Source organism: Oncorhynchus tshawytscha, linkage group LG05, assembly GCF_018296145.1.
Source record: "Oncorhynchus tshawytscha isolate Ot180627B linkage group LG05, Otsh_v2.0, whole genome shotgun sequence".
NCBI lineage: Eukaryota > Metazoa > Chordata > Actinopteri > Salmoniformes > Salmonidae > Oncorhynchus > Oncorhynchus tshawytscha.
In genome coordinates, this window is record NC_056433.1 from 33,800,467 (window position 1) to 33,944,645 (window position 144,179).

The following is a 144,179-nucleotide window of genomic DNA, read 5'->3' on the forward strand; positions in this document are numbered from 1 at the left end:
ATCGACAGGAACTCCAACTTGTAGCACCAGTCATGGAGATTTATTCTGATAGAAACAGCACAAAATTGCACGTCGTGCAATGCACGGCTCACCATCCAACTCTGCACCTACGCACGCTGGTTTGGCGCATGTTCACTGGGGATGTAGTTACCAAAATAATACAATTACAATATAATATCTTTAACAATGTACCTGATAGGAACAGCACAAAATGCATGGCTCACCATCCAACTCTGCACTCACGCACTGTACAAAATATATGAACCCCCCCCCCCAACAGACACAGTAAGTTGTTAGCTAGTATTAGCCGGAATTCTTTACAACAAAATGCACAACAAATATTCTCCAAAAACGCTGCATCTTATGTGTGATGTTCGAATAACATTTACAAACAAATTGATATAAATTGTATATTGAAATCATCACTTGGGAGTATAAAAATCACTTTTGACGTACAGTGCTTTGCAACCAACAACTTACCGCTGGTTTGGTGCTTGTTCACTGGGAGGATTCTAACTGAAACATCCTCCCTCGTAAGCAAGCTACACAAACCAGCCAATAAGATGCCATGTTGAGTAGGTGAAGGCAAGACAAAACTAAAAACCAAAAACCCATTGGCTTAACAATAAAGTGTCAAGGGGAATCACCAATATAACCCTGTTACATCAACACTCAAGGCCGTGGGGCTTGACGGTAATTCCAGGGTGCGTTCTCAGAGCATGTGCAGAATAGCTGGCAGGCATATTTACGGTCATTTTCAACCTCTCTGTATCTCTGTAATCCCCACGTCTTAAACTGACCACAATCATTCCTGTTCCCAAGAACACTAAGGCTTCATGCCACAATGACTACCACCCTGTAGCACGGACATCTGTAATCATGAAGTACTTTAAAAGGCTGATTATGGCACACATCAACCACAACCTCTCCCTCAACGTCAGTAAGACCAAGGAGTCCACACACGTGCACAGTCGTGAATAAGGCATGAAAGGTTTGGAATGGGCCCTCAAATCCTCAAAGGATTTGAGAGCATCTTGACTGGCTGCATCACAGCTTCGCATGACAACAGCACCACCCTCGACGTCTGACATCAACTGGCTCCTGAACAGCTTCTATCCCCAAGTCACAAGACTGCTGAATAGCTATCAAAATGGCTACACAGACTATCAGTTGACACTTTTTTGCACTGTCTCTATGCATACTCACAGAACTCTACACACTCACTCACACTGACACAACGACACACACACACACACACTCCATTTGCTCAAACACAACATGCACACATATTTATACTGATTCTACACACGCTCACACACACTCACATACATACAATCATCATATATGCGGTTGCTACTCTGTTTATCTCACATCCTGATGCCTAGTCACCTTACCCCTATAAATATCTACCTCTTGCTCCAGTATCCCTGCACATTGTAAATATTGTTTTACAACTGACCCCGTATATAGCTTACTTTGTTCTTGTGTTCTTATTTTTATTTCTCATGTGTTCTTGTTCTACCTTTTTATGTTATTTTTAGTATTATTGATTACGGCATTGTTGGGTTTAGAAAGAAAGGCATTTCGGTGTACTTGTGCACGTGACATTTAAACGTTAAACTAGAGGTCGACCAATTCTGAGCCGATACCGATTATTGGAGGACCAAAAAAAATCTGGTGCCGATTAATTGCCTAAATTTGATTATTTCTTTGTATATATGTATTTGTAATAATGATAATTACAACAATATTGAATGAACACTTTTATTTGAACTTAATATAATACATCAATAAAAATCGATTTAGTCTCAAATAAATAATGAAATCTGTTCAATTTGGTTTAAATAATGCAAAAACACAGTGTTGGAGATGAAAGTAGAAGTGCAATATGTGCCATGTAAGAAAGCTAACGTTTAAGTTCCTTGCTCATAACATGAGAACATATGAAAGCTGGTGGTTCCTTTTAACATGTCTTCCATATTCCCAGTTAAGAAGTTTTCGGTTGTAGGAATTATAGGACTATTTCTCTCTATACCATTTGTATTAAATATACCTTTGACTATTGAATGTTCTTATAGGCACTATAGTATTGCCAGCCTAATCTCAGGAGTTGATAGTCATAAACAGCGCTGTGCTTTAAGCATTGCGAAGAGCTGCTGGCAAACGCAGGAAAGTGCTGTTTGAATGAATGCTTACGAGCCTGCTGCTGCCTACCACCGCTCAGTCAGACTGCTCTATCAAATATCTAATCATAGACTTAATTATAATATAATAAACACACATAAATATGAGCCTTAGTTTCCAGATTTGACCATATTAATGAGCTATCATTTCAAAAACAAAACATTTATTCTTTCAGTGAAATACGGAACCGTTCCATATTTTATCGAACGGGTGGCATCCATAAGTCTAAATGTTGCTGTTACATTGCACAACTTTCAATGTTATGTCATAATTATGTAAAATTCTGGCAAATCAATTAAGTTCTTTGTTAGGAAGAAATAGTCTTCACATAGTTCGCAAAGAGCCAGTCGGCCCAAACTGCTGCATATACCCTGTCTCTGCTTGCACAGAACGCAAGAGAAGTACCACAATTCCCCTAGATAATATTGCCTGCTAAAGTGAATTTCTTTTAACTAAATATGCAGGTTTAAAAGAATATACTAGATTTTAAGAAAGGCATTGATGTTTATGGTTAGGTACATTGGTTCAACGACGGTGCTTTTTTCGCAAATGCGTGTGTTAAATCATCACCCGTTTGGCGAAGTAGGCTGTAATTCGATGATAAATTAACAGGCACCGCATTGATTATTGCAACGCGGAACAAGTTAGTTAAACTAGTAATATCATCAACCATGTGTAGTTAACTTGTGATTTTGTGAAGATTGATTGTTTTTAATAAGATAAGTTTAATGCTAGCTAGCAACTTACCTTGGCTCCTTGATGCATTTGCATAACAGGTGGTCAGCCTGCCACGCAGTCTCCTCGTGGAGTGCAATGTAATCGGCCATAATCGGCGTCCAAAAATCCCAATCTGTTATGAAAACTTGAAAATCGGCCCTAATTAATAGGCCATGCCGATTTAATCGGTCGACCTCTACTTTAAACATAATGGAAGTGTTGGATGGATATTGGTAATAGTTACACATGTGAACTCTGTGTCTTTCTTACAGGAGTGAAGGACTTCTCCAACTGGCCCACAATCCCACAGATCTTCTTAAATGGCGAGTTTGTGGGTGGCTGTGACATCTTCCTACAGATGCACCAGAACGGAGACCTGGTAGAGGAGCTCCAGAAGCTGGGGATCCGCTCTGCACTGGTGGACGCCGAAAAGGAATCCAAGTAGACAAACCCGTCGGTCGATGTCCAGTCCAGAGAAAGCTAGAGGTTGACTGTATTGCCCAGTCTCTAGTTTACTTTTAGGCCCGTTAACCCTGCACTTGTGTAGATCTGAGACAATTGGATTAGATATACTTGTAAGCCATATAGGGGACGCTCCACCTTGTAAGCCACATTGTGAAAGTTCTCCAAAGACATTGGCAAGGTAGAGCTACTTGAATGTTGTTACATACATTTTAGTCATTTAGCAGACACTCTTATCCACAGTGAATTACAAGAGCATTTATAGTGAAGAGCCTTGCTCAAGGGCACAGACAGATTTTTCACCAAGTTGAATCGGGGATTCAAACAAGCAACCTTTCGGTTACTGGCCCAACGCTCTTAAACACTAAGCTACATGTCAAGTCATTTCAGATCTACGCAAGAGCCTAGGGGGATAGGGGCTAAGGGTTGATTTGGGATTGGGCATTTGAAGTGGTGGCTGAGCCCCAGTGTCCCTTCCACAAGCCCTATAAGAAGGTGTGTGTGATACTATAGAACCTACTGAAGACCAAACTGCCCTCAGGTGACTAGGATATGAGATGTCAAACCAACACCCATATGATACCTCCGAAACCCACTGCCTATACAGTGCCTTCAGAAAGTTTCCACACCCCTCGACTTTTTCTACATTTAGTTGTTACCGACTGAATTTAAAATGGATTAAATTAAGATTTTGTGTCACTGGATTACACACAATACCCCATAACGTCAAAGTGGAATTATGTTTTTAGACATTTTTACAAAATAATTAAAAATGAAAAGCTGAAATGTCTTGAGTCAATAAGTATCCAACCCCTTCACGGTAAGCCTAAATACATTCAGGAGTAAAACATTTCTTCGGTTGCATTGACTCACTGTGTGTAATAATAGTGTTTAACATGATCTTTGAATGACGACCTCATCTCTGTATTTCTAACACACAATTATCTGTAAGGTCCCTCAGTTGAGCAGTGAAATTCAAACATAGATTCCAACCACAATGGCCAGGGAGGTTTTCCAATGCCCTGCAAAGAATGGTACCTATGATGGGTAAAAAAAATGTTAACACAGACATTGAATATTCCTTTGAGCATGGTGAAGTTATTAATTACATGTTGGATGGTATATCAATACTCCCAGTCACTACAAAGATACAGGGTCCTTCCTAACTCAGCTACTGAGGATGGATCAACAATATTGTCGTTACTCCACAATACTAGCCTAAATGCCATGGTGAAAAGGAAGCCTGTACAGAATACAAGTATTCCAAAACATGCATCCTGTTTGCAATAAGGCACTAAAGTAAAACTTCAATAACTGGTCAGGAAATATCCTGAATACAAAATGTTATGTTTCGGGCAAGCACAACAAATCACTGAGTACCACTCTTCATATTTTCAAGCATGGTGGTCTCTGCATCATGTTATGGGTATGCTTGTCATCGTCAAGGACGAGGGAGTTAAGGTAAAAAATAAACAGTAGAGCTAAACACATGCAAAATTTGAGAGTAAAATCTGGTTGTCTGCTTTCCAACAGACACTGGGAGGCAAATTCATCTTTCAGCAGGACAGTACCCTAAAACACAAGGCCAAATATACACTGGATTTGCTTACCAAGACCACATTGAATGTTCCTGTGTGGCCTATTTACAGTTTTGACTTAAATAGGCTTGAAAATCTATGGCAAGACTTGAACATGTCTGTCTAGTAATGATCAACAACCAACTTGACAGAGCTGGAAGAATTTAAAAAAGATTAATGTGCAATTATTGACCAATCCAGGTGTGCAAAGATGATACTAAGATGTATTGACTCTGGTGTGAATACTTGTGTAAATGAGATTTCTGTATTTCATATTCAATACATTTTCTAAAAACATGTTTTCACTTTGTCATTATGGGGTATTGTGTGTAGATGGTTAAAGGGCAAAAAACTAATCCATTTTGAATTCGGGCTGTAACAAAGTTTGGAATAAGTCGAGCGGTATGAATACTTTCTGAAGGCACTGTATATGTTAAGTTTTCAAATGTAGTATCTCACGCTTATTTTCACTGAAGCATTTGTAGGTCCGCTCAAACGCAATAATCCACTTCCACTTTTCTTTCTTCCTCAAGATGTTCACTTACCGGTATTTAATTAGAGAAGGGGAAAGTAATGTGATGGTACCTTGCTTTTTGTCTAATTTGTCAACTCCGTAGTCATGTCAAGGAAGGAAGTAGGGGAGGTTACACTTTTTAACGTATTCAAAACAGGGCCCTACTTCATGACAATCAATACATTTTCACCTGCTGCTTACATACATGTATTATCTAATGCTCATGTAGTACACTGTATATTTAATATATTTTACATTTAAAGGATATATGTATTTGATCGATTAAATATTTTACAACACAAATGGGCAGTGTCCTGGAAATTCCTTATTTGGATTATGTTGCACTCTCAGATGCTTTTCAGGCTATGGGTAAAGTATTCTGAAGTTGTTTTACATCAGTCTACTGCTCTTGAAACCTATTGCTTATCATTTTGTTGCCAGAGGCGCTGGTTGTTGCTTTAGGGATCTCTGTGCCCTGTCTGTAACATGATCTAGCCTAAGGGAAATACTTGAGACGATATGGCCTATACCTCCACCTGCTCTCTCAGTATACAGTTGAAGTTTACATACACTTAGGTTGGAGTCATTAAAATTCTGTTTTTCAACCACTCCACAAATTTCTTGTCAACAAACTATAGTTTGGGCAAGTCGGTTAGGACATCTACTTTGTGCATGACAAGTCATTTTTCCAACACTTTTTTTAGACAGATTATTTCACTTATAATTCACTATCACAATTCAAGTGCGTCAGAAGTTTACATACACTAAGTTGACTGTGCCTTTAAACAGCTTCCAAAAGATTATGTAATGGCTTTAGAAGCTTCTGATAGGTAAATTGACATAATTTGAGTCAATTGGAGGTTTACCTGTGGATGTATTTCAAGACCTACTTTCAAACTCAGTGCCTCTTAGCTTGACATTGTGGGAAAATCAAAACAAATCAGCCAAGACCTCAGAAAAACGATTGTAGACCTCTAGAAGTCTGGTTCATCCTTGGGAGCAATTTCCAAATGCCTGAAGGTACCACGTTCATCTATACAAACAATAGTACGCAAGTATTAACACCATGGGAAAACGCAGCCGTCATACCGCTCAGGAAGGAGACGTGTTCTGTCTCCTAGAGATGAACATACTTTGGTGCGAAAAGTGCAAATCAATCCCAGAACAACAGCAAAGGACCTTGTGAAGATGCTGGAGAAAACAGGTACAAAAGTATCTATATCCACAGTAAAACTAATCCTATATTGACATAACCTGAAAGGCCGCTCAGCAACGAAGAAGCCGCTGCTTCAAAACCGCCATTTAAAAAAGCCAGAGTATGATTTGTAACTGCACATGGGGACAAAGATCATACTTTTTGGAGAAATGTCCTCTGGTCTGATGAAACAGAAATATAACTGTTTGGCCATAATCACCATCATTATGTTTGGAGGAAAGAGGGGGAGGCTTGCAAGCAGAAGAATACCATCCCAACCGTGAAGCACAGGGGTGCAGCATCATGTTGTGGGAGTGCTTTGCTGCAGGAGGGACTGGTGCACTTCACAAAATAGATGGCATCATGAGGTAGGAAAATGTGGATATATTGAAGCAACATCTCAAGACATCAGTCAGGAAGTTAAAGCTTGGTTGCAAATAGGTCTTCCAAGTGGAAAATGACCCCAAGCATACTTCCAAAGTTGTGGCAAAATGGCTTAAGGACAACAAAGTCAAGGTATTGGAGTGGCCATCACAAAACCTCAATCCCATAGAAAATGTGTGTGAGCAAGGAGGCCTTCAAATCTGACACAGTTACACCAGCTCTGTCAGGAGGATTGGCCGAAATTCACCCAACTTATTGTGGGAAGCTTGTGGAAGGCTACCTGAAATGTTTGACCCAAATTAAACAATTTAAAGGCAATGCTACCAAATACTAATTGAGGATATGTAAACTTCTGACCCACTGGGAATGTGATGAAAGAAATAAACGCTGAAATAAATTACTATTATTCTGACATTTCACATTAAAATAAAGTGGTGATCCACTGAGTTTAAAATGTATTTGGCTCAGGTGTATGTGAACTTCTGACTTCAACTGTATTTTGTAACCTAAAAGCTGGTTCTATAGTTTGTTTCCACACTGAGGCTTATCAGCTCAATCCTGTTAGGGGAACATCAAAATCATGACAACTAAAATAATCTAACTCTTCTGTTCCAATTGGTCTTGCTCCAGTCCCGAGCCAAAACCTGGCTACAGACCCCTTCACTGAAGAAATGTGGACTTGGTCATGTCACGAGAGTTTAAGTTATAACAATTATTTTCCCTGTAAATTGTGAAATCTAATCAGGCATAATAGAGGGTTGAGCTGTCCTGTCTTAAAGCATTTGGCAGTGATGTACTTTGACTAAATGGAGCCTATTCTAGTATTGTACTCTATCAGCATGACCTCCAAGTGACAGTATTGAGGAACTGCAATTATGGAATAAGGAATTCTACAAAGTGGCGTCTGTAAAGCACTGTCACACCCTCCTGTGGAATCCGGAGGAATTTTCACTTCCTCCTTGGTGGAGAGAGGACAATTGACTTCTCACTGTTTGTTACTTTACCCTGAAAAGACTCGAATGAAAGTGTATTTGCTAGTGAATACAGGACCCTTCAGAACTGATTCTAATATTGGTCCTGAACATGTTTTTGTGTGTGGGATGATTCTTTTGAATCAATAAAAGTTAAACTTTTTCCTTAATATAGTTTATTACAAGACTATTTATAAAAGTACTACCTGCTTACATACAAAACAAACAACAATGACATCACCAGCTGAACAGAGGAGGCAAGCCGAGGAAGCCACTTCCAGCTATTGCAGTAGAGAAAGAGCCTGTATGAGATTGACTACATAGCACTTGGTGACTAGATGGACTGATCTACCAATTATAATAAGTAGCCATTTAGAATGCCAGATTTGCAGAACAGTCCGTCTGCAGTTGCCAACTGCAATGTAACACTCAAACGCGCACATTGAGGAAAATCGGTGCCGTTGAAGGTCAGAGTTTCATGAGGAAGCGCAGCACCAGGTCCCTGAGAGCGGTACGGAGTGGCTCGTTGTCGTCACACACAATGTGTGTCCCGTCCTCCTCCAGCTGGATCAGGGTGTCCTCGGCCTGCAGGTGCAGAATGTGGCCGTCTGCAGTCTCCTCTACCTTGACCTCTGTGATACCGTGCTGGGAAGGAAGAGAAAGGATGAAGACCGCTGAGCCTAAATGGGTGCATATATGAAGACACCGAAGTGCAAGGCAGAAGCTCTCCTGAGACAATTGGTAGTTTGGAGGGAGAGCTATCACCATACTGTTTACATGAACCCCGTCTCTTAAGATATGCTGATGCCAAAGGAATAGGGGAAAGGCATACACATATGTAATCAGTGTCCAATGCTTTGAAGGTGTCCCCCGCTCACCCAAAATAAATGGACACATCCACTGATCATGTGACATTATTTATTCTTATGTTTAGACTCAATAGCGCATTGAAGCCAAATTAAGTCGGTTAAGATGGCATCTCATGGCAGAAATATCATGAGCAGTTTGAGCTATTCCAGGAAGTGATGTTGCAGGCTAGCTCAGTGCTGCCCCCTCATTGAGTAACTCAAGTTGAAGTCTGACCAGGGTACTGCAGGCTGCCATTAGCAACTATATTATCCTTATAACCTCTGTGTTCGATTCTAAAATAATCAGTTCAAGGACATACATCTGGTGTATTAGAAGCAACTACTGGTACCGTGATTGTCTTTGAAAAATGTCTTTATTTACACAAAGATTGCTATTTTTTAATTCACTATAATGGGGGGCCCTGTTTCCTACAAGCAATGACTGCAGTACTGCGGTCGGCCTTTAAGCTCCATGGCTTCAATAAGAGGGGGCAGTCGTTCTGCCCTGTTCTCACCTTGTGTAGCATGGCTAAGAAGGCTTCCAGGGGTACAGCTCCACTGAGCAGGGGTTTGGGGGCCAGCACTTCTGGGGGCTCCTCTACTACACGCTTCCTCTTCTTACTGGGGGGCAGCGGAGGGGGCTTGGGGACTGGCTGGTAGCACACAGACAAGATAGTTAGTGGTGTATACATCACAGCTTTGCTGCTGATACTAATGAATTTTCCTTTCTGGGCAATTTACTTTTTCAACACATAATTACACACACACACACACACACACACACACACAAAACCTACACTCACACTGACCTGCAACGTATGCTTGTTATCCTTGGACTGCAGAACTGCGGACACAGTTGCTACAGAGATGCCAGGTTTGATCTCAGAGGGTACTAGGGATTTGGCCAGCTACAGAGGGTAGGGGTTTAGAGACTGTTAGAAAAAAACCTAAACAACACCCTAATGTTCCATATAGTGCACACTACTTTTGGCCAGAAGAGGTTTATATATACAGCGGGGCAAAAAATTATTTAGTCAGCCACCAATTGTGCAAGTTCTCCCACTTAAAAAGATGAGAGGCCTGTAATTTTCATCATAGGTACACTTCAACTATGACAGACAAAATGAGAAAAAATTATGGTGGAAAATAAGGTCAATCGTTTTCTGTAAGTCTTCACAAGGTTTTCACACACTGTTGCTGGTATTTTGGCCCATTCCTCCATGCAGGTCTCCTCTAGAGCAGTGATGTTTTGGGGCTGTTGCTGGGCAACACGGACTTTCAACTCCCTTCAAAGATTTTCTATGGGGTTGAGATCTGGAGACTGGCTAGGCCACTCCAGGACCTTGAAATACTTCTTATGAAGCCACTCCTTCGTTGCCCGGGCGGTGTGTTTGGGATCATTGTCATGCTGAAAGACCCAGCCACGTTTCATCTTCAATGCCCTTGCTGATGAAAGGAGGTTTTCACTCAAAATCTCACGATACATGGCCCCATTCATTCTTTCTTTTACACGGATCAGTCGTCCTGGTTCCTTTGCAGAAAAACAGCCCCAAAGCATGATGTTTCCACCCCCATGCTTCACTGTAGGTATGGTGTTCTTTGGATGCAACTCAGCATTCTTTGTCCTCCAAACACGACGAGTTGAGTTTTTACCAAAAAGTTCTATTTTGGTTTCATCTGACCATATGACATTCTCCCAATCTTCTTCTGGATCATCCAAATGCTCTCTAGCAAACTTCAGACGGGCCTGGACATGTACTGGCTTAAGCAAGGTGACACGTCTGGCACTGCAGGATTTGAGTCCCTGGCGGCGTAGTGTGTTAGTGATGGTAGGATTTGTTACTTTGGTCCCAGCTCTCTGCAGGTCATTCACTAGGTCCCCCCGTGTGGTTCTGGGATTTTTGCTCACTGTTCTTGGTGATCATTTTGACCCCACGGGGTGAGATCTTGCGTGGAGCCCCAGATCGAGGGAGATTATCAGTGGTCTTGTACGTCTTCCATTTCCTAATAATTGCTCCCACAGTTGATTTCTTCAAACCAAGCTGCTTACCTATTGCAGATTCAGTCATCCCAGCCTGGTGCAGGTCTACAATTTTGTTTCTGGTGTCCATTGACAGCTCTTTGGTCTTGGCCATAGTGAAGTTTGGAGTGTGACTGTTTGAGGTTGTGGACAGGTGTCTTTTATACTGATAACAAGTTCAAACAGGTGCCATTAATACAGGTAATGAGTGGAGGACAGAGGAGCCTCTTAAAGAAGAAGTTACAGGTCTGTGAGAGCCAGAAATCTTGCTTGTTTGTAGGTGACCAAATACTTACTTTCCACAATAATTTGCAAATAAATTCATTAAAAATCCTACAATGTGATTTATTGGATTTTTTTTTCTCATTTTGTCTGTCATAGTTGAAGTGTACCTATGATGACAATTACAGGCCTCTCTCATCTTTTTAAGTGGGAGAACTTGCACAATTGGTGGCTGACTAAATACTTTTTTGCCCCACTGTAGCTAGCCCCGATTTCCAGGCTTCTTCAAAACAGCAGAGTGATGAACGAGACTTAGGAGTATAGAAACATCAGACAAGTGTGTTGCAACAGGGCCTACCTCTGGCAGCAGCTGGATGCGTTCCCAGCGGCGTCTGAAGGGTAGGCCCAGCACAGAGCAGCGGCGATAGGGCATGGGAGGGGGCTGCAGCTCCAGCATCAAGTCTGAGCGGTGGGACTGGGCTGGTGGGGGCTGGGTGTACTGCTCTGGACACACCACATGGAGAGGCTGGGAGGGGAGGTTATGTGCAAAAAGGTAGATGATTATACATGTATAATTGTGGTTGATTTGAACAAACTCAGTATCCCTTCACTTTCATTTTGAACTCAACATAGATTCAGTCACTTAAAAAAAATACAAAAAAAATCCAGATATTGAGTGAATTGAGTACCTGGACCTCCTTGAGCAGCTTGGAGACCTGGTGGAAGTTGAGCCGAGTGTCAATGGGGCAGTACACACACTTCATGGCTAGGGGCTGGTACGGGGCTAACGCATCCAGGTAGGAGAAGTCTGGTTCTATGGGAGTAAGAGAACCATTTCAACAGTTCATTTATTAGATCACATATTTTAGGCACCGACCGTAACGAAAGGCGCCTTGGGACCACGGAATCTGGAGTTTTATTTTATATTGTCTGCTATTTATATTTATTATAGACCAAAGCTTTAAGGGCAGGTCAAGTCTCTTGTGACAGACTATCTAGCTAGCACAAGATTAGGGACACGGTACCATGGCTGGCAACTTGCCATGTTCTGGTACAGTTGTACTCACCAGTGAAGATTATAGTGTTGAGGCTTGATTTGCCCCACAGTTCCATGAAGTGCACCACGTCCCCGAAGCGAAGAGATGGGTGTCCGGTGAACACCACACACGGTTGCCGGAACTCACTGCTGAAGTCGCCATGGATACTGGGGTAGTGCTTCAACTTGTTCGTCTGAATCAGCTGAAACATATATAGACACAAGTGTCAGAGATAGGCCAACATACAGCTAAATTATAAAGAACATTTTGGTTCAAATTTATAAAGTTATGATAGATTGAGTAAGTCAAAGATGCAAATGACATGCACGGTGCAATGTAACTTCATATGGCAGCAACTCTCTTTAAAACGAATGAATTTAAAGACACAGCCTTACCTCAGCGTGAGGGAAAGGAGGTTCTGGAAGGTAGACCTTGGACTGCTTATTGTGACAAAGCCTGTTGGATGTGTAGGGAGAGGGGAAAAGACTTATCTCCAGGGGCAAGTTTGCTACCAACAGTCATTTTTTGTTTAACCCAGGTTAACCTTTTTTACAGGTTTGTCTTAAGATGATTTTTTATATTTTTTTTATAATAATAATTACAAGAAAGAGATGGCAAAGTGAAATCTACAGACAGCTCAAAAAGCACTGGTCATAGAAAGAATGTGCTAGAAGAATTTGAATTCTATGGCTCTGGAACTCACCACTCTGCGAAGATCTGTGAGAACTCCAGAGAGCTGTTGGCGACGGGCGAGATGAAGTAGAAGGGGGTGGAGCCTAGATTGGCGTTCTCTATGAACTGGTAAAGACACTCCAGGAGATCATAGATCACCCCCGAGGAATAGCATGGCACCAGCACGTTGCCACCCGCACGGATCGTCATGGCTACAAGCACAACAGACAGTTTGGTCCGACACAACGTCATAGGTCAACCTGTAGTTAGCTTTCTGTGTACCTGTCTAAAAGCAAAGATTAGGTAATTGCACTGTTGATGGAGCAATGGACACTGATGAAAGCCAATGACCATAGGAGTTGGCAAGACAGTACAAACCGATCTGGGAACAGGACACCACATACCTAGGTTACTGCAGAAGTCCCCTAGCATGCCATCTGGGTTGGCGGTTGGCATCTGTGTGAGGCCCGTCAGAATCAGAACGTCACTGTTCTTTAGGGAGCTCTGATCCATGGGCTGTGGATGTGTGGTGAGGAGGGAGGAGCCAGAGACATACGAAACCTTCTCATAATGTGATTGGATGATCCAGTTAGAGCTACCCAATGAGTAACCAGAGCTCAGGGGTGTGACCTGCACGGCGCCAAACAGCTCCTGGAGAGAGAAATTATAAAAGTTAGCTTAAGTTATTAGGTGAATTAGTGTGTGTTTGAATTATAGTGCACAAGATGGATCTCTTACCACTTTCTGCGAGTAGCCCACGAGCTGCACCTTGCTGAGAGCAGAGTTGACATCCTGCATACTGTAGCATCTCTTCCAAGTCGACACTTCAACAGCATCCTTCAGCGGGCCAGGGAGCAGCCTAAACAGACATTCAGTCTCTATATCAAGGGTCTTTAATCTTTTCTTGCCCAGGGACCCCCATCATCTTAGCAAATAACGACAAGTAATCAACATTTTAAAATGAATAGATTTGGTAGATAGTTTCATTATTTCGACCTCCCCACATTACAATTAGAAGAAATGTAAACTCTAACATAACCTTTCTAGCTAACAGGCAACTCCAAACTGGAGAAGTACATTTCATGAAGAAAATGTGTGTGCTTGCTAGCTTAAAAAAAAAAAAAAACGTATTTATGATATTGAAATAAGTTGCAGTAGTGGTAGTGACTGCTTAATTACAAGAAAGAGATGGCAAGGTGAAATCTACAGACAGGGACTGGTGTTAGGGACTGGTTATAGCTGGAAAAGTAGTTAGACAGAGAAATGTATTGACTGACTGACTGGCTAATTGATTGGATAGGATTGCCTGAACATGTGAAAGTTGGTTTGGTGTCTCTAGCTTGAACGGTTTAAAATTTAATGGCTAAACTCAAATGCGAGCATGTCATTTATTTTAGAATGCGTTGTTTTGAATTATAATGACTCAACTGAAGCCGGGCTGGAGTGTTGTCCGCTTTGACACCTCGCTCAATTAGAAGGCTTCTCTATTTTTGCGTTTTAACGATGGCGCTGTATCACACAACACATAAAAGGTCATTATTCACATCTTTCAAGCTCATTTGAATTGGAAGAGGTAGCTAAGGCTTGAGGCTTTACCATACATGCTAAAATTAAACCAATTCCTCCACTTAAGGAAACACAACATTGCTACCGGCAAAGATGATTGAAGAATTGGCCAATCCTGCTAGTGTAACCGGTGTGAAATGGCTAGCTAGTTAGCGGTGGGTGCTAATAGCGTTTCAATCGGTGACGTCACTTGCTCTGAGACCTTGAAGTAGTTGTTTCCCCTTGCTCTGCAAAAGCCGCGGCTTTTGTGGAGTGATGTGTAACAATGCTTCAAGGGTGACTGTTGTCTATGTGTGCAGAGGGTCCCTGGTTCAAGCCCAGGTAGGGGCGGAAGCAATACTGTTACATTGATGCTGTTGACCCGGATCACTGGTTGCTGCGGAAAAGGAGGTGGTCAAAAGGGGTGTGAGTGTAACCGGTGTGAAATGGCTAGCTAGTTAGCGGGGTGCGCGCTATTAGCGTTTCAATCGGTGACGTCACTTGCTCTGAGACCTTGAAGTAGTTGTTTCCCCTTGCTCTGCCGCGGGGCTTTTGTGGAGCGATAGGTAACGATGCTTCGTGGGAGGCAGTTGTTGATGTGTTCAGAGGGTTCCTGGTTTGAGCTAAGGTTGGGGCGAGGAGAGGGACGGAAGCAAAACTGTTACACTAGCATACAGTCAATACTCTGCCTGTCCCGTCTTTTCCACCTGCCTCACTCTGCCTGCTTCTGGTGAGTTTTAGCTTTACTGTTGGCGAGTTATTTTATCCCAATTAATGCAAATGTATATTGTTATAGTTGATCAAAGTTTATAAGAATTTTAAGTTAGGATAGCCTGAACGTTTTAAAGTTGATCTCGTAGCTTAATTGGCTAAGGAGTAGGAGCATTTTGAATAGCTACCACTGTGTTTCTATGCTTCTCATTCCAACCCATGTTCATTTATGCACATTTTAAATGGTTAAGCGCTAGAGCAAACAGAACAATAGTAATAAATAATGAGAGTATTCAAGAAATCTAGAATTGTGCTTCACCTTCAGCAAGCACACCTAACTAGGGCTGCGAAGATTATGTAATTACTTGTCAAATAATCATGATTACTTGTCAGACCCCCGGTTGAATACCCCTGCTCTATATGATGTTTTTTTCTCATGAAAATAGTGTGCTCTCAGTTTGTGAATTACATGTTTATCATAAATTGACATATCCTAAACTAATACATGGAGGGCATTGGTCAGGCCTGTCACCAAGCCATACCTTTGTATTTCCTTGTACTTCCAGCAGGTAGCAGACTGGGCCTTCGGAACTCTCTCCATGAAGTTTACCAGCTCCTCCATCAGCAGTCTGAGTGCAGATGGGTAGAATCAGCTGGTGATATTCAAGATCCCCTTGACATTTTTTCTGGAATGTTTCCATTCTAATGATTCTAGAATGTGATTCTAAAAAGTGAATTGCTAGAATCACAATCTAGAATCACTACATTTTTCTCCAATGTTGCCAACAAGTCTTTACATTCCATGTGTTGCCGATCCTAGTGATTCTAGAATGTGATTTGCCATTTTTCTGAAATTGCTGCCAATTCTAGAATGTGATTCTAGAATGTGACAGATGATTCTAGTCACGGCAGTCACCCTCCCTACCTGCCGATCTGCAGCGTTGGTTCTGTGGCATACACAGTCCCAGTGAAGCCTGTGTGCTCGGTGATGTAAGGCAGGGCCATCATACAATGGTAGTTGGAGATCAGGATGACGTCTATGGTGGACAGGTCCAGCAGCTCTTTCTGAGTGAGGAAGATGGACAAAGACACGATAAGTAAGACTACCACATTAACATGGGATGATGTTACCCACAGTGAATTATGAAGTGCCCAGGATAATTGTATTTACAGGTTCAAGGTCTGAATTATATCCAGGTTTACATTACCTCAGGGAGACAGAACTCTGGCTGTGAGTCTACAAAGACACGACCTGCACACTCTTTCAGCTCCTGAAGGTAAACATGTGTGGAGGAATGTTGGTCAACTCAAATTATGAATAAATCCATAGTAGATTAAATAGACATGAAACAAAATGTGACCTCATACCTTCTCAAGGTTTATTGTGCCATCTTTAGACACCCATCCAGGGAGCTTGGAAAGCCTTGGGCTGGAAAAGAGAGAGGGTACTCGATCATCACAGCATGGCAGATGTAGGGGGAAATATGTCTTAATGGTAAATGTCTTTGTCATGTTAACCTAAGGGATTTTTTTTTGGGGGGGCAGGGGGATGTAGCCTCAATGCTAGCCTTGTTGAGAACCAGGCTTTCATAAATGGGAGTCATGACAACAATGCGGTTTTCGAGGTGTGCAACGCGAGACCACCCCAATGCTAACTGCTTTGTGGCCGATGTACAGCAGCACTCTTGTGAACCACAGGCTGCTGCTGAGAGGACGGTTCATAATAATGTCCGGAACGTAGGGAATAGACATGAATAGGAACCATGTGTTTGATGTTCTGTATTTGATACCATTCCACTTATTCCACTCCAGCCATTAGCACAAGCCCATTCTCCCAAATGAAGGTGTCACCAGCCTCCTGTGTTGTGACCATCACTTTAGTCTCACCTGTGCACCAGAGGCAGTGGTAGAAACTGCAGGACAGAGGTCGTGTCCAGCCCACAGTCCAACATGATGGTGGTGGATTTGAATTTGAGGACATTGCAAGGCAGGGTGGGGTGACCTGACAGACAGTACTGAAAGAAAGAGATGCTACACACATGTTATCTCTCAACAGGCATAATAGCGAAGTTAGCTAGAACAACAACAATAGCAACTTGCATAGCAAATGCAACAGAAAAACGGTCTTGTCAATAATTGGTTGCTGGCTTGTCAGTGTTCAAAAACGTGCAAATGTGTGATAACTCATTGCAGTTCGTTAACTGTTAGCAAAGTAACGTTAACATGCTAGTCATGGCAAACAAAAAGAGCTACCGGTATTTGGCTAACCAGCTAGCTTAGCCAAGAAGCCATATCAACTGCATTAGCATACAAAAGATAGTGTATGTTCATGGTAAATTCTCCTCATGTTGGATCAACTCACCAATTTCATCTTTATCGATTATAATGTAGACAAATCAAGTCTATCTACAGCATTGTGGACAATTCTTACTTTTGGAATACCGCTTTGTTGCAAACATAAATTGTTGAATTTACCACCCCCTACAGTTGTGGAGTACCAAGTGTCCTTGCATGAAAGAGTTCATCCTTGACCTGAACACTATTGGGAGAGAGTGGCTATGCATATTCATGTAATGAGGCTCGTAGCGTAGCGTCTCTCCATTGAATACAGACGGTCGACGTCTACAACCCTTATTCAATATTCAAATATTGATTACAATAATGAGATGTATCCACCAATCCAAAGAAATAACAGGCGGAAGCTAAACAGCCCGCCGTGCCGCTTTGTGGTCAATAACTGCTATTGTTAGGGGACAGATATGTATCTTGACAGTATATCCATAATTTTTGGATACACGCGAAATTAGTTAGCTAACGTTACATTAATTCCATGATGGGACGCAAATCATCTCAAACAGATTGCCTACCTACACACATATTACTACATAGAAGCCATGCAGAGAGAGACGCCAAGACCGTGCCCTGTAGCTGTCAGTCTGTAGATAGCAAATGCTAACACTAAACTAAACAACTATATACGTCAGTCGGTGGACCACTTAATAACAGATAGAACAACGAGACAGGTATTTCACTGGATGTAAAATGTGAAGCATCCGCTTGGCGTTTCCACTCACTACCAAATATGGGAGGGAGATGGGCGGGCAGTTGGACAATATGGAACGAGGTGAATTTGGCCGAAATTCTGCAAATTTTTTCATCGATGAAACATTTGATCTCAATACAGTATTCTGTTTCCAAAACTAAAATTTGTTACGAAAAGAATAGACTAGGAAGACTAGGAAGACTTTAGCCTTTAGACTTTAGCCTTTGCAAAAGTTTTTTTTAAATCGCTTTATTTAGAAGGTGCGCAAAGGCGAATTTGAGTTATTGCGCACGCGCACATCAGAGTAGGCGTTCCCTAACGGGCATATGCAGATGTTTGCTAGAAACGCCAATAGGATCTCGCAGGCTCGTGCTTGGCTCTGCCCACTATGACTCATTTGTTCACATTGGAAACGACAGGCTGTGGTCTATCTTGGTTTCACTGATAAAGTATTTGACTTCATCGTCACAACATATGTTTCCGACTTGTTCCCAACGAGAAACTGCTGCACCGGTAACTATATCTAACTAACTTTATCAGCTACTAGTCAACCTAGCAACTGAGGTCGATTTAGCTAATGATGGACTCTTATAGCTTCGAAGACCAATAGTTTTTATTTTTTTTTTTTTACATTGTACTATCTCTCTTGGTTGCAACAAAGCTAGCTGGCTCGGTGACATTCTAATGTGTTTACTGCCTTTGACAGATCTGAGGTGCAAGTTGAGTCTATTCGCAGGAATGGGAAATTCAACCACCTGTAGTAACCATCTGGGGATCCCCCCAGCAAAAGGGCCCAATGCCGTGGGATGTTCAGATTTCATGATGGATCATACTGTAAAGGTAAACAGTGTTTTCATTTTCTTAAATGCAAAACTAACTGGTAACAACTATTGAAACTGTCAGACTGGTCTCATAGACTTGACGTAACATAGTAAATGTAAATCCGTGAGACTGAAATGAGTATGACATGTTAACTTTGGTATGGTTACATAAGATACAAGGTTACTTAATAAGGCATTAGGGTAAAACGAAAGGGGGTGGATGGTTGCTTGTTTGATTCGTATCATGGACAACGTTAGCATTTTAGCTAATTAGCAACTTTTCTATATATATTTTTTTTTTTTTGCTACTTTTCAACTACTTATCATGTAGTGCTTACCCACCCCCAAACCTTAACTTTTTTTAAACTGATATTTTCACTGTCATTTTACTTTTTATTTCTTTACTTAGCTATTGTTTACCTAATACCTATTTTTTTATTTAAACATTACACTGTTGCTTAGGGCTTTGTATTCGGCACACGTGACAAATAAACTTAGATTTGATTCCCCTAATCTTAACCCTTTTAGCTAACCATAACCCTTTAACCTAACTCCTAACCTTAACCCCTAGAGCTAGCAAGCGTAAGTGTTAGCCACTAAGCTAATGTGAGCCGCAACAATTGGAATTCGTAACATATCATACGTTTGTACATTCGTAACCTATTGTACATTTTGGAAATTCCTAACATTGTATGCATTTTAATTTGGAACTTTGTACAAATTGCAATTCATAACATACACAAAATGGATGATGGAAATCCACAAATTAATACAGACTATATGAAACATCATACCAAATGAGTGATCATACTAAATGGAGTGTCTTGGATTCACCTACAGAATAATAGGAAATTCTGAGACCATGCTGAAACTGTCTGTCACTAGGGTACCTTCTTTCGGCTATACTATCCATGTGTAGCATCCGAGGATGCGGAAAAACCAGACTGGATCCCAAGCAAAGAATATTTCTATGGGCTTGCAGACTTCATGAACATCAACAGAGGCCTGAGTGAACTGATTTTTAATTACCTCTTTGGTAAATATATTTATTCTATGATAAATTACCATTTAGTTTCTTTTAGCTATAGTGATCCTGGAACATGTCGTACAACTCAGGTAGGCTAGATGTACCATGTTTTATGCAGTACCGTGTTTTATGCAGTGTAAATTATATGTTATTCAATCACTCACAAACTGTATTTGAGTTGTTATAACATGTTTTTTTTTTGCAAAGGATCTTTTAAGATACCTGCTGCCATGAATGCCCCATATAAACAGAATGGGAAGTGTCCAGTAGTTGTCTTCTCTCATGGACTTGGAGCTTTCAGGTACAAACAGAAGTTAGCATTTAATTGTTCACATTACATGTACAGTGCCTTCAGAAAGTATTCACACCCCTTGACTTTATCCACATTTTATTGTGTTACACAGTGGTGTAAAGTACTGAAGTCAAAATACTTTAAAGTACTACTTCAGTAGTTTTTTTGGGGTATCTGTACGTTACTATTTATATTTTTGACAACCTTTACTTACACTTCCTAAAGAAAATATTGTACTTTTTACTCCATACATTTTCCCTGACAACCCAAATGACTTGTTTATATGCTTAGCAGGACAGGGAAATTGTGAAATTGACACACTTATCAAGAGAATACATGGTCATCCCTACTGCCTCTGATCTGGCAGACTCACTTAACACATGCATCTTTTGTAAATAATGTCTGAGTGTTGGAGTGTGCCCCTGGCTATCTGTACATTTTAAAAACAAGAAAATGGTGCTGTCTGCTCTGCTTAATATAAGGAATTTGAAATGATTTACACTTCTACTTTTGATACTTAATTATATTTGAGCAATTACATTTACTTTTGATACTTGAGTAAAAGTATTTGGTTTAAAATATACTTAAGTACTATTTTACTGTGTGACCTTCACTTTTACTTGAGTAACACTCTATTAAGGTATCTATACTTTTACTCGAGTATGACAATTAGGTACTTTTTCCACCACTGGTGTTACAGCCTGAATTGAAAATGGCTTAAATTGAGATTGTGTGTCACTGGTCTACACACAATACTCCATAATGTCAAAGTGGACTTTTTTGACACTTTAAAAATGAAAAGCTGAAATGTCTTGAGTCAATAAGTGTTGACCCCCTTTGCTACCGACTTGTCCAGTTTAATGCCCCTCTGTAACACAACAAAATGTGGAAAAAGTCAAGGGGTGTGAATACTTTCTGTAGGTACTGTACATTCTCCACATTATCTTATCTTATAAGGACATTATTTTATGCCTTACATCTTTTCCCCCCCAGAACTTTATATTCAGCCATATGCGCAGAACTGGCCTCACAGGGTTTCATAGTAGCAGCAGTGGAACACAGGTAATCCACATGCTCTTTACACACACACTCTCTCCCATTCTCTACACACGCTGTCCACAGTCTCTGTCCACTTCATTCATGAAAAGAGACTTTGTCTGAAAAGCACTCCCGACTCCAACGGGCAGAGGAAGGAATGCTCCAGTCTATATTACAGTTACTTAAGCTAACGATGACAGAGTACTCTCCGTAAATACACAGACCGTCTCCCCCACATAGGCTACAGGCGTGAGCGGCCTGCCTGTTTATCTCAGGGTGGGAGTGGGAAGGATATGCAGACAATGGTACAAATTGGGTCATCACATTTCTATCAGTACTATCAGTACTATAGTACTATATGGATAACATAATGCCTGTTCTATGGCCTAACCCCATCTGTCATGGGGTTATGGCCTGAAGCCCATCACACTATACAGGTTAAGCTTTCTGCTGTGAACTTCATTGTAATTTTTCCCGTGGCAGTGTTTTACAACAACCAAAATAACATGTCAGTATTTGTGCCGCTGAAAGAGAATTCTTATTCGTTGTTTTACTCGAGGGATGAATCTGCCGCTGCCACATTCTTCTACCATGGAAAGACTGAAGAGCCTGAGGAGAAGGAAGAGGAGTCGCTGCCGCCTAAACCCAACCCCGGGGCCCCAGAGAACCTGCTAGAGGAATGGATGTACTACAGATCTCTGAAACCAGGCGAGAGTGAATTCCCCCTCAGGAATAAACAGGTACACATAGTAATATACAGAAATGAATATGTCACATACAATGTAATGTGTAGATTTCGGAATGTTTGATCCATTCCTCAGTACCCTACATTTGAGTAATACATTTGACTTATGAATGTAATACCACTACTGCCATAACATTGAGGAATTTGCATTGCCTTCTGTTAGGAAGACAAATTACATTTAGAAATGTGAAATGAACTCTCTTCATAGGTATTACAGAGAGCCGATGAATGCATAAAGGCTTTGGATATACTCATCAAAATCAACTCGGGAAAGAAGATGGAGAACGTGCTCGGGACAGAGTTTGACTGGATGACTTTGGCGGTGACTATTTTTATGTCTGAAATGGAAGAATCAGCGACCAGCAACTCTTGAACCTTTTGTGTTCTCTGCTGTCGTGAATGGCTAAATACACTGCCTTTTAGATAACGCTCAGCTTAATCACAACACACCAAGTTACTTTATAACCCCCTTTTTTTTGTAGAAGAAACTAAATAAGCAAGGCAATCTGTTTTCATCAGTTAAATTATATATTTTAAAGGGATATTCCTCCACATTGGATAATAAACAGGCCCTAAGAGTTGTGCATGAACAATCGATTAATATTCAGGGAACTTGCGTAAAAGCTTGTATTACGATTACTTGTCTTCTGTTTGGATCATACCCTGGCATTTCAATCATATCCTATGATGCTGGTAATGAATGACCTCACCCTGTATCTTCCCTCTTTCCCAGAACTCTATGGACTTGTGCCGGATAGCAGTGATGGGCCATTCTTTCGGTGGGGCAACAGTGATCGAAGCCCTCTGCAATGAGGTCAACTTCAAGTAAGAGCTATCCCTCTCAATTTAGTCCCATTTTTAAACGGTCGTTTCGGTTTTCAAATGTAGATTGCATTTCTCTCTCGACAAAAGTATTCAAGTGGCACATTTTTAAGGTCTGGTTTCGATGGTTGGTTGAAACGTGGTGCTTTAACACCAGAGTTTGATTCCCCCATGGTTCCATATTGTAAACTGAAAATATACAGTGTCACTTTGGATAGACATGCCTTCTAAATCCAGTGTTTCTCAGTGTGATGTTGCAGACCAGTCCTTTAGATGGTTGGCTTATACCAATAAGTCTGTTTTTCAAGTGCTAGAGAAGACCCAAGAAATCCCTAGCTCTCTTGCTAAATTACCAAGTTATATCAATAATAATGCTATTCTACACATTTTGTCATGAGGCTGAGAGAGAATGTTGCCGTTTTAAAGGCCCAGTGCAGTAAAAAAAACAAGATTCCCTGTGTTTTAAATGTATTTCCGCACTATGAGGTTGGAATAATACTGTGAACTTGTGAAAATTATGATTATGCCCTTTTAGTGTCAGAGCTGTTTGAAAAGACTGCCTGAAATATCAGCCTGTTTTGATGGGATGGAGTTTTGGCCTGCTGACATCACCAGGCGGTATGTTAGTTAAATGACCAATAAGAAAGAAAGGGTTCCAACCATTTCTGCCAATAACAGCCAGTTTTCAGGTTCCCACTCAGACCTAGTTAATTTCTTGCTTGAGAAATTGGTCTTTGCTGAGAAGCAATTATTTATTTTTTTAACCTTTTTTTTTAAACAATCAAAGTAAGGTACTTGATTGTTACCGAGAAATAATTTAGTATTGAGATTAAAACAGCTGCATTGGACCTTTACCCTAACACCTAGCGACCTTGTCAAGAGGTTCGGATCTCTTCCCCCCCAAACTCACAATAATATTAGTTGTACACTGAAAAAAAAAAAAAAAAAAAAAACGCAACATGCAACAATTTCAAAGATTTTACTGAGTTACAGTTCATATAAGGAAATCAGTCAATTGAAATAAATTCATCAGTCCCTAATCTTGATTTCACATAACTGGGAATACAGCTTTGCATCTGTTGGTCAGAGATACCTTTAAAAAAAAAAATAAGTCATCAAACCATTCAGTATCTGGTGTGACTGCCTCATGCAGCGCGACACATATCCTTCGCATAGAGTTAATCAGGCTGTTGAATGTGGAATTTTGTCTCACTCCTCTCCAATGTCTGTGCGAATTTGCTGGATATTGGCGGGAACTGGAACACGCTGTTGTACACATCGATCCAGAGCATCCCAAACATGCTCAATGGGTAACATGTCTGGTGAGCATGCAGGCCATGGAAGAACTGGGACATTTTCAGCTTCCAAGAATAGAGTGTAGATCCTTGCGACATGGGGCTGTGCATTATCATGCAGTGATGGCAGCGGGTGAAAGGCATGACAGTCGGCTTCAATCTCAACATGGTATCTCTGTGCGTTCAAAATTGCCATGGATAAAATGCAATTGTGTTTGTTGTCCGTAGCTTATGCCGGCCCATACCATAACCCCGACGCCACCATGGGGCACTGTGTTCACAAGTTGACATCGGCAAACCGCTCGCCCACAGAAGATGAGCATTTGTTACGACGCCAAACTGCAATCAGGTCAAGATCCTGGTTAGGGCGACAAGCATGCAGATGAGCTTCCCTTATAAGGTTTCTGACCGTTTGTGCAGAAATTCTTTGGTTGTGCAAACCTACAGTTTCATCAGCTGTCCGGGTGGCTGGTCTCAGATGATCCCGCAGTTGAAGAAGCCGGATGTGGAGGTCCTGGGCTGGCGTGGTTGCACCTTGTCTGCGGTTCTCAAAAATGAGGTTGGAGATGGCTTGTGGTGGAGAAATGAACATTCAATTATCTAGCAACAGCTCTGGTGGACATTCCTACACTCTACATGCCAATTGCACGCTCTCTCAAAACTTGTTGCATTGTGTTGTGTAACAAAACTGCACATTTTAGAGTGGATTTGTCTCCAGCACAAGGTGAACCTGTGTAATAATCATGCTGTTTAATCAGCTAATTGATAATCCATCCACTTGTGCGTATGGAACATTTCTGGGATCTTTTATTTTAGCTCATGATAACAACACTTTACGTTCATTTTTTTGTACAGTGTATATGCTATTGATCTCCTCAGGTGTGGCATTGCCCTGGATGCATGGATGTTCCCCCTGGATGAGGAGATCTACACCAGGGTAAAGCAGCCCATCTTCTTCATCAACTCTGAGAAGTTCCAGTGGGCCGGGAACATCATGGCCATGAGGAAACTGGTCCCACCTGACTCCTCCTCCACACAGAGGAAAATGGTCACCATTAAGTATGGAAAGAGTATACATTCATTGTGCCTGAGATGACAATGTGAAAGATTCAATTTGTTTTCCACAGCGATTTGGTTTAGCTGATCTGTGCACAAAAGACCAAACAAAACAAACACCATCTCTGGTCTGCTGTCATTTATCTCGTGTCTGGCACTTACAAAACCACTTCCTTATTTGAAACCAGTCTATCAGTGCAATAAAACCTCAGAGTTGTGTATCCTCCTCAAAGGAGGAACTACTTTTCACAGTCCAACTTCACAGTTCACAATCCAAAGAACACACAATTGCCTCAATTATGTGAGAAGCACATCAATGACATTTGTGTTGTCCTTTTTGCTTCTGTGGCTGACCCGGGCTTTGGACTCTGCAGGGTCTGTGTGTGTGTGCGTGCATTTGTTTTTCAGGGAGTTGGGTTGATCGAAAAATAAATTTCTGTGATCTGAAAATGACAATGGCCACTCACGTATTCTTCTTCTTCTATTCTCCCACCACAGGGGAACGGTTCACCAGAGCTTCCCAGACTTCACCTTCCTGACAGGCAATTGGATCGGGAAGATCCTGAAGCTGAAAGGAGAAATCAACCCTCAGGTTGCCATCGATCTCTGTAATAAAGCATCGCTAGCATTCCTGCAGCGACATCTAGGTAAGGATCTGTATGGTGTTCATTTGATTTGTAAACGAGGGTTGCTTCAACAGTCGCTTGGAAACCAGATGTTGAATTGCATTCTCCGTTGGGCAGAAATGAGCGTTTTTGAAGCAGGAAAGTTTCCTCTCATGACCTCTGCAAGCTAGAATGTTTAATGAAATGGTATTTTAACGTACTTGGTCCATTTGATGGTATGAATGTGATGCAATATATCCAAAGTATAATTGCATTGATTTTCAAACCGCTGGTAGTGCTTTCAGAGTTCTATCACCGGAACCATGCGCACAATATAAAATACATACACAACGCACCTATATGAACTTGCTGAGTTCGTGCACGTGTTTACAAGGATCTACGCATGATTCAGGTGATGGAATTCTGAAAGCACAACCGGCGCTTTGAAAAGTTGCTGCAATTATAATTTCCTGTGGCTGTCTCTCATTCCAACTGCCAAAAGGACCAACTGAACAGACAACTGGTAAAGTAAGTACGTTAAAATAACATTTTATTCAAAATTCTGGCTTGTAGAGGTCGTGAGAGGAAACTTTCCTGACTCAAACGCTCATTTTTGACCGACGGAAATCAATTTCAGGTTTCCAGGCAGCTTCAACAGGTGCATCAGACATGTTCAAATGGCATTCTGTGTTCTGGAGATTCTTTCCTCCTGAAAGTTTTTCCATTTAATAAAACAGGAAGCAAAGTCATCTTTGCGTGGGTAATGTGTCAATTGTGTTTGTCTTTGTTTTGCAGGTATGGATAAAGACTTCAATCAATGGGACCATCTAATAGAGGGCAAGGACGACAACCTCATTCCAGGCACCAATGTCACAGAACTACCTTAGTTCAATTCCATCTAAACTATGCACTTTACACAGAGGGGATGTTTGATTTCCAGACAATACCACTAGCTGAACTTAAGGTGCCAATATGTGTTGCACTGAGCCTTGCAACTGTTTAATCATAGACTAAATGTAAAATAGATGCAAAGCAATTTCTACTACAGGCCATCTTAACCAGTACCTAATTATGATTGCTCGGCGAGGGTGCATATCTCCAAGTATTGAGAAACTGCTTTTTTGGTTTCATAGTATCTATATAGAGCATCTAAGAACACAATCTGCTGTACTCAGTATGTCTTACATGAACAAAGTTATGGTTGCAGTGTGCTATGCGATTATACACCTGTATGGGATATTATTCAAGAGTACGGTTTAGAAATTGTTTGGATCAAGGAGTCTTAATACAGTTTCAAGATTTCATTTTATAACCCCTAGATGGTTAATGTGATTACGACTGTGATTAAATATTTGGTGTTTATTTAGCATGATTGCACAGAGTACAGATTGAGATCAGGTAGCATAGATACAACAAGAATCGAACAAATTGATTACACTTAGCTCACAAAGGATGAGATGTTTCTCGATTCCTTTGAATCAGATCCATAAATGTGTCATGTGCCTTAATCTATCTACAGCAGCCTACCTGTGTCCTTCCACCTGGGTTGTATTTGTTAGTCACCAAACGGAAAACTCACGTACACAACCTGAACTTGCCAATGAGAAACGCTCCTTTTCCGTTTTCTGTTGCAAAACCTTCAGTAGTGTGGCCTAATGCAGTTTCTTAACTCCTCGGGTTACCCCCAACAGCACATATTATTGTTGTGGCCCCAGACAAACTGATTCTACTCGGAGGGCTTGATGATTAGTTGACAAGTTTAATCACGTGTGCTTGTCTGGGCCTCAACAATGTGTGCTGTTTGGGGGTATTGGAGGACTGGAGTTGGGGAAACAGTGCACTAATAAATACAACCCTGGGACACTCAAATGTAACAGCTTATTTTTCTGTCCTTCATTTCCACGCTTTTCATATTTACACTACTGTAATCCAATGCATCTAATTTGTATACAACTATAAATGGATACTGTGAACATTGAGTATTTGTGTCCTTGATCAGTGACAATTATGTGGTGATAAATATGATCGTAAGATTATGCACCGTCACTTTCTAGTGATGTTCTGGAATGTCATAGAATGCAAGCTACATCTACACCGGATTGCGGAGGACATTGAAGATGTGGTGGTATGAGAAGATCATAGCATCTGCTGTAAAGACAAAGAAAATGACTCCAAGGAAGTGCAAGATGATGTATTGTGTAAACAAAACAAAAAACACATTCTCATGTGACATCGTTGAATTTAATTCCAAGGCTTTCACATTGAAATGTCTGATTTTCTAACTTCAACAATAATGGAATATGTAAATCTAGTGCTTTATATTTGACACACTGGCAAAATTACAAAAAAGAAACATGACAAACATTTTGAACATATCAATCTTGCGGTGTTACATAAATGCACTAGAATGGTGCAAAAGCAGTGGATGAAAGAGTTCTGTTTAGAACTACTGAAACAAATGTCAACAACCATCCTAAAATTGTGTTATTTTACAGAATGTCCATAGCACCAAATAGTTGAGAAAAATTGACAAGCCCCAAGGCATTTCTGATCAGCAGCCGAATAGCTAACTTGAGCCAAATGAGGTGAAGCTGGGTGATTTAAGTAATAACGAAAGGAAAAAGCAAGGCAAATTACTGAATAATCTAGAAGTAAATTCTGGACACAGAATGCAAATAAAATGCCATTGAACTGACAAGAAATTGTCACTGAACAGTTTAATTGATAAACATCCCAGATTCTAACCTGGAATAGAATGTGTGTCTGCACAACCTACTAGTCACTGGACTGGCTTCCTCTTTGGCTACTGCTCCAGCGTTTCCTGGGTGTGCCGGGCCGAGTCTCTTTCCCAGAACTCTATGGACTTGTGCCGGATAGCAGTGATGGGCCATTCTTTCGGTGGAGCAACAGTGATCGAAGCCCTCTGCTATTAGGTCAACTTCAAGTAAGAGCTATCCTTCTCAATTTACTCCTATTTAAACAGTCGTTTTAGTTTTCAAATGTAAACTCAGCAAAAAAGAAACACCCCTTTATCAGGACCCTTTCTTTCAAGGACAATTTGTAAAAATCCAAATAACTTCACAGATCTTCATTGTAAAGTGTTTTAAAACTGTTTCCTGTGCTTGTTCAATGAACCATAAACAATTAATGAACATGCACCTGTGGAACGGTTGTTAAGACACTAAATTCTTGCTTGAGAAATTGGTCTTTGCTAAGAAGCTATTTTTGTTTATTTGTTTACCATTTTAATTGAAAACAATAACAGTAAGGTACTTAATTGTTACCCAGAAATGATTTGATATTGAGATAAAAACAGCTGCATTGGACCTTTAACACAACACCTAGCGACCTTGTCCAGAGCTTCGGATCTCTTGGCTATCCCCCCAAACTCACAAAAACATTATTTCTACACTGAACAAAAATGTAAAACGCAACATGTAAAATCTTTGAAATTGTTACTGAGTTACAGTTCATAACATGTCTGGTGAGTATGCAGGCCATGGATGTACTGTGACATTTTTAGCTTTCATGAATAGTGTATAGATCCTTGTGACATGGGGCCGTGCATTATCATGCTGAAACATGAGGTGATGGGGGCGGATGAATGGCACAACAGTCGGGCTCAATCTTGTCGTGGTATCTCTGTGCATTCAAAATTGGCATCGATAAAACGCAATTGTGTTCGTCGTCCGTAGCTAATGTCGGCCCATACCTTAACCCCTCTCTGTTCACAACGTTGACATCGCCAAACCGCTCGCCCACATGACACCATACACGCGGTCTCCCCGGTTAAGCTGAAAACGGGACTCTTCCGTGAAAAGCACACTTCTCCAGCTTGTCAGTGGCCATCGAAGGGGAGCATTTGCCCACAGCAGTTTGTTACGACGCCAAACTGCAATCAAGTGAATTCCCTGGTGAGGACGACAAGCATGAAGATGAGCTTCCCTGAGATGGTTTCTGACAGTTTGTGAAGAAATTCTTTGGTTGTGCAAACCCACAGCTGTCCGGGTGGCTGGTCTCAGACGATCCCGCAGGTGCAGAAGCCAGATGTGGAGCTCCTGGGCTGGCTTGGTTACACGTCATCTGTGGTTCTCTAAAATTAGGTTGGAGACGGCTTGTGGTAGAGAAATTAACAATAAATTATCTAGCAACAGCTCTGGTCGACATTCCTACAGTCAGCATGCCACTTGCACACTACTTCAAAACTTGTGACATCTGTGGCATTGTGTTGTGTAACAAAACTTCACATTTTAGTGTGGCCTTTTATTGTCTCCACCACTAGGTGCAGCTGTGTAATGATCATGCTGTTTAATCATCTTCTTGATATGCCACACCTGTCAGTTGGATGGATCATCTTGGCAAAGCAAAAAATTCTCACTAACAGGGATGTAAACAAATTTGTCCACTAACAGGGATGTAAACAAATTTGTCCACTAACAGGGATGTAAATCAAATCAAATCAAATCAAATCAAATTTATTTATATAGCCCTTCGTACATCAGCTGATATCTCAAAGTGCTGTACAGAAACCCAGCCTAAAACCCCAAACAGCAAGCAATGCAGGTGTAGAAGCACGTATGTAAACAAATTTGTCCACTAACAGGGATGTAAACAAATTTGTCCACTAACAGGGATGTAAACAAATTTGTCCACTAACAGGGATGTAAACAAATGTGTCCACTAACAGGGATGTAAACAAATTTGTCCACTAACAGGGATGTAAACAAATTTGTCCACTAACAGGGATGTAAACAAATTTGTCCACTAACAGGGATGTAAACAAATTTGTCCACTAACAGGGATGTAAACAAATTTGTCCACTAACAGGGATATAAACAAATTTGTCCACTAACAGGGATGTAAACAAATTTGTCCACTAGCAGGGATGTAAACACATTTGTCCACTAACAGGGATGTAAACACATTTGTCCACTAACAGGGATGTAAACACATTTGTCCACTAACAGGGATGTAAACACATTTCAGCTCATGAAAACAACACTTTACATGTTGGGTTTATATTTTTGTTCAGTGTATATGCTGTTGATCTCCTCAGGTGTGGCATTGCCCTGGACGCGTGGATGTTCCCCCTGGATGAGGAGATCTACGCCAGGGTAAAGCAGCCCATCTTCTTCATCAACTCTGAGAGGTTCCAGTGGGCCGGGAACATCATGGCCATGAGGAAACTGGTCCCACCTGACTCCTCCTCCACACAGAGGAAAATGGTCACCATTAAGTACGGAAAGAGTATACATTCATTGTGCCTGAGATGACAATGTGAAAGATTCAATTTGTTTTCCACAGCGATTTGGTTTAGCTGATCTGTGCACAAAAGACCAAACAAAACAAACACCATCTCTGGTCTGCTGTCATTTATCTTGTGTCTGGCACTTACAAAACCACTTCCTTATTTGAAACCAGTCTATCAGTGCAATAAAACCTCAGAGTTGTGTATCCTCCTCAAAGGAGGAACTTCTTTTTACAGATCAACTTCACAGTTCACAATCCAAAGAACACACAATTGCCTCAATTGTTATGTGAGAAGTACATAAATTTCTGTCCCCAGTCCACCTGGCCGTGCTGCTGCTCCAGTTTCAACTGTTCTGCCTGCGGCTATGGAACCCTGACCTGTTCACCGGACGTGCTACCTGTCCCAGACATGTGTTTTCAACTCTCTAGAGACAGCAGGAGCGGTAGAGATACTCTTAATGATCGGCTATGAATAGCCAACTGACATTTACTCCTGAGGTGCTGACTTGCTGCACCCTCGACAACTACTGTGATTATTATTATTTGACCATACTGGTCATCTATGAACATTTGAACATCTTGGCCATGTTCTGTTATAATCTCCACCCGGCACAGCCAGAAGAGGACTGGCCACCCCTCATAGCATGGTTCCTCTCTAGGTTTCTTCCTAAGTTTTGGCCTTTTTAGGGAGTTTTTCCTAGCCACCGTGCTTCTACACCTGCATTGCTTACTGTTTGGGGTTTTAGGCTGGGTTTCTACACAGCGCTTTGAGATATCAGCTGATGTAAGAAGGGCTATATAAATTGATATGAATTGATCAATAACTTTTGTGTTGTCCTTTTTGCTTCTATGGCTGACCCTGGCTTTGGACGCCGCAGGGTCTGTATGTGTGTGCGTGCATTTGTTTTTCAGGGGGTTAGGTTAATCGAAAATACATTTCTGTGATCTGAAAATTATGATGGCCTCTCAAGTATTCCTCTTGTATTCTCCCACCAAAGAGGAACGGTTCACCAGAGCTTCCCAGACTTCATCTTCCTGTCAGGCAACTAGATCGGAGATCCTGAAGCTGAAAGGAGAGATCAACGCTCAGGTTGCCATCGATCTCTGTAGTAAAAGCATTGCTAGCATTCCTGCAGCGACATCTAGGTAAGGATCTGTATGGTGTTCATTTGATTTGTAAAGGAGGGTTGCTTCAACATTTGCCTGGGAACCCGATGTTGAAATGCATTCTACATTTGGCAGAAATTAGCATTTGAATCAGGAGAGTTCTCTCACAACCTCTGCAAGCTAGAATGTTTAATAAAATTACATTTTAATGTACCTTACTGTTTGGTAGTTTTGGTCGAGCTCGTGCACGTGTTTACATGGTCCTACGCATGATTCAGGTGTGAAAGCACAGCCAGCGCTTTGAAACGTTGAGGAAATTACACTTTCCTGGGGATATGTGTTATAGTGTGGACACTATAGAAATAGTCACATTGAATATGTTATTGTACGTACCTGCAGTATAGTATGATTACTATTCATGTGTTCATGGTTATTATTGGCATTGGCCTTGACCATGACCTTTCCCCTTTGATGATGTCATCACCCAGAGTTGTACCTATTCAATGCGACTCTACCACAGGTTGAGTGTGCTGTATCACTTTGCTGTGTTTGTACCGTTTGTACACCTTTGATTGGGTTGAATGTGAAGGAAAGTAATATTGAATTGCGTGTGGGCTTTCCTTGTCAAGTTACTACAATATGTATCGCATTCCTAAAACCAAAAGGACCAACTGCACAGACAACGGTTATAAGCACGTTAAAATATACTTTTATTCAAAATTCTGGCTTGTAGAGGTTCGTGAGAGGAAACTTTACTGATTCAAAAGCTCTTTTTTTTTTGCCCGACAGAAACCTGGAATAACCTGGAAAATCATTTTGAGTTCCTGCACGACACACTCGTCAATGGACTGGCTTCATCTTTGGCTACTGCTCCAGCGTTTCCTGGGTGGGCCGAGTCTCTGACACAAAGACGACGTCATCGTCGCATTTCTCCTCCACTCTCAGGGTGAGATGCTTCACCTGTGATATCACAACTTCTGTATGGAAGAAAGGTGAGGGCAGAGACGTGATCAGGAAATCAGAGAAGATCAGGAAAAATAAGACATTTGTTTAAATGGAGAGGAAGAGGCAAAGCCAGATGATTTACTTGAGATAAGCACTGTTTTTGCATGGAGGTCTATGACAGTGTCAAATTACGTGACGCTTATTTGATCTAATAGACGTTTTGTAACGTTTACTGTTACTGTACTGATATAAGTGGATGCACGTGGCATTCCTGCAACTTTGAGAAAAAACGGCTTAGTTGTGCCTGTTGTTCACATGCCTATCTGCCCTCTCATTGGCTAGAATGGTCCCACCTGATCTCGCCAGCCTTCAATCATTGAGGACATGTACAGTACAGTGAGCTCCAAAATAATTGGGACAGTGATATATATTCGTTTCGACTCTGCACTCCAGCACTTTGGATTTGAATTGATGAAATGACTATGAGGTTAAAGTGTAGACTGTCAGCTTTAATCTGAGGGTATTTTCATCCATATCGGGTGAACCGTTTAGAAATGATACCACTTTTTGTACATAGTCACCCCATTTTAGGGGACCAAAAGTTTTGGGACAAATTAACTTATGTGTATTAAGGTAGTCAAGTATTAAGGTAGTATTTAGTATTAGTTTAGTATTTGGTCTGTTGGGTTTTGAGAATATGAAATATACTTATTCATGTCACTGAGGGAGAGAGGGTAATGTATAATGTTTACATTATGTCAGGATATGTTGTTGTTAGCCATCAGGGATCCTATGGGAAGGATCCTCTGTGAGGAGAAGAAACACAGTCTGGTACCAGTCACCATGACAGACATGAGTTGGGGAGGAGTAAGAGGTCAGGTCAGATGAAGTGAGGAAGAACAGATATCACTAAAGTTCTGTCTAGCAACAGAGATGCATTGGCTGTTCAGATGTGTAGGAGGAGACTCAGCAGAGGAGAAAGGGTTAAATATCAGTGCTTGTGTGAAAATGTCTTTGTCTAATGCAGCTGTATTGATCCTCTGGGAAGAATTCCACTTGGTTAATCTTTCATAGTGTCCGGTGACTTTTTTTACTCTGAGAATTAGAACCTAACAGGTCCCATATTCCTAGCACACAATAATTACATCAAGCTTGTGACTACAAACTCGTTGGATGCATTTGCTGTTTTGGTTGGGTTTCATATTATTTTGTGTCCAATAGAAATGAATGGTAAAAAAAAATGTGTTGTGTCATGTTGGAGTCACTTTTATTGTAAATAAGAATAGAACGTTTATTAAAACACTTAATGTGGATGCTACCATAATTACGGAGAGTCCTAAATGAATCGTGAATAATGATGAGTGAGAAAGTTAGACACGCAAATATCATACCCTCAAGACAGGCTAACCTCTCACCATTAAAGCCAATTTATACTTGTTCTGGAAATGCTGTCCGGAGGCTCATTACCGAGGGTGTGATGCAATTGCAGAGCCTCTGGGGGCTTGTGGAGGCCAAAGTAAGCTCCATATGGGGATGAGGTGCGCCTCCCAAATTGTGTAACAATGCGGAGTGCTCCGCATAGCGCCATATAGCTCCGCATTGACATGATTGGTTGACGGTAGGTGGGGACGGTACATCCTGAATAAACACAAACTCACTTCCTTGACAACAAACCTGGAGAACTTTGATGAAAGGCTATCAAAACAAGTTCATAAGTAAAAACATATTTATGATACCTTGTGTAGGTATTTCAAAGACATGAACAGACATGTTTGTACTCCTGGAAAGCGATCGGGGAGGTAATGGGGAGATGCAGTAAAGAGGTCAATGGAATGCCGACTGTGGGGGATAGAAGGACGCACACATTCAACAAATCTGATCGAACAAAGTCGATATTTGATTGATGTATTGTAAGAGGCCCAAAATGTGCCTACTAAAATCTGATTTGGATATATCTGGCTGTTTTCGTTGCGTAACATTTAGAAGCTGTACCTTTTTCGGGTTTATAAAAAAGTTAGTATTTAACTGTAATGCTGTTGATGACGATGATATGAAGATGTATTGGGGTTGACGTCCATGCAAGCATTACACTCCGGTTTCTACACAGTGTGAAAGACACAAACAATAGCCTAAATATGAGCCCATTTTGGGAGAATCGGGATGGAGATGTAAGGAGGGAAGACGGTGTAGGCTTTTACTTCCTGACATCTTGGCTGACCAATTTATTTGATGTGTTATGACAGTTATCCCCAAGCGAAGGTGTTGTGAACGCTCGGCCTTCTGCGGAGGCCGCATCGCAGGAGATGCTGTACAGCCATTGCTGATCTGGATTGACCATGCAGAGCCCTTTTACATTAACAGGGGAGATTAGTATTTTTGTAAGGGGGTGATATTTATGCCTCTTTCTCACTCATCAGTATTCACGATGCATTCAGGAGTGTCCGCAATCATGGTAGCATCCACATTCATGTGGAAGTGTTTAAAGACATATCATATTCTTATTCATATTCACAAAATAATCTGAAACACAACCCCAACTAACAGCAAATGCATCCAACAACTTTGTAGATTCACAAGCTTGAGGTAATCATTGCATGCTAGGAATATGGGACCAAATACAAAACATTTGACGACTTCAATACATTTAATAGGTGAATTTGTCCCAATATTTTTGGTCCCCTAAAATGAGGTGACTATGTACATAAAGTGCTGTAATTTCTAAATGGTTCACCCGATATGGATGAAGATACCCTCAAATTAATGCTGAAATCTGCACTTTAACCTCATTGTCATTGTATCGTTTAAAATCCAACATGCTGGAGTAGAGCCAAAACAACAAAATATGCGTCACTGTCCTAATATTTTTGGCGCTCACCGTATTTCCATTGTTAGAGCAGTCACTTGGCTATTTTTGCAATATAATATATTACCTTTGGTTTAAATGGTAGATACATTTTCAATGATGTATGTCAGAAATGCAGAAATTCCTGCTCAATCAAGAAAAATAATATCCCTACTTCATCGGCCTGTGTTATCAGACAGTATTATTGTATATACCGTATGATCACATACGTTTTTACGTTGTCTGCACTTGATGCGTTGTCCTTGGACACGTCCTCTGCCATATCCTGTTGTAAGTAGTCCTCTACTATTTCATTGTATCTGCCGTACGTCACATCCTTCTTCAGTCTTTTCTTCAGACCTTCAAACCGTTTCTTGGCGATTCTATAGTTGTCTTGGAGTTCTGGCATTTCTCGTTTCCATGGCAACTCCACGTGGTATCGCCCATCTTTGAAGGTGGTTGTTTCCTCGAACCTCTGTAGAGCCTCGTTTTCCTCTGGGTTCTGTGGTTTCTCGCTTATAATACCCAGAGACTCAAGCTCCCAGAATGCATGCAGTTGTTTGGAGACTAGTGTGTCTTCATCAAGTGGGATGAACATGCAGGTTGCCTCGGCGACACTTGACATGGACACTGGTCCCTGCATCGACCATCCAAAGGTGCTCTCTAAAGCAACCAGCGTCTCCGTCAGTCGCTCCACTCTGCCTGATACTATCTGCCAGTAGTAGTCTGCTCCTATCAGGACAGAGGGTTCAGGATCATTGTCATCTCCTGGAAAGTCTGTGAGCTGCAGTCCCCTTCTATTGAGCTCATGTTGAATTTGTTCACCAGGAACCTTCATCACAGCTGTGAACACTTGTGGGGTTTCAATTGCCTCTATCTCTATTCTCTGCTGTTTGTCCCAGACATTCTCCAAGATGACTTTCACTGTGTTGCGTTGGGACGTTGCTGGAGCAGAGGAGCCAAACGTGTGAAGAGTGAGTGCCTCTTGTCTGATTACTGGTAGCTTCAAGCCCTTCACAAGGTTTTCATGTATGAAGTTTCTCTTGACTGCCTCCATCTAGTAAGCAACGAGCTATCTTCCTACCCGATGGGCCTTCTACCCATACCTTTGCCGTTTGTAGCAACACAGTGTTCTGTCCATCTGGTTTCATCTTCACCGAACGGGGAATAACTGAGGAAACAACAGCATCTACAGAAACAGTAGGGGGTTGCACCTCACTCCTCTTACTGGTACACACCGCAATGTGATGTCTGCTTCAGAAACAGTAGGGGGTTGCACCTCACTCCTCTTTCCGGTACACACCGCAATGTGATGTCTGCTTCCACATGTTGCACATGACACATCTTTGACCTTACATAATTTTGCGATGTGTCTCTGTCCTAAACATACAAAGCATCTTCCCATGTTCTTTAGTTTCTCTTTGCGTGTAGCAATATTGTAGTCAGGGCAGTTTTCTGATTTGTGGTCTGCACTGTCACAGAATAGACAGTTTTGTTCCTTCTTGCTGGCTGTATGCAGTGCTGCAGCAGATGGCATGTTGGGTCTTTTTGTTTTCATTTCATTGGAGGAGCAGGACTTGTTCCATGGTTTGCTCTCGTTCTGTTGGTTGCACGATCTTGTCATTTGTCGCGCTGCTCTGAACCTCCTCCTGTAGGAAACTGACGATCTCAGCCACTCTCCAGTCATCAACCACTCCAATCTCCAACGCACAAATTCTAATACAATTACATATGTAAATAACTGTCAGGAAAATATCTTCAGATACAGCTCAACGAATTAACTTAAACATCAACTCTGTAACCCATTTAAAGTCACAACATACAGTACGTGGTGCCGTGTGTTCGCCAGGAGACGGCGTCTCTTCCTCAAGCAGCACATCAGGCTCCCATGGATTAGATTGCCATTGGTGTCGTTCGAAGCTTGCACGATGCAGACAACGTGAAGATGCACCGCTCTAGCTTAACTCTACAGCTCTGTTACCGTGTCCTGTGTAGGAGCACGGGACACAATCTTTATACCGGCTTTTCTCTTCAATCTCAGCAAACTGTTCCCGCGCACTCTACAAACCAAAGATATTAGCCCTGACAATTCACGTCGACAAATAAATGTACAATACAGTTGAATGCGCCCCACAATCGAGGAGTCGTCTGACCACGGCTGCGTTGGAAGTCTGATTTGTCATGATCCCATACCGAAACAATCTTCTCTAGCACAGAGTAGATCCTCCTATAATGGAATAGAACATTATCAGTGTCATTCAAAGTTTGATTCTTGTAAAAAAAAAAAAAAAAAAAAAAAACGTAAGATGCAACTCTACTAGTCGACGAGTTCTGTTACCTTGTCCTGTGTGGAAGCACTGGATGTAACCTCCACATTGGTTACCTCTTGAGTCTCTGCTCCCTGTTCTCTGGACACCGCAGCATTTACATTGTCATCAATACGTACACAGAAATACAACAGCCTGAAATGTACCAAAAGGTTTCATATTCTCACTGCATGCAGACGGATATGCAGCCATTCTATGGGTCCGTAAGATGTCATAATATACCTGAACAGTCTTTATTAGGACTATATGTTGATTCCCCGGGTAGATCATCCTATAAATGAACAGAATATCACGTGTTCCAACCAATGAGCATATCTTTATACAACAACTCCCTCTTTAGGTTACTACTTCAAATGTCCTTGCATTGTCCTGTGGGGGGCGCACTTGATACAACATCTGCATTAGGTAGCTTTCTTCATCTCAGCCCATGGTCTGTCGACACAACTGCAAAAGGGTATTTACAACGATAATTTAAATCAACAAACAACATGAGTGCATTTGCCCCTGTGTGGATTTGGCTGACACCAATCCAATCAGCTGTGATTACATAACCACACAGTCTTCAATGAGACGGATAGCCACTCCAAGACATGAGGTGTCTTCCTCAAGCACGGCGTCATCCTAAAATGGAACGGAGTATTTTGAGTATTCATAGTTCAGTTTGATGAAGACAAAGTGAATGGCACTCATTACAAGCAAACTCTTACCTTGTCTGTGTGGGAGCACTTGACACAACCTCCGCATCAGTCGCTGGTTGGATATCAACAAGCTGTTCTGTAAGCAAGTCTGGAAGGGCATTGATAATTTACATAAACAGGGTACATTTTGTTGTTGTTTGCATTTGACTAAACACGTCAAATGAACTCTCGCAAGGTGTCGATGAATAACCTCAGACTGCAACCCTTTAGTCACATTTTGCAACCCCTTGACTTGGCTGTGCGAGTAAAAACAAATATTGGTCGCACTGGTACGAGCTACTCATTCTACCTGGGCCCCTCAATCAAAACATCCTATTTACTGGGAGGATAAAACCATTCATTTGTAAAACAGTAAAGTGCATTATCCTCATGATGCCTTTTATAGAAGTGTATGTCCTTCAGCTGTGCTTGCCTTGCTGAGACCAGCTGCTGTAATGAGCGAGCCTTTCACACTCACTCTCCCCCCTTGTGATTGTATAACATTTCAATATGCAATTGCAGAAAAACAACATCTTTGGAAGCAACGAGTTGTCCCTATCAAAGAGGAGAGGTTCTCAGCTTTTTGGTAGGTCTAATTGTTATTTCTCAACGATCCTTATTGAACTCAAAACACAATGCCTTTACAATCAACATACACTACATGACCAGAAGTGTGTGGACATCTGCTCGTCAAACATCTCATTCCAAAATCATGGGCATTAATATGGAGTTGGTCCCCAATTTGTTGCTATAACAGCTTCCACTCTTCTAGATGTTGGAACATTGCTGTGGGGACTTTCTTCCTTTCAGCCACAAGAGCATTAGTGAGGTCGGGCTCTGATTTTGGACGATTAGGCCTGGCTCGCAGTCAGCATTCCAATTCATTCCAAAAGTGTTTTATGGGGTTGGGGTCAGGGCTCTGTGCAGGCCAGTCAAGTTCCTGCACACCAATCTCGATAAACCATTTCTGTATGGACTTCACTTTGTGCACGAGGGCATTGTCATGATGAAACAAGAAAGCGCTTTCCCCAAACTGTTGCCACAAAGTTGGAAGCACAGAATTGTCTAGAATGTCATTGTGTGCTGTAGCGTTAAGATTTCCCTTCACTGGATCTAAGGGGCCAAGCCCGAACCATGAAAAACAGCCCAGACCATTATTCCTCCTACACCAAACTTTACAGTTAATACTATGCAATCGGGCAGGTAGCGTTCTCCTGGCCTCCGCCAAACCCAGATTCGTCCATCAAACTGCCAGATTGTAAAGCGTGATTCATCATTCCAGAGAACACGTTCCACTGCTCCAGAGTCCAATGGCGGCGAGCTTTATACCACTTTATACCACTTTATACCACTACCACTCTTAGGCTTGTGTGCGGCTGCTCGGCCATGGAAACACATTTCATGAAGCTCCCAACGAACAGTTCTTGTGCTGACGTTTGAACATATTGGTAAATATGCAGAAACACACATGAAATGTGATGTAAAAGGTAAAAATATATAATCTGCCTAAGTATATCATCAAAGGTGTATCATCAAAAGTTGTACACAGCAAATGGGCAAAACACCAAATCAATAGATATGCATATCAAATGCCTTTAGTGATGGAGAATGTAATTTGCCTAGTTTGAGAGCTATTTCCAAGAATGATCTTTGGTGTCTGGTAGTGCGGCTTGTTGCATTGAACTCGTGAGAGCATACTGTTGCTGTGTACATGTTAGACATTTGTGCAGAGCACTTGTGTGATCGTGCAGGAGCACAAGTTGAAGGAAGTGCCAATGATGTGGCAGCAGCGTCTCTGAAAGCCGCCCAAGTCCTTGGAGAGACAAGAGACTTGATTCCACTCACTGATATGTTCTGTTGACATGTAGACTATGTCGCTTGACTTATTTCTGTCCTGTACACTACTTAAAGAAAATTAACATGTACACAGAATTAGAGGAAGGAACTTTCACTGTACAACCTTCCGGTTACTGCTCTGAGGACACAGCTACGGATGCCGTCTGGGCCGGCAGCCTTGCGAGGGTTAACACATTTAAATGTCTTACTCACGTCGGCCAAAGAGAAGGAGAGGGGGGTGCCGCAATAATTGCAAAATGCACACCGTTTTTTCGCACTGAACGCAGCCCTGGGCCAAAATGCCTGTGACAAACACGCTAGTGGTCGTCGAGCATTGGGTGGGCGGTTACTCCTGGTTGTGTAAACAGTGACCATAGCAACCACAATGGTCCTTGGTACAAAGAGTACGATGTGTCTGATGGGCAGCTCGATTACACAGTGTTACCTGCAATGTGCTGAAATGTAAAAAAAAAAAAAAAAAAAAAAAAAGGTCAATCTTAAACTTGAAGCTAGTAAAGCCAAGATGGGTGCTTAGCCATAAATAATGAAGTGCACTGTCTTTCAGGCTGAAGAGATTAACTCAGTGTTTGAGATATTATTGTAATGACAATCCAAGCCCTTTTCCCCCATAGCATCTAACATAAGAGAAAATCCGTGGTTATCAGTAACTCCATCAGAAGACGATTAGCTATGTTTGTCCAAATCCAGTTCCTGTTTCTGTGCGTTCTGTGTGCGGAGTTATACCGCATGTCTCTATATAGCACCCTGATATCCTCTAGTAGTCTAGTCAAACATGTAACCTCCTCTTTCAGTATGAAACACACAAATCAAATCACATAGACACAGTTGGATGACTTCAGATCATTTGTATTCGAGGACGTTTCTTGACGGAGGGGCCATGTCATTCTATGTGATGTACTTTGTGCTCATTCGGTTCACAATTCATTGGAAGTTGTCTGAGCTCAAGGACAACCACTGAGAGAAGGACCAGATACAGACTGCAGTCATAGACATACATCATTGGTTACAGTTACATTCACTTCTTTAACTAACAATTGAAAGCTCTTGCCAGGAATGATCTTTGGTGTCTGGTAGTGCGGCTTGTTGCCTTGAACTCGTGAGGGCATACTGTTGCTGTGCACGTGTTAGATATTTGTGCATAGCACTTGTGCGATTGTGCAGGAACACAAGTTGTAGGAAGTGCCAATGATGTGGCAGCAGCGTCTCTGAAAGCCGCCCAAGTCCTTGGAGAGACAAGAGACTTGATTCCACTCACTGATATGTTCTGTTGACATGTAGACTATGTCACTTGACTTATTTCTGTCCTGTACACTACTTAAAGAAAATTAACATGTACACAGAATTAGAGGAAGGAAGGAAGGAATACCATGTCTGATTATTTAACTAGGCAAGCCAGTGAAGAACAAATTCTTATTTACAATGACAGCCTACCCCGGCCAAACCCTAACCCGGGCGACGCCGGGCCAAGTGTGCGCCACCCTAAGGGACTCCCAATCACACCGGTTGTGATACAGCCTGGAATCAAACCAGGGTCTGTAGTGATGCCTACTAGCACTGATATGCAGTGTCTTAGACCGCTGCGCCACTCAGGATCCCTAAAAGTTACCAATCAAATGTATATGACCATAGAAGCCTTTTTCTGCTGTCAAATGAGTAGTGGCCTCATGGATGGAATGTTATTAACATTTTTCAAAATTCCATAATTAATAAACATCATTTCAAAGAATCTGCTGAAAATCTGGTGTTTCTATGTCAAACAGTTTTGTTATATTTCAGAACTTCTGTGGTGTATATAAAGTCTAATATTGGGATGCAATCTCAAAATGGAATACATTTCAACTCTATATCTGACATGGTACCATTGTCTTCTTTTTTTAAAGCCCATAACCATGTATGTGAGGTGTATACTTTGGTTTCAAAGTAGATTTTTTTAAGACTACCAAGAAACGCTCTGTGTGACCCTGATTTAGCCCACTGCAGTAAAAGTTTATTAAGGCAAAATCACTACAAACCAACCATAAACTCTTTGTCTCGGCATTTAAATGCATGAGTAATTCATAAAAACGAGTTCAGATTTCTTTGGCTTTTATAAACCAACAGTCTAACTTGCAAGTTAACTAGCCAGATAACTTAGATGGTGAAGCAAGGCATTCTTGATATTGTTTGTTTGTGTCTGTAGGTGAGGGGTGGGGACCCTAATTCAAGTACTACTTTACTTGTAGCTGTATTATTTTAGTCTGGCTTTTTGGGGAGTTCTCAGAGATGGACTGATGAGCAGTGGTGGAAAAAGTACCCAATTGTTATACTTCAGTAAAAGTATAGATACTTTAATAGAAAGCTACTCCAGTAAAAGTGAAAGTCACTCAGTAAAATACTACTTGAGTAAAAGTCCAAAAGTATTTGGTTTTACATTTATTTAATTATCAAAATCAAATGTAATTGCTAAAATATACATAACCCTTGTGTTATCTTAAGGGTAAAAAAATGACCCACCATTATGTTTAACAGCAGAGAAGTCCCCCTAAATTATATATTTTTTCATTACTTTTTGATGACTTTTCTAAGAGCGAACCCAACATTAGAAAAAGTGAAACATCGCCTTTGTTCATATTTCCATGAAAGCTGTACATCACCAGGGTACAAAGATTGTCTTAGGGTCATTTTTGACCCGGCAGTTCTAAAATAATTTACACACCACAAAAACCACAAAGACACACACACACACACACAATCAGAAATGTAGATTATGTGTGCTACTGATTGAACTCAGCCAGCAGCTCCTGAAGAAGAAGATCACCATGGTTGGCACAGTTAGAAAGATAGGCTACACTGCATTTACACAACTTCCATACAGTAAAGAAGATGGATAGCAATATAACAGTTTAGCAAGAAACATGTATCGGCAAAACATTGAGGGCAATGATGGCTTAAATGCAGTCTTTCTGCATTGTGAAGAGGGAAAACCCAGATATTCACAACATTTTGATGAATAACAGGTGGTTTTATCATGCAAAATAGATTTGTGGTTTAAAATTCAATAAAGCTGCTTTATTTTAGGGGCTTAGTGAATGTGGGTCATTTTTTACCCTAAGGACAAGGGGAGTATACAGAATGTTAAGACTACACACGGGTTAAGTATCAAAAGTAGAATAAAAGTATAACTCATTTCAATTTCCTTATATTAAGCAAAGCAGATAGCACCGTTTTCTTGTTGAGGGGCACCCTCCACCACTCAGACATTATTTACAAAAGATGCATTTGTGTTTAGTGAGTCCACCAGACCATAGGCAGTAGGGATGACCACGTGTTCTCTTGATAAGTGCATGAATTTCACAATTTTCCTGTACTGGTAAACATTCAAAATGTACCAGGTACTTTAGGTTGTCAGGGAAAATGTATGGAGTAAAAAGTACATTTTCTTTAGGAATGTAGTGAAGTAAAAGTAAAAGTTGTCAAAAATATAAATAGTAAAGTGAAGTACAGATACTTTAAAGTACTACTTAAGTAGTTTTTTGGGGTATGTTTACTTCAGTACTATACACCACTGTCTCTCATTGACCTCGTAGAAAAACAAAAAAAATTAAAACACCATCTGCTGGAGGGGGATAGATTTTCTGCCGAGTTGGGCCTCTCTCTTCCTCTTCCTGTCTGTCTGTATTGATGGTGCGTTCAAGACAACATTTTTTTAGGAATGTAGTATAAGTAAAAGTAGTCAAAAATATAAGTAGTAAAGTACAGAAACACCAAAAAAATACTTAAGTAGTACTTTAAAGTACTTTTACACCACTGCTGATTACCATTCTCTTTTAATGTGACATTTAATTTATTTAACTAGGCAAGTCAGTTAAGAACAAATTCTTATTTACAATGACGGCCTACACCAGCCAAACCCGGACGACGCTGGGCCAATTGTGCTCCGCCCTATGGGACTCCCAATCATGGCCAGTTATAATACAACCTGGATTCAAACCAGGGTGTCTGTAGTGACGCCTCAAACACTTAGATGCAGTGCCTTAGACTGCTGCGCCACTCAGGAGGCCCAACTTACTGATACTGTGCTTACTTTACTGTGGGGAAACATTGATATGTTTGCTGTAAAGCTCTGTACAGCAGATCATTAGTATAGCTAGTAGGCAAGGTTATGTAACCTTATTTAGTCCTACCTGCTATGGTGGGTTTTAAATGAATTGTTATTCACACATTTGTTTTTGAAGTAGAATTGCTGTCATGTTAATGATGCCAAATTGCTAACCTTATTTGCACCTTCTCTATTCCAGAACCAATGGTTGTCCGCGGGTCTTATCACCTCTCAATTAGGACAGCTGTGTCAACCTGGAACACTATTCTCCTGCTTTGGTCTGTTTCAGACATTGGAGGAAGTCCTGAAGAGCAGGAGTTTTATCCCAGGCCAACTCTAACACCTGACTTAAAATAATGAACATACCGAATCACAGCGATACAGAGGTATATTTACACATAATGTAAGCTCCACTCTCAAATTGAAGTTGAACTTGTTGATATAAAACCAAATAAAATGACTTTTCTGTTAAAAATAAATAAATAAAACAGATATGATCCCTACACAGGCTCAAGGGGAACCTGGGATGGCGGGTCTTCCAGCACCAGGACCCCTTTCAAGTCTTCAGATGTAAAACTCTTGAGTCCCAAAAACGTTTCTGCCGCAGCCACAGTAATGTCCAGTTTCTTCGATTTCTTTGAGACTTGTGCTGTATAGTTTATAACTGTGGCAATGAACGCAACAAAATCTACCTTTTTAACACACGTTATCTTTTGTCTGACAGCAAATATTTACTACAGTCTGTGGTGTGTCCACTACCATCTCTTTACTAGCATCACTATTGTTCTCAATTATTTTAGTCACCTCCGCATAGGAGACTCGATTGACAGTTCTAACTTTTGCCACCTCAATTTCCTTCACCCTTACCGGGCACTCCAGGAACTCAGGATCATGATCCCCACCACAATTGCAATACCGTCATCCTTCTACACACCGTTCTTCAGTATATTCTTTTCGTCTGCACACACTTGAAACATGGCCAAATCCTTTAAAATTTTTACATTGCAGTGGTTTGAAAACAAAAGCTCTTACGCCGTATCTTCCATAACCAAGCTTCACATGGGTAGGTATTTACTCTTTATCAAAAAACAACAGAACAGACAGACTTTACAGACAGACTTTCTTATTTTTCTCCATTCGCCCAGTGGGTCAGAGGCCAGAAACCACCCACACCAGGAATTCTCTTCAGGTATTCAACCTGAACATCCGTCGTCACCCCTGAGACTCCTTTGATGTGTGCTCTACTCCGAAGTTCAAAACAAAGAACTTCTGTTATCCGGATTCTTTTGAGGCCCACTGCAATCTTCCTCAGCGCTTCAGAAATACACTCCTGGTCACTCTGGCAGACTCCACTTTTCCATTTCATAGGTCACCATTTTCGACACCTCAAACGGGTTTCCCACATGCATCTTTAACTCAACAAACGCAGGCAAAAATAAATAAAAATAAGTAAATAAAACGCATCCCAACAAGAAGCGATTCATTATCATTTACACATGTATCCTCTACTCCAATTTTAGACAATTTCCTTTTTGTTCCAGTTTTCGTTACTACTACTACCAAATTTACTTGACACGCTGCTTAATTCAAACTCAGCATCCACTTCCACCAACTTCCACCACTCGTGCTCTGATCCGGTAGCTGCCTTTAGGTTCCTTTCCATCTGTAGGCTATTGTACTGGCCTGTATGGTAAAGTCTTTCATATGTGTAGTAGTTTGTTGTTTGTATCATTTGTGTCAGCTTTGAGTTCAATCTAAGCCACAGATTGTTAACTTCCTCCATTTTGTACTTGACCACTATCGACGCAGTCCCGAATTCATTCAAGCAGCACTTTGAGAGCAAGCATCCCAAGTCTACAATGGTCCCAGTACTGGTTGATGTGCAGGCCTAAGTGACCACACACAAATTTACCTACAGCTGGGGTAAGATTCTTCCATCATTCACACACACAGTAGACATAGTGTAAACCACCACGTTGTCAACAAAAGGCTGTCCTCAGTGCTTAACTTGTATTGCCTATGGCTCAATTTGTGGATATGCTGTGATCACTCATTGTCTTTAATGTTGTGATTCACAGACACACGATGACCACGATTTGAATGCTGCGACTGAGACGGAATGACATCGAGGGACACACGCGAGACCCCGAGTATGACTGAACATGGGCTGGATATTTGTGATAACGACCTAAAAGAGGTGCAGAAGCACACCAGCACACCATTTTATGTGTATTCCATGGCCAACCATCTCTCTAACTACCCCTTATTCCACACTGTAGCACTCACTTCGGTAATCATGAAGTGCTTTGAGAGGCTGGTTATGGCACACATTAACTCCACCATCCCAGCCACTCTAGACCCACTCCAATTTGCATACTGCCCCGACAGATCCATAGACGACGCAATCTCAATTGCTCTCCCTCGCCCATCTAGATAAGAGGAATACCTATGTGAGAATGCTGTTCATTGACCACAACTCAGCATTCAAGACCATTGTCCCCTCCAGCTCGTCATCAAGCTTAGTACTCTGGGTCTGAACGCCTCCCTCTGCAACTGGATCCTGGACTCCCTGACATCACCTCCACCACGCTGACACAGGGGTGTGTGCTTAGTCCCCTCCTGTACTCTCTGTTCACCCACGACTGCATGGCCATGCACAACTTCAGCACCATCAAGTTCGCTGACAACTCAACGGTGGAAGGCCTGACCAGGCCTAAAGGGGGAGGTCTGTGACCTGGCAGTGTGGTGATGGAGCATCAACTTCTCCCTCAATGTCAGCAAGATCAAGGAGTTGATCGTGGACTACAGGGAACAGTGGGGGTGAACATGCCCCCGTCCACATCGACGGGGCGGCAGTGGAGCAGGTAGCTAATGCTACTCTCTGTTTATCATATATGCATAGTCACTTTAGCCATATCTACATGTACGTGCTACCTCAATCAGCCCGACTAACCGGTGCCTGTATATAGCCCCACTACTGTTATTTTTCACTGTTTTTTTACTGTTGTTTTTATTTCTTTACTTACCTATTGCTCACCTAACACCTTTTTGTTTGAAATTGCACTGTTGGTTAGAGCCTGTAAGTAAGCATTTCAGTGTAATTTCTACACCTGTTGTATTCGGTGCACATGACAAATAAACTTTGATTTGATTTGAGATAGCTTCAAGTTCCTCTGCCTCCAAATCACTAAAGGCTTCAAATGGTCCAAACACACAACTGACATGAAGAAGGAGCCTCTTCCCCCTTAGGAGGTTGAAAAAGTTTGGCATGGGCCCTCAAATCCCCAAAAGGTTCTACAGCTGTACCATTGAGAGCATATTGACTGGCTGCATCAGTGCTTGGTATGGCACTAGCACCGCCCTCCATCGCATGGGGCTACAGAGCGGGAATGGCGCTACAGTGCAGACAGCCCAGTACATCACTGGGGCCGAGCTCTGCCATCCAGGACCTCTATATCAGGCGGTGTGAAAAGAAGGCCCGGAAAATCGTTAAAGACCTTAACCACCCAAGCCATAGACGATTTTGTCTGCTGCCGCATGGCAAGAAGTACCGGTGCATCAAGTCTGACACCAACAGGCTCTAGAACAGCTTATATCCCCAATCAATACGACTGATACAGTAAATAGCTACACAGACTATCTGAGTTAACCTTGTATGTTTATTGACCTTTTATTTCAGTTTTTGCACTGTCTCTATGCACACTCACAGGGCCCTACACACTCACACACACTGTGAATCAAGTGTTCTGGATACCCTAATTGGGAAGAAGGTGGATTTTGAGGAATTTATAGCCACAGTGATTCATTGTACAGCACAAGTGTCTTAGAAGCTGAAGTCCAAGAAGCTGGATATCATTATATCTGCAGCCAAAAAGTTTTTGGGGCTTCAAGACTTCATGGTACAAACACAAAAAGGACTATTGTCGCTGGGGAATGTTCATCCCTCACAGGAGGCTTCTGATTAGAATTAGATTTTTGTTTTGTTAAAAAATGTTTTGGTAGTTTGTATCGTATTTGATTTAGTTTTACCCACATTTTTTCCTTTTTGGGATGCTTATAATTAACCAGCACAGTAGGTGGCAGAATGCACATGTAATTGTTGCGAACGCCATTATACCATAGAAGAAGAAGAAATAGAATTGTCTGGAAACGGAAATACGTAAACAAGCTGCGTCTGTCCGTGTTGTGTCGACGACCAAAGCTGTACGCTATTTTTGTTCTTAGAACATTTTGTACGGAAAATATACAACTATGGCTATGCAAGCAGCTAAACGAGCTAATGTAAGTTCACATTTGTCATGGTTTTTTTGTGTTCAAATTATAGCTACAATCAACTGAGTCAGGTTTTATGTCTAGAAATACAGAACTAGCGTGGTAGCTGGATGGCTAACGACGTTAGCTAGCCACGTTAACGTTTTAAGAAACACAATACAGACGGATGGCTTCATCGATTAATTTGAATTTTATGAAGACATTAACTATAAAACACAACTTAAATTAATTTTTTGTGGGGAAATAATAGCTTGTCATTTTTACTGAAGTCTCGAGCTAGAAAGCGAACTATGCGAGTGAGCTAGTAGCTTGCTTTCAACTGCGTAACTAACGTTAGTAACGTTGACATTACTGTTTATAACTTGGCACAGTTGTTGATACTTATTTGACTTGATTTGGTTATAATTTTTTTTAAAGCCCAGTTTGTGCCGGCACTTAAAATTAGGGCCAGATTAGAGTTGTCTCGAATGTAATTCTCAAATTTGAGCTGGGTCGAGGGAAACTCAGGCCTGCGCAATTGGTGCCAGCTCAATTAGAATTCGGGCTAGTGACGTCTTTATTATGGTACCACCAAGCTGATCACTGCTGGAAGCGCCACAGCAGTCTAAGGCACTGCATCTCCGTGCTAGAGGCGTCACTACAGACCCTGGTTCGATTCCAGATAGTATCACAACTGGGCGTGATAGGGAGTCCCATAGGGCAGCGCACAATTGGCCCAGCAACGTCCGGTGTAGGCCGTCATTGTAAATTGGAGTTTGTTCTTAACTTGCCTAGTTAAATACATTAACTAGTGGTGCATGACTCCGACCCTTGTGATTGGAGTCGTAGGAGTCAACTCTGGCTCTACTCCCTAAGTGCGCTGAAACAATGTACACACAATACACCATCTCATTATTATGGAGTCTGACTAGGAAGACTCAATTTGCGTTTTAGTGGAATGACATGAGCATGATTCTGCCCATTTGCCCATAAAATGACTATTTTTGTTTGAATATAGGTGATGTGTGAACTAGAATATTAGTGATATTTCTGCTGTGTGAAGCCTTGATGGATCCCATTGGATGATGTGTGCACTCTACGCTGATAAGCCTATTCTTTTCCATGTTATTGCCTAGTTCAGGCAAGCATTACCAGAGATGTTGGTTCTGTAATTATTATCCAAGCCTGTGTGTTATTCCAGAGGATGATTCACACACAATTTGTTTTCCAAAATGCCCCTTGTAATGATTTTTCTTCAAATTGAATTGACCAACAGAAGCCTGGAGGTTATTGTCGGCATGAAGATATTTCAAAGTCATGTCTAGATAGCTCGTGCTCGGCCGCCTAATGTATAGTTCTCCCATATTATTTACATTGATGAAGTGAGCTCATAATCATTATTTTAGCGATCCATCCATGGTAGATGTCCTTCCTGACGACAATGCCCCCACATCCTGCTGATTTGAGCTGCTGAATCGCATTTGCGCTTGACTATGTTTATGGACGAGAAAGTGAACTTGCCATTTCCAGCTAGTTTAGAGTGGATGCTGCTTTGTGATCTATTGCCTAGGGCATTGCTCTCCAACCCTGTTCGTGGAGAGCTTCCATCCTGTAGGTTTTCACTCCAACCCTAAACTAGCGCATCTGATTCAACAATTAGCTGGTTGATAAACTGAATCAGGTTAGTTACAACTTGGGTTGGAGTGGAAACTTACAGTAAGGTAACTCTCTAGGCACAGGATTGGTGAGCCCTGACCTAGGACATCAACAGCCATCCAGTCTTTCATTAAATAAGCTATAGGCAATCATTTTTATTGCACATTTAGGCCTAATTAAACTGATGCATGTGGCAATGTTCAACTTCAATTCACTGGCACTATGAAGAATAGCTTAGCCATTCTCATTGATAGCCTAATATATATACTTTTGGTGAATTTACGAAGCGTTGCTAAGTACAGATGACCAAGATCTCGTTTATGTGCATGGTTCTGACTGCCTGGCCTGATCCTCTCTCCCTCGCCTGCTCCGCTTTCTCTTTACTATGAAGAACGCTAGTGTGTGTTTGATCTTAGGTCTGTTGCGTGTAGAATAGCTCAGCCTACTCATTGATAGCCCCTACTTTAGTGAACTTGCGCAGGGCATTGCAAGCCAAGAAATGCAATATTGCGATAGCCTACATCTTTTGATTACAGGTCGACAGTTCTGTCTGCCTGCCTGACTGGTGGCCGACAAGCCTGACTGTGTCCCTCCAATCTCTTTCCCTCGCTAGCTCGCTCTTTCTTTGCTGTCCTGGTGAGGGTGAATGAAATTCTCCAATATCTTGCTAGCTAGCAATTTTAGCGAAGCCAGCAGCAGTCACATATTGGCTATCTATCAACATAACATGTATTTTATTTCTGGAGGCAGTGGAAATGCAATTTGAGCCAGCCCAACCTGGGTTGATTTCAAAGTGCCAATGGAAACATGGCTTACATAGAGCTTATCAGTTACAAATTCTGTTTCCTTTGCAGATTCGATTACCACCTGAAGTCAACAGAATACTCTACATTAGAAATCTACCATACAAGATCACAGCTGAGGAAATGTACGACATCTTTGGGAAATATGGACCAATACGACAGATTCGAACGTAAGTTGAAGATTGTGGCTCTGGGTGGGATCAGCCTCTTCTCGTGTGTAGTCTGCAGAACTGTGGCAGGTGTTCAACCACAAAGTCTCATCCTTGTCTTCTATGTCTGTCTTGTTTTGCCCTGTTTTCAGTGGAAACACACCGGAATCAAGAGGGACAGCTTACGTGGTCTACGAGGACATCTTTGATGCCAAGAACGCCTGTGATCACCTGTCTGGATTCAACGTCTGTAACAGATATCTTGTAGTTTTATACTACAATGCAAACAGGGTACGTAGATCTATGTATGATCTATTCTATCAAGGACTTGGCAAAGTCTCTTACCATTGTTGATAAATCATCTCAAGGGGTATCTGGTAGGGATGAATAACTTTCATTGCTTTGTAGATAGAGAAATTATACTGAACAAACAGTGTAGTCAATGCTGGTACATTACATTTTACCCTGTAGGTGTCTGGCGGAAGAGTCCAGCTCTGTGATCATTTCAATTAAACTGAGACAAAGCAATTTGATGTGCCACGAGCAACAGGATGAACCACAGATATTGGGGACAAGCGATGCAAGATGATGCACTCACACAGAGGATCTGCATGGGTGCGCTACTGCACTTCACTCTGCTGCAATGTGAAGCTGCGGGACCAATACATCGGAGACGTTTAGCCTCGCTCTTCGCACTTCGCACTTGTTATGACCAATGATACAGCGTACCATCTCCGTAACGTGACCCGCAGTTTTAACAACTCGCGCTGATCTGAGACATGATATACCGTACGCAAAAGGCAGCATGTCTGCCAACCAAAGCTAGCTTGAAGTAGTTTTGCCCTTTTAGTCTATTTTTCTTGGCAGCCAGAGCATTGCAGAGACGTAGATTCACAGAAACACAATATCAAATATAAATTCACAAATCTCAATAATAGTACAACTAAATAGGAAAATGGCCCTTGGAAAATCCCTTTTGGGGCGGAGCCTTGCTGGCGTCTCGGGGAGGGTGGGGTTGAGCGTGGTGTAATTGTATCTAATGTCCAATGAAATTGGGAGTATAGCAAGTGAAGTGCTCAATAGAGCTAGCTAGATCATCCAATGTAGAATGCACTTTGTCTTGTTTTAAATACACGCCTAAAATGTTGAAAGGTTCAGTGTGCAGGCCAGGGTGAGTTGCCATTTTCCTACTAATACATATATTTTTAAACCAGGTTACTTACCTGTAAAAGTTTTGCTTTGAGAAAAGTTTAATGTTTACTGTTAACCAGAGAAAATCGCAGCTATTGCGTCACTGACGTTTGTGGCCACATCTCGTCACGCTCCCAGTGCAGCACCCTGAAAACCACGTTGACGGGGGTATGACGGTACGCTCTCCTCACGCTGTTGTAGTTTCACTGCTTGTTGTTGTGGAAGTTGGCCCGATATTGCGGTTTACTATGTACATCACTGACTCTACCATTAAGGTGCTAGGTAAATGTTTGCCGGACAAGTCTGCCTGTCTGATTTGCGGAAGAAAAAAAGCAAATGTATAGTTTTGCTCTTGAGCGTGTAAAATTCATGGTTTCCATGTCACTCTTTCTCTCTCAGGCGTTCCAGAAGATGGACACCAAGAAGAAAGAGGAGCAGCTGAAGCTTCTGAAGGAGAAATACGGCATCAACACAGATCCTCCAAAATAGACTCGCCTTTTTCCCCCTCCTCCCCATTGTCCTTCCCTGGTACAGAGTGTGCATTTTGACAAGTGTGAAGTTGTTTGTTGCAAAATTTAGCACGCAGGTGTTTTCTACTTTTGTTAGATTTCATTGCGTTTGGCAGGCCTGTTTTTTAATGTTTTTTTAAACTTTGTTTCTGTGGTGCATATTGAACACATACCATCTCTGAAAAATCTTCCACAAAATGTATGCATCAAATCTATTCATACAAATTCACTTTTAGATTTCAGAGTCTGTCAAATAAATGTATTTTGGTAAAATTGTCCCTTTTTATAAAATCTGCTGGCCATACATGCGTCTTGCGTGAATGCACATCTTATAGCACTCTTGGTGAAAAGGTAACAAGTTCCAGGTCAAAGTAGAGGTATAGGTCACAATCGTTGCATACAGGCACTCACGACTGCCTGCAGTTCTATTGTATATTATATACACACACAATGCGCAGGGTCTTTCACACTATCCTGAACCGGGGATCTTTGCAGTCAGTATTTCACAGTATAACAGCCTGTTTTTATTTTGTCTCGGCTAACACCATATTTGCCATGGGGATAGTTCAGCTTGTATTTAGAGAACAGATGTTCTGGGAGTTGGTAAATCTATATCCAAGACATCAACAAGAGGACAATCTCTATCATTGGTTTGCCTGCGTATTCTGATATCACTTAACACAAGCGACATCTGGTGGCTATATGCAGTACACATTCAGAAAACAGACCATAGTTATTTTATTAGTTTAAATCACAACACAGAGTAGTGCAGCCATGTTATCAGGGACACAATACATGCTACATGTACAAAATAATCCTTCAGTTGACACTGTTGCCTTTGCTTACATTTGGTATCTGATTAATAATCGTTTTAAGTACAAGCATTTCTGGGCGAAGATGTTCATGTGAAGTTTCAGATTTACAGACGGTCAGCCTAATTTATTGAGGAATGATGGTGGACTTGGTCTTCCTATCGCAGTCAATTTGAAAATAAATGAATCAAATAACTCCTCCCAAATGTGCAGATGACATGTGAAACAAAATGGGTAGTTAAGTTACCAAATTGCAACCAATGATTTATATAAGCAGTGTCTGCACTCTTTCAACAAGGCAACAGTAAACATGTCCTCCCCCACCAATGATACAGCGCCCTTCCTTGGGCCGATTGGGATCGTGTGATAAACACATTTCTGTTAATTACTAATATAGCGCCTGCCTTGGTCCAATCGGTGTAATTTAGTAAACGCTGGATCTCTGGCAACACGCATTATTCACCCAAGTTTCGTCCAAATCGGGCCAGAGCTGTCTGAGAGATTGCGCGTGACCATCGTACGGAGACAGATCCACAGTACCGGGACAACGAAGGTGTACAGGTGAATTACTTAATATTTCCAGTCAAACTGGGGTCTAGGCTGCTGCCGAATCTGTTTGTGCTGTCTTGCCAACTCCTATGTCGCGCCGTGACAAGATGGCACAAACCGATCTGGGACCAGGCCAGGGGGTCTCGGGCTTTTTCTAAGAAGTTGTCTTTATGGGAGGACAGGATACACTGCACCTGAAAAGGAGCTACTATACAGTGTGTATGCTTCAGTGAGGGGAATAAAAAAGTACAAAAAGTTGATCAATAAAGAGGAGCGCGTCCTTGGGTACAAATTGGGCAAACTGTATAGCCTACCAAAACATGAAGGGGTTTTGTCCTCTTGGCTTGGTTCATAAAGAATGGCATTCACTTTGTTCTTTCAACACATTGCTCCTTTTTTTTTACACTCCTTTTTTAAACTGAAAGAGACAAACAATATGAGATAATATCAATCAATGTCTAACACAATGTCGCTCTGGCCTTAGATCATTTCCTCTTTATATCTATGAGTGGTATTAATAAACTCATGACAGGAACTTCATTGAATTCAGCACATTGATTTGCAACCTGTATCTTCATTGAAGAGATGGTGTGATGACATAGACCAAAACTAAGTGGAACAATAATATGTAGGATGAAATGCACTTAAAACCTCTACATTTGTTATTGGGCTGAGCTAATTTTCAGATAGATGTTACATTGCCTCTCATTAGTTATGCCTCATAAGCTATACTTCCTCCGACAATACTGATGAGGTGGTTTTATTTCAATGTATTTCATTTCTTTCGGTCCAATTCAGCCAAATATTTTTCTTGTATTCATACAGACTTTTGTTTTTTGTTGTTAAATATGCCACATTTAATATCTCCTCATTCAAAATGGGCTCATGAGATGGTAGATTTTAAATAGGGGTATGTTTACTATTATTATTATGAACTATTATTATCTACAAGGAACATGCTCCCACAAAAATAATGTCTTGACAAATCACAAACAATTTACATCCCATTCATCAATACTTGTGACCTATACTGTCATATGCTTTTCATATTCAAATATTGGATGTTTAACTGTTGAACGGCATTTCGTTGACAAGCTTTGTCTTCGTTATTCTTATAAGGATGCAAAATAAGGAGATTATTTTTAAGGCAAAACCTAAAGGCATGCAAATGAACTCCATTTATATTCGCCAACAGTACAAGCACATTTGGAAGGAAAACGTTTGTGATGAATAGGCTACTAATCCATCTCTTTATCTATCCAAATCTAATCTTTTAGAAGAATAGATACTTGGTTTGTCAGAAACAGTTACGTTACCATAGGAATTTGACTTGGTTGACATTGCTCAATATATGAAACACGTAGCTAGCGTCAGTAAACTCAGAATAATAAGTCGTAGCGTAATTCAACATAGCACATCACTGATGCTCAAGCTCCAGTGGAATGAGTGTATGGAAAATACTTTGCACACTTCACATTTTGGCAGTTGATTTTAAATCATTGAAATATAACATTTATATATCTGTATATTTGTGCGTATTGTGAATATGTTGTGAGTGTGCAGTTTGTTTGTATCTTGTGGGGTGTGTGTAGCTCGTTATGTGTGTGTGTATATGTACGTATAAATTGTTTCTAGCAAATAACATTCTCATGCACACAAGTGTTTCAAACATCAAGAAGCGGATCCATTGAAAGGTAGTCCAAGCATATTTTTTTTTTCAGTGGAAATAGCTGCAAACTGAATGGAACATGAATCTTCTGTGCAGTCTGTGGCGGTTCTCAAGCTCCCCTTCTCCTCTATTTCTGCAGGTCACACTGCAGGAGTAATACAATGGAAGGGTCGCTCTTTGCTGCCTCTTTGAACTCGTCCAGTGATATCTGGTCGTCGTTGTTCTTGTCCATCTTGCTGAAGATCTTGTCCACTCGCTGCTCGGGCGTCAGGCCGTCCTCGTTCATCTTCATCATGATCACAGTCCCCACCATCTTGTAGATGGCCTTCACAGAGGGGGAGAAATTATAGTTCAATCATCAAGTAGAGACATTTATAGGTCAAACACGTTCTCCGAAAAACCCAACCTGATTTGTATTCAAGGCACCTACTGTACAAGGGCATAAAGGGCAAGAGGAGGAAATGTACAAATTCAGAAGGTGAAGAGTCAAATCTAAAGTGCAGAACAAAAGGCATTTTTTGAGAAAGACCCCGTAACCATGACTAATATTTCAACACCTTAAACTCATATGACATGAATAGCTGAACCATAGAGATTTGGTTGCATCCTAAAACGGTACCATATTCCCTATAGAGTGAACTACTTTTGACCAGAGCCCTATGGGCCCCGATTTAAAAGTGGTGTACTACGTAGTGAATAAGATGCCATTTGGGACACAGAATATGATTCAAGCTTCATCTGTATGGGCTGAACTCTACCTCAATGATCTCCAGCATCTCCACTCGTGTGATCTTGCCATCTCCATCCAGGTCGTACATGTTGAAGGCCCAGTTGAGTTTCTGTTCGAAGCTGCCTCGAGACGTGATAGACAGGGCACAGATGAACTCTCTGAAATCGATGGTGCCGTCCCCGTTCTTATCAAAGGTCCTGAATGCATGCTGGGCAAACTTTGAAGCATCTCCGTAGGGGAAAAACTGAAAGCGAGAGAAAAAGAACAGAAGAGATCCCATTTGTATTAGTTAGAAGGGGAACCCCAGCCTCACAAGCAGGTTCATCAATCATTCAAGACGATACCACATGTAGCTGTCTATACCTTTGATATTAGTTCATGGCACATACAGTACTGTACAGTACATGATGTGCCTGATCGCCATCCTACTAAGCAGTGTGTGTGTGTGTGTCCGTGTGTGTGTGTGTGTCCGTGTGCGTGTGTGTGTATGCATGCATGCATGGACTCTGGGTAAGTGTATGTCTGACACTCAGCGTGTATGACACCACAGCATATTGTTGAGAACCCGCAGTGGGATGCAATGCGGACCTAAGCTTTATAGTCAGTCTGGGAGAGGGAGATGGAGAGGAGAGATGCATAGAAAAAAAGGAGGAAAGGAGCGAGAGAAGTGGATAGTGAACGAGGGAGAGAGCAGAACGCTCCCTCTGTTCACGAGATGGAAACATTGTGGCGCTTCGACATGATTAAGCTCTCAGAGTGCAGACTTGTCCAGCCACTGACTTTAACAGTGCCTGCCTGCCTACTTTAGAAGCTATGTTGTCTGCAGCTCAAATGGCTCCCCACTAGGTCTGGTCAAAAGTAGTGCACTTTTCATTGCACCCTGTTCCCCATTAGGGTGGACCCTTCAGTGTTCCTCCCCACAAACTCACAGCTGCAACAAATGCACCCAGTAATTAACAATACACTGTTGAGTGCAAACCCGAAAAGCTTGATAATATCATTTAGAATTCTACCTAAATCTTCCACTATAGTCCAATTACATTCATAATCACATCACAAGGACAGCATTAACAAATCATAAATATTTGTCATGTTTTTAAGGAGGATGATGTCCTTAAAAGCTCTAAAAAAAAAATGAATCGTTCTACACAGCTCATTTTCACTGAAGCTGTTTTTATTGAGTGTTAAATAAACACATATTAGGATTATTCTTTTTCAGATATCCTGGTTGAAGGATTCTGGATTTCCTGCTTATCCCACACTGATTCTGGGAATATTCCAACTGGGATTTCTGTAAAACATTGTTTTAAATTGGGAGAATGTTTGACACATCCATTTTCCTATTCCTGGACCTACTGTGGTTCAGACAGTGCCTCCGTGGACAATACACAGACGGACAGGGTAGAGGCTAATGGACTGTAAAGAAACACCATGTAAGATATGATGAGTTTCTGTTGCTGTATTCTAGTTGGGAGGCTGTGGTTCAGTTGGGTTCTCCAGGGAAAAAGGCGAATTCATTAGAGCAGACCTTCCACTTGCCCTCTCTGATAGCAGGAGTAGAGGTGTTGGAGAATACGAGCTCTGCTCCGCTCTCAGAACACATGCCTTACAATGGGATGTGCCACTGCCAAATAAATCCCTACAGATCTAAATAGTTTTCAAAGTGTTGCCCTGGTTTGTCCTGTAGCTGTTTCTCACACTAAAAAACAACAGAAACACTCACTCCTTTGAATATAATGAATGTATGAAATGCATGAAGTTCTTATGAAGGTACCCTTCAAATGAAAGTTATCTAACACTCGCTGCCTGTCTTTGCATAATGACACTTCCAGAACCCACACCCTGTTTAAAATCTGGACAGCACAGAGCCCAGAGCACAGGGCACAGAGCCCAGAGCACAGGGCACAGGGCAAGGCTATGAATTCTAATGGCAGCTAGCAGAAGGCAATAGTCCTGGGGAGTGAGTTCTGCAAACTGTCCATCTGCAGAAATGTCCTCCCATAAAAAAATCTGCCGCAGTGGCAAACTGATCAGACTGCAGTTGAAAGTTAAAGGAAAGAGAGAGGGAAGAGGGAGAGGGAGAGAGAGGAAGATAGAGGGAGGTGGCGAGAAGGGGGACGAAGAGAAAGAGAGACAGATTGAGGGAGAAAGAGAGATGGAGGGATAGAGAGAAAGAGAGAAAACGACACCGAGTGAGTACAGTTACATGCACACAATAACACTATTATTGTAAATAGTCAGATTAATATAATTGTTTGATTGAACTTTTACATGCTTTGCAAGAATAACTATTTCCCTTATAAATCTGTTTAAATTGATACACCCGAAATCAGGCTGCCTGATGGGACTTTAGTAAATGCAGAAAATCGTCATTCAAAATAAAGGTTCTATATCACAGCGACCATGTTATTTTTGGGAAGCCTATTTGATTCTGAGTTTAGACATACTGAAAGTCTGTCAAGTCTGTATGTGAAACTATTCTACGATACATACTTATGCAGACTTCAGTTATGACCTTATGCTGATGAAGATAACCAGAATAAAGTGTTAAGATGACTAATGTCATACTCGGCCTAGAGCCATAATCAGTTTAATATCGAATTATTACCGTGAATGCAGTCGTACTCGGTGAGAAACAGAGAGATAGCGAGAGAATGAAAGCGAGAGAAGAGACAGAGACAGAGATAGACAGAGAATGAAAGCGAGAGAAGAGACAGAGACAGAGATAGACAGAGAATGAAAGCGAGAGAAGAGACAGAGACAGAGATAGACAGAGAATGAAAGCGAGAGAAGAGACAGAGACAGAGATAGACAGAGAATGAAAGCGAGAGAAGAGACAGAGACAGAGATAGACAGAGAATGAAAGCGAGAGAAGAGACAGAGACAGAGATAGACAGAGAATGAAAGCGAGAGAAGAGGGAGAGACAGAGATAGACAGAGAATGAAAGCGAGAGAAGAGGGAGAGACAGAGATAGACAGAGAATGAAAGCGAGAGAAGAGGGAGAGACAGAGATAGACAGAGAATGAAAGCGAGAGAAGAGGGAGAGACAGAGATAGACAGAGCAAGCGAGCTGTGAGCAGTTGTGGGGTCAGCCTTTCAGTTCCCAGAGAGCCTGGGTGTTCTCTGGGTGTTGTGGGTGTACCAGAGCCTGGGTGTTGTGGGTGTACCAGAGCCTTGGGCCAGGCCTGTGTAACCCTTCCAGGATGTAAGGCACACTGTGATACAGCATGCACAAATGCAAATTGACTCCCTCACAGGGCTGTCCCTGCTGTTCCATATGGCTTGGCACTGTCTGGCTGTTCCTGCTCAGTCAGGAGGGACTGGAGAGACGGGAAGAAAGAAACAAACCAAAGTAAAAGTCCTGCAGAAGTGGAGAGGGGTGGGGAGAGTGAGAGAGGGGTGGGGAGAGTGGGAGAGTGTGAGAGGGGTGGGGAGAGTGAGAGAGGGGTGGGGAGAGTGAGGAGGGGTGGGGAGAGTGAGGGGGGTGGGGAGAGTGAGAGAGGGGTGGGGAGAGTGAGAGAGGGTGGGGAGAGTGGGAGAGTGTGAGAGGGGTGGGGAGAGTGAGAGAGGGGTGGGGAGAGTGAGAGAGGGGTGGGGAGAGTGAGAGAGGGGTGGGGAGAGTGAGAGAGGGGTGGGGAGAGTGAGAGAGGGGTGGGGAGAGTGGGAGAGGGGTGGGGAGAGTGAGAGAGGGGTGGGGAGAGTGGGAGAGTGTGAGAGGGGTGGGGAGAGTGGGAGAGTGTGAGAGGGGTGGGGAGAGTGTGAGAGGGGTGGGGAGAGTGAGAGAGGGGTGGGGAGAGTGAGAGAGGGGTGGGGAGAGTGGGAGAGTGTGAGAGGGGTGGGGAGAGTGAGAGAGGGGTGGGGAGAGTGAGGAGGGGTGGGGAGAGTGAGGAGGGGTGGGGAGAGTGAGGGGGGGGGGAGAGTGAGAGAGGGGTGGGGAGAGTGAGAGAGGGGTGGGGAGAGTGAGAGAGGGTAGGGAGAGTGAGAGAGGGGTGGGGAGAGTGGGAGAGTGTGAGAGGGGTGGGGAGAGTGAGAGAGGGGTGGGGAGAGAGGGTGGGTGGGGAGAGTGAGAGGGGGTGGGGAGAGTGAGAGGGGGTGGGGAGAGTGGGAGAGTGAGAGAGGGGTGGGGAGAGTGAGAGAGGGGTGGGGAGAGTGAGAGGCGGGTGGGGAGAGTGAGAGGGGGTGGGGAGAGTGAGAGAGGGGTGGGGGAGAGAGTGAGAGGGGGTGGGGAGAGTGAGAGAGGGGTGGGGAGAGTGAGAGAGTGGTGGGGAGAGTGAGAGAGGGATGGGGAGAGTGAGTAGGGTTGGGGAGAGTGAGTAGGGGTGGGGAGAGTGAGAGATGGAGTGGGGAGAGATAGGGGGTGGGGAGAGAGAGAGGGGTGAGAAGAGAGAGGGGTGGGTGGGGAGAGAGAGAGGGGTGAGAAGAGAGAGGGGTGAGAAGAGAGAGAGGGGGGAGAGAGGTGGAAGAGAGAGAGTCTGCTGCTGTTCTTCCTCAGCTTGTTCCTCTGTGCGAATCTGTTAGGTTATGAAATACTTAGTTATGTAAAACTAAAGAGGATGATAGGAGGCCAGGATGATAGATGATAGACTGACTGTGAAACTCTGATAAATCAGAGTGATATTATACAGTTGAAGTCAAAAATTTACATACACCTAAGCCAAATACATTTAAACTCAGTTTTTCACAATTCCTGACATTTAATCCTAGTAAACATTCCCTGTCTTAGGTCAGTTAAGATCACCACTTTATTTTAAGAATGTGAAAATGTCACAATAATAGTAGAGAGAATGATTTATTTCAGATCTTATTTCTTTCATCACATTATTTCATCACATTATATATCACAGTATTTGGTAGCATTGCCTTTAAATTGTTTAACTTGGGTCAAACATTTCGGGTAGCCTTCCACAAGCTTCCCACAATAAGTATGGTGAATTTAGGCCCATTCCGCCTGACAGAGTTGGTGTAACTGAGTCAGGTTTGTAGGCCTCCTTGCGCACATACGCTTTTTCAGTCTTGTCCACAATTTTTTTTATGGGATTGCAGTCAGGGCTTTGTGATGGCCACTCCAATTTGTAGTCCTTAAGCCATTTTGCCCCAACTTTGGAAGTATGCCTGGGGTCATTGTCCATTTGGAAGACCCATTTGCGACCAAGCTTTAACTGATGTCTTGAGATGTTGCTTCAATATATCTACATAATTTTCATCCTTCATGATGCCATCTATTTTATGAAGTGCACCAGTCCCTCCTACAGCAAAGCACCCCCACAACATGATGCTGTCACGTTTTGACCATAGTTCATTTGTGTTTTCTTTGTTTTAGTGTTGGTCAGGACGTGAGCTGAGTGGGCATTCTATGTTGTATGTCTAGTTTGTCTATTTCTATGTTTGGCCTGATATGGTTCTCAATCAGAGGCAGGTGTTAGTCATTGTCTCTGATTGGGAACCATATTTTGGTAGCCTGTTTTGTGCTGGGTTTTGTGGGTGGTTGTCTTCTGTCTTTGTGTCTATGCACCAGATAGGACTGTTTTTTTTTTTTTCACATTTGTTGTTTTGTATTTTGTAGTGTTCACGTTTATTGTCCTTATTAAACATGTTGAATACTAACCACGCTACATTTTGGTCCTCCTCTCCTTCAACGGAAGAAAACCGTTACAACATATAAATGTGCCCATCTGGAGATCTGATAGTAATTCTGATTGGCTTAACGCACCACCACTAATGAATGACCTGTGGAGCTTCTCAAAGTCATGTTTTCTTCACCTCAAACAGCAAACAAACAAAGTCTGTTTTTACATCCATTGAGCATAACAATAGATCCTCAATGTATTTGAAAAATGTTTTAGCTCCTCTCCCTTTCGATAACCACTCAGCATGAAAGGGAAAAATGTCATGCTCTGATCCAGTGGAAATGTCGTAAAATAGGCCTACCTGATTACTTCTTATCAGTGCATGACTTGGACTGAAATAGGTTCCAGTACTCATTTTGGGTGCTGGTGGTGTTTATATTTAGGTGCATGAGCTCCATAATACTTTTGAGCTAATATTCTATAAGAAGAACAGGAGCTTAAGCACTGTGAAATTTTGAGGTGCCAGTACTCAGCCGTGGCCCAGTGGTGTAAAGTACTTAAGTAAAAATACTTTAAAGTACTACTTAAGTAGTTTTGGGGGTATCTGTACTTTACTATTAATATTTTTGACTACTTTCACTTTTACTTCACTACATTCCTAAAGAAAATTATGTACTTTACTCTGTTCATTTTCACTGACACCCAAAAGTACTTGTTACATGTTGAGTGCTTAGCAGGACAGGAAAACGGTCTAATTCACACACTTGGTCATCCCTGGTTATCCCTATTGCCTCTGATCTGGGGGACAAACACATGCTTTGCTTGCAAATTATGTCTGAGTTGGAGCTTGCCCCTGGCTATCTGTTTATAAATAAAAAAACACGAAAATGTGACCATCTGCTTTGCTTAAGAAATTTGAAATTATTTATACTTGAAATGTGATGTTTCCTTCCAAGACCTGCAAAATTAACTGCTTTTAGTGTATGCATCAAAGCTCATAGCCAACAGCTGTTTTTCAATCTTTTTTTTTATATACTCTTGATACTTTAAGTACATTTTAGCATTTACATTTACTTTTGATACTTAAGTACATTTAAAACCAAATACTTTTAGACTTTTACTCAAGTAGTATTTTACTGGGTGACTTTCACTTTTACTTGAGTCATTTTCTATTAAGATATCTTTACTTTATCAAGTATGACAATTGGGTCCTTTTTCCATCACTGGTGTAGCCAATGTGATTTATAGTATTTAAAAAAAAAAATGATCAGGATATTTTCTACCTGTAGGCTGCAATATTTTTTACATACTTGGCAATGACAATAGAAGTCAGGAAACTTTTTAGGTTAGTATCATTTTCATTTAGATTTGGATGGAATTTTGACAATGATTTTGAGATATGAAGACGTTATTATAAATGAAATGAAAATGTTTCACGAGAGTGTGCATATGAAAACCATAACTGGCACGTAAGATCAGTAGAGATGGTAAGATAAATTTACATTCCACTTGGGAATGGTTGCCGACTCCTTCACTCCTAATGTGGCATATTTACCGTCAACTTCAGGAGAATAATGGCAGAATCTGCGAAAGCCAGCAGGGGCGTGAGGAGAATAGTTGGATCTGGTTCTGTTTTTTTCTTTTCTTCTTTTGGTTATTTCGATCTCTGTCGCCATCTTCAGGCATTTGTCTTACTTCATCGAACAGAAAACGTTAAGCGTCAGACAAGCTCAATGCACATAGTTGCTTTTATTGAAATACATTGGGCGTGTCTATATATGGAAAAATGCAGGTAAAAAAAAAATGGAACAATCAATTGGTTAAAAGAACAGACAACTTTCGGTCGACCAAGTTTTTTTTATTAGTCGGGGACAAGCCCTATGCTGCCTATAGCGTGTGCCAAACACTGGTTGCGCATTGTGCATAATTAATTGTCTATTAAAACCATTTAAAAGTAAATGCTACAGCCAGCCCACATTATGCAAAATACAAACTTTTGTCAATAGATGATTGTGTTTCTATCTCCTGTCTTGGAAGAGGCTCAGAGATTATACAGGCTATAATGAGGCGCTCCTATCTGACAGCAATACTGCAGCCTCCCCATAATGTCTTGGCAACCGGTCTATTACTTTTGAGTTGGCTTGGCTGTGGAATGAGCAATGGACATGCTAGCCTCTCACCATTACAATAACAGGGGAGGTTAGCATTTTTGGGGTATTTGTGCATCTGTAACTTTCTCACTCATCATTATCCGTAGTCATGGTAGCATCCAATTTATCCTATTCTTATTTACAATAAAAGTGACTCCAAAATGACACAATACATTATTTACCAGCCATTTCTGGATGAAAATACCCTCAAATAATTTAAGCTGACAGTCTGCACTTCCACCTTATAGTCATTGTACCATTTCAAATCCAAATAGCTGAAGTACAGAGCCAAAACAACAAAAACACGTTCAGTTTCCCAATACTTCTGGAGCTCACTGTAATTCCGTTTATGAGGTCCAGAAGCTGCCCCACCAGGCAGCAGCCGCATCCTAGCAGGGAGGCTTTAGTGTTTGTGTGTGTGTGTGTGTGTGTGTGTGTGTGTGTGTGTGTGTGTGTGTGTGTGTGTGTGTGTGTGTATGTGTGCGTGCGTGCTTGCGTGCGTGCGTGCGTGCATGTGTGTGTGTAGGCCCAGGCAGCCACAGCTGGCCTAATAAACGTTGATGTCTGTCGGGTAGAGAGAGGAACAGAGCAACGATGACCAATGCTCCAAGCTTAGCCAAGAGCCCTCCAGACACAACCCAAATCACACAGCACTAAGTGGAACATAAACGCCTTCATAATCAGAGTACAAGCTGTCACCTCCACTATTTTCTGCTCTGTCCTCGCCCTATCTGAAAGAGAGTGGGAGAGAGAGAGGGATGGGGAAAGAGGGAGATAGGGAGGGAGGGAGAGGAGTTGGATATAAGAGAGGGAGGGTGTTAGAGGAAGCGGTAAAAAGAGAGAGAAGTGGAGAGAGAGAGATGCAGGGACCTTGCTCGCCGTGGCCACATTAGCTATGCAGTCACACTCCCAACGGAGGCCATTTCACATTATCATAACAGCAGTGGCCATGATCAGGCTCTGGATGCAACAAGGCTTATGCAAGCAGAATGACAACAGCCCTGCCTGAGGCATATCACCCTACTCTCTGACACACACTGTCTCATAACCACGATAAGAAGAGAACATTCTCAGAGTAAAAGCTTTTGCTGTTGCCTATATAATATGAAACAGTTATGATCTTTTCCAAATGATATTTTAGTGGCATATTAAGTGGAAGAGGATCATACTACCACAACCATTACTAGATATATACTGTAACAACAACAACAATAACAACAAAACAACAAACTAACATTTATGGAGACTTCTTACTTGCTTCTGTACAGGCTCCTATGATGACTCAACCCTGGCTGGCACCCTGTCCCACATTCGTCAGTGTATTTTGACAACCGACAGGACAGGGTTGGACTGCGTATAAGCCCTGATCGAAAGTAATGCACTATATAGGGAATAGGGTACAATTTGGGACGCACACCTAGGTTGGGCTGCCCAAATGGATGACCTGCCCTCTTTCCAGTCTCTGCCCTAATGGCCAATAATGCCTGGGCTGGATGGGTACCATGGCGACTCTCTGTCTCTGTCATACACAACATTTTCCATTGACAGTGTGTCACATGGAGACATGGAGAGGCAGAGCCTTCTAAAGCTGCATGAATGGGTCAGTGATATACGGTGCCTTCGGAAAGTATTCAGATCCCTTGACTTTCTCCACATTTTGTTACGTTACAGCCTTACTCTCAAATGGATTAAATTATATTTTTTTCCTCATCATTCTACACACAGTACCTCAAAACGACAAAGTGAAAACAGGTTTTTAGAAAATGTTGCGAATTTGTTAAAAAAAAAAAAAAAAAAATACCTTATTGACATAAGTATTCAGACCCTTTGCTATGAGACTCTAAGTTGAGCTCAGGTGCATCCTGTTTCCATTGATCATGGAAATCCGTGGAGCTCCGAGGAACTCTTTAGCTCTGTCAGAGTGACCATCGGGTTCTTTGTCAGCTCCCGGACCAGGGCCAGCCGACTCCACTAAGAAGGGCCCTGGTCCGGGAGCTGACAAAGAACCCGATGGTCACTCTGACAGAGCTAAAGAGTTCCTCTGTGGAGATTGGAGAACCTTCCAGAAGGACAACCATCAGCACTCCACCAATCAGGCCTTCATGGTGGATTGGCCAGATGGAAGCCACTCCTCAGCAAAAGGCACATGACAACCAGCTTGGAGTTTGCCAAAAGGCACCTAAAGGACTCAAATCATGAGAAACAAGACCCTCTGGTCTGCATGCCAAGAGTCACGTCTGGAGGAAACCTGGCACCATCTCTACGGTGAAGCATGGTGCTGGCAGCATCATGCTTTGGGGATGTTTTTCAGAAACGGGCTGGGAGACTAGTCAGGATCGAGGGAAAAGATGAACGGAGCAAAACACAGAGAGATCCTTGATGAAAACCTGCTCCAGAGCACTCAGGACCTCAGACTGGGGTGAAGGTTCACCTTCCAACAGTACAACGCCCCTAAGCACACAGCCAAGACAACGCAGGAGTCGCTTTGGGACAAGTCTCTGAATATCCTTGAGTAGCGCAGCCAGAACCCGGACTTGAACCCGATCGACCTGAAAATAGCTGTGCAGCGACGCTCCCCATCCAACCTGACAGAGCTTAAGAGGATCTGCAGAGAAGAATGGGAGAAACTCCCCAAATACCGGTGTGCCAAGCTTGTAGCGTCATACCCAATAAGACCCGAGGCTGTAATCGCTGCCAAAGGTGCTTCAACAAAGTACTGAGTAAAGGGTCTGAATACTTATGTGCATGTAATATTTCAATGTCTAAAAACCTGTTTTGCTTTGTCATTATTATTATTATTATTATTTTTTCACCTTTATTTAACCAGGTAGGCTAGTTGAGAACAAGTTCTCATTTACAACTGCGACCTGGCCAAGATAAAGCATAGCAGTGTGAACAGACAACACAGAGTTACACATGGAGTAAACAATTAACAAGTCAATAACATAGTAGAAAAAAGTCTATATACATCGTGTGCAAAAGGCATGAGGAGGTAGGCGAATAATTACAATTTTGCAGATTAACACTGGAGTGATAAATGATCAGATGGTCATGTACAGGTAGAGATACTCGTGTGCAAAAGAGCAGAAAAGTAAATAAATATAAACAGTATGGGGATGAGGTAGGTAAAATTGGGTGGGCTATTTACAGCCTATGTACAGCTGCAGCGATCGGTTAGCTGCTCAGATAGCAGATGTTTGAAGTTGGTGAGGGAGATAAAAGTCTCCAACTTCAGCGATTTTTGCAATTCGTTCCAGTCACAGGCAGCAGAGAACTGGAACGAAAGGCGGCCAAATGAGGTGTTGGCTTTAGGGATGATCAGTGAGATACACCTGCTGGAGCACATGCTACGGGTGGGTGTTGCCATCGTGACCAGTGAACTGAGATAAGGCGGAGCTTTACCTAGCATGGACTTGTAGATGACCTGGAGCCAGTGGGTCTGGCGACGAATATGTAGCGAGGGCCAGCCGACTAGAGCATACAGGTCGCAGTGTTGGGTGGTATAAGGTGCTTTAGTAACAAAACGGATCGCACTGTGATAAACTGCATTCAGTTTGCTGAGTAGAGTATTGGAAGCTATTTTGTAGATGACATTGCCGAAGTCGAGGATCGGTAGGATAGTCAGTTTTACTAGAGTAAGTTTGGCGGCGTGAGTGAAGGAGGCTTTGTTGCGGAATAGAAAGCCGACTCTAGATTTGATTTTAGATTGGAGATGTTTGATATGAGTCTGGAAGGAGAGTTTACAGTCTAGCCAGACACCTAGGTACTTATAGATGTCCACATATTCTAGATCGGAACCATCCAGGGTGGTGATGCTAGTCGGGCGTGCGGGTGCAGGCAGCGAACGGTTGAAAAGCATGTATTTGGTTTTACTAGCGTTTAAGAGCAGTTGGAGGCCACGGAAGGAGTGTTGTATGGCATTGAAGCTCGTTTGGAGGTTAGATAGCACAGTGTCCAAGGACGGGCCGGAAGTATACAGAATGGTGTCGTCTGAGTAGAGGTGGATCAGGGAATCGCCCGCAGCAAGAGCAACATCATTGATATATACAGAGAAAAGAGTCGGCCCGAGAATTGAACCCTGTGGCACCCCCATAGAGACTGCCAGAGGACCGGACAGCATGCCCTCCGATTTGACACACTGAACTATGTCTGCAAAGTAGTTGGTGAACCAGGCAAGGCAGTCATTAGAAAAACCGAGGCTACTGAGTCTGCCGATAAGAATATGGTGATTGACAGAGTCGAAAGCCTTGGCCAGGTCGATGAAGACTGCTGCACAGTACTGTCTTTTATTGATGGCGGTTATGATATCGTTTAGTACCTTGAGCGTGGCTGAGATGCACCCGTGACCGGCTCGGAAACCAGATTGCACAGCGGAGAAGGTACGGTGGGATTCGAGATGGTCAGTGACCTGTTTGTTGACTTGGCTTTCGAAGACCTTAGGCAGGGCAGGATGGATATAGGTCTGTAACAGTTTGTGTCCAGGGTGTCTCCCCCTTTGAAGAGGGGGATGACTGCGGCAGCTTTCCAATCCTTGGGGATCTCAGACGATATGAAAGAGAGGTTGAACAGGCTGGGAATAGGGGTTGCGACAATGGTGGCGGATAGTTTCAGAAATAGAGGGTCCAGATTGTCAAGCCCAGCTGATTTGTACGGGTCCAGGTTTTGCAGCTCTTTCAGAACATCTGCTATTATGGGGTATTGATGTGTAGATTGAGGAAAAACGATTTAATCAATTTTAGAATGAGTCTGTAACGTAACAAAATGTGGAAAAAGTCAAGGGTTCTGAATACTTTCCGAATAACATCAATCATACAGTATATAATTATCAAATAGTAAAATCGTAAACTAGCAAAACACTTAATATAATACATGTTAAAATATGCAATATATACAAGCCAACAATACCACAGCAAGGTTTGGGTGTTCGCTTTAGAAACTCCGTCTTTAGAGTTCTTAGGAAGGCCTTTCTAAGTCCCCTGGGCTATATGGTGTGTGCATTGATCAGTTTAGTGCAGTATGTAATAGGGTAGTTCTGATAGCAGCCTGTGCGTGTCATGGGTGTTTTCAGTTTGTGGCTGTTCCGGGTTGCCCGTCCAGTAATCTGCTGTCTGTTCAGGGGTAGCCAGTCTGCAAACTGGGAATTCTGCAGGGATTTATTGATAATTTATTGATCAGTAACTGTCAAATAAAATCCTCACATTGAGACTACAGGGAAGAGTATGCAAGTCGAGATTGTCATGAAACAAAGCCTTGTGTTCAGAATAAATGAATACACAATATGTAAAAACCAGCTCCTCTCTCGCCAGGGACGGATCATCTCGAAAACTAAAGCAGATACAATGCTTCGGCCTATCACCTATCAAATTGAAATCACATTTTATTTGTCACAATACAACAGATGTAGCCCTTACAATGAAATGCTTACTTACAAGCCCTTAACCAACAATGCAATTATAAGAAAAATACCTATAAAAATAACAAATAGTTAAAGAGCAGCAGTAAAATAGCAGTAGTGAGGCTATATACATGGGGCACCGGTACAGAGTCAATGTGCGGGGGCACCGGTTAGTCGAGGTAATTGGGGTAATCTGTACATGTAGATAGAGTAAACAAATAAAAAAATAGGCAAGCCAGTTAAGAACAAATTCTTATTTACAATGCAAATAGTCTGAGTAGCCATTTGATTAGCTCATTTGATTAGTTCAGCTGTCTTATGGCTTGGGGTTAGAAGCTGTTAAGAAGCATTTAGGACCTAGACTTGGTGCTACGGTACCACTTGCCGTGCGGTAGAAGAGGGGGGAGTCTAGAACTAGGGTGGCTGGAGTCTTTGACAATTTTTTGGTCCTTCCTCTGACACCGCCTAGTATAGACGTCCTGAATGGCAGGAAGTTTTACTGGTCCGTACGCATTACACTCTGTAGTGTCTTGTGGTCGGAGGCCGAACAGTTGCCATACCAGGCAGTGATGCAACCAATCGGGATGCTTTCCAATGGTGCAGCTGTAGAACATTTTGAGGATTTGAGGACCCATGCCAAATCTTTTCAGTCTCCTGAGGGGGAATAGGCTTTGCCGTGCCCTCTTCACGACTGTCTTGGTGTGTTTGGACCATGATAGTTTGTTGGAGATGTGGACACTAAGGAACTTGAAGCTCTCAACCTGCACCACTACAGCCCCGTTGATTAGAATTGGGGCGTGCTCGGTCTTCCTTTTCCTGTAGTCTACAATCATCTCCTTTGTCTTGATCACGTTGAGCGAGTGGTTGTTGTCCTGGCACCACACGGCCAGGTCTCTAACCTCCTCCCTATAGGCTGTCTTGTCGTTGGCGGTGATCAAGCCTACCAATGTTGTGTCGTCGGCAAACTTAATGATGGCCATTCAGTCATGGGTGAACAGGGAGTACACAAGGGGACTGAGCACGCAACCCTGAGGGGCCCCAATGTTGAGGATCAGCGTAGCAGATGTGTTGTTACCTACCTTTACCACCTGGGGGTGGCCCGTCAGGAAGTCCAGGAGCCAGTTGCAGAGGGAGGTGTTTAGTCCCAGGGTCCTTAGCTTAGTGATGAGCTTTGAGGGCACTATGGTGTTGAACGCAGAGGTGTAGTGAATGAATAGCATTTTCACGTAGCTATTCCTTTTGTCCAGGTGGGAAAGGGCAGTGTGGAGTGGAGTGCAATAGAGATTGCATCATATGTGGATCTGTTTGGGTGGTGTGCAAATTGGAGTGGGTCTAGGGTTTCTGGGATACAGGTGTTGATGTGAGCCATGACCAGCCTTTCAAAGCACTTCATGGCTACAGATGTGAGTGCTACTGTTCGATAGTCATTTAGGCAGGTTGCCTTGGTGTTCTTGGGCACAGGGACTATGGTGGTCTGCTTGAAACATGTTGGTATTACAGACTCAGACAGGGACAGGTTGAAAATGTCAGTGAATGCACTTTCCAGTTGGTCAGCGCATGCTCGGAGTACACGTCCTGCTAATCCATCTGGTCCCGCGGCCTTGTGAATGTTGACCTGTTTAAAAGTCTTACTCACATTGGCTAGGGAGAGCGTAATCACACAGTTGTCCGGAACAGCTGATGCTCTCATGCGTGCTTCAGTGTTGCTTGCCTCAAAGCAAACATATAAGTAATTTAGCTTGTCTGGTAGGATTGTGTCACTGGGCAGTTTGCGGCTATGCTTCCCATTGTAGTCTGTTATAGTTTGCAAGCCCTACCACATCCGAATAGCGTTGGAGCCGGTGTAGTACAATTGAATCTTAGCCCTGTACTGACGCTTTTCCTGTTTGATGGTTCGTCTGAGGGGATAGCGGGATTTCTTATAAGCGTCCGGGTTAGTGTCCTGCTCCTTGATAATGGCAGCTCTACCCGTTAGCTCAGTGCAGATGTTGCCTGTAATCCATGGCTTCTGGTTGGGGTATGTAAGTACGGTCACTGTGGGGACGATGTCATCGATGCACTTATTGATGAAGCAAGTGACTAATGTGGTGTACTCCTCAATGCCATCGGAAGAATCCCAGATCATTTTCCAGTCTGTGCTAGTAAAACAGTCCAGTAGCTTAGCATCGGCATCCTCTGACCACTTCTTTATTGACCGAGTCACTGGTGCTTCCTGCTTTAGTTTTTGCTTGTAAGCAGGAATCTGGAGGATAGAATTATGGTCAAATTTTCCAAATGGAGGGCGAGGGAGAGCTTTGTATGAGTCTCTGTGTGTGGAGTAAAGGCGGTCCATAGTTTTTATCCCTCTTGTTGCACATTTAACATGCTGTAGAAATTAGGTAAAACGGATTTAAGTTTCCCTGCATTAAAGTCCCCGGCCACTTGGAGCACTGCCTCTGGATGAGCGGTTTCCTGTTTGCTTATGGCCGTATACAGCTCATTGAGTGCGGACTTAGTGCCTGCATCGGTTTTTGGTGGTAAATAGACAGCTACGAAAAATATAGATAAACTCTTGGTAAATAGTGTGGTTTACAGCTTATCATGAGATATTCTACCTCAGCCGTGCAAAACCTAGAGACTTCCTTAATATTAGATTTTGTGCACCAGCTGTTGTTTACAAATATACACAGACCGCACCCCCTTGTCTTACCGGAGGCAGCTGTTCTGTCTTGCCGATGCAGCGTAAACCCCGCCAGCTGTATTTTATCCATGTTGTCATTTCGCCACAAATCGGTGAAACATAAGATATTACAGTTTTTAATGTCTTGTTGGTAGGATATTCGTTATAGTAGCTTGTCTATTTTGTTATCCAATGATTGTATGTTGGCTAATAGGACTGATGGTAGAAGCAGGTTACCCACTCGCCGTCTGATCCTTGCAAGGCGCCCCTACCTTCATCCCCGATATCTCCATCTCTTTCTCCTGCGAATGACGGGGATGAGGGCCTTGTCGGGTGGCTGAAGTAAATCCTTCATGTCCGACTCGTTAAAGAAAAAATCTTTGTCCAGTACAACGTGAGTAATTGCTGTTCTGATATCCAGAAGCTCTTTTCGGTCATAAGAGACAGCGGCAGAAACATTATGTACAAAATAACGCAAAAAAAACACACACAACAGCACAATAGGTTAAGAGCCTGTAAAACGGCAGCCATCTCCTCCGGCGCCAGGTCATCTGATGCAGCACTCCATCACTCTTCTTCTTGGTCAAATAGCCCTTACATAGCCTGGAGGTGTGTTGGGTCATTGTCCTGTTGAAAAACAAATGATAGTCCCATTAAGTGCAAACCAGATGGGATCGCTGCAGAATGCTGTAGTAGCCATGCTGGTTAAGTATGCCTTGAATTGTAAATAAATCACTGACAATGTCACCAGCAAAGCACCCCCACACCATCACACCTCCTCCATACTTCACGACGGGAACCACACATGTGGAGATCATCCGTTCACCTACTCTGCGTCTCACAAAGACATGGCAGTTGGAACTAAAATCTCAAATTTGGACTCATCAGACCAAAGGACAGATTTCCACCGGTCTAATGTCCATTGCTCGTGTTTCTTGGCCCAAGCAAGTCTCTTCTTATTATTGGTGTCCTTTAGTAGTGGTTTCTTTGCAGCAATTCGACCATGAAGGCCTGATTCACGCAGTCTCCTCTGAACAGTTGATATTTAGATGCGTCTGTTACTTGAAGTCTGTGAAGCTTTTATTTGGGCTGCAATTTCTGAGGCTGGAAACTCTAATGAATGTATCCTCTGCAGCAGATGTAACTCTGGGTCTTCCTTTCCTGTGAAGGTCCTTATGAGAACCAGTTTCATCATAGCGCTTGATGGTTTTTGTGACTGACCTTCATGTCTTAAAGAAATGACGGACTGTTGTTTCTCTTTGCTTATTTGAGCTGTTCTTGCCATAATATGGACTTGGTCTTTCACCAAATAGGGCTACCTTTTGTATACCACCCCTATCTTGTCACAACAGAACCGATTGGCTCAAACGCATTAAGAAATAAAGAAATTCCTCGAATTAACTTTTAACAAGGCACACCTGTTAACTGAAATGCATTCCAGGTGCATGAAGCTGGTTGAGAGAATGCCAAGAGTGTGCAAAGATTTCATCAAGGCAAAGGGTTGCTACTTTGAAGAATCTCAAATATAAAATATTTTGATTTGTTTAACACTTTTTTGGTTACAACAATGATCAATTAGCCTTTTAAAATTATAAACTTGGATTAGCTAACACAACGTGCCATTGGATCACAGGAGTGATGGTTGCTGATAATGGGCCTCTGTACGCCTATGTCGATATTCCATTAAAAAATCTGCCGTTTCCAGCTACAATAGTCATTTGCAACATTAACAATGCCTACACTGTATTTCTGATCAATTTGATGTTATTTGAATGGACAAAAGATGTGCTTTTCTTTGAAAAACAAGGACATTTCTAAATGACCCCAAACTTTTGAACGTCAGTGTATCTATATACATATATGTGTGTGTGACGGGATGTATCGACGTATATTATGGACGGTATGTGAACAGAAATAGTTTTATATCTGAAGAATATGTAGGATAGAATAGTACAATGAACAGAAATAGTTAAATAGGATGGCCTCGACCAGAATGCAGTATATACATATGAAATGGATAAGCGTATATATATATAGAGAGAGAGAGAAGAAAAAAACAGGGAAAGATTGCACAGCAGCATGCCCACTCCCAAGTAGCCACCACGACTGTATCATGAGAAAAAAAACAGGGAAAGATTGCACAGCAGCATGCCCACTCCCAAGTAGCCACCACGACTGTATCATGAGAAAAAAAACAAGCTAATTATGACAGATTATACAAAAGGCTGTACACTACAGACACCCTCCAAAACAGCAGGGAGGATGGCAAGGAGAGGTTGGATTTGAAACCACATTATTGTGTCAACAAATTGACTAAGGCTGAATCCCAAATGGCACGCTATTTCCTATACAGTTCGCTACTTTTCGCCAGTGCTCTGGCTAGGATTGGGGAACGAGATAGCTGATCATTAGGATCTCTACCTAGGGGAAACTTCACCCCGGAGCATCATCTTGCCACTATACTGTCAGTCTGTCTATCAACCAGCAGAGGGAGTCAGTGAGAGAGGACGCAGAGGGAGCAGGGCCAGCCTCCCTCCCTCTGACTCAGCTTTTAGTGGCTGCCAGGTAAGCCCGGGGACAGCCCTAGTCTCCCTTATCTGTTCAGGAGTGTTGATCTAGAATCAGGTCACCCCTGTCCATATCATCTTATTCAATATGATGTAAAAGGCTAAACTGATCCTAGATCAGCACTCCTATTCTGAAATGATTTATTCATGCGGGCCCTGGGGTTGCCCCTAGTCTACTAGCCTAGACTAAATGTGCTCAGGTCACCATTGCTCCTCCATATTCTGTGACCCTGTTCGCGCTGCACTACTCACCACAGTCCAGTCCTCCTCCTACAGTATACCAGAGCATGGACTCAAAATAATAGCGATGGGGATGTCTGTGCATGTCTAAAGGCTACACTGCTCGCTTAGTGAGGACTGCTTCCCCCGGACTCAGGACCCTTGCGTCGCAAACACACCTGACCGACCTCCTGAAAAGCCTTCTTCAATTGCACAAGGGGTGACACTTCAGGCTGAGTGAGTTTCACAGTTCCCCATCTGGTAGACGTATCTTTCAGTCATAATATAGACTTGACCTATAAGCCACAAATTATTCCGCTTCCCCCTGACATAATAATGTAGAAGTGTTGCTGGTTTGGTGCCCCCCCCCCCTTGGGTTGTGCCGTGGCGAAGATCTTTGTGGGCTATACTCGGGCCTTGTCTCAGGATGGTAAGTTGGTGGATATCCCTCTAGTGGTGTGGGGGCTGTGCTTTGGAAAAGTAGGTGGGGTTATATCCTGCCTGTTTGGTCCTGTCCGGGGGTATCATCGGACGGGGCCACAGTGTCTCCCGACCCTTCCTGTCTCAGCTGCCAGTATTTATGCTGCAGAAGTTTATGTGTCTGTTATATCTGGAGTATTTCTCCTGTCTTATCCGGTGTCCTGTGTGAATTGAAATATGCTCTCTCTAATTCTCTCTCTCTTTCTTTCTTTTTTTCTTTCTCTCTCTCGGGGGACCTGAGCCCTAGGACCATGCCTCAGGACTACCTGGCATGGTGACTCCTTACTGTCCCCAGTCCACCTGGCCATGCTGCTGCTCCAGTTTCAACTGTTCTGCCTGCAGCTATGGAACCCTGACCTGTTCACTGTGATTACTATTATTTGATCATTTATGAACATTTGAACATCTTGGCTATGTTCTGTTATAATCTCCACCCGGCACAGTCAGAAGAGGACTGGCCACCCCTCATAGCCTGGTTCCTCTCTAGGTTTCTTCCTAGGTTTTGGGCTTTCTAGCGAGTTTTTCATAGCCACCGTGCTTCTACACCTGCATTGCTTGCTGTTTGGGGTTTTAGGCTGGGTTTCTGTACAGCACTTTGATATATCAGACGATGTAAGAAGGGCTTTATAAATACATTTGATTGATTTTTTTCTTCTTCTACTTTTCCATACGAGAACATGAAAAACGATACTAGATTATTTTAAAAAAAACTTTCGGTACTTCTGTCAAAAGTGTTTCACATCATATACGGAATGAGAGGATCGAGTCTGTCTAATACTTTGTCTGAATCTCCTCAAAGGGGCAGTAGTAAGCTAGCCAATCTACTTGTGCTTGAGCATGCAGCTGAAACAGTGAAAGCAACTTTTGCGAAGCAAGCAAAGAGAGAGAGAGAGAAAATGCTGTGACAGCATGGCTTCTTCTTACGAAGGCATAATACTTCCATGCCCGCAGCTTGTTGGCAAAACTGGCTCCAGAAGGGAAATGTGGGAAAAGTTGCATACAGAGCAGATGAGGGCCACGCCCACTGAAACAGCTATGCAAAAGGGGTTACAAAGCAGTGCAGTGCAGTGCAGACATAGAAAACAATTTCACACATGGCATTTGCGTTGTAATAATATTCGACTAGCAACTCAATTCAAATTGTTTCTGAGTGACAATGACGTGAACATATATTCAGCATGACATTCATGTAAGCATTATAATATGATTACAACGCAAAAAGTCATGTGAAATGCACTCCTAACTTAGCCATGATAGCAATATACTTAGAATATTTCGCATTTGTCTGGGCTTGCTTAGCAGTAGCCACCAGCCAGCCAGCAGCCCTGGGTGCGGAGTATTGCACCCTGGGAGTTGAAATGCACTCTGGGAATCGTATTATGCTGTGTAAAATCCATCATAAGGTGTGTAGACTATTGCAATATACACGCAGGGTCCAGTTTATTAGGTGCACCATCTGTTCACAAAAATGGATCACTCCTACAGACAGTGAGTCACATGGCCGTGGCTTGCTATATAAAGCAGGTAGACAGGCATCAAGGCATTCAGTTACTATTCGATTGAACCTTAGAATGGGCAAAACGAGTGACCTAAGCGACTTTGAGCTTGGTATGATCATCGGTGCCAGGCACGTTGGTTACACTATCTTAGAAACAGCCGGGCCTCCTGGGCTTTTCACACACAGCAGTGTCTAAAGTTTACGGAGAATGGTGCGACAAACAAAACACATTGAGTCCGTGGGCAAAAACAGCTCGTTGATGAGAAGTGGAAGGAGAATGGCAAGAATTGTGCAAGCTAACAAACGGGCCAGTGGTGCGCAGAATTGCACTCGAAATGCACAACTCGAACAGGTCCTTGTCACGGATGGGCTATTGCAGCAGACGACCACACTGGGTTCGACTCCTATCAGCTAAATACATGAATAAGCAGCTCCAGTGGGGATGCAATCACCAACACCGGATAATTGAGGAGTGGAAAAACATTGCCTGGTTTGACGAATCCCAGTTCCTGTTGTGTCATGCTGATGGCAGAGGATTTGGCGTAAGCAGCATGAGTCGATGGTCCCATCCTGGGGCGATCCTGGTGTCTATGGTACATGCTGGTGGTGGTGGTGTAACGGTGTGGGGAATGTTTTCCTGGCCACGTTAGATCCTTTGACCTTGGTTTTTTTAACCAAATGAGCAAGCATGCCCCGAAGAATTCGGGCTTTTCTGGAGGCAAAAGAGGTCTAGATGGGTGTACCTAATAAACTGGCCACCGAGTGTAGAAGCTTCAGAAATGAGCTTCAACGTGTTGGTTATGTCGTTTTGGAACTAAACTATTAGTTGTGATTAATAATTAATCATAGGTCTAGGGAATGTCATTTGACCCAATATTATGGCCATAGATGAACAAATTAACCCTGACATGTATCAAATTAAATTTTGAAACAGTTTAGATGTAATTGTAATATGATTTTGATTGCTGAGAGTCTCAGATAGGGTTTTGCATTAGGATCATTTAAGATATTCTTCTGTTATTTAATACAGTGTTTTATTTTTAGAAAGAAATTGAATATAGAATACATACTATTTGTTAATTTGGTTGTTCTACCAGTTATTTTTTACATATTGTTCAACATAAAAATAAAAAGGTTATTCTGGGATTTTAGCTAATACGCTTAATTTTTTTGTCGTCTTATCATTTTGGTATCGAGTATCGTTTTGGTATCAAGTATTGTGATACTAAACCTGGTTTCGGTATCAAAGCCAAAATTCTAGTATCTTGACAACACTAATGTAGCATAACACAGAATTTTTGTCTCCTTACATAACACTGAACCACGTCTCCTTACATCTCCTACCATTGCTAAAAACAGACCATAGGGAGCACTAATTAAGAGAACATTCACTTTGTTATGTCGTGAATTAAAAAGAAAGAGTTCAGTTCACACCATCATCCTATTTAGTGTAGCATCTCTCTATCTCTCACACATTCTCACTTTCCCATCCTCTCTCTCTCTCTCTCTCTCTCTCTCTCTCTTTTTCTCTCTTTCTCTCTTTCTCTCTTTTTTTCTCTCTCTCCCCCACCCCCTTCTCTCCTTCTCTGCAGCCAGAGTCAGAGGAGCAGTGGACGGGCATGTTGCCCTTTCTCTAGTGATTGAATTAGATGGGCAGTTGGCCTGGGGGATAACAGGGCTTGGCTGGCACAACGCAACCCCCCTCTACTCTGCTGCTCTGCTACAGTCCCAGTCCAGCACACACACACTAGAGCTGGGACGATAAGATGAAAATGATCGACACAGACAATACCGATCACTTATCGCAGGCATTTGGCTGATATCATTCATTGCGATAAGTAGCCTATACTAGAGAAATTAGAAGTTTGAAATGAAATAAGTTTGCTAATATGGGTGATTGTTAATGGGACAATTGATGGCTACAATCAAATAGTAGTTTAAAGAAGAATTTAAAAAAAAACTGTGGTGCACATCAATGTTATAAAGGAATCCTTCTATTTATTGTTATCGCATCAAGTTTGGCAAATTATCGCAATATGGATTTTTGTTTATATCGCCGAGCCCGAACATGCAAGCGCGCACATGCACACGCACACACACACACACACACACAGTCCCAAACACGGTTAGACCTACAGTATATAAAGCTTTTTAACACCTCTAAAGTGGCCGTAGTTGAACAAACTTTGGCAGGCAAAAATAAATGAATACTTTAATGATTTTCTGCAAATTTTATGGTCGGAAAAGTCATTGGTGATTCCTAGATCGTTAAAGCATATCGTTCTTAGATTCATTTCATTGATTTAAATGAAGTGCCAATGTTTGATCATGAACTCTCTGGCTTGATTTTTACTTGATTGTTACTCTCTATAACTGGGAGGGATGTATTATATATTGGGTCAATGAATGCAGCTATATTGGGTCAATGAATGCAGCACAATGCAGTAAGTCTAATAATAACACATTTCCTGCATTGGGGGATGAGTTTATGATTAACAACATGAACATAACCACAAGTTATTTTGCACAATTCAACAATGATAAGTTAATGCATTTTCTTAACGGCTCAAATCTAATAACGAGAATTATAAAGCCGTGCAGTGAAGCAGTTGTATTGCTGCTCTTCTGTGAGAAAATGACATTGCTTAGAAATCTAGGGTGGGGCTCTATCCTTATGTAGTCTCTGGTAAATGTGATGTTTCTCACAACGCAGGCTCTCAGCCCCAGCTTAGCTCCAGCCCTGTCCGCAGCCCCTAGCTCCAGCCAGTTCCCCAGCCCCTAGCTCCAGCCCCAGCCTTAGCTCCAGCCAGTTCCCCAGCCCCTGGCTCCAGCCCCAACTCCACTCTCATCCTCCATGTCCATTCCTGAGCCCCATCCCTAGACCCAGCACTCTCTCCCAACACCATCCTCCATCCCCAGCAGCAATAGATCACAGCCACTAGTGTTGGGATGGGGTGGACTGACTGGTGGGAGACATTAGGGTGACAGTAAGAGTAGACCAGGGGAGGATGTGCCAAAATTGCCAACTGTAATTTAGAGAGGGAATCTGAGATTGGTACATCTATATTTCAACTTAATGACATGTAGCCATTGATTCTTGAAGACTATAACTCTCCATGTCTTCATTCCAGCACATGGGTTTCCTATTGTTTAGGGAAGCAAGGCCCATTTATGTCCTTTAGAAAAAATGATAAAACCTTGTGTGGCTTTGACTTTCTGTCTTTACTCTGCAACGCTGCTGCAACAGCTATCATTTAACCAATAGATAGTTCAATTCAGTTAGGCAGCTCAGCTAAGCCACAGAGGTCAGGGATGAAGTTCCCTTGCCAATAGGTTTAAATTAGGAATGATATACAGTATGTATCTAATCTGCTTTGCATTAGCTAATTAGGCATTAAAAGTCTAAACATGGATGCACCAATCCCATATTCCCCCTTTAAATTAAAGTTGGCAATTTTCTGTGGTCTACCCCTTCACCAAGACGCTTCCACTAGCTTCCATGGAAGCTTGTGTCCCACACAGACAAGCCAATATCAAGATACACTTCAATCTCATCTAATCACAACTGAAAGAAATATGTAACCTACCGATGTTACCTCTGCTGATGCTGCCTCTATATTTATGCAGCATCTCACGCAAACATTTCCACTGCTGTACGAAATACTGAGAAATGACTCCAGTTCAGACCAAACGAAGTGAACAATATACTACTGTTTTCAATTCTCCCTCTGTTGTAACAGTGATGAAGCATGGCGTGTGAGCGCTCCAGATGACAGCTGCTATTTTTAGACCACCATCACTACAGACATACTGAGGCAGAGAGACAGGGAGAGAGACAGAGGGAGAGAGAGAGAGAGAGAGAGAGAGAGAGAGAGAGAGAGAGAGGGAGAGACTCCAGGTTTGTTGTGGGGACAAGTACGAAGAATGTATGCACTCACTACTGTGTGTCGCTCTGGATAAGGGTGTCTGCTAAATGACAAAATATATACAGCTCTTTCGGAAAGTATTCAGACCCCTTGACTTTTTCCACATTTTGTTACATTACAGCCTTATTCTAAAATTGATTTAATTGTTTTTTGTCCCTCATCAATACCCCATTATAACCAAGCAAAAACAGGTCTTGCAAAAATGATTACAAATAAAAAACTGAAATATCACATTTACATAAGTATTCAGACCCTTTAATCAGTACTTTGCTGAAGCACCTTTGGCAGCGATTAAAGCCTTGAATCTTCTTCGGTATGATGCTACATGCTACACCTGTATTTGGGGAGTTTCTACCATTCTTCTCCGCAGATCCTCTCGGACTCTGTCAGGTTGGATGGGGATCGTCGCTGCACAGCTATTTTCAGGTCTCGCCAGAGATGTTAGATTGGGTTCAAGTCGGGCTCTGGCGGTGCCACTCAAGGACATTCAGACATTTGTCCCGAAGTAACTCCCGGCGTTGTTTTGGCTGTGTGCTTAAGGTTTTTGTCCTGTTGGAAGGTGAACCTTTGCCCCAGTATGAAGTCCTGAGCGCTCTGGAGCAGGGTTTCATTCAGGATCTTTCTGTACTTTGCTCCGTTCAAATCCTCACAGCATGATGCTACCACCACCATGTTTCACCGTAGGGATGGTGCCAGGTTTCCTCCAGATGTGACGCTTGGCATTCAGGCCAAAGAGTTCAATCTTGGTTTCATCAGACCAGAGAATCTCTCATGGTCTAAGCGTCTTTAGGTGCCTTTTGGCAAACTACAAGCGGGCTGTCGTGTGCCCTTTACTGAATAGTGGCTTCTGTCTGCCCACTCTACCATAAAGGCCTGATTGGTGGAGTATTGAGAGATGGTTGTCCTTCTGGAAGGTTCTCCCATCTCCACAGAGGAACTCTGCAGCTCGGTCAGAGTGACCATCGGGTTCTTGGGCACCTCCTTGACTAAGGCCCTTCTCCCCCGATTGCTCAGTTTGGCCGGGCGGGCCAGCACTAGGTAGAGTCTTGGTGGTTCCAAATTTCTTCCATTTAAGAATGATGGAGGCCACTGTGTTCTTGGGGACCTTCAATGCTGCAGACATTTTTTGGTACCCTTCCCCAGATCTGTGCCTGGACACAATACTGTCTCGGAGCTCTACGGACAATTACTTCAGCCTCATGGCTTGGTTTTTGGCTCTGACATGCATTGTTAACTGCGGGACCTTATATAGACATGTGTGTGCCTTTACAAATCATGTTCAATCAATTGTATTTACCACAGATGGACTCAAGTTCAATCAAGTTGTAGAAATCTCAAGGATTGATCAATGGAAACAGGATGCACCTGAGCTCAATTACGAGTCTCATAGCAAAGGGTCTGATTACTTATGTAAATAAGGTATTTCAGTTTTTTAATTTGGGTAAATTAGCATGCATTTCTAAAAACCTGTTTTCGCTTTGTCATTATGGAGTATTGTGTGTAGATTGATGAGGAAATAAAACTACTGAATCCATTTTAGAGTAAGACTATAACATAATTAAATGTGGAATAAGGGAAGGGGCTTAAATAGTTTCTGAATGCACTGTATATTCTGGGCTATAATGGGGTAAGACAGTTATATTATACTAAGCTCATTAGGTACTATGTTATATTCTTCAAGAATCAATGGGTATATATCATTATTTTGAATATCAATAAATATTTCAGATTGCACTTCTAATTGTCTACGCTCCATTCTTTTCTTCATTTGACTCATTTAGCAGACACTCGTATCCAGATCGACTTACAACTAGGTCATTCGTTTGAACCCTTTATGTTTTTCATGTTTTGAACAGGTATGTTGATTCATTTCATCCAGAGCCACTTGTTATGAAAGTTGTCATTCATTCAAAGTGTTCTGTTTCTGTGGTACTCAGAGGCTGAGAGATGGATCATTGAGCTAATCTGATATACCGGTAGGACCTACTGTAAGATGGCCACCGATATGGGCGTAATAGGCGATATGGGCGTAATAGGCGATATGGGCGTAATAGGCGATATGGGCGTAATAGGCGATATGGGCTCCGGTGCAATCAGACGTTTGTTTATCTCTAACTTTGTATCTGAAAGGTGAGACTCTAAACTTGGTATGAAGACATTGACTGGAATGTATTTATATTTTTCAGTTATTTTTTGGTTATAGTGTCTGACACGCCCCCCAGGGGCCAAATCTGGGGTGGGTCAATATCTATATATTTTCAGTGTACATACAACTACCTTTGTGCTTTTATCACAATGTTTACTATTATGTCCACATTTTTCAACTTATTCGTAAACCACTAGTATACAAAAGAGAGATTATTTTCTTTTCTCCATATCAACACAGAACCCTTGGGGTCAAAATTGACCCCTGTTGGGGCTTTTATGGTTAAGATATCTAGGTGAGAACCACATATCACAGTCTTAGTAAGTACATTTTCCCTCAGTGCTAGTAGGAAAAGACAAGTGCAGGTCATTTTTTGGGGACCGGGGGCTCCGTGTTTTTTTTTTAAAGATACTGTACTCTTTGAAGAGGTATGGTTTTAGAAGATTTTCGGAAGATGGGAAGGGACTCCTCTGTCCTGACATTAGGGGGAAGCTTTTTCCGCCATTGAGTTGCCGGGACAGAGACAAGCTTTGATTGGGCTGAGCGAGAGCTGCTTGTCATATTATTGATTGCTGCTGCCATCGTCTCTCTCTGTCACTGATCATATGACTCTTTCCATTTGTGGAAATAAAAGCACCGACAACGTCATTCATTCTAAACTTGTGACAGTAATACTCCGACTGTCTGGGAGGGGGGGTTCACACACACACGCCCTCTGCATCAAACACCCTACAGCAATGGAAGTGAGAAGCGCCAAACCAGAACCTATCTATCTATCCATCCCATCAATCCAGGTCAGCTTACTGTTCTGTCTCCTGGTGTGGTGCAGTGTGAGAGCCGGGCTGGGTTTCCATCAGCGTGTGTGCGTGTGCGTGTGTGTGTGTGTGTGTGTGTGTGTGTGTGTGTGTGTGTGTGTGTGTGTGTGCGCGTGCGTGCATGTTAGACTGAGTTGGATTGGGTTTTCATCAGTGTGTATGTGTGTGTGTGCGTGTTAGGCTGAGTTGGATTGGGTTTCGATCAGCGTGATCCCCTGCTGTGTAGAGAGACCAAGGTCCTGCAGACTACTGCATGGTGCTCTGTGGGGTGGCAGATGATGTCACTGCGAGCCTTTCATTAGACACCAAGGCCAGTTGCCAATGCACATGGCCATTTATCTCTTTTCAGTTACAGTATTGTGTATTGTATGCTAGTGATGGACCGAGTTTCAGATGTACTCATGTGTAAACTTTTTACACCGAAAAGATTGACAGTGTTGACCAAATCCTCATCTTCCTCTTCCTTCGTCCTCCACACCCCTCCACCTACTCCTCATCTTCCTCCTCCCCAGCAGCATACCACCATGCACCCCACTGCTGGCTTGCCTCTGAAGCTAAGCAGGGTTGGTTCTGGTTGGTCCTTGGATAAGAGACCAGATGCTGCTGGAAGTGGTGTTGGAGTGTCAGTAGGAGGCACTCTTTCCTCTGGTCTGAAAAAATTAAATAACATCCCAGTGCCCCAGGGCAATGATTGGGGACATTGCCCTGTGTAGGGTTCTGTCTTTCGGATGGGACGTTAAACAGGTGTCCTTACTCTCAGTGGTCACTAAATTATTGTCACTTATTATAAGAGTAGCGGTGCTAACCCCGGTGTCCTGGCTAACTTCCCAATCTGGCCCTCGTACCATCATGGCCACCTAATTCTCCCAAGGTTCAAATTGGCTCATTCATCTCCCTGTAACTATTCCCCAGGTTGTTGCTGTAAATGAGAATATGTTCTCAGTCAGCTTACCTGGTAAAATAAGGGTAAAATAAAAAATCCTCATCATTAGAATACAGCACCAAGTGCACATTTGCTCCCCCCTTCTCCCCCAGTGCATATGCTCCCCTTAGGCTAATTACAGTGTGAAGGCTGTATTCAGCAGGAACCATACATTAACTTCATTACTCTGCTGTTCATCACTGATGACTCGGCAACATCTACATCATCACAACAAGACCAAACACACACTGGCAACCCAGTCACTTACCTGACACCACTGCCATTACCCCGGAACCTAGATAGAGTACCGCAGTATGAGTCAAAATACCCATAAAACCTAGTGGTCAAACAAGGAAATGGTTCCAATCATATTTTTAGAAACACTTAAAATAAGGGCTGTGTTTCGTGTAGGCTTACCCTGGTGTGACGTTTTGATAACCTTGTAAATCTCTCTTGGACAAGGTGACTTTTATCTATTTATTTAGCTAAAATGCTAAAATTGTGCACAACATGACTTGAACATATCTAGCTACAACTAGGCCTGCCCTGAGAATCGTCATGGTTTCCACTAATGCAATTCTTCATGCAGAGTGGGGGACAGAGAGACTAGCAACTAATGGAAGAAGTTATTTCTGATTTCTACACGTAAAAATTAGCACGGGAAAGGAGTGGTTTTTATCAGGATCGGACAGAATAATTCCGGGGTTATAAAACTGTTGCGTTAGTCGGAAAATACGGAATACGGACAGGACAAGACAGGAATTAATTTTCACTCCTTGGTCAACCTCGGGTCAACAACGTGGTAAGAAAATGCATGACATATTCTGCTATTCTTTCAGCCGTGCAATGATGTCAGAGGGGGAAAAAACGGTGTTTGTTGTTTGCAGTAACTTTTTTGCTTTTGTAATATCGCAAACAAATGCAAGCTTCACGAATAAGGATTCCATCTTTAACATGTGATGACAATGCAACAGAACAGAATGACAGGAATGACATTTACTGTCTCGTGTGGCCAGAAACAACTGTCTGAAAGCCACGCTCGGACTAAACCACGCCTGCAGTTTTCTGATCTGATCCTCTTGGTCATATCTTAATAACCCAACATCAATAACTCGGCATCAACAGCCCTACCTGACTCTTTTTAAATCAAATCAAATGTTATTTGTCACATACACATGGTTAGCAGATGTTAATTTGAAATGTTTCTACAACTTGATTGGAGTCCACCTGTGGTAAATCCAATCGATTGGACATGATTTGGAAAGGCACACACCTGTCTATATAAGGTCCCACAGTTGACAGTGCATGTCAGAACAAAAACCAAGCCATGGGTTCGGAGGAATTATCTTGTGTCGACTCACAGATCTGGGGAAGGGTACCAAAAAATGTAGTTACCATTGAGCATTCTCAAGAACACAGTGGCCTCCATCATTCTTCTTTTTACCCCCTTTTCTCCCCAATTTCATGGTATCCAATTGTTAGTAGTTACTATCTTGTCTCATCACTACAACTCCTGTACAGGCTCGGGAGAGACGAAGGTCGAAAGCCATGCGTCCTCCGAAACACAACCCAACCAGGTTGCTCGCTCGGGCTGCGATGCAATGCCTGAGACCACTGCGCCACCCGGGAGGCCCCTCTCCATCATTCTTAAATAGAAAAAGTTTGGAACAACAAAGACTTTTCCTAGAGCTGGCCGCCCGGCCAAACTGAGCAATCGGGGGAGAAGGGCCTTGGTCAGGGAGGTGCCCAAGAACCCAATGTTCAATCTGACAGAGCTCCAGAGTTCCTCGGGATAATCTTCCAGAAGGACAATCATCTCTGCAGTACTCCACCAATAAGGCCTTTACGGTAGAGTGGCCAGACGGAACCCACTCCTCAGTAATGGGCACATGACAGCCCGCTTGGAGTTTGCTGAAAGGCACCTAAAGACTCTCAGACCATGAGAAACAAGATGCTCGGGTCTGATGAAACAAAGATTGAACTCTTTGGCCTGAATGCCAAGCATCACGTCTGGAGGAAACCTGGCACCATCCCTACGGTGAAGCATGGTGGTGGCAGCATCATGCTGATGATGAAGTATATCAACGGCAGGGATTGTGAGACTTGAAGGATTGAGGGAAAGATGAACAAAGGAAAGTACAGAGAGATCCTTGAAGGTTCACCTTCCAACAGGACACCGCCAAGACAACACAGAAATGGCTTCGGGACAAGTCTTTTGAATGTCCTTGAGTGGGCCAGCCAGAGCCCGGACTTCTTATCTTATCGAATATCTCAGGAGAGACCTGAAAATAGCTGTGCAGCGGCGCTCCACATCAACCTGACAGAGCTTGAGAGGATCTGCAGAGAAGAATAGGAGAAACTCCCCAAATACAAGTGTGCCGAGCTTGTAGCATCATACCCAAGAAGATTTGAGGCTGTACTCGCTGCCAAAGGTGCTTCAACAAAGTACTGAGTAAAGGGTCTGAATAATTATGTAAATGTGATATATGTAAAAAAAAGAAGAAAAAAAATAATTGCTAAAAAATCTAAAAACCTGTTTTTGTTTTGTCATAATGGGGTATTGTGTGTAGATTGATGAGGGAAAAAACAATTACATAAATTTTAGAATAAGGATGTAACGTAACAAAATGTGGAAAAAGCCACTAGCTTAAGTTGAAAACAAACATGCTAGCAGTTCATTGGGTTGGTGCCCCCCCTTGGGTTGTGCCGTGGCGGAGATCTTTGTGGGCTATACTCGGCCTTGTCTCAGGATGGTAAGTTGGTGGTTGAAGATATCCCTCTAGTGGTGTGGGGGCTGTGCTTTGGCAAAGTGGGTGGGGTTATATCCTTCCTGTTTGGCCCTGTCTGGGGGTGTCCTCGGATGGAGCCACAGTGTCTCCTGACCCCTCCTGTCTCAGCCTCCAGTATTTATGCTGCAGTAGTTTATGTGTCGGGGGACTAGGGTCAGTTTGTTATATCTGGAGTACTTCTCCTGTCCTATCCGGTGTCCTGTGTGAATTTAAGTATGCTCTCTCTAATTCCCTATTCCTCTATTTCTTTCTCTCTCTCGGAGGACCTGAGCCCTAGTACCATGCCTCAGGACAGCCTGACATGATGACTCCTTGCTGTCCCCAGTCCACCTGGCCGTGCTGCTGCTCCAGTTTCAACTGTTCTGCCTGTGATTATTATTATTTGACCATGCTGGTCATTTATGAAAATTTGAACATCTTGGCCATGTTCTGTTACAATCTCCACCCGGTACAGCCAGAAGAGGACTGGCCACCCCACATAGCCTGGTTCCTCTCTAGGTTTCTTCCTAGGTTTTGGCCTTTCTAGGGAGTTTTTCCAAGCCACCGTGCTTCTACACCTGCATTGCTTGCTGTTTGGGGTTTTAGGCTGGGTTTCTGTACAGCACTTTGAGATATCAGCTGATGTACGAAGGGCTATATAAATACATTTGATTTGATTTGATTCATTGTGCTCACAATGACACATCTCAATCTTTACAGCCGATCGATTTCTGAGTTCGGTCTGGAAAACTATTACTGGAAATCATTGGTACGCAGCTGCGCATGCAAACAGGGACAACAGAGAGGATCAAAATAGAATCTACCACCACAGAGGCAAAAAAACAACACCACCAAAGCTATGCCTTCAGCATGCACTGATATTTTGATTCGGATATTTTGCTCACCCCAAAAAAAGGTTTACTTGATTCCTACAAAAGGATTGACACTACAAATACAGTTGAAATGAAAAAGGAGTGATTTGAAAAGAAAGATTGAATGTAGTTTTAACTTAGCCTATTTGAGCACACTGGGACTCCAGAGAGTTGACAATAGAAGTAGAGATACTTCAGTATTTAGCACTGTGACAGAAATGGCATCTGGACAGTTGTCTCAGGTGGATGGTTTGTGAACCATTCAAAAGCATTATGTCATGGCCGACTGCCACCCCTCCTCCCCCCCCCTTCTCACGATCACTGAACATACACTCCCCTACGTATTTAGTTGAACGGTGATGCTGAAATGTGTACATTTGGCTCTATACTTCAGCATTTCATGAGGCGACAGAAGAGAATGTCACCTTTTATTTTAGGTTATTTTCATACCTATAGTGTGGTCCAAAATTATTGGATCCCTTGATGAAGATGAGCAAAAAAGACTGTATGAAATAAATAACACAAATACTGTTGTATATTGTCTGCTCATAATGTTTATTTTTTTACAATTATATTATTTTATACTATTACAATTGCTCAGAGAAAGAGATGTCGTTTAACAAGTTTAAAAAAAATGTTTTATTGGATCCCCTGTTATCAATACACCAGCACCCTCCCCTTGTGAGGATAACGACACTGAGCCTTTTTCTAAAATGTTTTATGAGATCATATGACACGTGGGAGGGATCTTATACCGTTCCCACTGGGCACAGACAGAATTCAACGTCTATTCCACGTTGGTTCAACGTTGATTCAACCAGTCTGTGCCCAGTGAGCTATCCCATATAAAATATTTCCTGATCCTTGATATCCTTTGTCTGCGCTTATGGACGGCCCTCTTCAATTCAAACCACAGGTTTTCAATGGGGTTCACGTCTGGAGACTGAGATGGCCATTGCAATATGTTGATTTTGAGGTCAATTAACCATTTCTTTGAGGATTTTGATGTGTGATTGGGGCTATTGTCTTGCTGGAAGATTCACTTGCAGCCAAGTTTTAGACCCCTGGCAGAGGCAAGCAGATTTTTGACTAAAATGGCCTTATGCTGTTCATGAAGCTGTTGACCTTAACTAGGGTTTCAGGACCAATGGAAGAAAAATTGCCAAATAACATCAAAGAACCGGCACCATATTTTACAGTAGGGATGAGATATTTTCTGCATATGCATTGTTCCTTCGAAGGCCAAACCCACCGCTGTTGTGAGTGGCCAAAGACCGCTATTTTCGTATCATATGATAATAATTATGCATAATCATGAAGAAATCGTGAATAATGATGAGTGATAAAGTTACAGACAGAACAAAGATCGTACCCTCCAAAAAATGCTAACCTCCCTTGTTATTGGTAATGGTGAAAGGTTAGAATGTTTTGGGGGCATGATCTTTGTGCATCTGTAACATTAATGTGGAAGTGTTCAAAAACACATTATATTATTATTATAATAAAAGTGACTCCAAAATGACACAATACATTATTTACCATTCATTTCTATTGGGCACAACATAATCAAAACACAACCAAAACGAAAAACAAATGCATCCAACAAGTTTGTTGCGTCACAAGCTAGATGTAGTCATTGTGTGCTAGGAATATGGGACCAAATTATAAACTTTTTATAAACGGACATTTCCTCAGCAATACCAAGCCATGAGGTTGAAGCAATTGTCTGTAGACCTCAGAGACAGGGTTGTGTTGAGGCACAGATCTGGGGCAGGGCGCTAAAACATTTCTGCAGTGTTGAAGAACACAGTGGCCTCCATCATTCTTAAATGGAAGAAGTTTGGAACCACCTAGATTCTTCATAGAGCTGGTCGGCCAGCCAAACTGTGCAATCGGGAGAGAAAGGCCTTGGTCAGAGAGGTGACCAAGAACCCTATGGTCACTCTGACAGAGCTCCAGAGTTCCTCTGTGGAGATGGGAGAACCTTCCAGAAGGACAACCATCCCTGCAGCACTCCATCAATCAGGCCTTTAAGGTATAGTGGACAGACGGAAGCCACTCTTCAGTAAAAGGCACATGACAGCCTGCTATGAGTTTGCCAAAAGGCACCTAAAGACTCTCAGACCATGGGAACAAGATTTGCTGGTCTAATGAAACCATGATTTAACTATTTGGCCTGAATTCCAAGCGTCACATCTCGAGGAAACCTGGCACCATCCCTACGGTGAAGCATGGTGGTGGCAACATCATGCTGTGGGGATGTTTTTCAGAAGCAGGGACTGGGAGACTAGTCAGGATCAAGGAAAAAATGAACGGAGCAAAGTACAAAGAGATCCTTGATGCAAACCTGCTCCAGAGCGCTCAGGACCTCAGACTGGGGCAACCCTAAGCACACAGCCAAGAAAACACAGGAGTGGCTTCGAGACAAGTCTCTGAATGTCCTTGAGGGGCCCAGCCCGGACTTGAACCCAATCAAACATCTCTGGAGAAACCTGAAAATAGCTGTGCAGCAACGCTCCCCATCCAACCTGACAGAGCCTGAGAGGATCTGCAGAAAACAATGGGAGAAACTCCCCAAATACAGATGTGTAAAACTTGTAGCGTCGTACCCAAGAGGACTCGAGACTGTAATCGCTGCCAAAGGTGCTTCAACAAAGTACTGAGTAAAGGGTCTGAATACTTGTGTAAATGTTTTATTTCAGTTTTTAAATTTTTTCTAAATTAGCAAACATTTGTAGAAAACCGTTTTTGCTTTGTCATTATGGGGTATTGTGTGTAGATTGATGAAGGGAAAAACGATGTAATTAATTTTAGAAAAAGGCTGTAACCAAACAAAATATGGAGAAAATCAAGGGGTCTGTGTCATGGCTCTCGTCGTAATGAGGACCGGACCAAAGCGCAGCGTGGTACGTGTTCATGATTTTATTTGATCACAAAACACTCAAACAAAATAAACAAGAGGGAAAACCGAAACAGTTCTGTAAGGTGCATAAACTATACAGAAAACAACTACCCACAAAACACAGGTGGGAAAAAGTCTGCCTAAGTATGATTCCCAATCAGAGACAACGATAGACAGCTGTCCCTGATTGAGAACCAAAACATAGAAATAAAGAAACTAGAATGCCCACCCTAGTCACACCCTGGCCTAACCAAAATAGAGATTAAAAGCCTCTGTCACGCCCTGGCCATAGAGTCTGAATACTTTCTGAAAGCACTCTATGTACGCAAAAGGTGACATTGTACTTTCTCCTCATATAAAACATTCTATCTAAAATCCAAAATGGAAGAGTGTAGAGCAAAATTAAATGTTTTTGCTTATCTGTCCAAATAAATACGTAAGGGGAGGGTATGTAAGTCACATGGAACACACACACACACACACACACACACACACACACACACACACACGTGAGCGCTTCCACGCATTTGCACAAACACACCGTTCCTTTTCACAGGAACAGTCTGTCCAGCTAACGTGACATCATCCATTTAATCACTATCTGAGCTTTTGGATTGAAATAAAACCTTAACATTGATATCCTGTTGCCTGGGAACAAAATAGAATGCCACAATAAAAGGTTAACATGTCAGCAGCCATCAGCCTTTAGAACCTCTGTGGAACGCCACTCTGTAGTATGTATGGTACATAATGTATGGTACATAATGTTCACCCACAGTGCACTCAATGTATTGATTGTGTATTACAGTAAAATGTTCTCCAAAGTGTCGGAGTACAAAACCCTCTCAGCCAGGCACACAGAACCCCAATTGGGGCTAAGAGGGTGTATATGTAGGCCGCCTGCATGTACAGTCGAAGTCGGAAGTTTATATCCACTTAGGTTGGAGTCACTAAAACTCGTTTTTCAACCACTCCACAAATTTCTTGTTAACAAACTATAGTTTTGTCAAGTCGGTTTGGACATCTACTTTATGCATGACACAAGTCATTATTTCCAACAATTGTTTACAGACAGATTATTTCACATATAATTCAATGTATCACAATTCCAATGGGTCAGAAGTTTACATACACTAAGTTGACTGTGCATTTAAACAGTTTGGAAAATTCCAGAAAATGATATCATGGCTTTAGAAGCTTCTGATAGGCTAATTGACATCATTTGAGTCAAATGTAGGTGTACCTGTGGATGTATTTCAAGGCCTACCTTCAAACTCAGTGCCTCTGCTTGACATCATGGGAAAATCAAAAGACATCAGCCAAGACCTCAGAAAAAAACGTGTTCTGTCTCCTAGAGATTGATGTAATTTGGTGCGGAAAGTGCAATTCAATCCCAGAACAACAGCAAAAGACATTGTGAAGATGCTGGAGGAAACGGGTATAAAAGTATCTATATTCACAGTAATACGAGTCCTATGACGTCATAACCTGAAAGGCCGCTCAGCAAGGAAGAAGCCACTGCTCAAAAACCGCCATAAAAAAGCCAGACCTCGGTTTGCAACTGCACATGGGGACCAAGATTGTACTTTTTGGAGAAATATCCTCAGTTCTGATGAAACAAAAATATAACTTTTTGGCCATAATGACCATTGTTATGTTTGGAGTAAAAATGGGGAGGTTTGCAAGCCGAAGAACACCATCCCAACCGTGAAGCACGGGGGTGGCAGCATCATGTTGTGGGGGTGCTTTGCTGCAGGAGGGACTGGTGCACTTCACAAAACAGATGGCATCACAAGGAAGGACAATTATGTGGATATATTGAAGCAACATCTCATGACATCATTCAGGAGGTTAAAGCTTGGTTGGAAATGGGTCTTCCAAATAGACAATGACCCCAATCACACTTCCAAAGTTGTGGCAAAATGGACAACAAAGTCAAGGTATTGGAGTGGCCATCACAAAGCCCTGACCTCAATCCTATAGAAAATTTGTGGGCAGAACTGAAAAAGCGTGTGCGAGCAAGGAGGCCTACAAACCTGACTCAGTTACACCAGCTCTGTCAGGAGGAATGGGCCAAAATTCACCCAACTTATTGTGGGAAGCTTGTGGAAGGCTACCCAAAACGTTAAACAATTTAAAGGCAATGCTACCAAATACTAATTGAGTGTATGTAAACTTCTGACCCACTGGGAATGTGATGAAATAAATCAAAGCTGAAATAAATAATTCTCTCTACTATTATTCTGATATTTCACATTCTTAAAATAAAGTGGTGATCCTAACTGACCTAACACAGGGATTTTGTTCTAGGATTAAATGTCAGGAATTGTGAAAAACTGAGTTTAAATGTATTTGGCTAAGGTGTATGTAAACTTCCGACTGCAACTATATTTGAATGTGTGTTTATGCATATTAGCGTGTTCTAAAGCCTCAGCTAAAGCAGACTAGGCGCGCATCCCTATTCCCTTTATAGTGCACTACTTTAGACCTGGACCCATAGGGCTCTGGTTAAAAGTAGTGCACTATCTAGGGATAGTTGGCGTTGGTATTTTGAGCCATGCCATTAGAACTCTGTAACATGGCTAATGTAATAGTCTTTCATTATGGGGCATTTCCTGAGAGGACTGACCGGGGTAATGATGTAAGTGACTATATATCCACTAATCAGAAATCTACCCTCCAGTTCACATGACACTGTACACATGGTCAATATTCATACAGCATAGGATACAAAGTGGTCTAAGGGAATAAGACCTTAATGTTCTTATTTCGATTCATTAAATAGAAGATTAGAAAGATTGAACGTAGTTTTAATGAAATGTTAGCTATCTAATGTACTTAGAATTAAAACATTTATAATTCATGGGTTCTAATTGAATTGATTTCCTTTTTTGAAGCCTTTTCCCCAAGTAATAATATTTAAGGAGATTTTGATCAGTGCTCATTTTCCTGCCCAGATACAAGAGGGAACGAATAACATAACAGATACAGCTGAGGGAACGAATAGGAGAGGAGTATGATATCGCGTACTGTAATGTTCTCGTTAATCATTACAGTACTTTCAGTGAGCTTGCCATAGTATCATGTTGGTTCGATTGCTCTGCCACTGCGATGACATACACTTCTGTTATCCTCACAAACCACCAAAACCTTTGCATTTCTGCTAGTTCTCAAAATGTCTGTAGAGTATTGAGTTATATGGTTTTAGAAAATGTGGACTTGTGGGGAAATTGAAACCATGTAGCACTGTGCTTCTCTTCTCCACTCCTCTACTCAACTATATAGAGACATCGCTGTTAAAAAATGTTTGTGTCTATGCAGATGTTGGCAAAGTGACAGTGATAGGCTGCATCCCAAATGGCACCCTTGCTCCCTATATAGTGCACTACCTTTGACCAGAGCCCGATGGGATCTTGTGAAAAGTTGTGCACTTTATAGGTAATAGGGTGCAGTCAGATGAGGGCAGTGACAGTGTTCTGTTGCTACCTTCACATAGAGTTGTTGGAACTCGTCCAGATTGAGTCGTCCACTGGGGCAGTCTTTCAGGAAGCCTTTGTACCACTGTTTCAGCTCGTGCTCGTTAAATTCCGTGCTCTTCACCAGATCCTCCATCACCTCCGGGGTCAGCTTGCTGTTTTTCGCTCCCATTTTGTCTGGAAAAAAATGTCAGAATAATTATTTTTCGAATGTCAGCGGGGGGAAAAAGTATGGGTCGGTCACTGTGCTCTTTTCGAATGTCTGGATGGAAAGAATGACGCTGAACTATTTTTGGAAAGTCTGCAAAGAATGAATTCCAAATATTTTTCTTTACATTGCTTTTCTATCAGACCAGGTTAAATACCTGGGACAGTCTGGACAAACAATGACAGAAATCAGCAGAGTCATCAATCAGGCCTGCTTTGAACGAGGGAGAATACTCTAGAGCGGCACATTTTATTTTACACACCTACTCCACCTCTGTGGCTAGAAATGGCTGTAATGTGTCCACAACACCTGTAAAACTAAAATATCACCCTAATACATTATGTGATATTTAGGGTTGAACACTATGTGTGGATTTATATACCGTGTCTATATTTAGCTGCACCAGGGACAATAAAACACAGATGATCAATGGACCACAGCACATTCTTGGATAGCTTCAATGATTGTCTTATTTTTAACCCAACAGGTTTGATACATTGGTAGAGTTTAGGCCTGCATACACTAGGGAGTAGCCTACCTACTAGTAGCTGGCTACTACATCAAAGTATACTGTATAATGCAAACAACAATGCAATCCATCACTTTTGCTCTGCCTAAGTACCTAAAATCACTCAACAACACACATGCACCAGGTCAGACCACTGGAGATTGGAGCAAATGAGTCTGTATCCAACAGCAATCCCTTGAGATTATTAGGCTGAGTGGACCCGAGTCGCTCGTTTTAATGTGATGCCATAACTGTGACTTGATTCATATTTTTGTTGTGCCTAATTTCCCCATCGGCCCACGATGCTTAGCCTTAGCCCTATCTCCAAAGCCTGCAGCTGTTTTCACCAAAGTCCCTGTATCAGCCCAGCTCACACTGCTTCGCACACACACACACACACACACACACACACACACACACACACACACACACACACACACACACACACACACACACACACACACACACACACACACACACACACACACACACACACACACACACACACACACACACAGCACATCACACTGATTCTAATTCAGCCAGATGAGTTAATTAAGCACCATGTACTTAGCATAATTAGCAAATACATTTTAAAGTAAAACATCCGTGTCTCAGCATCAGGGTTGGGCTCAATTTGAATTGAATGCAATCACTTCAGGGAGTAATTTGAATGAAAAATTCTGAAATCTTTCACTTTTGAATTAAATAGCTTTTCAGTTTATAGAGAAGTCATTGAAAATAAATGTCATTTTTTTCGATTATTGAAGTGTAATCTTAGTTTACTTCCTGAATTGACTGCCTTCAATTTGAACATCAGCCCAACCCTGCTCGGCATCACTCTGTTAGCTTGGAAGTGCCCAGATGTAATGGTTGTGTAATTCTTAGCGAGCTAGATTCATGTAAAATGGGGAAAGTACTCAATGTCGCAATTGCATAAAACAATGAGAAATTATAGGATACCATCGGAAAGGCCATATCAGTTAATTAATTTCCTTCTGTAGCAAACAAAGAGCAGCACTTTAAAGGATAAATTCTATTATTTCTGATTGAATTACCACAGATATGACAAAGAGTATTCTCTAGAAGATAACAAATTGCAAATTCTGATTTAATTACATGCAGCTTTTTAACATTGCCTCTGCTAAGGGGTAAACAACCACATAAAAAGTGATTATTCATCCAACACCAACCAAATACTAATAACACAAGGAATTCAGAACTAAAAATGTTTTTTTATTTCATTTCATGGCTTAGAGGTGAAACCGAATGCATGACAAGCGGGACTCACAATCAAATTGCCATGCCAACAAACAATTAATAGGGATTGTGAGCTAGCCACAGAACAGAACTGAATAACAATGGCAAGACATCACCAAAAGAATACCTAACCTATTGCAAGGTAAGGCCTCAGATTGCCTGATAAATGAACTGGATGTCAGCCTCTCTGATCTATGGGGTGAAGTGGATAGATGCTCTCTGTCCTTAGTGATTACCACAGTTCAGAATGGCCTATTCCCCTGAGACATAGAGAGTACTATACACTCCCTATCATCTGCGCCTTAGCTCACACTGCAGGCTAGGGCAAAACGACCCTGATGCCAAGTCAAGTCTCAAATCCTTTCATTGTACTGAGTGAGGTAGCTATGGTACAAATACTCTGTCCCATACTCTTTCATTGGACTGAGGAGCCAACAAAGACTCCTTCTTGACACAGAGTGTTTCTTAATATCTCAGAATGAGACAGCTGTTGATATACAGGGCCTTCGGAAAGTACTCAGCACCCTTGACTTTTTTCATATTTTGTTACGCTAAAGCTTTATTTGAAAATGTATTGAAACAAATAGAACATCTCATCCATATACACACAATGCCCCAAAATGACAAAGCAAAAGCATGTTTGTAGAAATTTGTGCTAAATTATAAAAAATAAAACAAATATTATTGAGTATTCAGACCCTTTACCCAGTACTTTGTTGAAGCAACTTTGGCAACGATTACAGCATCTTCTTGGGTATGACGCTACAAGCTTGGCACACCTGTATTTGGGGAGTTTCTCCCATTCTTCTCTGCAGATCCCCTCACGCTCTGTCAGGTTGGATGGGGAACGTTGCTGCACAGCTATTTTCAGAGATGTTCAATAGGGTTCAAGTCCAGGCTCTGGTTGGGCTACTCAAGGACATTCAAAAGACTTGTCCCGAAGCCATTCCTGTGTTGTCTTTGCTGTGTGCTTAGGGTCGTTGTCCTGTTGGAAGGTGAACCTTCGCCCAAGTCTGAAGTCCTGAGAGCTCTGGAGCAGGTTTGCATCAAAGGTCTCTCTATACTTTGCTCCGTTCATCGCTGTCCCGATCCTGACTAGTCTCCTAGTACCTGGTGCTGAAAAACATCCCCAAAGCATGATGCTGCCACCACCATGCTTCACCGTAGGGATGGTGCCAGGTTTCCTCCAGATGTGACGCTTGGCATTCAGAGCAGAGGATCTTCATCAGACCAGAGAATCTAGTTTCTCATGGTCTAAGAGTCCTTTAGCTGCCTTTTGGCAAACTCCGAACAGGCTATCATATGCCTTTTATTGAGGAATGGCTTCAGCATGGCCACCCTACCATAAAGACCTGATTGGTGAAGGGCTGCAAAGATGTTTGTCCTTCTGGAAGTTTGGCCCGGTGGCCATCTCTAGGAAGGGTCTTGGTGGTTCCAAACTTCTTCCATTTAAGAATGATGGAGGCCACTGTGTTCTTGGGGACCTTCAATACTGCAGACATTTTTTGGTACCCTTCCCCAGATCTGTGCCTCAACACAATCCTGTCTCGGACAATTCCTTCGACCTCATGGTTGGTTTTTGCTCTGACATGCACTGTCATCTGTGGGGCCTTATATAGACAGGTGTGTGCCTTTCCAAATCATGTCCAATCAATTGAATTTACCACAGGTGGAGTCCAATCAAGTTGTAGAAACGTGTCAAGGATGATCAATGGAAACAGGATGCACCTGAGCTCAATTTTGAGTCTCATAGCAAAGGGGTCTGAATACTTATGTAAATAAGGTATTTCAGTTTTGTATTTTTAAGACATTTGCAAACAATTCTAAAAACCTGTTTTTGCTTTGTCATTACGGGTTATTGTATGTAGATTTCTGAGGACGTTTTTTATATTCATTCAATTTTAGAATAAAGCTGTAATGAAAGCATCAAGGGGTCTGAATACTTTGTGAAGTCACTGTAAAGTGAATGAATTATAAATATATTGCATCTAACGGTGACCCAAGTGACTCTTAGTCTCAACAGACAGGGCTTGAGTGAAGGCGACTGTTAGGCTACATCCAAGGAACATCAACAGGCCCCTTGCCATATTAATGTTACGGACACATTTGCAGTTCTGACAAGCACATACTAATTGCCTTCCTCACAAAACAACTCTATCATGTTATTCTTGGGGATCTTAGAACAACTGAAGATCACACTCCACTTAAACTATTTCCGGAACTTTCATGTCATGGCATGAAATGGAATTAGATTGTGCTCTAATTACAAATCATCAAAGGGAACATATACCAAAGTGTTGGAGGTAGTTTGGAGAACATTGCTTACGTGACGAGTAGCCGTGGCTATGCTTTAGCTCAGTGGGCTATCAATCTGGCCATGGCACAGGCCTAGTAAAGACCATGATACTGTAACTATCTCCATACCTCTGATATTATTGTTGTTGGCTCCTTCTTAACTAAAGCGCAAGAGGACTGAACACACCCACAAAACATTGTCCACTACCGGGCTACTACCCATCCACTCTGAGAGGTGTGACACTTTAAAAGCTCCCCATTCACACCCTGCGAGCACAGCAAGTCTGATAATGGTTACTTTCTTTGCAAAGCTCTCAAACACAGCACCGTTGCCAAGAGCCGTAGTCGGCGAACTAGGCTATCCGCTGTTACGTTCCCCAGATTATGTGTTGTAGTTTGTGTATTTACATGTGTTTATTTCAGGAAATGGCTTCCTGAAATCCCTCAAGCAGCTGATTGGTCTACTCCAGGGCTAATTGGAGAGCTGACCCCGCCCCCTCGTCAAGACACAGCTGTCTCCAATTACCCATTCCTTCAGAAGCTATATAAAAGCCAGTGTTCTGTTCAGGAGGGAGATCTTTTTGGAGGTAGAGGATTTTGCTGGAGGTAAATTTGTTAGAGATTTGTTAGAGATTTGTTAGAGATTTGTTAGAGATTTGTTAGAGATTTGTTAGAGATTTGTTAGAGATTTGTTAGAGATTTGTTAGAGATTTGTTAGAGATTTGTTAGAGATTTGTTAGAGATTTGTTAGAGATTTTGCTGGAGGTAGGGATTGCTGAGATTGATTGTGATAGAGGTTGATTTTGCTGGAAAGTGGTATGTTCTGTGAGTTTGTTGCTCAGATAGAGCTTATTTGACATCCTTTTGTTTCTTAGTTTGTTTGAAATTGTTTAATATTCTGTTTCATTTGTTCCCAGGGGGGAAGGGGAAGGCACCTAGGGAGTGCTTAGGCAAGAGGCCCGCGGGCATACATATACCCGTAGCATATTCGCTGTCTAGACACACTAGGTAAGACCTGGGCGGACCACCCCTTGTATTTTGGTTAGGGCACCAGGTGGTGCTAAATTAGGTAAGTAGTGGGTAGGCAGGTAAGATAGGAGAGGGGGGCTTTGAGATTTACTTTCTTTGCTTTAGTTCTGTCCAGCCCCTTTTCCCCATATTACCGTGTAAAGGAATAAAGTCCTTGTAAACGGTACCACATTCTGCTTGTTGTCATTCTTACTTGCACCTACAGTCCATACCTTTTTTGCTTCACAGAGAGTTTAGTTGTAGCAGGGTGTTGCGTTCCCTCTTCATAGAGGCGTGCGTAACATAATGGGGGCTCATCCGGGATTTTTCCATTAAACCCACCGGACCCTGCTGCTCTGAGCTCTCTCTGTGGTTAGTGATTGAGGTGTGATGGTAGGTTGTGAGTTTGGATGACTTGTTTAGTTAGTGTGTTCAGGAGACTGCATTGTATAAGATGGCTGCCTCAGCCATCTCCAAGTTTTTTGAAGCGCCCTCTATTGATTGTTTGGTGAGGTTTCGTAAAGTAGACCTTGTAGCTATAGCTGACCATTATGGATTTGTATTCCCTGAGAAAGCCCTAAAGGCTGAGCTGTTGGTGCTAGTCAGGGAGGGTTTAGTGAGAGAACGGATTCTCTCATTGCAAGGAGAAGAGACGGGTAGACCTTCTGATGCTAAGTCAGAGGACAGGGCGGAGGAAGGGGTTCCTCGTACCCCCTTTACATTGCCCCGATTTGATCCTTTATCTTCTGCTTCGGGTCGTTCAGATGGGACTGCTAGGCTGAAGGTGAGGCTGGCTCGGTTAGAAATGGAGCAAAAAGATAGACAGATGAATTTTGAACTTGAAATTAGGAAAATAGAAGCTGACAAGGAGGTGAGGATCCGAAAACTGGAGCTAGATGCTGGCTCCAGTGCGACTCCACAAGCTGCTCATCATCAAGCCCACTTCGATGTGAGTAAAAACATAGCTTTAGTCCCTCCATTCCGAGAGTCGGAAGTTGATTCTTATTTCTCTGCGTTTGAGCGTGTGGCCGCTGCGCTGCATTGGCCACTCGAGGTTTGGCCACTCCTGTTACAATGTAAATTGTCTGTGAAAGCCCAGGAAGTAGTAGCTGCTCTCTCCCTGGAAGACAGTTTACATTACGATACAGTTAAAACTACCGTGTTGCGGGCTTATGAGTTGGTGCCTGAAGCTTATAGACAGCGCTTCAGGAACCACAAGAAACCCTCTCACCGTACATTTGTTGAATTTGCTAGGGATAAAGAGTCTCTGTTTAGTCGTTGGTGTTCAGCCAGCAAAGCTAACACCTTTGCTGATATTCGGGAGTTGATGCTGTTGGAGGACTTTAAAAGCAACCTCCCAGATAGACTTGTAGTTCATTTAAATGAACAGAAAGTGGTGACATTGGCCCAAGCAGCAGTGTTGGCAGATGAGTACGCTTTGACACACAAGACTGTCTTTGGTGCACCACGTTTTGAAGGCCGGACGATTACGTCATCAGTTCCTCGTTCAGGTCGCTTTTCCTCTGACAACCCTAAGCCTTTTCAAGAAATCCGTGAATGTTATTACTGTCACCAAAAGGGTCACGTGATTGCGGACTGCCCAGTTTTGAAAAATAAACTGAAACAGTCCCAGTCACCGTCCCCAAAAATGAAAAGTTTGGGTTTAGTCAAGTCTTTGGATCGTCCATTGGATCGAGATATTGTCTCAGCATTTGAGAAACCGGATCCTGTCTATGCTCAGTTTATCTCTGACAGTTATGTTTCCTTAACAGGAGAACCAACTGATCAAAAGCCTATCCAAATCCTACGTGACACCGGGGCGGCGCAGTCAGTAATCATTACTGATGCTTTACCCTGGTCTCCTGAAACGTATTGTGGCTCACATGTCATATTACAGGGGATAGAGACAAAAACCGTACCTGTACCATTACACTGGGTCCACTTAGTGTCAGACTTGGTATCAGGACGTTTCCGTGTTGGTGTAGTGTCTACACTGCCAGTATCAGGAGTAAAATTGCTACTAGGGAATGATATTGCTGGTGGTACTGTCACTCCTGTGTTAGAGGTAGTAGACAACCCAGAAATCAGAACTACAGATGAGAAATTGGTTCAAGCATTTCCACATGTTTTTCCTGCTTGTGTGTTAACGAGGACACAATCTCGCAAGCTAGGAGATGTGGTGGATTTGGCTAGTTCTATTTTTGAGAATGTTGAGGTAGAAGACAATGCACTGAGTATTCCTTCTGCATTGCCGACAGTTTTACCCCGTAAAAACTAAGGCAGGGGAAAACGAAATCGCGCCCCAATTACATGACATTCTTTTGTCTGTCACCCCTGAGAAGGTGATTGAATGTCAAAAAGAAGACCCCAGTCTTCGCAAGTGTTTTGCTTCGGTAATTTCCATTGAGGAAGCTAAAACTAGAGAGACTGCCTACTTTATAGAAGCAGGAGTTTTGATGCGTAAATGGGCATCTCATGACACCATTAATGACTGGAGTGAAGTGTGTCAAGTGGTTGTTCCTACACCGTTCCGACAGCAAGTGCTGTCACTCGCCCATGACCAGGCGTGGTCTGGACACTTGGGGATCACAAAGACCTATAACCGGGTCCTTCGTCATTTCTTCTGGCCAGGTTTGAAGTCTGACGTGGTCCAATTTTGTAAAACATGTCACATATGTCAACTCACTGGGAAAGTGAATCAAACAGCTCCACGAGCGCCACTCTGCCCGATTCCAGTTTTAGGGGAACCGTTTGAAAGAGTGATAATTGATTGTGTAGGTCCATTGCCGAAAACCAGGTCAAGTAACCAGTTCCTACTAACAAATGTACAACCAGAACCGCAGCCTTATGCGGTGGGCTCTGATTGTGCAAAGATATAATGTACAGATAGCTTATGTGAAGGGCTCGGCGAATGTGGTTGCTGATGCTCTATCACGGGTTTACTAACTGGGGATACGTTGGCATTTATTATTGCAAAACTAGGTTTGCAATTTTTGTGGTGGGCGTGTTACGTTCCCCAGATTATGTGTTGTAGTTTGTGTATTTACATGTGTTTATTTCAGGAAATGGCTTCCTGAAATCCCTCAAGCAGCTGATTGGTCTACTCCAGGGCTAATTGGAGAGCTGACCCCGCCCCCTCGTCAAGACACAGCTGTCTCCAATTACCCATTCCTTCAGAAGCTATATAAAAGCCAGTGTTCTGTTCAGGAGGGAGATCTTTTTGGAGGTAGAGGATTTTGCTGGAGGTAAATTTGTTAGAGATTTGTTAGAGATTTGTTAGAGATTTGTTAGAGATTTGTTAGAGATTTGTTAGAGATTTGTTAGAGATTTGTTAGAGATTTGTTAGAGATTTGTTAGAGATTTGTTAGAGATTTGTTAGAGATTTGTTAGAGATTTGTTAGAGATTTGTTAGAGATTTGTTAGAGATTTTTAGCTGGAGGTAGGGATTGCTGAGATTGATTGTGATAGAGGTTGATTTTGCTGGAAAGTGGTATGTTCTGTGAGTTTGTTGCTCAGATAGAGCTTATTTGACATCCTTTTGTTTCTTAGTTTGTTTGAAATTGTTTAATATTCTGTTTCATTTGTTCCCAGGGGGGAAGGGGAAGGCACCTAGGGAGTGCTTAGGCAAGAGGCCCGCGGGCATACATATACCCGTAGCATATTCGCTGTCTAGACACACTAGGTAAGACCTGGGCGGACCACCCCTTGTATTTTGGTTAGGGCACCAGGTGGTGCTAAATTAGGTAAGTAGTGGGTAGGCAGGTAAGATAGGAGGGGGGGGCTTTGAGATTTACTTTCTTTGCTTTAGTTCTGTCCAGCCCCTTTTCCCCATATTACCGTGTAAAGGAATAAAGTCCTTGTAAACGGTACCACATTCTGCTTGTTGTCATTCTTACTTGCACCTACAGTCCATACCTTTTTCGCTTCACAGAGAGTTTAGTTGTAGCAGGGTGTTGCGTTCCCTCTTCATAGAGGCGTGCGTAACATCCGCTGATATTAAAACTGTACATATTTCCAAAGTACAAGTTCAGTTCAGAGTATCAGCATCAGCTATCCACAGTGAGTGACTAGATGTGACATGCAGGGATGTGGTGCTGCCGCAGCACGGGGGAGCGGCGCTCCCTCACCCTTTTCAATTTGAGAATACATGGCAGTGGCGGTCGGTGAAGTTTAAGATGAGGGAGGACGATTATTTTTTTGATGAGCACTGCTAGGGCTGTGGCAGTCATGGCATTTTGTCAGCCGGTGATTGTCAGGCAAATGACTGCTGGTCTCAAGGTAATTGACCGTTAATTAACATAAACACATTTAGCATCTACTGGCTTCCACGCATAGCCTACAAGCCACCGATGCAGACCTTTTGGAACATCTACATTTTAAAAAGTCTAATAAATTCATGTAATATAGACTACACCATCACAATAAATCCATTTATTTTTTATTTTAGACAAATCTAAAGAAACATGATATGAAGAAAATGTAGTCTACTTCAGAAGAACAGAATAGCATACTCTGAGTTGTCCGTATGTTAGGCCCTGATCTGGCTATATATACCATATCATATGAATGTTGGCTACGCTAGATCATTTAGCAGACAATATTTGCTTAGAATTCCGTGGAATTATTTTATATTCTTTTATAGTATGAAGAATGCAATAGCTGAATGAAATAGAAAGGATATTTTCTCCAAGTGATTTGAGGGAGTGAGCAAATGTGGCTGTTCTGTGTTGAACGGTTAACAAAGAAACAAGTGCTCCAAAACGCTTAATTTAGACTTATTTATGTAACTTCAGTTGTGATACAAACGTTGGGCTTCATGTTTTGATTTTTAATACATTCGAAGGGCTGAGTGATGCGACTCTATAATGAGCTCTAAAGTCGCCTGAAAGGCAGGAGCTCTGCTTGTTTTTTTTTTTTTTGCGCAGGCTGTACACACTTCATCAGTCTTTCATTCACAATTTGACAAGTGCTTGATAATGCCTCGCATTTCCCGGCGGCATCCCCTTTGTGTGGTCCTACAAAAAAAACATGCCTTTTGTGGCCGTTGTGCCTTTGGGCTGAATATAATCATCAATAATTCCCTTCTCTCAGCTGCATGCTCCAAGGCACTTCTCACTCACATGGCACTTGGTCGCCTGATCCAGTCGTTCTCACAGGCTACAGGTGAAGACAGACACATCTGGACGCAACGGCGCTTGTCCTTATCCAATTCTGAGGTGCATATTGAAGATATTGAAAGAACTATCCACATTTATTTTGCGTCAACCAACAAGATGAGTAGGCCTAACGAACAGCAAAAGCACTAGCCTATGTCAATGTACTATCCACCAGAGTACAAATGTTGACCTATTCTATTCTGTGCGAGAAATAAATATTCCAAACATAGTCTGGGACAGTTGTGGGATGCGATAGATCCCAAATTAATACAACCACTTGCATTAAAACAAAGTTGTTTAAGTAATGAGGCTGACACAACAGATTAGAACATTTAGCTTAAAATGTTGATAAACGAACAGGCTATTTCTTCGCGTTATAAGCACAGCAATGCGCAGACGGCAGTAGGCTACAAGCACGAATGTTCAATTAGCAGGAAAACACCATTCTCAAACATGACTGCAAATGCGATTATGCATGTATTGCTTTTATTAGAAAGGGTGCATTTTTATGTTGAAAATTATATTCCACAAATGTAAAACTCAAGTGCTGTATGTGTTTGCCAGTTAGGCTCTACACCTTTTGTAACGTGGATTAATGTGCTTCATTTTAAGTTATTCAATTAAGTTATTTGGCCACTAGTCGTGATACAAACCTTATCAAACCATATAGGCCTATGGGCTAGGCTACATTAGGTGTGCGGCTATAATTAGAAAAAGTCGCAAAAAAGGCATACTCTGTTTCTTTCCTTAAACTGGGCATCATTCAGAAGTGATAATGTATCATTCACAAGCGACGCACAAGTGATCAGACACACATCAGACTATTCCTGATTTAATCTTGTCTTTACGTATACTAAATATTACATGTAAAACTTGTTTGTATTTAGAATGGACCATTATCATGCACCTGTCTCAAAACAGGAGCAGGGGAAAAAAGGGCGAGGACGCTATTCCCGCAATGTGCTTAAACTTAGGAAAGATGAGAAATAAATATAGTTTGCCTAGCCTATAGAAAGGTGATGAGAACCTCTTTCTAATAGAGGCCATCACTCTGTTTTCTCACACAATTGCATAGCCTATAGAAATGTTGCTCAACATGAGCTCATGGGCTCTCATGAAGTGTTTGATTTGATTTTTGATTGCATTTACATTGATGGCAGAGTGATTAGAGGGATAATAGAGCCCTGAGTACCAGGCAGTTATCAAGTTTGGTAGGCTACTAATGGCCATCAGCAGCATCAGAACTTGGACAAACCTAATTACCGTGACTAAACGGTCATGTGGAATTTGACTGCCGTTTCTAATACGAAATATTGAATGACTGTCATTCATATTTCATTCATGCAGCTCAATGTAACATTGATAGTCTTAGGCTACTACATGATACTCACATTTTCCCGGTACCCATCATGAGGTTGCTACAACCTAGCCTATGAATTAAATTTTACAACGTAGATGCACAGGTCGAGAGAAATTTGAGTAATCAAGGTGGCAGACGGTGACACATTCAATACCACCTTTTACAATCTTGCCTGCATCTAGCTGATCTAGGGTGTAACCATTAGTACAACAGTTGCAAACGAGTGTTTCTATTGGACAAATTCAGTTATGTTTATCCCCGTTTTGCTCCATTTGCTTCGTTTTAAGATTTTTTTTTACAAACACAGTTCACCTTCATAGCAGCCACATACAACCAGTGTGATCCCTTTGATCGTTAGATAATTCCTTCTCTCATCCACGCTCTCTCGTCCTTTCATCTTTTCCCTTCGCTTGTGGACTTCAGTGCACAACACATCAGCTGCCTGTGACCAGTCGAAAAAACCTTCCAAAGCCAAACCTTTACATCATAACCGCTACACACAGCCTACATCGTTGTCACATATTCGCTAACGTCAAGTTAACATAGCTACAATAACTCATTTACTAGTGAACCCGCTACAATCATGCAGTACAGTGTATAGTTAAAAAGCAGTTTAGCAGTGGCACTACATTAATAAAACCAAAAGCTTACCTTGACTTGGAAGAATTCCATCATTGGATAGCCATTGCCAGATAGGTAACAAAGATCCCTCTCTGTTTGAGCTGGGTGTTTGAGTAGGCTAAACTAGCTAGCGGCATTGGCTAGCTAAGTAAGTGCAAATATTTTTATTTGTATATAGCTAGTTCTCTCTCTCTCTCTCTCTCGCTTCTCCTTCATTTTTTAAGAAAATGTATTTTTTCATAACTGTTCAACAATTGTCTTTCTCTCTCTTTGAATCAACTACTCACCACATGTTATGTTATGCACTGCAGTGCTAGCTAGCTGTACCTTATGCTTTCAGTATCTAGATTAATTATTTGTTCCTTTGAACAACATGTCAGTTCATGCTGCAAGCGCTTTGATAGGCTGGAGGACGTCCTCCGGAAGTTGTCATAATTACAGTGTAAGTCTATGGAAGGGGGTGAGAACCTAGGTTTGTATTGAAGTCAATGTATCCAGAGGACAGAAACTATCTGACCTCCAGCAACACCATGGTGTCACCCTACAGAGTGCTGTTGAGGCTACCGTAGACCTATATTGCGTAACAGTGTGTTTTAATCAATTATTTGGTGAAATGTGAATATATTTAGTAAAGTTTTATCTAAATAGTTTTCACTATTTTTATTTCTATGAAATTCTCTGAGGAGAATGCTCCTACCCTTCCTCCACTGAGGAGCCTCCGCTGATACACCCAGTCACTACAAAGATACAGATATTCTTCCTAACTCAGTTGCCGGAGAGGAAATAAACTGCTCAGGGATTTCATCACTCAGGGATTTTCATCAATACTGCAAAAAATATGGCAAAGAAATTAACCTTAAGTTCTGAATAAAAATAATTATCTTTGGGGCAAACACAACACATCACTGAGTACCATTCGACATATTTTTAAGCATGGTGGTGGCTGTATCATGTTATTGGTATGCTTGTCATTGGCAAGGACTATGACGTTTTTTAGGATAAGAAGAAACGGAAGAGCTAAGCACAGGCAAAATCCTAAAGGAAAAACTGGTTCAGTCTGCTTTCCAAAAGACACTGGGAGACAAATTCACCTTTCAGCAGAACAATAACCTAAAACACAAGGCCACATACACACTTGAGTTGCTTACCAAGACGACATTGAAAGTTCATGAGAGGCCTAATTACAGTTTTGACTTAAATTGGCTTGAAGATCTATAGCAAGACATGAAAAATGGCTGCCTAGCAATGATCAGCAACAAACTTGACAGAGCATGAAGAATTAAAATAATAATAATGTGCAAATATTATACAATCCAGGTGTGCAGCCAAAGACAGAAAACTCTACCAGGGGTTGCTAAAATGGCTTTCCTCAAAACATTTTGTGATGGACTTGGGGCTCATGTACGACGCACTTGAACTCGCTCTCCTGCCCGAGCGCTTATTGCGAATGCAGACAAACTGATCCACCGCATGAACCTCATCGCCACTCCAACGAGGTCTAGGATCCAAATTCACAGCTTGTCTGCCTTAAATCACTTGGTTAGGGTGCTGTCCTTTTCAGCACCACGATTCGAAGTGCGCTCAAATTGCTTAGAATAACCCTCGTCAAGATCTGCTGCCGACACCTAATAGTCATACTCATCACTTATTATTATCATTATTACAAATACAAGATTAGCACTTCTCACAGTGGTGCTTGTTTAGTAAAGTTAGATCAAAGCTGAATCAATGTCTTGCAAGATCACATAATGATTCATTTGCATTTTACATAACAGAACCAAATAATAGCATATACTGTAGCATAGTAGGCCTAAAAACACCAAAAACACCTCCTCAGCAGGGCCGATCTATGCTGTTCTGTCGCCCTAGTTGGTTCTGAATGAAAGTTGAAAATAAGTCATTTATAAACCTGTTTGGACCAAATCAAGGCTGGTCCAGACAGGACAAAATCTGAACCAAACATAGAAGTCTATGATTGGTTTAAATTTGGTCCGGACCGGACAAAAAAATCAATGTCCGTGGACGTTGAAATCAAGGCCTGTCTGGACCGCACCAAATCTGAACCAAATATGACATACAAAGGTTTGGACACACCTACTTATTCAAGTGGGTTTTCTTTATTTGTTCTGTTTTCTACATTGTAGAATAATGTAGAAGTCATCAACACTATGAAATAACACATAAAGGCAAAGGGTGGCTACTTTGAAGAATCTAAATCTAAAATATGTTTTTGATTTGTTCAACACTTTTTTTGGTTCCTACATTATTCCATATACTGTATGTTATTTAATAGTTTTGATGTCTTCACTATTATTCTACAATGTAGAAAATAGCAACAAAAAAAATCAAGAAAAACCCTTGAATGAGTAGGTGTGTCCAAACTTTTGACTGGTACTGTATATGATTGGTTCAGAGATGGTCCGAACCAGACCAAATACCAATGTCCGTGGATACCAAGGTTCAGTCTGTACTGCACCAAAAAAAGAAGTCCAAAAGGCGTCGCCGCCAGTCCGTGCTTACAGAGGTGTAGCCTACGGTGTTGCCTGAAATTGAACCTGACCTCGCTCAGGGCCACCAAAAGACTAGAGGCGGCACTGGAGGGAGGAGGAGAGACGTTTCAAACTGAATTTTCCAAACTGGAAGGCAGCTAACAAACATATTAGCCAATGCTTTAACTTCATCTTGACTTGTTCCAGTTTATCAAATGATTCCCTGAAACCATTTTCTGAATCTACTGCTGTAGCATTAGTCATGTTATTACAAAAGACCCAGATAGTGCAACTCTGCCACATGAGGACTGTCTGCAGGTCATTGCAGAGAGAGAGAAGCATGTTGACTTATTAAAACCTCTTGTCAGTACACTGAGGCAGTACCGAATTGCATACAGTGTGTTTCTAAGGATCTGGGGCCTATTCGTAAAGAATAGTCACTGGTTGATTCTCTTACAGTATATGAACTAGCAGACCTCTCCTCTGTACATTGGCCAGGCGCATTATGTAACAGCATGTCCCTATTCCATCATTTTCCAATAGGGAATGACCTTGAGTTAAAACCCAGGACAATACCAATAGCCATGTATACATAAATAAATGCTTAGTAGTTGTACTATAGGCCTACATAAAATCACTATCTATGACATGTGTCATATGCACTGCAGGTCTTGCAATCATGACCTCTTAGCACCACCACAAACAAGAGCATGGCTTCAAGAAAATATATCCGTTTCAGATGTTTAAACAACATAATATGATTTAAACACATTGTACAAAAAAAAATTGGTTGGATTGTTTCTATCGTTATTTCACCACACATGCTTTATTTCTATACTATTATCATCGGCCAAATGGTTCCCTGCGTGCAGCCCAGCAAGCGCATACCGACCTGCCAGTCGCAGGGCAGCATCTCCTAAACACATCAGAACCACAGTGGAGGAAAGCTGAGAGGAAAATGTCATATTACAGCTGCATTTAAAAAAAAAAAGTCATATATTGCATTTGACAAATGAATGAAAACGACAACGCACACACCTCAAACTGGATACTATTGACATGTAGCCTTTTTCTTGTTGGACTCCGGATACTTTTGTTTTTGAAATATCCACCAGTGGACTAAGCTAACCCACTCCCTCCCCATACAGTATCAGGCTATTTGTTTGGGTCACAAAGTGCCCTAACTGACGTAACTGTTTTCTATAGCCTAAATGACAAAATTATGATTTGTAGTCGTACTGATGATCCATTATGATTTAGCATTCTCAGAAGATGGGGCATGCTTCCCCAATGTTAATGCTGCAAACGTCTTTATTTATTTCCAACTTTTTTTTAAAGACAACTAACCTAATTGTTAAATGCATTATACTGCATATTATGCAGTTGAGTCTAGCAATGAATGGCGTATCTATACAAATCATAATGGAATAGAGGGAGGGTTTCCCTAATGCATTTGACTATTATCCATTATAAAGAAAACATATTTACCTTGAAAGAGTGCGAAGTCAATGGGGCTTTGCGCTCTTCTTCAGAGTGGGTTATGTGCGGACAGAGACGCTATTAGTCAAACGTTTACTTTTCTGTCGACCCCTGTGGTGAGGTTTCCTTGGGAAGAAATGAGCCTAGTCGAAATTCACTGATGCAGTTCCGAGGATGCTACAAGCAAGCAGGACTGTCTACACACACTAATACACTCGCTGAGGATACAATGAAGCACAGCGTCAGACCGTGTGCATCACGACTCTCTCTTTCCCTCTTTGTTTCTATCTCTCTTTGTTTCTCTCTCTCCCTCTCTCTCTCTCTCTCTCTCTCTCTCTCTCTCTCTCTATCTGTCTGTCTCCCTCACACAGAGTGGTTGATAATTGCAGAAGACTACTGTTTTGGTGGGGTGCTTTTTGAGTTTGCGCAAGATGAGGAAAGAAACAAGCCTTCTGCTGCACCTATGTTATGCAGAACTATGAAGTAGAATGAGCAGGTGGATTTTGATGTGGATTAAATGTACAGTCTTACAAGGGTCATTGTCAACAGATATAGGCTATGCTGTGAATATAAAATGCCTACGGCATGCAATCAATCTGCTAACATATAGTGATTATATATCTGCCAGCAATTGCTATCCAACCAGTCCTACTTTCTACAGAAACAACAGCAATTGATTGGAAAGGGAAAGGGGGATACCTAGTCAGTTGTACAACTGAATGCCTTCAACTGAAATGTGTCTTCTGCATTTAACCCAACCCCTCTGAATCAGAGAGGTGCGGGGAGCTGCCTCAATCGACGTCCACGTGGGGGAACAGTGGGTTAACTGCCTTGCACCAGGGGCAGAACGACAGATTTTTACCTTGGAACAAGTGATAATTTAACTAAGCATTTCTTTATGCTTTTCTTTTTTAAAGGCTACCAACATTTGGGCTGCTTATCTATCCTGTTCTCATGGCATATCTGGTGTAACCAAGGACCTAGTTTCACTCTCCCATGCTTGTTTCGCGCCAAACAGCTGGTGGCAGCAGCATCAGCACCACACAGAGAGTGTTCAGTAACTATTTGTAGGCCAATTTGACGGAGCTAGCTGAAGTTAGCTTGCTAGGCTAGCTAGTACTTTCTCAAAGTTGTCTGAGAAGCCAAGTGACCTTGCTAGAGAATCTGTCTAAAACGGCTCATGAATTTGGCACCATCCCAGCGAACAACAAACATTCCCACAATGTTTGAGAACACCTCCCTTAAGAGGTTTAATAGGAATGTTCCCGTGATGTGCAAGACATTTTTCCCAGAGGCCATTTCCTCAATGTCAAATAGAACGTACTCAAAACATGGTAACCATGTTCTCAGAACTAACGGTCTTATTGTCCTAGACACAGACACGTTTCATGGGAACGTTGCAAGAACATTAATGTGTCCAGTTTTCTGTGGCTTAGGAGAATGTTCCAGCAACGTCCCACCAAACACACACAGAACAATTGATGTAACTATCAATGTTCCCGAACAGATTTCACTCGGTTTCCCAAACTAAACACTGGGTAGCTGCAGGAAAAAATGGTTGGAGAGCCCATGGCATACAGAATTTGGGTGGAACATCACCTCCTTAAACAGTGTTTCATGGGTGGAGTGAAATAAATGTTGTTATACTTATTTCTCAGCTGTTCATAAACCCGATGTAGCCTACAATTGAAGTTCAATGTCTTACCTGTGTTGAAATGTTTTTCTAACACAAAGCTATGTCTAGCCTACTTGGGCACCGCGTCCAAACATTTCCCACTCTCCCACAACAAATAGCCTGAAGCCACAGGGCTGTTCTCGCAGGCTCTAATTCCCTATGTGGGAGCATTGCGAACCATAAATCAGGATTTTTTTTTAAAAACCTGGCTACATGTACATTGAATAACACAGCAGCTTTTTGGAATGTTTTGTTCTTTTGGTATAGCAAAACTCTACAGCGAAGTTGCCTCTTTTACAATGGGGGTCCATAGGAAAGAATGTTGGTTTTCCACAATTTGTGGGCGTGGTCGAGGAGAATTTATTGTTGTTACGTGAATAGTGACTGGGACTATGTTCGGAGTAAGTTTGGCATCTGGCATCAAGGGAATGGTCTCTTGGAAGCAGTCTTTGCACATCACTGGAACATTCCTATAAAAACACTAGGTAATGACAAAAAGAGACTCTAAAGAGAACGTTCTCTCAATGTGTGTGAACGTTTGTTGTTAGCTGGGTATGTCTTTGGTTCTATACTATTAGCTGTCTCCTAGCAACACTGAACAAAAATATATATTCTACATGCAACAATTTCAAAGATTTTACTGAGTTACCGTTCATATAAATAAATTTGTCAATTGACATGAATTCATGAGGCCCTATTCGATGGATTTCACATGACTGAGGATACAGACATGTATCTGTTGTCTACTGAACTTTTGGCATACTAACTATGTATATCCATACTATGAACAATAAGCATACTCTATACTCAATTTACATCACAAATAGTACGGTTAGTATGAGTATTCCAACACAGCCTATATGTATATCATCAACCATATTGAAATAAGAAGCTACAAAATATTCCCGTTGCTTTTAAATCATTAACTCAGTAGTCAGTCTATTGGTGCTTGATTCTCATGTGAAAATGCATCTTTAGCCAAACACTCTTTGTAGACAACATGTCTTATCCAATGTGTGTTCTCAGTGTAAAAACATGGGTTGATGGTAAATCTGTCTTCGCTTTAGGTTTAGTGGATGATAAAGGAATGGATCAACACACACAAGATAGCTGTTTTCCGTTTGAGGAAGATGATGCTCCTTTGTCTCCTAAACGACCACGGACAGATTGCACAATAACAAACAAACACAGTGGCAAATCCAAATTTCGACATCCCACAACTGTTGAGTTTCCAGAACATTGCCGGTTTCACGTCACTTCAGTGTAGACCTATTCTTCGGGACGATACAACATATGGAGTTGAATATGTCAAACACACAGATGGGTCAAACACACAGATGGCTCAAACACACATGGGCAGGATTTCATTGTGAAGAAATGGGAACAGAGGAGAGTCGAGCTCTCAGAGATAATCAGGCAAGTGCAGGGTTGTGTGTCGTCGGTCCTCACGTTACAGAAGTAGACGCTCAAGGCCTAGAGCAGCATCCAGTTAGTCAAACAGGCACGTCTTCCTACAGCGTTCACCCTAGAGATGAAGCAGGGTGTGCGTCAGAAAAGTCTCGCACACATCAACTGGTACATCCTCAAGTCATGGTTTCAATCAGTCTGGGAAATCACTTGAATGCACTCGCACCGCTACCAGTCCCTCAGCAGATAAAGCAGCAGTGACAGAACAAAATGGTGACAGCCACGACCCAGTAACCGACCACAGCTCAAGTGTGAGTGACGGCTCTGAAGGACCCGATTACACCTGTGAAAGCCTGCCTCTGAATTCAGCCATTTACAGCATGGCTTCAGTATAGTCTCTGCTGAAGGTGAAAACACTCATCAGATTCAGAATGAGGAAGAACATGGATATAATCAAAATATCAGCAATGAGAAAGATGCTGTAAGAAAGATACCCAGTGATTAGAGAGACGTCTTTACAGGAGGGGGGTGTAGCCAGATTGGAGAAGTGAAAGAGAAGGTTTGTGATAGAGAAGGAAACGCCCAAGTTAACAAGGAGGAATTAATGCATAATGACAGCTCTGCCACAGCTGAGACGGTAGTTGAATACGTAGATGGTTCGGCCACTTGTTATGCGGTATTAGACAGTACTATGCTGAGTGATGGGGCGATCAATATGGTTCTTAAGCACAATGATCTCTGTGACGCGATGTGGGGGCACTCTTTTGGCATGGTGACAGCTGAAACTTGGTGTGAACTGGGGGATTATTACAACACAGAAACTGCCAGTGTCAACTGTCCTCAGTCAAGAGCCACTGATGATGATCACAACGAGTTTAGCCGAACATGCAGTTTGCTGTGACGTTGACAGAGTGTCATTAGAAACTTCTGATAGGACTGCAGACATTGGATCATCTCAACCAGTTGAAGAAAGTACGTCTTCTCTCCACCCACCATAAAAAAAAACAATATTTACCCTTGAGGCCCGCGGAATATGTCAGGAATGCGACGTTGGGGCTCGTCATTTCGATGCTCAAAATGGAACCTAACTCAAATGTGAATATGAGGACACCTGTCAGTCATCGGTGGAACAGCTCGGGGATCCATTATTGAGACACCTCTCAGCAGCACTCCTGGCCCTGAAGAGAGTTCTGATGCTGAAGAGGGATGTGAAACATGTTCTGACACAGCAAAACACACGTGTGAGGAATGGGACCCAGCTGGCCAGGTTCCTACCAATCACGACTACCTAAAGACACATGAGATTGTTGTTTTCCCATCTGAGTGCGCAGTTCTGGATGCAATAACGGTGGAAAATAGTGACAATGTTACAGAAACTGACCTGCATGTTGATTCGGTGGAATCAACATTCTAGGAATGATACCTAGAAGTGACATGGTAAACACAGGTATCAATAGGAGCATTGACTGGTGAGTGGATCAACAACTGGGCTGAAAGAGAACTCTGCAAAATTGACAACCTACCAACACTCCACCTTCCTGTAGAAGCTACACCTGGAACTGTTCTCTTGCAGGCCGCCAAGGTGGGTCCTGCATTTGGTCACAATGACAGAACAGAAGCACTTCTCAAGATTGAAAACCATCACGCTGTCCCTTTCACCTCAGTACCCAACAATGCTGTCGTCCCAGGATCAGATTCAAACCCAGAGGATGACACAGTATGGGACTGAGAGGAGGACCGATCAGCCTCAGTCATGCCATCTGTGGCACATATCCTGTCTGACTGTGTGCCCTTTGGGTTTGAAACGTTCGAAAATATCCAGCTCTCTCCCCTTGACACCAATAACCTGGAGCACAGCCCTCTCCTCAGCAGTTTGCCCAGTGAAGCGTTTCAAACTTGAGTTCCAACTTCATAGTGCTGGTGGCACTATGCCATCAGGAGAGCGTTAACAAGGACACATCAGAGGAAGTAGAGGACCAACGCCAAGAGAAAGCTGAGGGGGGCTTTTTCAACTGTGGAAAAAACAGGTTAAATGAAGTCCCTGTCCCCGACTTTATCCCACCCCAAATCTCCACTCCATCAGTGAGTCCAGAAAAGCCTGGCCAGACTTCTACTCTTCTCTATGGAATGTTCAAGTTTGATTCTCCCCCTCAGGCAAAACCCCCCACTTTCACCTCTAACAACAACATCCATCCAGTCTCTGAAACCCATGACTTCCCAGAGTTTGAAATGAAGGAGAGGTTCGACGTGGTCATGGAATAGCTCTGCTTGTCTTTCGAGATCAGTGACGGGCCAGGTGAGAATTCATCCGGAAGAAGCAACATCTGCACTGTGGAGCTTTAGGGATCCTGGAGCTGAGGACAACGCTGCTTTAAAATGACCTGAGTGTTTCTATGGAATTTATTACAGCTGCAGTATGGCAAACTCATTTCCCCCTGGGGATTAATAAAGTATTATCTCATCTCTCATCTTCTAGACAGAGCAGGAGTGACCGTCCAAGCAGCCAGGATGCAGGCACATCACTGGGAGATGACGACCGCAGATGGAAAATATATCAAGCTGAACCAGAAACCACATGTACCGCTGGGGGCCTTGACTGTGAGCAGGAGGTGTCTCTTGAATGCAGCCATCACTGCACAGAGGGAGAGAAGTTCATGTACTCTTCAGTCAAGCACAAAGGTTGGTGTGATTTGTAATTGAGCAAAAGGCCCTGGTCTGATACTTCACTCATTAGTCAACTGTCTTGCATAAAGACGTCTCAGAAAACAAGCTAATTGATGTAACCCTAACAAGAACGATCACTGAGTAGTAAGGATTGTAATTTATTTTATTTTTTTTGCATCAGACGCAAATATATTTTTTATTTTTCACATCTTGTGTCAATTTTTAGACAATCAATACATGTTCCAAAATTACTTACAGCTATGGCATTACAACACTATTATATAAATATTTTTTTGTGGGGACAGTGATGGTCTAACTCAGGAATTAGCAACTGGCGCCATGCGGCCCCCTTTTGAAGGCCCTCGGATCAACACCCCCTCCCAATTAGTATTATTATTTTTCAGAACTCAGTCGGGGTATTAACTTACTGTTGCAGGTTAAAATAGTAGAATACACAAGGTGCAATTAAAAAATTTGGTTGTGCATCAGCAGTTTTTCTCTTGTCATGTCAGTCACTCAATTATCCCATGTCAGCTATATATTTTTTTATTGTTAAGTTAGTCTAGCGGCCAGCTATCTAAACTTGGTAATCATGGTCGAATTACAGATCGGGGGACCCCAATTGATTTTGTTAGTCAGTGTATTCACAGATGCCAGGCTTCCCTGAAACATTTACCAAGAAAAAAAACATAGAAAATAAATTATCTTTCATCTCTCTGCGTTTCATAATTTTCCTTCAATTTGCAAGAAGCTGAATGTATCTCACCAGAGAAAGCATCCGAGTGAGGGAAAAAATGCCCCTCTTTCTACGTACTGTATGTGTATCCCATCTATCTGATGCTGTCTGGTCAAAAAGAATATCACGTTGTATCCGCCTGTAGCATTGAATGCAAGGGAAGCCAGTGAGCATTTGGCCTCCCTTAATAAAAAAAATATATATAATAATAGCCAATCAGCGTTGAGCTAAACTGAGTGAGCTCAATTGTGGATGGTCCTGGAGCACCAAACAGTGTCAAGGGAAGGTGATTTGGTGATGTTGAAATGTTGAATTAGAAATGGTGTTGAAATAGTGGAGGCGGGACCTGTTATCTTTTCGAATTGCAGTAACTCTCCGTGGTTCTAAATCAATGGATGTTTAATTGTCAAAACATGTCATTAACTTGCTTGACCATGCTGTATGCAGGTCATGTAACTGTTGCTCTCTGGTTTTGTGATGAAACAAAGGTGTGGTTGAATTTATTCTGCCGCTGTGTCTTCTCATTAGGCCTATAAATCATATTGACAAGGCAGATGAACTAACAGGTTATAGAGCAAACACCACAATTATCACAACACAGGTTGTAAAATGGCTTTTTTTTAATGGGTTGGCTTCCCCAGTGATTTTACCCGCACACCGCTAATGTTAGTCAGTCTCACTCATATATTTTATTAAAACCTACAAACATTTCTCTACACCTTATGGAAAGATTTGTGGAATTGCAGGAAATTAGCTGTAAAACAGCACATTTTCTTCTCCGCCCCATGACAAAATAAGTAGAATTGCATGAAATGAATTGTGAAATTGCTAGATCTTCTCTCCACCCCATGGCAACATGTATAGAATTGCGGCAAAGCTGCTTTAAAGCTTCAAAATGTAACTTTGTTGGCATCCCGACCAAATTCCCATTGACATTTCTATGGCTAATCTTTCCTAAGTTTTGTTTTTGCGTTTTTTACTTTCGGTCTTGTACACAAGCTTCAAACAGCTGAAAATACAATATTTTTGCTTATGGAATATATATTTCACAGCGGTTTAGATAGTACAACCATTCTCTACATTTTACTATACATGGTGGTTTTGTCACCTAAACTGAAATCATGCAAACTATTAGAATTTTAGCAACCAGGAAATTGCGGAGCGATTTCTGCGTAGTGCTTCATTTGGGTACGCAGAGCAACTGCGGCACCTCATGATAAATTCTAATTGTTTTTGTGGCCCCCACCCTATCAAAGTTACCCATCACTGGTCTTTCTTATCTTAACATGAGTGCCTTAACATGATGGTTTTGTTATTGGATTGGCAATGTTTGTGTCTACCCCAGGGAGCAGGCAAGAGATGCAATATGTGGTCTCCTGCCTTCATGTTCCTCCCATGCCTGGACCAGTTAAACCGAAGTAGGTAACACACACACACACACACACGCACTATGGAAATGAAAGTTAATAGCAAGCCACTCTCAGGGAGTCTTTTGCAAAAAAATATATATATATACAGTATATATTTGTTGAAGGAGTTTCAGTCATTGTTACTGAGGACTTGTACTCTTCTTGGAACATCAGGCTATCAACAGCAGCTCTCTAACCCATCTTAGCCCAGTAATTGGAGATTTACCTAGATATTGTACACGGCAGGGGGTAGCCTGTTCATATACATATAAGTACAGTTCAGTATACAATTTGTATCCTTATCTTGCCTTCAGAAATTTCCCAACAGAAATTTGCATCCTATAGCTCTAACTCCAAAAAGTTTTGGGACACTGTAAAGTCCATGGAGAACAAGAGCACCTCCTCGACAAGAGCACCTCCTCCCAGCTGCCCACTGCACTGAGACTAGGCAACATGGTCACCACCGATAAATCCATGATAATCGAATATTTCAATAAACATTTCTCTACGGCTGGCCATGCTTTCCTTCTGACTACCCCAACCCACCATTGTTGCAACACCTATTACCAGTCTGTTCAACCTCTCTTTCGTATCGTCCGAGATCACTAAAGATTGGAAAGCTGCCACAGTCATCCTCCTCTTCAAGGGGGTGACACTCTGGATCCAAACTGTTATAGACCTATATCCATCCTGCCCTGCCTTTCTAATGTCTTTGAAAGCCAAGTTAATAAACAGATCACTGACCATTTCGAATCCCACCAGGTCATTCACCAGGTCATTCTCTGCTGTGCAATCCAGTTTCTGAGCTGATCATGGGTGCACCTCAACCACGCTTAAGGTACTAAACAATATTATAAACGCTATCGATAAGACAGTACTGTACAGCCGTCTTTATCGACCTGGCCAAGGCTTTCGACTCTGTCAATAACCGTATTCTTATCGGCAGACTCAATAGTCTTGGTTTCTCAAATGACTGCCTCGCCTGGTTCACAAACTACTTCGCAGACAGAGTTCAGTGTGTCAAATCAGAGGGCCTGTTGTCTGGACCTCTGGCAGTCTCTATGGGGGTACCACAGGGTTCAATTCTCGGGCCGACTCTTTTCTCTGTATATGTCAACGATGTCGCTCTTGCTGCGGGTGATTCCCTGATCCACCTTTACGCAGACGACACCATTCTGTATACATCTGGCCCTTCTTTGGACACTAAGTTAACTAACCTCCAAACGAGCTTCAATGCCATACAACACTCCTTGCGTGGCCTCCAACTTCTCTTAAACGCTAGCAAAACCAAATGCATGCTTTTCAACCGTTTGCTGCCTGCACCCGCCCGCCCGACTAGTATCACTACTCTTGAAAGTTCTGACCTAGAATACGTGGACAACTACAAATACTTAGGTGTCTGACTAGACTGTAAACTCTCCTTCCAGACTCATATCAAACATCTCCAATCCAAAATCAAATCTAGAATCGGCTTTCTATTTTGCAACAAAGCCTCCTTCACTCACGCCGCCAAACTTACTCCAGTAAAACTGACTATCCTACCGATCCTCAACTTTGGCGATGTCATCAACAAAATAGCTTCCAACACTCTACTCAGCAAATTGGATGTAGTCTATCACAGTGCCATCCGTTTTGTTACCAAAGCGCCTTATACCACCCACCACTGCGACCTGTATGCACTAGTCGGCTGGCCCTCGCTACATATTCGTCGCCAGACCCACTGGCTTCATGTCATTTATAAGTCTATGCTAGGTAAAGCTCCGTCTTATCTCAGCTCACTGGTCACGATAACAACACCCACCCGTAGCACGCACTCCAGCAGGTATATCTCACTGATCATCCCCAAAGCCAACACCTCCTTTGGCCGCCTTTCCTTCCAGTTATCTGCTGCCAGTGACTGGAACCAATTGCAAAAATAGCTGAAGCTGGAGACTTACATTTCCCTCACTAACTTTAAACATCAGCTATCTGAGCAGCTAACCAATCGCTGCAGCTGTACATAGACCATCTGTAAATAGCCCACCCAGTCTACCTACCTCATCCCCATATTGTTTTTATTTACTTTGCTGATCTTTTGCACACCAGTATCACTACTTACACACCATCATCTGCTCATCATCATCTGCTCATCTATCACTCCAGTGTTAATCTGCTAAATTGTAATTACTTTGCTATTATGGCCTAACTCTGTGTTGTTGTTTCTGTCGCACCGCTTTGCTTTATCTTGGCCAGGTCGCAGTTGTAAATCAGAACTTGTTCTCAACTAGCCTACCTGGTTAAATAAAGGTGAAATAAAAATGGAGAAATAATAATAATAATTAAGGACAGCCTGAGCAGCAGCAGTCCATGAGGTTAGGAGCCTCTAAAAATGGACACACATCTCATCAGGGTTGGGCTCTCCTCGAAGTCTAAGACTAAACCACTTCACCACTGCTCCAAGTGAGCACTTGATGACATGTATTTATGGTGGATATGATGCCTCATTCAATTGTATTTAATCTTCAGTTATACAGGAAAGTTCACATTGAGACCCGGGACTCTTTTTACAAGTGAGCCCTCAACACATGAAATACCATCAGGTTTATGGTATAGTATTTCTGGGTTTAACTACAACGCCATGCTATTTATTGAAAGTATAAGATAGTATTTATTGCTTTATTTCAAATGAGCACTTCATAAGATGTATTTATGTAGTATTTTATGAATAGTGTGTTACCGTTTTTTGCTATTTATTTCAATTCTCAGAGTATTAATTGATGGAAGTTTTATGTATTTTAAAATTCATTTCACATTTGAATTTTAGAAGGCGCTCTTATCCAGAGTGTACATACATTTTCATACTGGCCCCCATGGGAATCAAACCCACAACCCAGGTGTTGCAAACACCATGCTTTACCAACTGAGCCACACAGGTTATTGAATGATTGTGCTACATTATTCTATGAGGCTTAGAGTTAAGTTATGAAAATACATGTTCACCAGAGGATATTTATGTACATTTCAAAGAGAGAAAGTACGTAATACCCATGCAATTCAGGTACTTGATATATCCCTAGGTTAAGCTCTTCTCTCTTACATATGTATGGTTATCACATACTGACAAAATGTCTCATTCTGTTCACACTACCCGAGAACACGCAAATCATTTTTAAACAAGCCAATCTCGAATCAATGTTTTAATTTGTCTGTTTTCGGATAATGCGCCACAGACTCCTCTATAATCAAGATTTTGTGGATTTTCCAATGTTAGTCTGGGATAGGCCACACGGGTGATGAGGCTGGCAATGAAAGATGTCTGTGGGGAAATGTAATGGTGGTAACAATAATAGTCGAGTACGCCTCAGGGGCTGGCAGTCGTTCCTTTCAGGCGCCACCGTCTGCCCGCCGCTCCTGAACAACCGAGACAGACTGTGCATGACGTTGCAAAATGAGGTTGGTATGGATTTAGCAACAAAAGTTCAAATATTTCATCATGTTCAATCAGGAACATACCAAACCGTCAGGGAACAGAAGACCCTATGGTCATTTTAAGTCAAATTACTTCCCGATGTGTATCTATCGGTGTAGCTATAAATTACATGGGCATAGGTGAGATGTTGTAGGTTGATTACCTTGTCACCTTTAAGGTACTGTAGCTGGAGAGATATCTGGTTGCGTAATTTGTTCAGCATCCGTGTAAAATAATCTCCATGGCGATATAAGTATACTCTTTCACCAAACTCTCTCTCTCTCTTAATGCTCTCTGAAACATCTAATGGCAGCTTTTCTAATACCTCCAAAGCACAAATACAAGAAAAGTAGGATTCATCTGACAAGCTATCCCACTTCCATACAGAGACTCTGTGGGTTATGTAAAAATCTGTCATTCTTCTCCTGAACAAGGCAGTTAACCCACTTTTTCCCTGGTAGGCTGTCATTGTAAGTAAGAATTTGTTCTTAACTGACTTACCTAGTTATATAAAGGTTACATACAGGCCTAAAACTGTCTGTTTCTGGTCAGTACAGGTTTTCAGTTGTCTGGTGACATGAATGGTCAGGTTTGTGCTTAGTTAAAGCCGCTGAGTCTGGTGCCTCTGACTGTGACATGAAAGAGATATTACGACTCTGGGTGGGAGTGAGAAACACTTCAAAGACTCACACAGAGCCAGAATGTATCTCTGTCTTTTGAAGTTCTTCGAAAATTACTCCTCTGAATCCTGAGAAGATGCCCCCCCCCCCATGTAATTAATTTACTGCAATGATGAGCTCCAATAGTTATGTAACCCAGGATCCAGGATCTTAATGCTGACAATGGAACTTGGCAGGCGGTATTATGTTCTTTCAAGGCCAAAAATGTAAGGATTAGACACACTTAGATTTGTTTGTTTTAATTCAAATGGATATGGGGCATTCAAGGCACCAGTAGACTTGAAACTGAAACATGCAGATAGAGACTTTGCACATGCCGTATAACAGTCGAGAAGTTCTCTCCTCCAATATTGTTTTTCTTAATTGATAATGTAGTGGTAATCGCCGACAAGTCGTTAAAACGAAGACGTCATTTAAAACGAAGACGTCATCTCACATGTTCCCTATTTTCATGGTTGTGAATTTCAAGGGAAAACAGCCTTTCCACAGATTTAATTTTACACCTGAAAAGGATCTATTTAACCTTCATATCCGGCCCCCTTGCAGATAGATGTCAACTGTATCATAAAAATGGTGTCTTTAATGAGTATAGAAAGGCCTAGCGAAGACGGATAGATCACAGATTGTTTCTTCAATGGAAGAAGGACGATTGCATCATCCGCTTTATCTCTTCTTTCAACCAGCAAAACAAACTACAGCATCTAATGCGCACAAATCTAAACCATCGGGTATCTGTCATCATTAAATAGCCGTTGGCATGGTTGACAGAGTTTGCAATAGTTGATGCATCTCATATGTCAAGTATAACAACAACAAAAATGTAACTGTACCTTAGTGTGGTTAACAGTGAGTTTCTGACCATGATTCATATTATTTAGTATATGTAACAAAACAGCAGCTGTGTAGACTAGTACATTATCATGCCGTTTCTGACCATAGGAATACGAGAATTTGTGCCAAACTCTGATCTATAGTGACGGAGTGGAATCATAGATTTCATTGGAATTCTGAATCACATAACATATGAAACATAGCAATATACTGTATAATCATTGATCACATAATATAGATGAAACAAAACAGTAACAGTATTGAATTGTTATTGAAGTTTCTAGCCCATGAGAATCACAGTGTACAGTAGTTCATGTGGAATAGCTGTACATTACATTGGTGTTAATAGGCCTAGCCATTAGCCCAATAACAATTTGTGTTCCACAGTCCCTGAATCAGATCATCGACTCGACATCGAAAAATACACATTGGGTTTACCTCAGCGCACAAGTTGATTCTCAGGGCAATTTAGCCATGCAACAGAAGAACAAACCTGAATGAATGATTGAATGATACTGCATCTCGTCCAGCTGCGTAATGTTGGCTGTAGAGAGTAACGTAGGTATGGAACAATAAGCCCCATCATATTACTGTATGATATTATGATATTCAGCATTATGTGCTCTTTAAAAAGCATCTGGTTGGTAAGAGGACTTGAACAGAGCATTATACAGTATGATAGTATTACATTGCATTCAGAGTTGGCTTTGATTCTAAAAGCCCTGATTAGTATGTGGGAAGGAAATTAGTCATACAAAAAACTACAAAATCAGCACTATCCATAAGCACTCATATTAGCATATACAATTAAATAGGTTATTGTGTTCAGGGCAGATTCTAACCTCAATTCTACATTCTAATTCTGTATGGATTGTAGAATGTGTTCAATACGCCCCAGCTGCCAGCCAAATAGCTGACTACTAACCCTTATGTGACCGGCAACTTAATTGACTTCAACAAATTGGGGTGCATCAGATGCCACCGAATTCGATTTTGTATAGGGCAAAACATATCCGGGGCGGGGGCATTCCCCCAAGTGCCCCTACACCCCACTAGCTGGTAACTTTTTTCATTACACTGGCTACTTCCAATTTGCGGGAACAAACGGATTGTAATTTCAGTGAGGCAAGAGGCCAGATGAGGTGCATTCAGTCTGAATTAGGTTACCGATGAACCGTTAATGGTTAGCCGCTGGAAATACATTTGACCGGCGATGCTTATCGGTCTATAGGTTCATTTGCATAATGCTGTGAATTAAATTGGCGCTGGTGTGTTTTTTCATTAGTCGTCATGCATCTTATTTATCACACTTGCACAGCATACAGAGCCTAGTTCCCAGCGGAAATATCACCTGTCAGACAACAATACAGCTGGATGCTGCTGGAGTGAAACATGTGTACAGTCATTGCAGCAACAATTCTAAAAGAAATTGCGTGTTAAAAACCTGGTTTTGATGGCCACGATTAAAAAGAGAGGACGATCCCAGCTTTCTATTGCCTACGCATTCGCCCTTCCAGTGCATAGGCAAGGTAGGCAGGCTATCAATGCCTCCCCACCACTTTTCAATAGGAGCTGGAGGCTATGGGCCTATGTATTTTGAAAAAAAAACATACTTCATTGTTTGAAACCTGAAGGTGTAACTTCATATTATGAGGCATGTCTTACCTTGTAGCCGAGCCAAAATCCCACCATAGAAACGCGGAGGCAATTATTTAATCGTTTTATAATTGAAACCACTTTCCAGTTCCATTGGTTTTCATATCAACTTTCTTTCATTGTTGAGAATAAAAGGAATCACTCGCATCCGGTGCGCTGTTTAGAACGGTGTTTTCCTCTGGACTGCATTTTGGCAAATGTTTGAAAATGACGTTTTAGATCGGCTGCTTCTTTACAGGAGTTCCATGTTCCATAATATAGCCGTTTGGCTGTGAGATGATAGGCTATGTATGTACTGTATAGTATATTCTGTTGATCATGTAATTTTACTGCCAGGAAGAAATCAAACTGTTTGTTCACCGGTTAATGAGGGTCAGTTAGTCAGCAGGTAAATTGACCGAAATGTGCATCCCTAGTCTGAATCAAGGGAAGGAGCGTGGGTTTGATCATTTAGCACTGGCCTAGGTGATAGGTGCGAAATCACCTATTAAGGCACTGTAATTGTTTAGTACAGACGATTGTGTTATTTTGTATGCCACCCACCCACACATTGTGCATCATTATAATTGATACACTTTTGTATTGAAGCTGTGCTGAATGATTCATATCTGGAATGGAAGATGGATTTCAGATCAACATGCTAAGTATCTTATATACTGTCGGCGTTACCTGTTAAAATCATTCAGAGATGTGACCTCATGTAGCTAAGACGTCCATGTTACATCCATAAAACAATGATGTTTTAATGTGTAGGGCCAATAGTTAGTATTTAGGATGGGACAGTAAACAGTCACGTTATTATTGAGGATACATCATAGCCGACCGCTACAAACTTTATTTAGTCATACATTTCTGCCTGGAGTTTTTTTTTTTTTAAAGAACTTGAGAGGCAGGAATGGAGCACTAATCTGTAAACGACTAGTGGTAGAGGGAAATTACATTAGGAATCCCTGCTCTTTCCATGACAGATTGACCAAGTGAATCCAGGTGAAAGCTACAGTGTGATCCCTCACCTGTTAAATCCACTTCAATCAGTGTAGATGAAGGGGAGGAGACGGGTTAAAGACGGATTTTTATGCCTTGAGACAAATTGAGACATGGATTGTGCCATTCAGAGAGTGAATGGGCAAGACAAAAGATTGAAGTGCCTTTGAACGGGGTATGTTAGTAAGAGCCAGGTGCACCGGTTTGAGTGTGTCAAGAACTGCACTGCTGCTCGGTTTTTCACACTCAACAGCTTGCTGTGTGTATCAAGAATGACCCAAATGACATCCAGCCAACTTGACACAACTGTGGGAAGCATTAGAGTCAACATGGGCCAGCATCCCCGTGGAACACTTTCGGCACGTTGAGTCCATGCCCCGAAGAATTGAGTCTGTTCTGAGGGCAATAGGGGGTGCAACTCAATATTGGGAAGGTGTTCCTAATGTTTTGTCCACTGAGTGTAGCTAGATTAGTTTCATTTGTAATCTATTTCAATAGCAAATGACAGAGAGAGAGAGAGAGCAAACTATATTAATGAGCTGGCTACACTGTGTCACCGCAGGGGATTATGTCTGTATTCATGCTGGGCCAAGACTGCAGGGCTGTAGGCTACTGCTAGCTACACTATCAGCTAGAATAATATAGTCAAGACGGTTAGTTGAGTAACGATGTGTCCAGCCAGAAGCACTATGCCATTTGGGGATATCATAAGGTGACCAGATTTCTGAAATTAAAACCTGGGACATTTCCAGTTCAGCGGTCAATATATAATTAAAATATCCAATGTTATTATCTATGAAAAAAAAGGGGGACATTTTCGGTTTCATGTATTTAGTCTAACAGGCACACAGTGACAGAGGAAACAACTATACTACAGAAACACTACAGACAAGACAGAACTGTCCAATCTAAACAGCCATTCAGTGGTCCTGACAATAGTCTATGTGAAATACTTAACATCTATAAAGAAATAAGATGCTGATGAGATTGGTAACTACATAATATACGTATACGAACCTAATCTGTATATTTCTCAGAAGAATGTATTTTCTTCAGGATTGCTCTGCCTTTAGCCAGCTTCTCCATTAACTCCTGGTAGGGGAGGTTGAAGTTATTGTCTTCACAATAAGCATGGCCTTGATGGTAGGAACAGTGAACCTATTTCCTGCTGCTGTCTATATATCATTCATTTGGGAGAACACTCTCGACTGGTGCATTACTTTCAGGTAAGCACATGACAACAGACGCTAATCTAGCCAGGTTAAGGTGTGGGATATCATTCTCTTTGAAGTGGGTAACCACCGTGCTCCATCTCTGACTAAGCGGTGTCTCAGACATTTTCCATTCTTGAAGTGATCCCCCCTTTAGGAACTCTTGCAGGCCAGTAACCTCATCACACAATGCATCCTCATTGATGGTCACATTGGGGCATTTTTCCTGCAGTGTGCCTGCTGCCTTCTGGATCTCTTCACGCTGAGGTTGCCTTTTTAAAAGGAGACAATGTAAATCTTTTAAATTATCTGTGTGCTTTCCCCATGCTTGCAAGTAGTTCACAGCCGTAGTGAAGAATGATTGTGATTGTTTTGAGAAAGCTCTCTTGAGACATTGCTCCATTTTCCTCTAGCTCTCTCAGAAGTCCTCTGACCAAAACTGGAATGAAGCTGTCATCACGTCTTGCAGTGAATTTTGCCTCAACGTTTCTCAGAATTGTAGCTGAATCCACCGCACAGCGGTCTGGCCTTCAAGCATCTTGATTGTGTCACTGAATAAGGTCAGGTTTCCATGGACAAAGGCCAGTCAAGTTCAGTCAGTGGTTCTTCGAACATTGTTCGCAGGACAACAGGGCATTTGTCTTCAGAAAGAAAAAAGGATTTCAATGACACATACATTTTTAGCACTCTTTCTAGCCTCTAATGACTCCCCGCATGAGGGAGCGTAATCATCGACTGACACTAATTAGCATAACGCAACGGACATAAATATTCCTAGAAAATATTCCTATTCATGAAAATCACAAGTGAATATATATTGAGACACAGCTTAGCCTTTTGTTAATCACCCTGTCATCTAAGATGTTCAAAATATGCTTTACAGCCAAAGCTAGACAAGCATTTGTGTAAGTTTATCAATAGCCTAGCATAGCATTTTGTCCAGCTAGCAGCAGGTAACTTGGTCACGGAAATCAGAAAAGCAATCAAATTAAATTGTTTACCTTTGATGAGCTTCGGATGTTTTCACTCACGAGACTCCCAGTTAGATAGCCAATGTTCCTTTTTTCCAAAAATATTATTTTTGTAGGCGAAATAGCTCCGTTTGTTCTTCATGTTTGGCTGAGAAATCGCCCTGAAATTGCAGTCACGAAAACGCCGAAAAATATTCCAAATTAGCTCCATAATATCGACAGAAACATGGCAAACGTTGTTTATAATCAATCCTCAAGGTGTTTTTCAAATATCTATTCGATAATATATCCACCGGGACAATTGGTTTTTCATTAGGACCGATTGGAATAATGGCTACCTCTGTATTTTACGCGAGAATCACTCTGGGAGCCATCAGGTGACCAGTTGTGCAATGTAGCCGCTTACGGGTATTCTTCAACATAAATGCATAAAACTACGTCACAATGCTGTAGACACCTTGGGGAATACGGAGAAAAAGTAATCTGGTTGATAGCCCATTCACTGCTCAATAGGGACGCATTGGAACGCAGCGCTTTCAAAACATGAGGCACTTCCGGATTGGATTTTTCTCAGGCTTTTGCCTGCAATATCAGTTCTGTTATACTCACAGGCAATACTTTTACAGTTTTGGAAACTTTAGAGTGTATTCTATCCTAAGCTGTCAATTATATGCATATTCTAGCATCTTGTCCTGACAAAATAACGTTATTTTTCCAAAAATGAAAATACTGCCCCCTAGTCATAAAAGGCTAGAGCAGGGAGCATGGACAGACAGGCGAACATTGCTGTGTCCTAAAATGGTACTCCAGGCCAACAAATTCACAAAAGCCAGTCTTTCAGTCTTTCTACTCTAATGGTGAAAATATGAACATATCCAAATATCTTTGTGAGCAGGTACTCAACATCACATCCAAAGCTGTTCTGTCCGTGTTATGAATGATGTGGGCAGGACAACCTAAGTCAATCACCTCCCACTGCAGAGCATTTTTAACTTTGGTATGGACATTGACCCTCCCCAGCCTATTCAGTCCTCCAAAGTTGGTATTTGTTGTCGGCAGAGACTGTTTTCCAGGTTACATTTTTGGACCACTAGGACCTTAGCTGCAATTTCCTCTGCTGTTTCTCCGTTCAATTCAACAAAATCAAGCAGTTTTGTTTCCACAGATGTGCTGTCATCATATATCTTACAATATCTGACAACTATTGGTAGCAGCTTTACATGTCAATGATTGGACGCATCAATGGACAGGGACATAAATTCAACCTGGTCTAGGTCCTGTGTTACCAAAGTAGTTGCCCATGGTGCTAACACTATGGCTTCACATTTTGTCCTAGAACTTAAACTTTGACTCGTAAAGCTTCAGTGTCAGTTGTGCTGTGCAGTCCATAGATCTGTAACTATGACTGTGTCGCATAGTGTGGTATGCAAAGACACCCTCCTGCACAGCTAAACCATATTCTTCTTGGGAAGGCTCTACCTTCTTGAAGAATGTGGTGACAGAGGACATACCAACACGGGCAATCAGAGAGGCTTTATGCTTTTTCGTCTGCTGATGTTCTACCACTGCCGTTCTTCTCCGGCTGCCAATTGAAAGAGTGGAATTACAAAGGGTGCAGTGAACCATTCTAGCGTCTTGACCTGAGCGTATAAATGGAAATTCTCTCATCATGTTTTTCGCAAGTGCATTTCCGTTTCTTGGAAAGAGTCATTGTATCTCCTCTGTCTGCTCTTCTTCACTCTCCTTGTGTCACTCTTCTTACTCTCAACTTTTTCTTCTCCTCCAATCTTTCTCCTCCTCTTTTCTTCACTTGTCTTCTCTTTCTTCCTATCCTTCTCTATCTTCCTATCCTTCTCTTCACCTTTCCACCTCACTCTTCTACACTCTCCTTGTTTCACTCTTTTTACTCCCTTAATTTTTCCTTCTCCTTCCTCTCCAATCTGTATTAATAAATAGCATACTATTAGATAAAATATTTTGGTTAACAGATTCCCATTGCTTGCCTCATTTTTGTATTTTATCTTAAAAACATTGTTTGGGATAATAAATTGGCAGGCTCTGTAACTATATCTTTACCTTTCCTCCTGTCTCCTTCACTCTTCTTCCTATCCAGTCTTCCACCTCTCCTTCCTCTCCACTGCTAATGTTATCTATGAACATTTCTAAATATATTTTCACACTACTTATTATAATGCCAAACCATTAAAATTGTAATCTACAAAAATATTCTCGTAATTAATTGTGCATTCATTTAATATAATCATATTTTCAAAATAGCCCGTCCACTGCATGTTTACATGTATGTCTATGTTTACATAGCTAACCTAGCTAGCTAACTTAGTCTACATAGCTAAAGTTAGCTAGCATAACCTATTTAAAACCTTATAGAGCAGATCATCTATCTATATAATAAATTGTGACATTATAACATCACTAGCTAGTATCTCAAACGAGTGTAACTTACCTGGCTTGAAAAAACGTTTGTGGTGATGTTGTGGATTCACTTGACACTTGCTAGCTTCTGGCCGAGTTTTCCACAGCAGTTTTCTCTAAAACTATCTTGAGCAAGTAGTTAGTAGAAGAAGAAGAGTGAATGAAGCTGCTATAGCGAGCAGTCCCCTCTGCTGGAAAAAAACAAGCACAATGCGATTGAGACGTCAACCGGTAGGCTCTGCTACCCGGTCTTTCTTGCCAAGTAAAATATTTCACTTTGCGGTCTGTTTTTAACACAGGACATTTCCGGGGACAGCTCCAGCCGGGGACAGGCCACCAAAAATGGGGACTGTCCCCGAAAAAAACGGGGACATCTGGTCACCCTAGGATATCATGCAAAGTAGCCCGCATAATGAAAAAAGTTGCCAGCCAGTGTGGGGGCAACGCCCCCTGGAAAATGTTTTCCCTACAAAATCGATGCACCCCAATTTGATAAACTCAATTAAGTAGCCGGCCACATTAGGGTTAGGCCCTAGTAGTTAGTTATTTGGCTGGCAGATTACAGTTACGGAACACACTGAATAATATTGGACAACATCCCATGAAGTCCTTCAAAATAAAATACCTTAATTCAACTCTGAATTAATCATTTTTAGGTTAAAGGGTTACTGTGAGATTCTACTTACCCAGAGAGATGAACTCGTAGATAGCATTTTTATGACTCTGGAACCAGTATGAAGGAATTTTGAGGTAGTTTCGCGAGCCAATGCTAACTAGCATTAGCGCAATGGCTGGAAGTCCACAGGTACAGTAGCATACGCTAGCATACCTGTAGACTTCCAGTCACAGTTGCCAGAATCTTGTAGTATCCCTTTAATATTGTCTTATGTTATTTCCTTCTCTTTGGTGCTTCCTCACTCTGTTTCTTAACCAGAAATACAGTGGCTCATGCATAGCTACATTTTCTCCATTGTTATTTGGCAAATGAGAGAGATACACCTTGAGATTACACGAGATTCAAGTCAAGCCATTTTTCAATCTCCAAGCATTTTCAGGGCATTCAGGCTGTTTTAGGTGTGACAGTTATCTGACATTCTGGGCATTTTGATTGTGTCAGGGGAACTCATCTCTGAGTTCATGGCTGTTCCATGGTAGAAATCTAGTAAATGTCATAGTGTAAATGTCCGTTTTTTATTATTGAGCCAAATCAATATGATCATTTGATTTGCAAATCATGTCATCTCTATTTCATACTACATGTTTGATAGGGATCTCTGAGCAGATATAATGGCTAGGATGAAACAAACTAGACTTTATTAGCTATATTCATTTCAGTGCTGCTTAATAGGCCAGAGGAAGGTTGCTGTCAGTGAGTTTGTGTATAGTATATTGATCTAAGACTCTAGATACTAATTCACATTCCACACAAACCCCTGATACCACCATTCATCTTCAGGGTGCCACTCAGCCTGCTGTCGGGGTGATGCTGCTCATTGGTGCTGCCCATTGGGGATTTCATCATTTTGTTTTAGCCTGTTAGACTGCATTGTTTTGTCTTGAAAGTAAACAAATAGACACCATATGAAGGGTTATAAATGGTAACGTCCTTTTGTTTTGGGTATAAACAAACAGCCACACCATGTAAACTGTTGTTTGAAAGGCTGGTAATGGCTCACATCAACACCATTATCCCAGAAACCCTAGACCCACTCCAATTTGCATTCCGCCCCAGCAGATCCACAGATGATGCAATCTCTATTGTACTCCACACTGCCCTTTCCCACCTGGACAAAAGGAACACCTATGTGAGGATGCCATTTATTGACTACAGCTCAGCGTTCAACACCATAGTGCCCTCAAAGCTGATCACTAAGCTAAGGAACCTGGGACTAAACACCTCCCTCTGCAACTGGATCCTGGACTTCCTGACAGGCCGCCCCAGGTGGTGAGGGTAGGTAGCAACACATCTGCCACACTGATCCTCAACACTGGAGCTCCCCAGGGGTGCATGCTCAGTCACCTCCTGTACTCCCTGTTCACCCACAAATGCATGGCCAGGCACAACTCCAACACCATCATTAAGTTTGCTGACGACACAACAGTGGTAAGCCTGATCACAGAGAACGACGAGACAGCCTATAGGGAGGAGGTCAGAGACCCGGCCGGGTGGTGCCAGAATAACAACGTTTCCCTCGACATAACCAAGACTAAGGAGATGATTGTGGACTACAGGAAAAGGAGCACCGAGCACGTCCCCATTCTCATCGACGGGGCTTTAGTGGAGAGGGTTGAGAGCTTCAAATTCCTTGGTGTCCACATCAACAACACACTAGATTGGTCCATACACACCAAGACAGATGTGAAGAGGGCACGACAAAGCCTATTCCCCCTCAGAAAACTAAAAAGATTTGGCATGGGTCCTGAGATCCTCAAAAGGTTCTACAGCTGCAACACCGGTTGCATCACTGCCTGGTACGGCAATTGCTCGGCCTCCGATCGCAAGGCACTTCAGAGGGTAATGCGTACGGCCCAGTACATCATTGGGGCAAAGCTGCCTGCCATCTAGGACCTCTACACCAGGCGGTGTCAGAGGAAGGCCCTAAAAATTGTCAAAGACCCCAGCCACCCCAGTCATAGACTGTTCTCTCTACTATCGCATGGCAAGCGGTACCTGAGTGCCAAGTCTAGGACAAAAAGGCTTCTCAACAGTTTTTACCCCCAAGCCATAAGACTCCTGAACAGGTAACCAAATGGTTACCCGGACTATTTGCACTGCTGCTACTCTCTGTTTATCTTATATGCATAGTCACTTTAACTATACATTCATGTACATACTACCTATATTGGCCCGACCAACCAATGCTCCCGCACATTGGCTAACCGGGCTATCTGCATTGTGTCCCACCACCCGCCAAGGTTAGAGACTGTAAGTAAGCATTTCACTGTAAGGTGAACCTGTTGTATTCGGCGCACGTGACAAATAAACTTTGATTTGATTTATTAGTGTTTGTTTGTATCACTTAATCACACTTGGTTTTTGATGGGATTGTAATAAACAATGCTAGGACCCATCAAGTCATCCATCCCCTTAATTCTTAGTTGGTGACAGAATTGTACAGCCGCTTAAGCGATGGTGGGACCTGGTTTAAAACGTTCAAAACGCACCCTCCCTATTCCCTACATAGTGCACTACTTTTGACCAGAGCCCTGGTCAAAAGTAATGCACTACTTAGGGAATAGGGTGTAATTTGGGACATGGACTCAGTCTTATATTATCTATATCAGTGTTTCTCTGCTTTAATTGCCTCAGATAAATCTCTGTCTCTCTGTCTGCTTTTGATTTATATTGAATGCTGCTGTACGTGGTGCAAATGGACCCTCCTTTTTCTGCAGACTGTGGTGAAGCTCAGGGAACACTTTGCAACATTCATTTCCTCCACTTTGATTAAAGTGGATTTTCTATAGACCTTCCTTGCATATTCAGAAATTCAGTGAAATCAAATATGGTCATTTTTATGTATTTGGCTACAGTATTATTATTTTTTAACCATTGAATATTTTAAAATAAGTTATTTGCTTGAGTGGAATAATGCAGCAAATGATTACAAGATGAACAAATGTCCATCTATACCTTGTCTACACACAGTCAGGTCAAAAATGATTGTCATTCTTGATAATCATGAGCAAAAAAAGACTGTATAAATGAAATCATACTAATAATGAGCTATAGTGTATGCTCCAAAAATGTTTAACAAGTAATACTTTCACCCCCGAACACACACACACCAAAATAGGGGTAATACCTAATGTATAGTCGAAGAGGGGCTATGTGTTCTATGGAAAATAATGAACGACGTAAAAAGGTGTGTTCCACGACGTGCTAGCAGAGTGGAAATAACCTTCCACCGAGTTGCATTATTTATTTTCCAGAGAACACAGAGCCTCAAGTTGATTAGTATCCCATTTTATACCATGGCTATAATTTAGAAATGTGTTCATTTGCAGGTTGAAATGTGTTCAACATCCACTGAAGTAGCTAGCAAGTTTACTAGAATATCTACAGTAGTTGCCTTGGTAACCAAACAAACATACTCGCTAATTTAGCTAACCAAACCATCCGTCAAAGCTTGCTATTATGAACATGGAATTCAACCGTGCCAATAATGTTTTCAATCGAATTTTGCTTTCTAAAGCAGCTAAAAAAATAGAATATATAAGATGAACGACAGCCATTGAATTCTAACGTGCTGATATACAATGCGTTATAGAGAAATAATGCATGCTCTAGAATGCTGTTGTGGAAATTCCTACCCATGTCGTGGCAATTACCACCAGGGACACTCGAAGTTAATCTTAAATGAATCATCCTTTATTATCAGGGTGCTGGAGAGGTTCCAACCAACTGCCTGATTTAGCATAATTCATTCATTCATTTCATTCATGTGACCCGACCAATAATGATTCATAACATGTGAACGACCAATACTGGTTCATAACATGTGACAGACCAATAGCTCACGAGGTTTCTTCTCTCTAAACGGAGACCTTGAAACGGAGATATCTTTAGTTCTCAAAACAATGATCTGGGCATACTTCCAAATAGCAGCTACTGATAGTGAGGAATCATTCAGTCAGTCACTTGCATGAACACATGAATAGAAAAGCACATGAATAGAACACAGAAATTAGTTATTTGAAAAGCACGAACATAAAAAAATCCAGCACAACGCCCTTCAAGCCAATCAGAAACAAGTATTCAACAATGCCATGGTATAACCACAGATAGAACAATTACACGGATATTTCACTGGATGTATAAATCTGAAGCATCCAGTTGGCATTTCCATTCACAACCAAATATGGCAGTGAGAGAAAGTCCACAGGTGGGCAGTGGGGGAAGATGGAACGAGATGGATTTTGGCCAACATTCTGCAAATTTTCTCATCGATTAAACATTTGATTTCAATGCAGTTCTCTGTTCCCAAATCTAGAATATGTTATGAACAGAGTGGACTAAGTTTTGTCGACTTAACCCTTTTGCAAAAGTTTTTTTTTTTTAATCGCACTGCTTAGAAGGAGTGCAAAGGCAAATTTAGTTATTGCACAAATACACGCATTTCACATAGTAGGCGTTCCCTAACGGAAATATGCAGATGCATACAATAGGATATCGCTAGCGCGTGCTTGGCTCTGCCCACCACCTTGCTTGTTCTGCCCACTATGACTCATCTGTTCCCATTGTAAACGACAAGCTGTGGTCTATCTTGGTTTAGTTACACAAATCTTTGGTATTACTTTCATTTTAAACTGGGCGGTTTGAGCCCTGAATGCTGATTGACTGACAGCCGTGGTATATCAGACCGTATACCATGGGTAAGACAAAATATACATGTTTACTGCTCTAATTACGTTGGTAACCAGTTTATAATAGCAATAAGGAACCTCTGGGGTTTGTGATATATGGACAATATATGTGTCCAGGCACTCTACGTTGCATCGTGCATAAGAACAGCCCTTAGCCGTGGTATATTGGCCATATACCAGACCCCCTCGGGACTTATTGCTTAATTATAATCTGGGTGGTACGAGCCCTGAATTCTGATTGGCTGACAGCTGTGGTATATCAGACTGTATGCAACGGGTATGACAAAACACTTATTTTTACTGCTCTTATTACATTAGTAACATAATAAAGGCTCCCTATCCACCAGATGTGTACCAAACTCACGAAAAGTGACAGTAATGAAGCCTTTCTTGAAAAAGCCAAACCTTTACCCAGAAAATATAGAAAGCTATCGGCCTATATCGAATCTCGCATTCTTCTCAAAAGAAAAATGAAATAGCTTTTGCGCAGCAATTCACTGCTTCCTGAAGACAAACAATGTATACGAAACGCTTCAGTCTGGGAGCGTTTGACCTGGCCGGGGTATCCTGGAATGACATTGACCTCATCCCGTCAGTAGATGATGCCTGGCTATTCTTTAAAAGTGCCTTCCTCACCCTCTTAAATAAGCATGCCCCTCTCAAAAAATTCAGAACTAGGAATAGATATAGTCCTTGGTTCACTCCAGACCTGTCAGTCCTTGACCAGCACAAAAACATCCTGTGGCGTTCTGCATTAGCATCGAATAGCCCCCGTGATATGCAACTTTTCAGGGAACAAATATAGGAACAAATATACACAGGCAGTTAGAAAAGCTAAGGCAAGCTTTTTCAAACAGAAATTTGCATCCTGTAGTACTAACTCAAAAAAGTTCTGGGACACTGTAAAGTCCATGGAGAATAAGAGCACCTCCTCCCAGCTGCCCACTGCTCTGAGGCTAGGAAACACTGTCACCACCGATAAATCCACCATAATTGAGAATTTCAATAAGCATTTCTCTATGGCTGGCCATGCTTTCCACTTGGCTACCCCTACCCCGGTCAACTGCCCGGCACCCTCCACAGCAACCTGCCATAGCCCCCACCATTTTTCCTTTACCCAAATCCAGATAGCTGATGTTCTGAAAGAGCTGCAAAATCTGGACCCCTACAAATCAGCCGGGCTAGACAATCTGGACCCTCTCTTTCTAAAATGATCTGCCAAAATTGTTGCAACCCCTATTACTAGCCTGTTCAACCTCTCTTTCATATCGTCTGAGATTCCCAAAGATTGGAAAGCAGCCGCGGTAATCCCCCTCTTCAAAGGGGGTGACACTCTAGACCCAAACTGCTACAGACCTATATCTATTCTACCCTGTCTTTCTAAGGTCTTCGAAAGCCAAGTTAACAAACAGATTACTGTCCATTTCGAATCCCAACATACCTTCTCCTCTATGCAATCTGGTTTCAGAGCTGGTCATGGGTGCACCTCAGCCACGCTCAAGGTTCTAAACGACATCATAACCGCCATCGATAAGAGACATTACTGTGCAGCCGTATTCATCGACCTGGCCAAGGCTTTCGACTCTGTCAATCACAACATTCACAACATCACAAGCAAGTAAAACTTAGAATACGTGGACAACTACAAATACCTGGCTGTCTGGTTAGACTGTAAACTCTCCTTCCAGACTCACATTAAGCATCTCCAATCCAAAATTAAATCTAGAATCAGCGTCCTATAACAAAGCATTCTTCACTCATGCTGCCAAACATACCCTCGTAAAACTGACCATCCTACCGATCCTCGACTTCGGTGATGTCATCTATAAAATAGCCTCCGACACTCTACTCAACAATGGATGCAGTCTATCACAGTGCCATCCGTTTTGTCACCAAAGCCCCATACACTACCCACCATTGCGACCTGTACGCTCTCGTTGGTTGGCCCTCGCTTCATACTCGTCGCCAAATCCACTGGCTACAGGTTATCTACAAGTCTCTGCTAGGTAAAGCCCCACCTTATCTCAGCTCACTGGTCACCATAGCAGCACCCACTCTTAGCACACGCTCCAGCAGGTATATCTCACTGGTCACCCCCAAAACCAATTCCTCCTTTGGTCATCTTTCCTTCCAGTTCTCTACTGCCCATGACTGGAACGAATTGCAAAAATCTCTGAAGCTGGAGACTCACATCTCCCTCACTAGCTTTAAGCACCAGCTGTCAGAGCAGCTTACAGATCACTGCACCTGTACATAGCCCATCTGTAAACAGCCCATCTATCTACCTACCTCATTCCCATACTGGTATTTATTATTTATTTTGCTCCTTTGCACCCCAGTATCTCTACCTGCACATTCATCTTCTGCCAATCTACCATTCCAGTGTTTAATTGCTATATTGTAAATACTTTGCCACCATGGCCTATTTATTTCCTTAACTTACCTCATTTGCACTCACTGTATACAGACTTTTTGTTTTCTTTTGTTCTACTGTATTATTGACTATTTTTTGTTTATTCCATGTGTAACTCTGTGTTATTGTATGTGTCGAATTGCTACACTTTATCTTGGCCAGGTCACAGTTGCAAATGAGAACTTGTTCTCAACTAGCCTACCTGGTTAAATAAAGGGGAAATAAAATTAATGAATTAATAAATAAATAAACCTTAAATTTTGGTGTTCATCAAGGCTCCTTTTTAGGACCACTATTGTTTTCACAACATATTTTGTGATGTCATTCAGAAACATAATGTTAACTTGCACTGTATTGATGACGACACACAGCTGTACATTATGATGAAACACGATGAAGCCCCAAAATTGCCCTCCCTGGAAGCCTGTGTTTCAGACATAAGGAAGTGGATGGCGGCAAATGTTCTACTTTTCAAATCGAACAAAACAGAGATGCTCGTTCTAGGTCCCAAAAAACAAAGAGATCTTCTGTTGAATCTGACAATTAATCTTGATGGTTGTACAGTTGTCTCAAATAAAACTGTGAAGGACCTCGACATTACTCTGGACCCTGATCTCTCTTTGACGAACATATCTGTTAATGGGATTTATCTGTTAATTGAATGATTAGAATATTCCACCCTGAAACCATATAATTGTATGGAATTGATTAGAATGTATAAAATTATAATGAATAAATGTGTAGTTCTAGTCAGAATTAGGGTAAAGAAATATAGCTAATGTTTATGTCTTTATAGTGTCTTAAAAACAGACTGTCTGAGCAGGATTTGGCGCCAACCTGGCTAGGGGCCTCTGAGAGATTGTTGGAAAGGATGGGACGTACTTCCCACGGTCTCCCTATCTTGAGGGAGGACGGGGAGTGATTCCCACGGCCACCCCTAATCTAGTAGGACAGTGTGTGGTTAAGGTACCTAATGGTTGTGTGTGGAAGTGTGTGCTTAGGATCCCTAATGTTAGTGTGTGAAGGTATGTGCGTAAGAAGCCAGTATAAAATGAATGGTTTTGTACAACTAACCGGCTCTCTCGTGAATAAACCTTATTGACTATTTTAGCTGGGCCTCCGTCTGTTTCATTTCAATCAGTATCTTACAAATCCTGATTAGCAGACTGAGTAGTTTTAATTTAATTGGTTTATGAACTTTTGAGAACATAATTCTCATAACAATATCAAGACTGTTTCAAGGACAGCTTTTTTACATCTACATAACATTGCAAAAATCGGAAAAGTTCAGTCCAAAAATGATGCAGAAATATGTTTCCATGCTTTTGTCCCTTCTAGGTTAGACTACTGCAATGCTCTACTTTCCGGCTACCTGGATGAAGCACTAAATAAACTTCAGCTAGTGCTAAACAAGGCTGCTAGAATCTTGACTAGAACCAAAAAATCCTTGATTATATTACTCCAGTGCTAGTCTCTATACACTGGCTTCCTGTTAAGGCTAGGGCTGATTTCAAGGTTCAAGGCCTCAAACCCTATTACGGGGGCTGAGTCACTGGCTTACTGGTGCTCTTCCATGCCGTCCCTAGGAGGGGTGCGTCACTTGAGTGGGTTGAGTTACTGACATGATCTTCCTGTCCAGATTGGCGCCCCGCTTCTGGTTTGTGCCGTGGGGAGATCTTCGTGGGCTATTCTCGGCCTTGTCTCAGGATAGTAAGTTGGTGGTTGACGATATCTCTCTAGTGGTGTGGGAGCTGTGCTTTGGCAAATTGGGTGGGGTTATATCCTGCTTGTTTGGCCCTGTCCGGGGGTATCGTCGGACGGGGCCACATTGTCTCCCAACCCCTCCTGTCTCAGCCTCCAGTGTTTATGCTGCAAAAGTTTGTGTCAGGGGGCTAGGGTCAGTCTGTTATATCTGGAGTATTTCTCCTGTCTTATCCTGTGTGAATTTAAGTATGCTCTCTCTAATTCTCTCTCTTTTTCTGTCTCTTTTTCTGTCTCTTTTTCTGTCTCTTTTTCTCTCTCTCTCTCTCTTTCTTTCTCTCTCTCTCTCTCTCTCTCTCTCTCTCTCTCTCTCTCTCTCTCTCTCTCTCTCTCTTTCTCTTTCTCTTTCTCTTTCTCTTTCTCTCTCTCTCTCTCTCTCTCCCTATCTTCTTCTCTGAGAACCTGAGCCCTAGGACCATGCCTTAGGACAACCTGGCCTGATGACTCCTTGCTGTCCCCAGTCCACCTGGCCGTGCTGCTGCTCCAGTTTCAACTGTTCTGCCTGCGGCTATGGAACCCTGACCTGTTCGCCGGATTTGCTACCTTGTCCCAGACTTGCTGTTTTTAACTCTCTAGAGACAGCAGGTGCGGTAGAGATACTCTGAATGATCGGCTATGAAAAGCCAATTGACATTTACTCCCGCGGTGCTGACCTGTTGCACCGTCTACAACCACTGTGATTATTATTATCTTACCCTGCTGGTTATCTAGGAACATTTGAACATCTTGGCAATGTTCTGCTATAATCTCCACCTGGCACAGCCAGAAGAGGACTGGCCACCCCTCATAGCCTGGAACCTCTCTCGGTTTCTTGCTATGTTCCTGCCTTTCTAGGGAGTTTTTCCTAGCCACTGTGCTTCTACACCTGCATTGCTTGCTGTTTGGGGTTTTAGGCTGGATTTCTGTACAGCACTTTGTGACATCAGCTGATGGAAGAAGGGCTTTATAAATGCATTTGATTGATAATAGCAATAAGGCATCTCCGGGGTTTGTGATATATCACATCAAATCAAATTTTATTGGTCACATACACATGGTTATCAGATGTTAATGCGAGTGTAGCGAAATGCTTGTGCTTCTAGTTCCAACAATGCAGTAATATCTAACAAGTAATCTAACAAATTCACAACATCTACCTTATACACACAAATGTAAAGGGATGAATGAGAATATGTACATAAACTCAGCAAAAAAAGAAACGTACTGCGTTTATTTTCAGCAAACATAACATGTGTAAATATTTGTATGAACTTACCAAGATTCAACAACTGAGAAGCAACAGCCAGTATCTGGTGTGGCCACCAGCTGCATTAAGTACTGCAGTGCATCTCCTCCTCATGGACTGCACCAGATTTGCCAGTACTTGCTGTGAGATGTAACCCCACTCTTCCACCAAGGCACATGCATGTTCCAGGACATTTCTGGGGGGGGTGGTCCTAGCCCTCACCAGGTCCCAGACCTGCTCAATGGGACTGAGATCTGGGCTCTTCGCTGGCCAAATTCACCAACTTATTGTGGGAAGCTTGTGGGCAGAGCCAAGCACGCGCTAGCGATATCCTAGTGTATGCATCTGTATATTTCCGTTAGGGAACCCCTACTATGTGAAGTGTGTGAATTTGGGAAGCTTGTGGAAGGTTACCTGTAACTTTTGACAATTTAAAGGCAATGCTACCAAATACTAATTGAGTGTATGTAAACTTCTGACCCACTGGGAATGTTTTGAAAGAAATCAAATCTGAAATAAATCATTCTCTCTACTGTTATTCTGAATTTTGACCCCTAACTTTTTGCGGGGGTGTTACTTGTTATCACAAAATCTATTTCTCTGAGCAATTGTACTGGTATAAAATAACATACTTCGTCAATTACTTTGAGCGTGCAATATAGCACATGCTTTCGGGTGATGTATTTTATGCAGTCTTTTTTTGCTCATCTTTATCAAGGTTACAGAAATGTTTGGAACAGACTACCTTTATGTTGTGTCATAAGGTACCTCCCCCTTTCTCCTGGCAAAGCTGTTATCACAACTGTATTATTAGTCTAAATACATTCTATATATCCTATATATCCATTCTATATATCCATCACTCCTCTGACCCTGGCCAGGCCACACTTCCCGGGTCAACTATCTCCCACCAGGGCTATTGACATGGTTTGGACCCTCCCATTTAGTGCACTACTTTTGACCACAGGCTTATGGGTACTAGCAAAAAGCAGTGCACTACAGGGAATATAGGTGCCATTTTGGGGGGCGAAACCTTTGACTAATTGCTGCAGAGATAAAAAAGAAGGGTGGAGATCAGATGGGATGAGGTTCGAGTTAATATTGATGCCTCTCTAACTGTCTGTTCACTTTCATCTTCTTCAGATGGGGGATCATCCCTCCTGATCGTTTCAGTGAGGGGAAATATTGGAGGAGAAATGTAAACAGCGTTATTAATGAGTGGATGGTTATAGCGCCGGTATTCTGCACTAGAGAGTTAATGGAACCAGGGAGGAACTGTCTCTCCTGCGCTTCCTATAAGGCTTTATACATGATGAGGATGTTGCAAAATGATTGCCAGTCGTTAGATGGAGAGGTGTG

General features: G+C 42.1%; 5 protein-coding genes and 1 long non-coding RNA gene across 12 annotated transcripts in view; 4 read left to right on the forward strand and 2 right to left on the reverse strand.

Moving 5' to 3' along the window:
• LOC112250523 (glutaredoxin-related protein 5, mitochondrial-like) overlaps positions 1 to 4,080 on the forward strand; it is an 8,773-nt gene extending 4,693 nt beyond the window's left edge. The window contains exon 2 of the mRNA XM_024420745.2: positions 3,174 to 4,080. Coding sequence (XP_024276513.1) covers positions 3,174 to 3,346 — 173 coding nt within the window. The 3' untranslated portion in view covers positions 3,347 to 4,080. The remainder of the gene's footprint in view (positions 1 to 3,173) is intronic.
• Positions 4,081 to 8,154: 4,074 nt separating this feature from the next.
• On the reverse strand, positions 8,155 to 18,062 carry ints9 (integrator complex subunit 9). Of its 3 annotated transcripts, none has more exons than XM_042321821.1 (16): positions 17,927 to 18,062; positions 16,947 to 17,074; positions 16,428 to 16,488; positions 16,268 to 16,330; positions 15,985 to 16,124; positions 15,602 to 15,688; positions 13,542 to 13,662; positions 13,208 to 13,454; positions 12,835 to 13,015; positions 12,527 to 12,587; positions 12,162 to 12,333; positions 11,784 to 11,908; positions 11,453 to 11,620; positions 9,662 to 9,760; positions 9,368 to 9,505; positions 8,155 to 8,649 (listed from the first exon to the last, which is right to left on the reverse strand). In XM_042321821.1, exons 2-16 carry the CDS (start codon positions 17,009 to 17,011, stop codon positions 8,473 to 8,475), a joined length of 1,905 nt encoding a protein of 634 aa, XP_042177755.1. In that variant the 5' UTR covers positions 17,012 to 17,074; positions 17,927 to 18,062; the 3' UTR covers positions 8,155 to 8,472. The 3 variants fall into 3 exon arrangements, with proteins under 3 accessions (XP_042177755.1, XP_024276514.1, XP_024276515.1); XM_024420746.2 differs by lacking the exon at positions 17,927 to 18,062 and adding an exon at positions 17,422 to 17,893; XM_024420747.2 differs by lacking the exon at positions 17,927 to 18,062 and adding an exon at positions 17,422 to 17,893 and having other exon boundaries at positions 16,947 to 17,090.
• A 414-nt stretch (positions 18,063 to 18,476) lies between these two features.
• LOC112250525 (platelet-activating factor acetylhydrolase-like) lies at positions 18,477 to 27,776 on the forward strand. The gene is made up of 11 exons (XM_024420748.2): positions 18,477 to 18,615; positions 18,809 to 18,942; positions 19,809 to 19,959; positions 20,158 to 20,251; positions 21,236 to 21,304; positions 21,840 to 22,020; positions 22,234 to 22,347; positions 22,759 to 22,850; positions 25,022 to 25,201; positions 25,697 to 25,845; positions 26,599 to 27,776. Exons 2-11 carry the CDS (start codon positions 18,841 to 18,843, stop codon positions 26,688 to 26,690), a joined length of 1,224 nt encoding a protein of 407 aa, XP_024276516.1. The 5' UTR covers positions 18,477 to 18,615; positions 18,809 to 18,840; the 3' UTR covers positions 26,691 to 27,776.
• A 747-nt stretch (positions 27,777 to 28,523) lies between these two features.
• LOC112250526 lies at positions 28,524 to 47,859 on the forward strand. Of its 5 annotated transcripts, none has more exons than XR_006083409.1 (6): positions 28,524 to 28,747; positions 30,860 to 31,039; positions 32,052 to 32,199; positions 32,950 to 33,106; positions 45,086 to 47,083; positions 47,320 to 47,859. It is a non-coding gene; the product is annotated as an uncharacterized LOC112250526 (long non-coding RNA). The 5 variants fall into 5 exon arrangements; XR_006083407.1 differs by having other exon boundaries at positions 45,086 to 46,809; positions 46,965 to 47,859; XR_006083410.1 differs by having other exon boundaries at positions 45,086 to 45,498; positions 46,696 to 47,859.
• A 1,158-nt stretch (positions 47,860 to 49,017) lies between these two features.
• Positions 49,018 to 53,749, forward strand: LOC112250528 (splicing factor 3B subunit 6). The gene is made up of 4 exons (XM_024420750.2): positions 49,018 to 49,167; positions 51,648 to 51,766; positions 51,898 to 52,036; positions 53,336 to 53,749. The coding sequence occupies exons 1-4, from the start codon at positions 49,138 to 49,140 to the stop codon at positions 53,423 to 53,425; spliced, it is 378 nt and encodes a 125-aa protein (XP_024276518.1). The 5' UTR covers positions 49,018 to 49,137; the 3' UTR covers positions 53,426 to 53,749.
• Positions 53,750 to 54,166: 417 nt separating this feature from the next.
• On the reverse strand, positions 54,167 to 112,282 carry LOC112250527 (visinin-like protein 1). Its single transcript, XM_024420749.2, has 4 exons — positions 111,962 to 112,282; positions 95,579 to 95,745; positions 57,234 to 57,449; positions 54,167 to 56,800 (listed from the first exon to the last, which is right to left on the reverse strand). The coding sequence occupies exons 2-4, from the start codon at positions 95,738 to 95,740 to the stop codon at positions 56,603 to 56,605; spliced, it is 576 nt and encodes a 191-aa protein (XP_024276517.1). The 5' UTR covers positions 95,741 to 95,745; positions 111,962 to 112,282; the 3' UTR covers positions 54,167 to 56,602.
• Between the last annotated feature and the right edge of the window lie 31,897 nt (positions 112,283 to 144,179).

What these genes read in the sequence shown, in the direction of transcription:
- ints9 (XM_024420746.2), bottom strand. An exon ending in GCACAATAAACCTTGAGAAG is followed by an intron (nt 16,331 to 16,427) that starts GTATGAGGTCAC and finishes GTTTACCTTCAG; the next exon opens with GAGCTGAAAGAGTGTGCAGG. An exon ending in AGCTGCTCAAGGAGGTCCAG is followed by an intron (nt 11,621 to 11,783) that starts GTACTCAATTCA and finishes CTCCCCTCCCAG; the next exon opens with CCTCTCCATGTGGTGTGTCC.
- LOC112250525 (XM_024420748.2), top strand. Translation starts at nt 18,841, where the DNA reads ATGGGAAATTCAACCACCTGTAGTAACCATCTGGGGATCCCCCCAGCA. An exon ending in TGATGGATCATACTGTAAAG is followed by an intron (nt 18,943 to 19,808) that starts GTAAACAGTGTT and finishes GTCTGTCACTAG; the next exon opens with GGTACCTTCTTTCGGCTATA. An exon ending in GTAGCAGCAGTGGAACACAG is followed by an intron (nt 21,305 to 21,839) that starts GTAATCCACATG and finishes GTTTTACTCGAG; the next exon opens with GGATGAATCTGCCGCTGCCA.
- LOC112250528 (XM_024420750.2), top strand. Translation starts at nt 49,138, where the DNA reads ATGGCTATGCAAGCAGCTAAACGAGCTAAT. An exon ending in AAGCAGCTAAACGAGCTAAT is followed by an intron (nt 49,168 to 51,647) that starts GTAAGTTCACAT and finishes TTTCCTTTGCAG; the next exon opens with ATTCGATTACCACCTGAAGT. An exon ending in TATACTACAATGCAAACAGG is followed by an intron (nt 52,037 to 53,335) that starts GTACGTAGATCT and finishes TTTCTCTCTCAG; the next exon opens with GCGTTCCAGAAGATGGACAC.
- LOC112250527 (XM_024420749.2), bottom strand. Translation starts at nt 95,740, where the DNA reads ATGGGAGCGAAAAACAGCAAGCTGACCCCGGAGGTGATGGAGGATCTG. An exon ending in TCCAACAACTCTATGTGAAG is followed by an intron (nt 57,450 to 95,578) that starts GTAGCAACAGAA and finishes TCTCGCTTTCAG; the next exon opens with TTTTTCCCCTACGGAGATGC. An exon ending in AGATGCTGGAGATCATTGAG is followed by an intron (nt 56,801 to 57,233) that starts GTAGAGTTCAGC and finishes CCCTCTGTGAAG; the next exon opens with GCCATCTACAAGATGGTGGG.